At 45.6% G+C, this 143390-nt stretch overlaps 5 protein-coding genes across 9 annotated transcripts in view; 1 reads left to right on the top strand and 4 right to left on the bottom strand.

The window, feature by feature from the left end:
• LOC121540287 (RNA exonuclease 1 homolog) overlaps positions 1-6101 on the bottom strand; it is a 9854-nt gene extending 3753 nt beyond the window's left edge. For both annotated transcript variants that reach the window (XM_041849047.1, XM_041849048.1), the window contains exons 1-11: positions 5752-6101; positions 3398-5280; positions 2250-2351; positions 1940-2156; positions 1524-1681; positions 1305-1442; positions 954-1077; positions 626-751; positions 404-541; positions 184-297; positions 1-53 (exon numbers count right to left, since the gene is read on the bottom strand). The exon at positions 1-53 is cut by the window's left edge and continues 21 nt beyond it. In XM_041849047.1, coding sequence (XP_041704981.1) covers positions 1-53; positions 184-297; positions 404-541; positions 626-751; positions 954-1077; positions 1305-1442; positions 1524-1681; positions 1940-2156; positions 2250-2351; positions 3398-5280; positions 5752-5938 — 3240 coding nt within the window. In that variant the 5' untranslated portion in view covers positions 5939-6101. The remainder of the gene's footprint in view (positions 54-183; positions 298-403; positions 542-625; positions 752-953; positions 1078-1304; positions 1443-1523; positions 1682-1939; positions 2157-2249; positions 2352-3397; positions 5281-5751) is intronic.
• Positions 6102-11985: 5884 nt separating this feature from the next.
• On the bottom strand, positions 11986-28446 carry LOC121540289 (MAP kinase-interacting serine/threonine-protein kinase 2-like). The gene is made up of 14 exons (XM_041849049.2): positions 28324-28446; positions 27581-27790; positions 27253-27340; positions 26990-27091; positions 26778-26875; positions 24627-24706; positions 24320-24393; positions 24052-24156; positions 23599-23654; positions 23273-23368; positions 15852-16046; positions 15438-15602; positions 15280-15320; positions 11986-15137 (listed from the first exon to the last, which is right to left on the bottom strand). The coding sequence occupies exons 2-14, from the start codon at positions 27629-27631 to the stop codon at positions 14873-14875; spliced, it is 1416 nt and encodes a 471-aa protein (XP_041704983.2). The 5' UTR covers positions 27632-27790; positions 28324-28446; the 3' UTR covers positions 11986-14872.
• Positions 28447-33300: 4854 nt separating this feature from the next.
• Positions 33301-36487, bottom strand: LOC121540290 (MOB kinase activator 3A). 3 transcript variants are annotated; one of them, XM_041849051.2, is made up of 5 exons: positions 36298-36487; positions 35628-35713; positions 34747-35308; positions 33841-34043; positions 33301-33627 (listed from the first exon to the last, which is right to left on the bottom strand). In XM_041849051.2, exons 3-5 carry the CDS (start codon positions 35162-35164, stop codon positions 33598-33600), a joined length of 651 nt encoding a protein of 216 aa, XP_041704985.1. In that variant the 5' UTR covers positions 35165-35308; positions 35628-35713; positions 36298-36487; the 3' UTR covers positions 33301-33597. The 3 variants fall into 3 exon arrangements, with proteins under 3 accessions (XP_041704985.1, XP_041704984.1, XP_041704987.1); XM_041849050.2 differs by lacking the exon at positions 35628-35713; XM_041849053.2 differs by lacking the exon at positions 35628-35713 and having other exon boundaries at positions 36229-36298.
• Positions 36488-53708: 17221 nt separating this feature from the next.
• On the bottom strand, positions 53709-65337 carry LOC121539899 (tyrosine-protein kinase ZAP-70-like). The gene is made up of 13 exons (XM_041848548.2): positions 65178-65337; positions 58945-59430; positions 58584-58744; positions 58356-58494; positions 58163-58244; positions 58022-58044; positions 57851-57890; positions 57525-57735; positions 57071-57277; positions 56645-56837; positions 56224-56364; positions 54369-54481; positions 53709-54236 (listed from the first exon to the last, which is right to left on the bottom strand). Exons 2-13 carry the CDS (start codon positions 59347-59349, stop codon positions 54119-54121), a joined length of 1833 nt encoding a protein of 610 aa, XP_041704482.1. The 5' UTR covers positions 59350-59430; positions 65178-65337; the 3' UTR covers positions 53709-54118.
• Positions 65338-68647: 3310 nt separating this feature from the next.
• On the top strand, positions 68648-138262 carry LOC121540291 (A disintegrin and metalloproteinase with thrombospondin motifs 10-like). 2 transcript variants are annotated; one of them, XM_041849056.2, is made up of 25 exons: positions 68648-68850; positions 74311-74667; positions 83196-83566; positions 85495-85654; positions 85912-86114; positions 86607-86690; positions 88080-88225; positions 89473-89516; positions 92006-92111; positions 93501-93647; positions 93839-93980; positions 95609-95716; positions 95824-95969; positions 96391-96454; positions 96808-96910; positions 99693-99826; positions 117321-117444; positions 120121-120201; positions 123249-123412; positions 123493-123619; positions 136026-136155; positions 136467-136671; positions 137042-137218; positions 137469-137643; positions 137757-138262. In XM_041849056.2, exons 2-25 carry the CDS (start codon positions 74562-74564, stop codon positions 137864-137866), a joined length of 3357 nt encoding a protein of 1118 aa, XP_041704990.1. In that variant the 5' UTR covers positions 68648-68850; positions 74311-74561; the 3' UTR covers positions 137867-138262. The 2 variants fall into 2 exon arrangements, with proteins under 2 accessions (XP_041704990.1, XP_041704988.1); XM_041849054.2 differs by having other exon boundaries at positions 96808-96919.
• The last annotated feature ends 5128 nt before the right edge of the window (positions 138263-143390 follow it).

Here is a 143390-nt window from a genome sequence, read left to right as displayed (position 1 = left end):
AGAGCCCACAGCTCCTGAGCAGCAGTTGTAGTTGGTTTCCCAGCCTCCCGACACTGTTCATAGATGGACGGAAGCCCTTACTAGTTTCATCCAAAATGGGCGACTACATTCAAATCCTAACATCTTGCCATTTACAGCATGCAAAAATTCAAACAATGCAAAAGTGAATACAGACAAACAGACCTTTATGCCTACGCAGACGGCCCCAGTGGTGATTACACTCCTCCTTGTGAACACAGTTGCCGTTGGCATTGATCTTATACTCGGCCCCACATCGACAGCACACCTTGGCAAACGCTTGGAATGAGAAGAGATATGGGGAAGATTTTTTATGTGTCTGGTCGAGAAGGATTGGATCCACCCCAGACTGAGGAGGATGTGGAGGTGCTTTGTAAAGACTTACGGTCAACGTTCTTCTTCTCCGGGACGTTGTGGACCACAGCTCGACCTGAGCGCTCAGGGTGTGGCCTAGGGTATCCATGCTCCTGCAGCAGTTCCTCCGTCATCAGATAGTCCCTCAGTTTCCTGTACAGAGTAGCACCTACAGCAGACCAGATAACATAGCTAGAATACAAAACCCCTACTGCCAGTAATACCAGCTCCAACCAGAGGACTAGCTACTCACCACTGAGTTTCTCCGCCTGTTGCTTGCCTGTCCTATTAATGGTGAAGCTGGTCTTGGCAGCAAGGCGCCCCCCCAGCACTTCTTCATGGGACTGGGCCTTCCTGTTCCCCACCACTGCAGGGCTCACTGAAAGACAAGCAGGCTGATAAGACTGATCTACAGTCAGTTTGGTATTTTTTCACCTAATGGTAAAAGTTAGAATTTTTGGAGGGAAATGTTTCTCCTAGATCTGTGCCAAAGGGCAATGACTAACAGGAGCACTGCAACTACACCAAACACCATCCGTTTGTAATTGCTACATGGATACTGTATGTTATCAGTGACATACTGGCAATAAGTGAGGTGGGGGAGCTGCTCTTGCTGCGTAGCTTCTTCAGTGTGTTGACTGCCACGTTGAGGTAGATGTTCTTACTGCTGCTCCGGTCATACACCACCACCTCCTCCTGCAGGGCCTAGAGAGACCGTCCGCTGTTACAACTTTCAATGCACACTATGAATAAGCTCCCAAAAATGTGAATGGGTAAACCACCTGAACCCACATCAAATATTTCACAAACATAACTCATCCACCCTTTTCTGAAATGGGATACCACTAGCTGTTCTATGAGCACACATACTTTACTGTAGACATGGATCAATTTGATGATGAATCAGTTTAACCCTGTGTGGTATCACATACCATTTGGAAGGCCACATCTTCAGAGGGGCAGAACTTCATACACTCATCTATAAATGTGTTGAGGTATCGCTGGCGGACGTTGGTGGGCACTTTGGCCCCAAACTCGGTGGGAATAACTGGCCGCTTCATTGCAGAGCTCTGAGAACAGAAAAATCATGTCAATTACATGGACGCCCATTTTATGGGCTGTTCTGGCATAATATCAATATCTGGCATTACCTTCATTGTGGGAGTGTGTGCCACCCTCTTCTGTGCAATAGTGGTGGTGGTCTTTGACAGGATCCCGGCAGATGTTTGGGCCTTCACAGAGAGACCTGCTGGGAGGGTACAGGTGGGCGACAACACTCTGCTGCCCGCCGACTTTGCCTCAGCAAGACCTTCAGTCAGATACAGAAAGGTTTCTCAACAACACAGACCTTAAATTACACTTTTCTGGTCTCATATTGTTTGTGCAATCGTAATGTATACAAACTGTGTTAGATGACCTGGAAGATAGACGTTTCTAGTTAAGTTTCAAGTTTTATTAGTAATATGTACGGGATACACATGGTATACACCGTCCAACGAAATGCTTACTTGCAGGTTCCTTCTCGACTATAAGAAATAAATAAAGGCCTTAGGCCAAGCTTTCCTACCAGATTTGGAGGAGGATGGTAAAGGGGTGGGGCGGTGGGCTACTCTCTTCCTCTCCCCAAGTAAGGGGCTGGGGCTGGGACTTGGCCTGGGTGTGGAGGCAGTCTTCACAGCTGCAGCCAGCTGAACAGCCTGCTGCTGTGCTATCTGCATGCGCTGGTAACAGATCTCCTGGGCAGTCAGTCTCCTGTATGGTGGAGGCTTCGGGGTTGCCTCAGTCTGAAACACAGAATCCAGTTTGTAATCAATGAAAGGTTTTTTGCTGCTTGAGTTACCATAAATATGTGGGTAAATACCAGAGAACAAACTCACACTTCCTTTGGCTGAGAAATGTGAAACCCTTTTCCTCTGACCGGGGAAAAGAGTGGTTTGATTGCTCTCAGTGGAATCCTCATCCTCTGAATCTTTAGAGGGCTGGGAAGGGAGAGAAACTTTGGGCAAATGTACAGTACATTTCATACAATATTCTACGAATATCTACTGAACTAAAATATATTATTATTATTATTATTAAAATATAAACACAACATGTAAAGTGCTGGTCCCAAGTTTCATGAGCTGAAATAAAAGATCAGACATTTTCCACACGCACAAAAAGCTTATTCCTTTCAAATTTTGTGCAGAAATTTGTTTACATCCCTGTTAGTGAGCATTTCTCAATCACCAAGATAATCCATCCACCTGACAGGTGTGGCATATCAAGAAGCTGATTAAACAGCATGATCATTACACAGGCGCACCTTGTGCTGGGGACAATAAAAGGCCTCTAAAATGTGCAGTTGTGTCACAAAACACAATGCTACAGATGTCTCAAGTTTTGAGGGAGCGCGCAATTCGCATGCTGACTGCAGGAATATCCAACAGAGCTGTTCCCAGAGAATGTAATGTTAATTTCTCCACCATAAGACACTTCCAACATCGTTTTAGAGAATTTGGCAGTACGTCCAACCGGCCTCACAAAAGAAGAACACGTGTAACCACGCCAGCCCTGGACCTCCACATCCAGCTTCTTCACCTGCGGGATCATCTGAGACCAGCCTCCCCAGACAGCTGATGAAACTGAGGAGTATTTCTGTCTTAAATAAAGCCCTTTTGTGGGGAAAAACGTATTCTGATTGGCTGGGCCTGGCTACCCAGTGGGTGGGCCTATGCCCTCCCAGGCCCACCCATGGCTGCGCCCCTGCCCAGTCATGTGAAATCCATAGATTAGGGCCTAATTAATTTACTGATTTCCTTATATGAACTGTAACTGAGTAAAATAGTTGAAATTGTTGCATGTTGCATTTATATTTTTGTTAAGTATAATATTGGAGACACAAAAACATTACATTCAGTCCCATTCTTAAAATAATGACACCATTACTGACCTGAACGAACAGGATAAACAGCAGTGAATGCTAAGCTAAGGAAATATTATACAAAACAAGCTACAATGAAGGGACATGGCAATCTATGGGTACCTTGGCTTGCCTTCCCTTGTCCTCAGTCTTCACATCCTTGGATTCATTGAAGATCCGTAAGCACTCCTCCATTGGGTCATTATCCAGGTCAAAGTCCATGTCCACCTGCAGACCAGAGTAGTCCACCCCACCGTCATCCATGTCATCATAGCCCCCGTCATCTTCCGCACCAACGTCGTCATCCTCTGAGGATGAGGGGGTGAGCTCTAAGAACTTCCTCCTATTCAAACTCCCCCTCTTGAAAGCAGCAGCTGACTTCCTCACAATTGTCTCCTCTTCCTCATCCTCCTCACTTTTCTCCTCTACACTCTCATCACCAAACAGATCTACGTGACTCAGAGATCTTTGTTCCACCTTTCCTGTTTTACCAGAGGAGCTACTGCTGCTTTTCTTCACCTTGTCTTTACTGCTGTTAGAACTCCTTTTGCTAACTTTCTTCGAGTCCTTTTCTCTTCCATTGCCGTCATATTTACCATTCTTGTGTTCTTTAAACTTAGAAGAGTCCTTTTCCTTGTCTGAAGTCTTCTGTTTTTTACTATCCCCACCCCTCTTTTCTCTCTCATTCTCTCTCTTGCTTGACTCCCCTTTAACTTTGTCTGTCCTTATCTTACTCTTTCCATCACTTCTCTTTTCTTCCTTTCCCTCCTTCTTGCCTTTGTCTATGGATGTATCCTTTATCTTGCCTTTCTCTTCTCTCTTTCCCTGATTCTTGCTGTCCTTCTTTGCAGTTTCGTGGCTTGATTTCTTTAAATCACTTACTTTCTCAACGTCCCCTGCTCCTTTTTTACTATTACTACCACCACCACTCTTTTTACTGGACTCCTTTTCAGATTTATGCACCTTCTTTACTTTGCTGCTCTTCATTTGGCTGGTTTTACCTGGCACTTTTTCAGTCTCTGGCTTGTCATTCTGCCTAGCTACTACTTCCTGGTTCTCCAAGTCCTCTGACTCCCAGTGTGCAGTGTCCTGCTGCTTTTTAGACTCCCGACTCCAACTCTGTTGTTTCAGCCCACCTACGGCTCCTTCTGTCCCCTCTCCTTTCCCTTCCTCCACTGACCCACTGCTGCTCTTCCTCCTCTGCAGACGGCTGAGAGAGGTGGGTCGATACTCTGTCCCAGAGCTCTCTTCATCAGACTCAGAGAAACTGGCAGTGTATTTCAGTAGGTCTGGTATCACCTGCCGTGGCTTCTTAATGGTTGGCACATATTCCTCATCTGTTGACCGCTTTCCAGTCCCTGATAGGTGAGGTCTCTTTTTCCCTTCGCCCAGAGTAGCACCTGTCCTCTGGTTCTTCTTATTTATGCCAGCAATTTTAGCTGAATAGTTGGAGAGAGGGTCATATTCCATGTCTGTGGATGGTTTAGAATTATCCACTGTGTACTTATTCTTGGAGCAGGATGCAATAGTGGAGTACTTAGGACTAGTAGGCAAAGAGTGAAGATGAGGAGTTTGTGTTCGGGGAACAGGCTTTTTCACAGCTGTTTTGGTAACTGAGGTGGGCACATATTCCATGGAGCTGGCATGGTTGTCCTTGCTGTCAGAGTCCAAGGTGTACTTCCTGGAGCGAGGGGTAGGGTTATAATCAGCTGTTGTAGTCATCTGATAACTGCCTGGGTCATACGCCAAGTGGGATGCCAAGGCCGGTGGTTTTGGCCATTTAGCCACCACTTTGGGGGAACTGGCGGTAGGGTCATATTCCTGGTCCCCGATTCGTGAGAGTTTCTTCTTTTCCCGCTCCACCTCACTGCGTACCTCCTCGATGGCGCGATTGACCAACTCAAGCTCCAGGGCACCCATGTCCACTGTGGCAGCAGCAGGCTCCCCATTCTGTTGCTCCTCAGGTCTCACTACCTCTGGGTTGAATGGGTCATAGCCACATTGCTCTGGAGAGAGCCATGATACAGATTAGAATTAGCAAATTGTCAAGAATTTTCTATGGTAAGAATAATGTACAGTTTTACAGTACTGTAACAGTTCAATTGAATACGTTCTATTCGGTCTACCTTGGAGTGAAATAAGGTTTCAAATGCCGTTGTCAACAAACGTGACTTGAGACAAGACGCAGAATTATTCCAATTAAAAGGGTTAACATCCGGACACCACATACCCGGTATATCACTTTGACTTTACTCTAGTTAACAAGCTAACTAGTAATGCAGCTAAGAAATTACACAGTATTGCCGATTCGGAGGATTCATTTAATGTACAAGTTGCAATTGTGTCGTCAACCCTTCAGTAAGGCAGGGAATAATTTAGCAAGTTAAACACTATGCAGCCACTGCGACATATAATGTACACTCGCTAGCTAGCTAACGTAAGCCATATTATATTAATACAATATAAATGCAACTCACCCTTTTGTTTGGAGTAAAACTCGTTTGATTTTCGAATGTCATTTGATACATAAGACGCCGGTCTCTGTTGGCGGTGTCTGAAGTGACAGTACGGTCTTTCGCACCCATCTTTGACGCTTTTCACGTTGCAACTATCCGTGTTAAACGGGCAGTCAATCCCACGGAAGAAACCGGTGGATCTCAGCATAGTCTTCCCTGACCTCTCTCATTCCCGCAGACTCGAGACCGACACAATTTGGTGTAGTAGTTAGTTTTATTTTTTAGTTTGAGTAAATGGACATGAATCCACTTGGATTCACATAGCTACGTGCAATACAACAATAACAGTCCCTACGACGCCATGTTGGATGGCCAAATAAACTCTCACAAAAAGCCCCACATGTCGCACATATCTACGTCATTTAGAACGCTAAATATTTGCCTGTGCAAATTCAGTCCAGGGCATCAGCGTGTAAAGTACCCACGGCCTGCGTTTGTTCAAATGTTTGATTTATTTCATTTCTCACCATTAAAACGTGTGTTAACATTTGCTATCTGATAGTTAAAATGTAACTAAGGATTTACAAAAGTGTCTATGAAAATGAACCCATTGCGTCACCCTGCTACCTCAAGCTTCTTCTAAGAATATTGTAGCATACACTAGATTGGCCTTTGAATTCTACTACGTGTTGTGTGTCCAAGGTCAGACTAACTTGTTCAGTTCTTATATACATCATTGGTTCTAAGTGGGCTGCAGAATTGTATAGCCTAACACTTGTTCGACTCTGATCTTAACAAGAGCAATGAAACCAGACACCATTTTTTTCCTCACAATAACTTTCCATCACACTTTTACCCAGTCCTTATATGGTCATCAGAACAGCTGGCATCTTGAAAAGCAACTGCACTCATCCTAATCAAACATAACAAAATGTAGAATATAATTAAAGAATGAGAAGAGTTCAATTGCACTGATTTGAGATTGATTTTTTTTTTTAGAAAGGCTGTAAAATGTTTCAATCAACCCCAAATGGGCCATGTTCTGTTAAAGGTTTGATTACATATCGCATCAAAATACGTGCGTTTAGTCTGATTCTTCAAGCAGGTTTTTGTAGCCAAAATAGTACTCCGAATTTTGCCCAAATTAGATTAGGCCTACAATCTAGGATATGGTCTGTAAACTCAATATAGCCTAACCCTATCAAATCAAGCTTTATTTATATAACACATTTCAAACATTAATGCAACAGGCTTCACAGGAAAAACTAATAAAACAATGAAAATAAAAACCGAAATATATACTACACAAACATGAGGCAAAACAACTAAAAAAATAACTGAAAGACTAAAAAGCAAAGCTAAAATGGTGTGTTTTAAGATATTTTCAAAATATGTCCAGTGTCGGCACCCCTCGGGTTCTCTGGCAGGCTATTCCAGAGGTTGGGGGCATAGCAACTAAAGGCTGCCTCTCCATGCCTCTTGGTCCTAGGCTTTGGGATAGTTAAAACGGCCAGTGCCAGAGGAACCTACTGGGTACATAACTCAAAAGCATGTCTGATATGTATTGGGGTGCACAATCGTGGATTGATTTAAAAACCAATAGAAAAACCTTAAAAGTAATTCTGAAACTCACTGGCAACAAGTGCAGAGATTTTAAAACCGGTGTAATGCGTGCTCTCCATCTGGTCTTGGTCAGTACCCATGTTGCAGCATTCTGTACGTTTTGCAGTTGACCAATGGCTTGCTTGGGTAGACCAGACAGGAGAGCAATACAGTAGTCAAGTCTGCTTGTAATAAAAGCATGGATGAGTCTCTCTGTATCAGCCTGAGCTAGAAACAAATAAATCAAAGCGCCCTATGTTCACAAAATACGCCTACAGAATGGTACCGACATCAGTAAAAACCAACTATACCTTCCTGAGCTCAACTTCAGTCACCAACTCGCGCATACAAAGTAAACTCTCCCATTTTGTAGCCTACATGGTTCCCTGCGCGTCAAGCCGATCAATTAAGCCAATCAATTATGCAAATGCTTTGATATAGACATAGCCCTCCCATATGTTTGTCATGATTAGGATAGACCAGGGGTGTCAAACTCATTCTTGTTTTTTGCTATTAATTAAGACCAAGACAACCGGGTGAGGGGAGTTCCTTACTAATTAGTGACCTTAATTAATCAATCAAGTACAAGGGTGGAGCATAAACCCGCAGACACTCGCCCCTCCATGGAATGAGTTTGACACGTGGGCTAGACATTGAAGTAAATGTATGCATTTTATTACTGTGTCACAAATTAGAAGGCATTACGCAATAGTTTATGACGCTCTAACTGTAATGGTATAGTCATTATTAGAGCGTATCCACTGTATGTTCTTGCTACATTTGCTCACCGTTAGACCAACCTTCAAAACGCGCCATTAATGGGGCAAATGCTGAACACTAAATGTAGCAGGCCTAGATGATCGCTAGTATGTTTGCTACAGCAAATAATTATTTCAGGAACGGTGATAATTTCTCTTCTCGGCCTCTTTTCCTAGGTCTTGATGTGACAATCCTTGTCAAGATCGTTGTGTTTTTGTTTTGCTCAGGCATCATACTGTGGTGCTTATGGGATCTATGGAAAGGAAATGATGAAGACTATGATGACACAGATTTTTTGTAAGTTTAGAAACATGTTTGTGTGTGTGTGTGTGAGACAGAGGAGGCTGGTGAGAGGAGCTATAGGATGATGAGCTCATTGTAATGGCTGGAATTGAATTAATGAAATGGTATCGAACACATCATACATATGGAAACCACATTTATTATATTCCAGCCATTACAATGAGCCTGTCCTCCTATAGCCCCTCCCACCAGCCTCCTCTGGTGTATGTGTGTGTGTTTGTGTGTGCTCTAGCCAACACTTAAGAAATGTCATACATTTCTTGTATTTTTTAAAACTAATATCAGTGGTATTTTTTCTCACAAGGGACATGCTGAAGGATTTGACCTCCCAGAGCTACACTCTATACAGTAGCTGCTTAGACCATGTGAATGAACTGGATGATCTGCCGGAGAACACTGTGCACAAGATCAGGTGTGGGAGCAGAAGACAGAGGAAGCCATGGCGGAGGCAGCCTCCAGATTCCTATGTTGACTCCAGCTCAGATTATCGCCCTGCTACGAAATACGACTCTGAATACGACAATGAATATGACTCTTTCTATGACAGGGCCAGTGAACTGGAAACAAAGAGAAAACCTTCATTTTCCTCCAAACGTCATGTCGAGTTACCGTCTGACTGCAAACAGTGCAGGTCTATGCACCTGTGCAACAATGATGGTGACAGGTGTGTCAACATCAGAGTGGACACTCCAGAGTCCAGAAACGACACCACCACCAGCAGTGAGACTGAGTACAGCTTTTGGCCTCTGAACATTATGGGGTCATCTGATTCTATCAGCTCATTTACCTCCTGGTCCTCCCTCAGCTCAACATCCAATCTATCCACTCTTGTGTCTGCAAGATCTGGGATGAGTGAAAGGGTCCATGCTCCACCGTTGGTTTCTAAGGATGAGCCATCCTCTACTAACAAAGGTCCTGCTGGCAGGTCAGAGTTGAGGCAGTGGAGGCACAGTCTAGAGCACAGTATCCGCCGAAGGACCATACGCAGGTTATGGAGACGTGCCATATTGTTGGTTCAAGTTATTGTGATGCTACTCCCAGAAAGACTGAAGCAGGCCACAAAGAGGATTCCTGAGCTTATTTTCAATGTTGAAGAGGAAAATCATCAACCTATGGTATGTGACAACATTTTAGATCCCGACCAGCATCACAACGCAAAGACCACATAAAAAAAAAAGAACACTACTGATATATCCCGGGTGGCAATCAATGGTCAGAAAGATCCGAAACGGGAAAAGATGGAGACTAGAACATCTAGCAAGCCCTTAGGTTTAAAAGTATGTCCAGGGTTGGTGAAGACTCATCGTCCTCCTGAATGTTTGGTCCATCTTTTTGCATATCCCAAGCCAAGATCATTTTTAATCCGTATGATTGGAGAGGAAACAACTGATTTCCTTGAGATGACTCTGAAGCAAAACCGACTACAGCACCTACTGGGAGTGCGTACTCTCTACTCAGACTCCCTGGGGAAGAAGGCAGCCGAGGAGGTTACATCGGTCACACTACAGCCAGTTGAGTTGGATTTCCATGGTGTAGAAACCCCATTCCTCCCCCAGGAGGTAAGGAACAGACTTGAGAGTCATGTGAAGCATAAAGTGATACAAAAGCAGTGGGCTCTTCCCAAGCTTGCTTTGAAGTGTATAAAAGCCTTTAGGGCAGAAGCCGCTAAGTGTCAACAGAGAAATAAGAGTATGGACAAGGGAAATCTGATGATGGACAGTAACGCTGAAACCATTTTCCAGCCTCTGATCACATGCCAACAACTTCAGGGTGAGATAGGGCCAATAACAGTAACATCACCAGGTCAAGAAACAGAGGGGGAGAAATCTCTCTCTGCAACGTCAACTGAGTGTGATGATTATTCTACTGAGGAAAGTGTATGTAGCAGCGTTCTTGTCATAGATATAGCCACTCGACCTGATGCATTGGAAGTTAGCACAGCTGATCCCAGGACCAAATTTGAAATGGAATTGAAGAGCAAGTGCCTGGAAATCATATTGTCTATGCCACAGGGAAGGGTTCCTCTGAAGAGTTTGGTGAAGAAGCTAGTCGGACCAGGTATGCGCATCCCTATACCCAGAGTGAAACATGTTTTATTCATGAGAAAGGCATCCATTAAACTTATTGAAATGAACCTGAAACAGAAGCATTTGGCAAATGTATTGGGAGCGCCCACCATCTTCAACAAGTCCATGGAACTGATCACACCCAAAGAAACTCCTCAGCCGAAGGAAGTGTCAGAGGTAGAGTTTGAATTGTATTGCTCAAAGACACTTTTTATCCGCAAAGAAATTAGAGACAAGCTAGAGTTCCACATCAAATGCAAAAAAATCCAACACCTCTGGGGTCTGCCTCAGCTGGTGCAGAAGTCTCTTGATGCCCTCATACCCAAGGCACCAAAGATGGATCACAGCAGGGTTTTCCCAAAGCCCAAGTATGACAAGTGACTTACCATTTTTGACTGATGAACAGAAAGAGGCTTTAGAGGGCAATGTGAGCAAAAAGAAAGCTCACAAGAACTGGGGTTACCCAAAACGGATAATGGACTCTCTGAAGGCATTTGAGGTTCCTGAGGCTGTGGCCAAAAACCTGGACAAGAGACACCCCCCAGCGGCCTCTAAGGCTAAGGATGTCCCTGTGGAGCCCAAAGAACCTCAGACCTCAAATGAGTAACGAACACCAGAACAACTCCCACAGCTTAACAGGAGTCCTGAAGGGAGTAAAGTGTATTTCACTCAACAGGTGTGCTCCTAGTTTATTTTGACCAACATATCAAATAAATACCCATTTGGTTGTGTGCAATATTTGTTGGTGCACTGGAGTAGTTTTAGAAAGTATACACTAGGGGGAGACATACTTAAGATTTGAGCACTGCTCTGAAACTGGTGTACCAAGCCAGCTATAGCTCATCCCCAAGCAAACTAACATTGCCATTGCATAATTTCCTTGATATCCCTGGTGATGTTTGCGCAATGGGTTAGTAGTGCGTCGGTTATATAATAGGACATTCCTTTTCTACATTCTGTTGAGCAAATGGAAAATTACAGTATCAGATTCTGAGCATATGACTTGTGTGCTGAGTATTAGCAGGCATTCAGTGTCCTCAGCCCCTGGGTTGATCAGCAACACCAACAGATCTCCTGGGGAACATAGTGGCAGCGCTTACAGGGAGTTGCGTCAGTTATGAATCCTTAACACCTCGGACTCAGGACCAAACCAATTACATGTGACTAGGTTGATAGTAAATATTACTTAACAGACCCCAAGCAAAGATCAAAATGTGTCCTTTACTCAGCTTTGTATCTGATAGCACCATTTATATAATAATAATATGCCATTTAGCAGACGCTTTTATCCAAAGCGACTTACAGTCATGCGTGCATACATTTTTGTGTATGGGTGGTCCCGGGGATCGAACCCACATTTACAGTAGAATAGATCGTCAAATGACTTCAGCCTGATGAACTGTGGTGATTGTACCAGCTAACAAGTGAAAACATGTTGGAACGGTTCTGCAGTTACGTCCTTGAATTGACCCCAAGGCATCTAACCACTCCTAAGACAAATAGCAAAAATAAGTCAAGAGAATCGTTATGTTCAAAGCATTTTTATTGTATTTAGAAAAAAACAATACAAAATTCTGCAAGTCATGTTTCTTTGCGTGAACTGCAATCAGTCACATTACAGTAAAGTGCTTATTTAAATTCAATGTTTGTCTCAGAAGTATGATAAAAATAAAACTTAATATTTTGGGCTGAGAGAAAATACAGTGTTAAAAACAAGTGGCAACAACTCCGAAGAGAAGAGCAGGCTCAAGGCTTGAGTAGAGAACCAAGTAGAAAAGCTATTACATTACCTCACTCAAACAGAAATATTTATACAAAATGTTTCAACGTTATTGTTAACTCTTAAATGAATTGCCTGTGGGCTCCATTCAAATAGTGGGGAAGTGGATTATGACTGTCCAGTTGAATGTTTCTCATTTTACACGTCGTTTCAAAAAGATCTTGCAACGTAAAAAATAAGAGGCTAGGGATTTCTAGCAATTCTCTCCAAATAAAAAGCAGTCCAAAACTACTGCATAAGTAGAAATGGTTATGACCAAGGAAACACACCGTAGATATAAGAGTACTACATTTTTGTGCAAATCTGAGAATCCCAACCCTAACAAAACATAGGGAGAAACTTCTGATACTTAAGAGAAAGGCATTTTCACAACCCAAAATGTTGCCTTACTCAGCTTAATGCTTTTGTTCAGATTCTTGATAGCAAGGTCGTTTCCCAAACAAAGAAGAAAACAGCTGCATACAAATTCAAGTAAGTCTTACTATAAGACATAAAAACCCAGAAACATACATAGGTAGAAAGGATTCTTAAAAAGATTACAATCAGTGTCCCATTATCGGCATAATGGGCCTTTTGACACCAAGGGAGCCATATATTCCAAGAGTACCAAACTGCAGTGCTGGTAACACTACATGGACATTCATGAGTTGTCATTTTACGCCTTGGTGATGAGAACGCGCATTGTCACTTGTTTATGACTTTTACCCTCTTTGGCATTGGCTACAGTGTCTTGAGAACCCATCACTGTAATATAATTTGTCAATTTCATAAAAGAGCCAAACTTGTTTCAAAACAGATTGTTGCCAACATTTTCACATACAAAATAACATAAAAAGAAAAAAACCTTCACTGGGCATTCATTTAGCTACAGATACAAAAAAAAACTAACTTTCCCAATCTCACACTAAAAAAAAAACTTTAAAAAAGGAATCTTAAAAAAATGGAACACAACATCTGGTGTTCCACCTGAACAGCACCTGCATGAGGTTGACATAAAAAATTAAATCATCCATGACAGTTAAACATTAACATGGAGTTAAACATAAAATAGTTAACTTTTTATAACAAATTAATACAGCTACATGTCCTCTGAATACTTTTTTTCTGGAATGCTTTTCCATTTTTAATAGCCTTTTCCATTGTCTCCTGAGGGTGTCACAGAGGTCAGAGGTCAATAGCAGGTTAACCTCTTAACGGAAAAGCCTGATTAAACCCTGAACAAATCCCAATTCATTAGCTAAGTCACGTCGGCTAAAATTTGCATTTCTAAATGACTAAAACATTAAAAATTTCTAACCCCTCTAAACTTGACAGATTATTATGCCAGCCATGGCATAAAATTACTTTACACTACACAGCAGTCAAATAACTAAAATATGTTTACATTAATACATCTTATGGTTTGATGACAACACTAACTTAGTACACCATTTGGCATGGGAGGCTTTGGTATGGGTAACCAAATTTGCAATTTTTTTGCTCCATGTTTATTGAGTGTAGCATCAGGCCAATCAAGTTCACATTATCTGGTATCAAATGAGTTGCATGTGCCAAGAACTTTAGGTTGGTGCATAAAGCAACTGTTGCGGAGGCAGGCAAAACACATTTAACTCAACCCCTATTGCATTGTAGATATTCTGGAGGAATTCCCTGAAAACAGAAAATGTAGATGAATATTGAATGATGCATGGCGATTGGTAGTTTGGCATAATTCATTTCATCTATGAAACTGCATTGGTAGGCATTGTAGCGTAATAAGGGCTGGTTATAGATACATTCTCTGGTACTAGAGGCTCATGGGCACAGCCACAAGCTTTTGTACTGTGGGCTTAGACCTTCTACAGAGGAGGCTCAGATGAAGAGGAATTTATCCAAACAACGGACTGCACCAGACACTGACAGCATTGGCTTCCACCCTTCTGAACTCTTTCCACTGAATCCCTCCACATGTAAAACCCTTCATGTTGGCTATTGCATAAGCGTGTATGCATCTGCTAATGGGGCATTCACAGACATGGAGAACATAAACCAGAAACTTAATTCACAGTGGATCCAGTTGTAACATGTGGAAGCAGCACAACAGGTAGTCCTTTGGCGTTGGAGCTTGGTTCATACGTTCTGCCACAGACTCAACTAAATAAAAACAGTTTGAAGAGCCCACCGCCGCCCCCACCCCTCCCCCCAAATCCCTAGAAGACCCAGTAGCCCCTCAGCCTGGACGTGTCGTGTATGCAGGCCCTGGCTAATGTGCTTTACAAGTGCTGCTGTGGGGCAGAAGGCAGTTAAGCATTTTTCAGAGTCCAAAATGTATACGCACAGCAGTGTTCTACTTTTCTAATTCTCAGCACGGCTCAAGCCATTTCTCCAACTGTCAACACATTTCAATTAATAGAGGATGCGTACGCGGCGTTGGTCAGGAATTTTGGGGATGTGTGCGTTCGGTCTGCGGGCTCTGCACTCCGAAATACAATTTGAGAGACAGGCATGGCAGCAGTCTCTCCTGTTAAAGAGGTGGGCATGCCTGCAGTCAGTGAGTGTGGCTGAGGAGTTGGGGTCAAGTAGAGGCAGAGAGGCCAGGCTGAGCGGTCTCCTGGAGATCTGAATCGGTGTAGGGATGGTCAAAGGCGGTGGTTCAGGCAGATGACGTGATGACGAGGGGGGCGAGGAGCTGGCAGAGCTCGGAGGCAGAGACGGGCCCCGTCTTCAGCAGGCTCTGCCTGCGCTTGGCCAGCTTGGAGTTGGATGGAGGGGAGAGGCGTATGGAAGTAGAACTGGCTGTGATGACCATGGGAGCCTCGTCAAGCTGCTGCTGCTCCTCCATCACAGCCTGCTCAGCCAGCTGTCGGTTCATGGCCACCGCCTTGCCAGCAAAGAACGTCAGGTCCTTGGCACTGTTCCTGATAGGGTAGGAGGGGAGACCAAACAAAAACCTTAATGCAGAAGTTGGCACTCCAGTTACACTAGTTGTACTTCCCTATAATGGAGGTGATCAGGATACACTACAGAACATATCCCTCAGGGACTCAAAGATTAACTCACCTTTGAGGTAGGATGGATGTTGGCAGTGTGTCAGAGAATCCCTAAAAAAAAAAAAAGCAGACATGTTTTAGCAGGTGGTTAGACGAAAAACCCACTGAAATGTGCGTCAACAAGTTCAAGAAGCCTGGGGGTGGGGTGGGTAGATAAGTGAGACTTACCCCCTGCACCCAGGGGTGCTGCAGAACCTGGCCGGCACTCAGGCGGTTCTTGGCATCTCGAACAAGAAGTTTGGAGATCAGGTCTTTGGCACTTGAGGAGATGTGAGCCCAGTCTTTTTCTGGAAACTCATACTTCCCTTCCTGGATACTCTCAAACAACGTGTTCTAGGGACGAAATAAGAGCTTTCTTTACAATCATATGGTAAGGAACCGAAGGAAACTCACAGCTTGAATTTCACAATTGTGTGTAAGACATGGTGTCTAAAGGTTGTTTAAATGTGCATCTAGGAATATTATACTTCTTCCTAAACAAACAGGATTCCGTTTCTGGAGAGCACAAGGTAAACAAATGGGAGAGAAACTAGAGCGAGAGAATCTGGGTCAGCCAGAGGTGACCTTGGCTTTCTTTCTTACCTGGCATGTGTGGCAGGGTTCTCCCATATCCCAGCCACAGTCGCTGCCGCAGCGGCCCACGAAGGGCGGGTAGCCGCTCAGCAGGATGTAGAGGATGACCCCCAGGCTCCACAGGTCACAGCGCTTGTCATAGTTGGTGGCCTCCTCGCTGAAGGCCTCCACCACCTCAGGGGCCATGTACTCTGCCGAGCCACACTGCAGGAAACAGACCAAGACAGCAGGGTTAGTTAGCCCTGGGCTGGGAACAACAGTCAACTCCCCACCTGAAGCTACTGCTGCTGTTAAATAAACAGAGCAGAGTGTAATATGCTGTGGGTATAACAGTAAAAAGGAAAACATGTCTATGCTGTCCAATGTCCCTGAAATATTTCTTTTTTTGGACTGCGGCATGCCTCACTAGTCAGCTAACGGCTCATGTCCCTCTGCACAGAAGCACAAGCCTGTCTGAAACGCCACTATATGAGTGTCACATGGTAGACAGCAGATTGTGTCAGCGCTGGGCTAAACTAACTTAGTAAAGCAGAGGAGCCCTTTAAGTGCCCCTGCTTTCCAAAACATCTCTGTTCTGTGGAAAATGTAAGGAGGCATGGAGAACATTATGTGCAATGATCTAGGTAGGGTAGGCCAGTGAGTAGGGGGTGGTGAGTGATGACTAGGGCCCTGTGCGACAGCCTGTTCTTAGCGCTCAACACCCACAGTGGACTGACTGAGCAGGCTACACGCTCAGCATAATTGCCTGCGTAGGATGTGAAACTAGGCCAAACACTGAGCTAGGAAAAGAGGATTGTCGGTGGGTCAGTCCAAGAAAGCCCAGCACAGTTGCATAACGCCGACAAACAAGTGGTGTTATAATACTTTCCGATCACGGTAAAGAAATGTGGGTCACTAGTTTCACAGGACAGGAGAACAAAGACATTCCTTAGACGCTGGCTGCCCTACTTTGATCAAATTAGCTTCTGTTTACTTTCAGAGAAACTGAACAACCTCTGAGCAAATAATGCAGGCGCATTTGCAAGGTTCTAGTTTTAGTTCCAGCAGGACAAAAAAACAACAACACTTTCCTTAACCTTTCAAGGAACTAGATTCAAAACACATTTCTGAACAAACATGATACATTCAATCTGTGGGGTTAGAATGACTAGACCACATAAACTAAACCCAGACCTCAGGTCATCAGAGGTATCAAGGATGCACTTTCAACACTCCTGATTGGCTAGCTTTATCATGAAAAGCACTCTGGTTGAAGGAGACACCCAAGCGCTCCTCTGGTAAACCAAACATCCATAAAACCCAAACACGCTATGAAACGAGAGCCTGCTGCAACACCAGGGCTCTGAACAGCTCAGTTTCGTGGGGGTGGTTTGAAGCAGACTTGTGGTTTTCATTTCACTTTTAAAAATCCCATTCCTCTGTCCGAGGAGAGGCTGGAGTGGTCTGTTTGCACACAGCTTGCCTCTACTGTGAGCCTTGGTCCAGCTGTTGCCCCAGCACCATCCCGCTGCACCCTTATGTAATGCAATTAGCAGGGCATGAATCTGAGCGCAGACAAAGCCTCGTTTGTTGGCCAGCGAGCCACAAGCCCCTCCAACCCACACCACCACCGTCGTCACGGCTGGCACCAACACCACCCCTTTTCAGGTCAACTTACGTTTTTTACTCGATGGTTAAATGAGTGAGAAATAGAGGTCATTGTTGGAATGGTTTGTGAGTGGGAAACACATACCATCTTAAAATTGACATGTTGAATTATTTTGCCAGATTACATTTTTTTTGTATATTGCACTAATTTCCCCTAACGTGGACAAGCTTGCATTTTCACACCATAAAATTGTGGAATTACGCATACTTTTAACTCAGATTGGTGTTTGTAGTATAAAAGGTCAGTCATCACGATGACGTAAGTTTGAATGCTTAAAAAAGATTAATCTTTGTTTTCATACCGTTGATATTGTTACATGCTCGGGGATGCGCACGACTTAGAACACGGAGTTAATGAAAATGGCATGGAAAATTCAGGGTAGTCTATACAAGTCGCTGGCCACACACACCAATACATTGATTTAACAGTCAAACTATCACTTAAATAGCCAACAGTTAACACTTGATATCTTATGCAGTGTCGTAATTTGTTGAAGTTAAGAGAAAGTGGTTCGTTACCTTTTCCATGATGGCAGACTCCCGAAATCAACATTCCAAAATATAGATAAGCTTTCTACAAGTTCTCATCTAACCAATCATGTATAGGTTATTCCAAGTTTCCATGTGGCCTTTAAATATTGTTAGTTTCAACAGCACTACACCCCAAATGTTTGCCCCATTCTATTGATTTTAGCATGATCGATGGAAGTAATTTACCCCAAAAAAGTGTTGCTTTACATTAACCGCATCGGCAAGCCACTTGAATCAAAATGCAACACTTCAAAATGTAGCCAGCAGTCTTCTACAAATTGTCCTCTAACCAGTGACTTACACATTCCCAGATGTGGTAATTCTATGAGGTTTTTGAGCTGTGTTAGTTAACAGGACGTGCAACCTCATCTCCATCCTTTCACGCAATTGATTTAAACGTGATATTGTTAGGAGTTGACAACGTGTTGCGTTTCGCGTTCATGTATTTTTTGGGTGTTAGTTTCAAAAGCGCGTACAACACGATTCCCCCCCTAAAGTCGATGATTAGTGATTTATTGCCACTTGTCAAAACACGGTTTTTGGTGAGTGTGCAGTTTATAAGGTGCCCGTTTAAAAATTACAAGTAATATGATTACTAATGTTGCACGTGTAGATAAACAAAATATACTATGTTCTCAATATATCAAACTTTCTGCATATTGGTTATTGATTTGGACACGTTAAAACTGTTGACATTAGGCCATTTATAAAAATGTATTGTCAACAGGAAGCAGCGACAGCATGATTTTCAGCTTAAGTTTTAGGAATATAAATGTAACTTTCAACATTAATTTCCAAATGGTATTGTCCTTAAAAGCAGGTAAAAAAAAAACTGCTGAATGAGTCTAAAAAACATGCTGCAATTGATTTTGATGGTATACCAGAAATCACCAACATGGGCTTGCCCTGCCTAGCAACAGCATCATGGAACAAAGTATATTTGTCCACCAAGGTGCTTTTGAGGAGTAATGGGATTATGATAATCCAAAGAGTACTCATGTTTCAGAGACAGGCTAGCCAGCCAGCCCATGACTGCTCAGGGCACGGAATGTAATCTTTATTTAACTAGGCAAGTCAGTTAACAAATTCTTATTTACAAAGACTGCCTACCTCGGCCAAACCCGGACGACAATAAGGATATGGGGCGGCAAAAGGGGATAAAATGAGGGAGCGCTGCTCAACTGATACGTGTACAGCAGCAGATTTGACTTTCTAGAGTAGATCAACTTCATCCTGCTGGTGCAATACTAATGAAGACTTGCATCAGTCTTTGCCTCTTCAGTCCTTGCGGTGACAAAGAAAGTGGCTAATCAGTTGACATCTGCTGTGATTTTTCCAACAAATCCTCAACCTGGGGTTTTCCTAACCATGTGACCAGTCAACTCATAACACCGCTGCTTGAGGACAGCTTACAGAAAGAGGCGCTGGTCTTTCATCAGCACCTCAGCTGCACCGAGTGCCTGACAAACCTCTGAAAAGTCCTGTGAATTCCCCTTAAAGCTGTAGTATACAGAAATCTCTCCGCCATTTCCTGGTTTCTAAAATTCTAAATTCCCCTAATTTCAGTTTGTGACAAAACAAGCATTGGATAGTGTGTAGTCATTGTACCATCTAAACCGCTGTGAAATACATTTGTTAAACCAAAAATATTACATTTCTACTGTTTGAAACTGGTGAACTGGGAAAGTAAAAAAAACAAATAGAGCACAGAACAGATCTACCGCTTAGACTTGCTTTCAATGAGAATGACAGATCTATAACATTTCTAAGTGAATTTGGTCGGGCCGCCCAAGAAGTTATACTGCAGCTTTAAGGCGCAGCACAGGCCCATGCATACCTGATTACACCGCTAAATTCTCAGGAAAACACTAACATGATTCTCAGAAAAGAGACCATTCCCTGAAAGTCAAACTCTTCTCCACCTGAAGTCTCAAGTACAGTAAACATATAAATTGCCTAAGTGTGCTTTCTATAGGGCTGACCCCATTTAGTCGACTGGTTGGTTGATAGGCTGTTGGTTCGACCAAGATTTCTTTAGTCGAGCAGTCGCAATTATAAAAAATGTTCATGGTTCCATTGTGAAGGCCGTGGGGATGGCACAGTCCATCACTCTAAGACATGTGATACTGAAATTGTATTTATTATATTATGTAAAAATAAAAATGATGCAACACTAATAAATCGAATATTTTATAACAAATGCGCTTTCTCACACATTGGATATGTTTGCGAATCTGAAACAATCTTCAGTGCGGCGTAAAATTGGCATCTTTCCCTATGTTGCTATTTGCATAATAGCAAAGTTAAGCAGCATATTGGGATGAGAACTGCGGCGGAGGCAGCAGCAGAGATGAGGAAACAGCCCTTGCCTTAGCCTAATTGTCTAAGAAACTTGAGGAGAGCGGAAACAAACTTAATTAAGGTCTATAATTAATAGCCTAACTTAAAACATGCCTGGCTTTATAAATCATCCATATATATCCATAGAAATAAAAACAGATCTTGCTTCTGTTGCCTGTTTGTTTAATAGCTTACTGATTCCGTGAGCGCCAAGCCTCATGCAACGGAAAGACTGTTGGATAAAGCAATTTCACAGATTTGACTGTTTTCAATCTTTGCTATGCTGTAATAAAGGCTTTACAAAAATGTTGTTAGAACAAACTGGTATTACTTAATGTATTTAGTGTTGTTTACCCTGTTCCAAACACGCAGAAAAATATTGTAATCTAAAAGCACCTCATAATACACAAACACGCAGCGCTCAGTCCTACACCCTCCTTTTTCTCCTTATTATTATTACAATTATGATTATTATAATAAGTAATATCGCCATCATTAGTAGGCTTTGTATAGTAGCCTTGTATAACCACCATCGAGCTGTAGGCCTAAGAGAGTGTCATGTTTAGTATTAATACCGTAACTTACTTAGGCCTATTTCTCAATCTATAGGCTACTGAATCAATCACTCTTTTGTTCACGCCATCACACTGCATACGAGACATTCATTCGGTAACAGAACTTTTCAGTGAGAAACAAGTAAGAAACCAAATGGAAGAAATTAATGTTGCAGCTTCAGCACGGACAGCGCAATAAACACTTGCTGTGCTGTGGTGCCTTTTGGCTGCAGTAGGTAGGAGAGCGAGACAACGTGCGCCAGTCACACAGGCACGTGCTGTCATTTTATTTAACACAGTGTGACCATCGGGCTCTTTCTGGAGTCATTTGTGTGTCTTAATTATTTAATCAAACAGTGTGCTTAAAGCATCAGACAAGCGCAGTGCATATGTAGTTGATTTTATTCAAACACATAGGCCTATTTTTCCATATAGACACACCCTAAGTTTAAACAGGACGACTCTCGGTCGACCAAGATTATATTTTTTGTTGGGGACAGCCCTAGCTTTCTATCAAATTCAATTTACTCAAGCACATGACAACATCTGTAAATACTATTAAACATTGGGGAATGACACACTAAGTGCAGGCATGTGAGGAAAAAAAGTGGCAGGAGAGAAATGAAAATCAGTTAAGATGGGCCTGAACAGAGACTAAGAAAAACAAGGGCGAGGCGCATGAGCAGCGCTGGGTACACACGCCACTCCCTCCCTCTCCCCCTCCCACTGCCTCAGCCAATCAAAGCACAGTTGCTAGTAGGCACAAGGGCAACTCAATTTCTCTAGAACAACCATTAGACATGGGGCTTTTGTGTCATGAATACAAAGAGAAATGCAGGCTTGCACAAATGTGGTGACAAAGTGGGTGGAGATTACAGTGCAAGAGAAGAGACCGGAGGGTGGGTGGCAATGTTATTTCAGTTTCTGCATGTTACAGCTCAAGTGATACCAGAGGAATGTAGCAGAGGATCAGTGACGGGAGACATTGTCTCGTTCCAATTACTGTTAAGGAAAATAAGCTTCTCATTCAACCACTTCCACATACAGTAGCATGGTTTGGCCTCAAGGGCTTTGCAAATGTGCAATCTGTTCCCTGTAGCCATATTCCTCCTCCAAGATATTACATATAGTTCTTTACACAGGAAGGACAAACTAGCTTCATTCAAAAAGGTCTGTCAGTCTGACCCAGGGCCAGGTCAATCTCTCAGATAACAAAGACCAGGCTGTTGTTGAAACCAGAGGACAGAGGGGGGATGCAGGCAAGGCTATCATCCACCCTCAGACAGCCCTGAGAGAGCTGAGACCAAAGATCACAGAGGGGAAGACCACTCAGCGCTCACGCCGCCCTGTCTGTCTCCAACATGGGCCAAACTACACTACCCACAAATAGTCCAGGCCAGGGTTGACCTGCCAACAGGCTGCCCAAGCTAGGTTACAATGCAAAATCCCCCACCTCCTACATTTCTCCACATGCCCCCCTCTAACTAGCCTGGCCATCAGGTTCACCTGCTCACATCCATCTCCCTCTGACAGGAGGCACAGAATGGGATGGGTGCCCGTTACATTTGATGCATTCCAGTAACATTGTGCCATTCAGGGTTTAAAGCCAGTTATCTTTTTATGAAACTTTGGGTTAACCCATCATAACCTAGCCCCATGTGCCTCACTCACCATTTACACTGATAAGTGTAATAGATACTTTTGGGAATCTGAATGGAGCTGATAAGTGCTATTCAGATATCTAATCATAGGAGCTGCCAGATAGGAGTGTGCCAAAGTTGTGTTTTTATACACAGGCTGAGAGTCAATCCCCATCATTACAACAAAACCAGCCGACAGTAAACTTTGTCCTTGACCTCAGATACCAGCACACCTTCTCCCTGGTTCCCAATGAGGGCTTCCTGCAGGTGACACCACCTGGGCTTGTCCAATACCGTACAGGCCAACCAATCTACACAGGGAGCAGAATTGTAAAACCACCCTGCATATCAGCCTGCCTCAGACAAAGGCACAAGAAAGCCCTCATTGGTAGTCCTGTGTAGCTCAGTTGGTAGAGCATGGCGTTTGCAACGCCAGGGTTGTGGGTTCGTTTCCCATGGGGGACCAGTATGAAGAAAAATATAAAAAACAATGACAATTTAAAAACAAATAATGTATGCACTCACTAACTAAGTCGCTCTGGATAAGAGCGTCTGCTAAATGATTAAAATGTAAATGTATTTTTTGTGCCACGTCTCTATAGTCACACCACCTCTGCTTTCCATATAATTTCGGTTTCCCGCCTAAAGCATTGCCACAGGCCTATTTACATGCGGTCAAAACTGGACTGGCCCAACAGAGTGTAGTAGACTGACTTACTGGAGTGAGGAGCTCGGGGGTGGAAATGGGAGAGCTGTCGCTGTTCAGCTTGATCCCACTACCCAGGTCAAAGTCACAGATCTTCACAGGCGAGATCTACAAAGGAAGGGAAATAGGCACATTTTAGAAATGTTACAAAACATAATTATTTCTGCTGTTTCTCAAGAGATGTGACCAGGGTGCTGGTTGTGGTTTACGGCGCCATTGACTATGATGGCACATCAGAGGAAGGCAATTCATGGGCAATCATACTCCAGATTAGAGTGCCCAATGTGCCAGTGGCTACAGATACCTACAAATCAAGACACCTGTAAATGGAAACTTACTTTGTCCGCATGCTCACATAAGATGTTCTCCGGCTTCAGATCTCTATGTGCCATTCCTGTAAAAAGGAAAAGCAGCGTCATTCTGATGTATGTATAATTAGGCAATAGACAGTAGGGGTGGGCATGTGTTTTAGCATGTGTCAAATGACCAGCATGGGCCACTGCTAGGGATCACATGGGAACCATGGCCTTGACCTAACAGCCCAGGTGTGGAGGGAACACGTAAGACCTTTGACCCATTTGTTATTCTACCCAGAAGTAGATTACAGTGGGCCGAGCGTTCTAACTATCTGCTGAAACCAGATCAGCAATGTAAAGCCCTCATGAGAAATGCCAGCCAGCCCATCTCCAGATGCCAGCGCCCTTCCCAGTCCCCAAATGAATCCCCATCCTCCCTCTTGGCCTGCCAGGCGAGCCCTGGCCTGTGGCTCAACCCTGTTGTAGGAGGCTTACCTTTGTTATGCAGGAAATCCAGAGCACTGGCGATGTCCTGCACCACAACACAGGCCTCCTGCTCGCTGAAGTATAGTCTCCTGTGGATGTGAGCCAGGACTGAACCTGCAGGTCAACAAGACACTTATTACTCTGCTCAACCCTATCACATTGGCTTGTATAAAAAGTGCCTGTATTAAAATACACTAAGAAATTCTATGAGAAGCATGCAGAAGGAACTGGTGCATCTCACATCTTAAAGCGTTTAACCCCTGTTAGAAGCACTCACCTCCTCTGAGCATTTCAAACACCAAGTAAAACTTGTCTTCCTCCTCAAAGAACTCCACCAGCTCCAGGATGTTTCTGCAGTGAAGGAAACAGGACACTCATTATGTGGTCACACTTAATCACATGACAGTCATTACTTAAACAGATTTGTCAGTCAGGGAATGTATGTATTGAATAACTGTAAAGACTTGGCTCAGGGCATTGCTCATTTACAGTGCCATGAGGGTCTGATGAGGTATGGTGCTTTCCACTAAAATGTATTACTCAGAAGTCAGCCCTGTGGTTAGGCGTCTAGGCAGTAATCTTACCTGTGACCCTGGCACTGGTACAGCATCTCCACCTCCCTGAAGACGCGACTGCGGCTGTGACCGGGTCTCTTCTCAATGATCTGGAATGGAGGAGTCTGGGTTAAGGGCCGCTGGGGTAACAATCTCAGAGAGCCAATGGATGGAGAATCAAGGCGCCACACCTCTAAATATAGTATACATGTGTATACCATATTCCAACCTTCCATGCTTGCTACATGAAATCACAAGGCAAACGGTTCCCAAAGAGTTGTATCGACAATAGAGCGACGACTAAATATAGTTGTAGTGCTGTTGTGGTTTGCTGCCTGGCAGCCCAGCTTGCTGCACAGCCAAGAGAGACTGCTGACACTAAAAGCAAAGGCCTGAATTTTCCAGACACACCCTCCTCTCATTGTCTGAGGGTGTATGTGATGCTCTTCCTGCTCGCTGGATTAGGGCTGCCATTGAACCCCACCGGGCCAGAGCACAATGTGTGTCTAGGATTAGGGGCCTGTGTGTTCCCAAAGCCTCAGCACTGTTCTAAACAGAGTCCGCACCAACCAGTGACTTTCTCCTGATCACAACACAACCGCCAATGAGTAGTTTACATGTAGCACAGCAGAGCAGACACTAGTATCGATTAACTGATAATGGCAAAATTGACAGATTGCTAAATGAATAGCTAAAGCTGTGGGGGTGAGCCCCCTTTGTCCTTGGAGGTTTTACTGTCCTGTTGCAGACAGTCACCCATCACCTCCAGGGAGAATATAAATCCCTGCAGCTTTAGAAAGAGGGCCCCATTGAGTCATACTGCAGGTCTGTAAATTAACAAATGTGTGAACGCCAAGGAGCACACCATATGCAGGACCCCAGGACGCAGCTAGCCAGGCAGGAAAAGCAGGCCCCTTTGAGTTTGTTTTCCTGCAGCTTTGGCTTTTGCTGGGATTGCAACACCAGGAACCCCCGCCCCCCTTCCAGCCGTTGAGGGGGAGGGGTGGCTGGCGAGGACATCTGGGCAGTCAGAGTCCACTCCTAGCCCCAACTGACCGAGTCACTGGTTTTCCCACACCCCACCCCCTAGAATCCTCCCCAAAGGATCCCTCCATAGTAAACTATTTAACACTAGTATGTTTATTAGAAAGAGTTGAAGGGAACAAATACCATTAATATACTGGATGCAAAAGTAATGTCTGTCTTGCAGCTGTATACAAGGAATCCATACAAAATATGGACAAACTAAATCTTACATCACTTCCGCAAAATGAAAAACTGCCAAAACTGAATTTCACAACATTTACTTCCTCAAGGCAAAAGAGAAAAGAGGCAAGGCTCCGGAATCCAACAAATTTTTCAATCTACGGCCCATTTTGTAGAAGAAAAAAAACAGAACTGTTCTAGAGGAACAAAAAAGTGTAAACACCCCATGCCATAACCCTTACCAGCCCCCCCTCATGTTTTGGCACTGCTGACAGTACACAATGTTCCCACCACTAGGAGCCTGGCTGACGAATGAGAGCAAAGAGAGGGGGTGGATGTAGAATTCTGCTGGCTCTGATTAGCTGGCAGAGTCAGAAAAACACAGGGAGGGGAAGTTTCTGTGCTAGCAGTAGCTAGGCCCCCAGTGCCCATAAAACCACAGCAGCAAAACACTGACTGAGAGCCTCAGACATCCGTTTCAAAGGGCTGAACAGAACAAATATGTCTGTCTAGGGAATTGAAAAATGTCCCAAACAAGGTTACAAGAGTACAGGCTACAAATTTAGATGCCAGAGAGGACATTGATGTAGTCCACAACCTCATGTATATCTATAGGTTATACCATTAAACCATTAAAATTGATTCAGGGCCTACATTTCCATTGCAATACCTCCCAGTGGGGCTAATGATCAGGTGACCATGTGCAGTTATCTACAATGTAACATCTCCATATTGATCACATGCCAAGGCAGCAAGGAAGTGCAATGTGAGATGATAGCAGTCACAGGCCCTTGTCAGGAGCATGACGCACACTTCAAACATTATCCTCTGAGGTTCGCAATATCCTGAGAGAGCCTTCAATAACCATTCCTAGAAAAGTGTCCTACAAATCACTCAAAACAAGAACATGTTCAGGCACTCCATGCTATTGGGGTTCCTTTTTAGAGAACTTGTGCAGCATTAGAAATGTCTTACCTTCACAGCATATTCTTTATTGGTGATGAGGTTGATGCATGTCTGTACTCTTGCATAAGCCCCCTCTCCAAGAACCTCTGCCTGCAGTCTGTAGACATCTGGTAGGACACATTTATATTTTTTTTTTAATTGACCAGCTAGTTTAAAAAAATGTATTTTTTTACTATAATCTACAGAATCGGTCCTTTAGATGAGATAAGAAAATGACTCACCCTCAAATCGGCCAGAGAAGCTGTCAGTTGCCCTGCAACGCTTTTTTTTCTTATTTCTCTTCTTGGCATCGGGGATGTCAATAGGCTGGCTGGAGGGAATATCTACACAATCACAAAAATCAGTAACAATACTATAGAATACCAGGGTGGTACTTAACATAGGAAATGCTGCTACTGAGTTTGTGTCCCAGGATGCTGATATTGGCCTCTTGGATTAACTTTAGTCAAGTGTTCAGTAAAAGAAACAAAAGGAATACACTTACCATGTCTATTCGATGAATCAAAATTGAAGTCTGAATTAAGGAGGGAACCATTTTTTGTGAATTCATCACCCTCAAATGGATTTTGGCCCTAGGTGAGAAGAACAAACGGGTGAATTTCAAATAATAACAGTTCAGCCTTGTTCAAAATGATCAACACATTAGTTACAGTGGCCATGGTCTCTTGGCATCCATTACAATTTTGGAATATTGAATCAAGTTTCAAGAATGTCACAGCTGATACGGTGTCCAGTGAAATATTATGCAGATGCAGCCTGGTCCCACTTCTCCATCTCGTAACCAACGCAATCTAATAGAAACAGTAACTCACCTTGAAAGAACGATGGAATCCAGTGACTTCGGTGATCTTCTTTTGCACCATTTTGCTTCGATTAAAGATGATTAGGAGGGACTGATGGCGGCTGCAGCGTGTAAGTAGTGTCAAATTGCACCCTCTCTCGAAACAAAATGTTTCTTTAGAGACTGAAGCAAATGATCCCTGCGCTGTCTGGTCAAGATGATGCCGCGCTTAACCGGAGCACTGTGGTAAAAACATGTATAGCTTAACGTTAGACAACAATCGGGAATAGTTGTCAATAATAGCCTAGACCATACATCAAACTGTATATGCAGTGAAACATAACGTAAGAATATTTCGTTACTTTAACATACGGCTTAATATTACATTTCAAACACGTTAATTGAACCCACACCGCGCATTACAGTACAGTAGAAAACACTGGATGCGTATATGTGCACACTGCACTGGACAACTGCACATTAACTCGAATACGCAGTTAGTCAACTAGTTAACTAAAATCAATAAATTACATCAATATCTGGACCACAATGAATTACCAACGTCAACCGACTAAACAATAAGCGTGAAGCAATATGGTATGACATTTTAATTAAATTAATCGACTTGGCTAGCCAGATAGTTAATGTTAACTGTAGCTATGCTAACGCTATCAACCACACACCACCAGAATGATTCATTTCGATTAATGCCTAGTAGAAAGGACGTCAAACAAAAGTAACTAGCTTCTTATCGACAAACTACGTTTAATTTACCCCCTTGTCGTTTTTCAGCGCTCCAGTGTAAACGCCGTTGTTTGACCAACTGCTTTCATTAACGCCGCAGCGATGGTCGAGCACTTGCCAGATCTTGAGTGTGTGGAAGGTGGAACGAATCGCTGCCCAACAAGCATTTATAATCTCACGACTGTCTCCGCCCATTTCTCGGATAATCCAGCACCTTCGAGTACAAAACACAGCAATAGACAGTTTATCACATGGGCTGGGATGACGTATGTATTTTACAGGTCTGATTCAATTTCAGCTCATATAGCTTCCTTCCTTCCTAACACCGTCTCCTTCACAGATCTGAAATGACTAGTTCTATGAAGTCTAAGTGATTGGTTTTAGGAGAAGGGACAGGGGACAGAAAGTGTGGTTTACAGGATGACAATAACAACGGATTTCATTTACATAGCACTTTTGTGTTCTACAGTCATACGAGTTTGGTATTTGGTATTTATTAGGATCCCCATTAGTCGCTGCAAAAGCATCAGCTACTCTTCCTGGGGTCCACATGAAACATGACATAATACAGAACATTATTAGTCAAGAACTGAAATACATACATTTAAAACATCACACATGGCCTACATATCAGTAAATACACACAATATTTAGGTCTAATACATAATAGAGTGCATAGTACAATACAATATTTATAAAATGGCTGTGTCTCTTTACAGTCCCCTTTGTGCACTAAGGTGTTCTTTTATCTGTTTTTTTAAAAACTGGTTTTATTGCTAGCTTGAGTTACCTGGGGTGGCAGAGAGTTCCATGTAGTCATGGCCCTATTTAATACTGTGCTTTTCCCAGCCTCTGTTCTGGACCTAGGCACTGTGAAGAGACCTCTGGTTGCATGATTTGTGTTGTACCAATGAGTGTCCGAACTGCTTGAACAGACAGTTCGGTACCTTCAACACATCAATACTTTGCACAAATGTCAGCTGTGTGTCAGCTGTGTGTCCTTCTTTGACCACACAGCTGGGCAGTAGTCCAGGTGCGACAAAACTAGGGCCTGCAGGACCTGTCTGTTCGACTGAGATGTCCAGAAGGCAGAGCAGCACATGGACAGACCTCTTCCCATTTTAACAACCATTGAGTCTTAATGTTTTGAGCATGACAGCTTGCTATTGTATCTAGGGTTACACCCAGCAGTTTAGTCTCCTCAACCTGCTCAATAACCACATTATTCAATAATAGATCTAAACATTGAGCGAGTGATTTGTCCCAAAAATGATGCTTTTCATTTTTGAGATATTTAGCACCAGCCTATTGCTAGTTACCCATTCTAAAACTGACTGGAGCTCTATGTTAAGTGTCTTAGTTATTTATGTTACTGTTGCAGCTAACGTGTATACTGTTGAGTCGTCAGCATACATAGACACACAGGCTTTATTCAAGGTCAGTGGAAGGTCATTTGTAAAAACAGAAAACAATAATGGCCCTAGCCGGCTGCCCTGCGGTACACAACTGAAAATGAGAGAGGCTTCCATTAATGAAAACCCTCTGTGTTCTATCAGATGGTAATCTCTCAATCAATAATAAGGCAGAGGATGCAAATCCATAACACCTATGTTTTTTTTCAGCAACAGGTTATGATCAATGACATCAACAGCTGCACTGAAGTCTAACAATACAGCCCCCACAAGCTTCTTACTATCAATTTCTTTCAGCCAGTCATCAGTCATTTGTGTCAGTGCCGAGCATGTTGAGTGCCCTTCCCTCTAAGCATGCTGAAAGTCTGTTCTTAATTTGTTTTCTGTAAAATAACTTTGTATTTGATCAAACACAATTTTTTCCAAAAGCTTGCTAAGCACTTGTAACAGGCTGATTGGTCATTCACCCCCATTCACCCCCAATGTGTAGCACTCACCTGAGTGATGTATGACTGACATGCATCAGAACGCTCACAATGACATCATTTTTAATGTGTAGTAGCTCATGACAACATAGCGACATAACTAATTAATTTAAACAACATACTTGCAATAAGTACTTACATCATATAGAGCTACAACTACAGTAATAACTGTAGAGGAATTAAAACCAAAACAAACATGTAAGTGTGTCTCTTGTGTTTTGTCTACATGTCCACTAATGTAAACTCAGCAAAAAAAGAAACGTCCTCTCACTGTCAACTGCCTTTATTTTCAGCAAACGTAATATTTGTATGAACATAAGATTCAACAACGGAGACATAAACTGAACAAGTTCCACAAACATGTGACTAACAGAAATTGAATAATGCGTCCCTGAACAAAGAGGGGGGTCAAAATCAAAAGTAACAGTCAGTATCTGGTGTGGCCACCAGCTGCATTAAGTACTGCAGTGCATCTCCTCCTCATGGACTGCACCAGATTTGCCAGTTCTTGCTGTGAGATGTTACCCCACTCTGCCACCAAGGCACCTGCAAGTTCCCAGACATTTCTGGGGGGAATGGCCCTAGCCCTCACCCTCCGATCCAACAGGTCCCAGACGTGCTCAATGGGATTGAGATCCGGGCTCTTCGCTGGCCATGGCAGAGCACTGACATTCCTGTCTTGTAGGAAATCATGCACAGAACGAACAGTATGGCTGGTGGCATTGTCATGCTGGAGGGTCATGTCAGGATGAGCCTGCAGGAAGGGTACCACATGAGGGAGGAGGATGTCTTCCCTGTTCCAGAGTACAGGCCTCGGTGTAACGCTCATTCCTTCGACGATAAACGCAAATCCGACCATCACCCCTGGTGAGACAAAACCGCGACGCGTCAGTGAAGAGCACTTTTTGCCAGTTCTGTCTGGTCCAGCGACGGTGGGTTTGTGCCCATAGGCGACGTTGTTGCCGGTGATGTCTAGTGAGGACCTGCCTTACAACAGGCCTACAAGCCCTCAGTCCAGCCTCTATCAGCCTATTGCGGACAGTCTGAGCACTGATGGAGGGATTGTGTGTTCCTGGTGTAACTCGGGCTGTTGTTGTTGCCATCCTGTACCTGTCCCGCAGGTGTGATGTTCAGATGTACCGATCCTGTGCAGGTGTTGTTACACATGGTCTGCCACTGCGAGGACGATCAGCTGTCCTCCTGTCTCCCTGTCTTAGGCGTCTCACAGTACGGACATTGCAATTTATTGCCCTGGCCACATCTACAGTCCTCATGCCTCCTTGCAGCATGCCTAAGGCACGTTCACGCAGATGAGCAGGGATCCTGGGCATCTTTCTTTTGGTGTTTTTCAGAGTCAGTAGAAAGGCCTCTTTAGTGTCCTAAGTTTTCATAACTGTGACCTTAATTGCCTACCGTCTGTAAGCTGTTAGTGTCTTAACGACCGTTCCACAGGTGCATGTTCATTAATTGTTTATGGTTCATTGAACAAGCATGGGAAACAGTGTTTAAACCCTTTACAATGAAGATCTGTGAAGTTATTTGGATTTTTACAAATTATCTTTGAAAGACAGGGTCCTGAAAAGGGGACGTTTTTATTTGCTGAGTTTATATGTGTGTATGTATCATGGGTGTGGGTGTGTGTGTGCGGGTGCACATGCTTATTGTATCAACAAGAGAGATGAGTCTCTGCAGCTAGTTACCATTCCTATTCTGTTTCATCTTGGCTGCTGGGTTTTTCCTAGGAGTCAGTGCTCAAGGTCACATGGTGAAGATTTACACTCTTGTTCCTGGAATGAGGTTCCCAGAAAAATAGAAGCATGACCACCTATTTAAAGGAAAGAAAGAACTACACCTTTTAAGCAAAATCAAATATTATTATAGAAAGTTATAGGTACCAGCGACAACATATGATACAGCCTGCCCACCCAATACTCTCTCCAAGAAATTCCCACTCGGGACATGAAAAATTGCTCAAATGTGCAGTGAATGGGTGTATTATTGGTCAGCCCACGTTACATAACAATATGTCAGGGATCGTCAATTAGATTAACCTGAGGGCCGATTTTTGGCAGATGGTCAGAGGTCAGGAACATAATTACAAATAATTTGTAAACTGCAAATTGACCGCAAGAAGCCCAAATAGATATACAATTTTACTAAAACATAATAATTCCAAACCTTTCTTACATTTGTATATGATCACATATATCTCTTTATTATGCGTGTGAATACTTTGGAACAGATTTCCAAAATGTAAATTACTAGGAGCTGATTTGGTGGTGTTTTTACAGTCTTTTAGGGGGGGCCTGCAATATGGCATTCATTTAATTTATCCTTATTCAAACTCTGACAATAGTACCAAAGGCGATCAGTGAACAATCAGCACACTTGGATTAAACATATTCAGTTCACTTCAGGACTACAATGTTTGGCATTTGCATATTATTTGAATAAGCTTTTACTCAAACTTAGGGCTAGTCCAGATCAATCACTTCCAACAGACAACCTTAACTTAAAAAGTAACTTTATATTGCCTAAGGTGTCCTTAAAACAGTATTTGCATGTATGCACTCACCAACTGTAAGTCGCTCTGGATAAGAGCGTCTGCTAAATGACTAAAATGTAATGTAAAATGTACTAAGGTAGGCATATATTTTTAATTTGAGTTATGGGGTATTTAAACACTGAATTGACTTCCTGCTACAATGTAAACTCAAACCTTACACCAGCCGTATTTATGTGTGCGCCTTTCGCCACCTTGTGGACTAATTTAAGACTTGCACGACTGATTTATTATGTTGATTGGCCTTGCACCATTTACATTACATTTTAGTCATTTAGCAGACTCTCTTATCCAGAGCGACTTACAGTTAGTGAGTGCATACATTTTTATACTGAAAATGCGAACGCTGCTCCACAGGCCTTGTTCTCAGTTATTTTACAAAACAACGCTATTGAATAGATTTAATACACAAACAATATACCAGCTAGAATGTATATTCTGTAAAAATAACAATATATGATAATACTGCACGGCTTCGAACGCTGCTCGTCCAATCAGCATCCAGGATTCAAACTATCCATTTCATAATTAAACATAAGACACTGAGTTTAGAGTAGGAACACAATGAGTACATTTAATGTCTCCACATACTACAATCTTAGATATGTACAAACATACATATATTCATTTTAGATAAGAGAACAACTAAATTACAGGAATGATTCAGCTTCAAATTAAAAAAACAACAAAGTTCCTGGTTAAACAAACCTACATGGTTAAAATAGATAACAGTACTTGTTTATAAAAATAAAGACTCTTTTAGATTTGGTTTCCTGTTTCTGTCTTCTATATGGACGGAACTAGTCTTCAAGGGGGAATTTGTCAAGTGGTCAGTGGCGCTCCCTTAGTGGCACATCCGTGATGTCATCTCTTTCTGTAGGGGGAAGGAGTGATAGCAACATTATGATAGCAAAAGCACACAAATGTGCTTGTAAACGTCACAATTCTAGGGTGCAATACAGGCATCATAACTTAAGGCAGCTTCCTTTCCAAAAAAACATGTAATATGTAAGAAAAATAAATGAAAATTACAATTTCAGCTCACCTACCAACAAGATATACAATTTATATATTTTTTCTCACTCACCAGTGGCTCGAGCTCCTTGTAGTCTGTAAGGTTAAACTCAGTTACAAAGTAATAGAAGTGCTTGTAACAGGTGTTGACATGGGCCTCTGCACCCATCTGGTTCACACGATCAAAGTGGTGGATGTAGACGTGGACGAACACACGGAACAGGCGAGACAAAATCTTCTTAGCTACCTGCATGAAGGTCTTTGGGAAGGGAGTACCTGCAAAAACCAAACATAAGATGACAAAAAACATTAAGACGTGTCCTCCTGGGACATGTAAAGTAAACACAAATGTAGTCTTGCTCTCAACCTCATCTCTGTGGTTGGTTCAGTCTAATTTTCAGATTAATTCTCAACTTTAAATATTACATTGGGTGCAAATACCATTGATATAAATATAAAAATATTATATGTATTTGTAAATAAAGTGAGGGATGTTATCTTCTTGTGTACTGGAGGATCATGCTTGTATCACCTGAAGGAGATATGTGAGCCTTGGAAATTACCACCCATAGGGCAGAGGATTCATATTTCCCTTCATCCATCAAGAATAGATTAAGTTATCGGTCTACCCGCTTACACTAATCTAACAGCATTTTAACAATGCATTCCCGGGGACATGTGCACATGCCTATTTATACCCTACTGTAGATTGTGTGACCATTTCTAAAGCCATTGCTTGGCTGTTTCTACAGCTAGTCAGTCACCAAGTTATGTGTGGTGGGAGGACGTGAAGAATGGAAGGTTAAGAATTTCTGGATTATAGTAGATGAACTGATACAACTGTTGCACTTGATAATGACATAGAGATCTCAAGGAATTCAGCCCATCAACATGCTTTAGACTTATTTATCATCATCATCATGCATAGCCAAATAACAGATCCCATCCCATGTACCTAGTTATCATTCTTTGTACATACCGACGTTGGTGGGGAAGATGTGCTCGTTGTTGATCTGTACCTCGATCCAGTCCATCAGCAGGCTCATGTATTTTGGGGCCGGCACGGCTGTGGGCTTCTTGTACTTGTGCTCGTCCTGCCAGCGGTACTCGTACTTGGGCCCCCCCGACATGACAGGGCAGGTCTGGTCTGTGCAGGAGTCACTGATGGTGCCGTAGATGAGGTTGATGCGGTTGAAGAAGTCCACCACGTGCACAGCCACCCAGTCATTAAGGTCCTCTCCATGGGGCAGCGCCACCGCCTGCTTCAGGTCCAGGCCTGCATTCAGAGATGCCTGAGCCTTCTTGTGCAGCTCAAAGCGCTGTGTCCCAGGCTCAAACTTACGTTTCGGCCGGAATGTCCTGTCCTTGTTGAAGACTTGCTTCAGGGCCATGGACATTGTTGCATGTGGCAGTTTGTTTATGTCTTACTGAATGATTTACTGGTTAGAACGAGGAGATATAAACAACAGTGGAGCTGTTATACGCTGGTTTTATTTTTCCTTGCAGCTGGTTTTGGTCCTGAGGCTGATGAAGGTTTAAATCTGAGCAAGGGGAAGAAAAAATAATTTACAGTGTCAGATTCACATAGATGCCATATTGTCCAATTCAGCAGTAACATGCAGTATTCAGTCTGGTGTTGCAATGCCAACAACTTAGGCCCACAATGTATTTATTGGTGCCACTTTTATAAATGTGCAATATTTCAAAAATCTGCATCACCATTAGTTATGTTGTTTGGTACAAATGCATAATACTGTAAGTGTTTGTGGTGTCTCGGTCCATTTCCGAACATTAATAACACATAAAATAATAATAATTGATTAATCAGTTAATCAAATTAATAAACCATATTGAACTAACCAAAATATATAACACACATCTATGACTGCTGTCCAAAGAGTGGTAAGTTTATGGAAGTCTGTTCTCCAACATAACCTGAACATCAACTTCGAGAAGAATAACACCAATCAGTTACAATGTTGCAAAGTGTGTGTCGTCACAGAGTTAGTTACCACGTTTCAAAGAGTGAGGGTTGTTAGAATATAGTTACAATATGTTGCAAACTATATGAGTCATTTCCTATTTTTCACATTACATTATGGCCTGGTTCAGGCAAGCGAGACAACCTTGCAAGACTTTATGAAGTGACCTCAGACAATAACGCCATGTCATATATTGAAGTTACTTATATGAGTTTATCTAGCCAACAGACATTTAAAGGGGTCAGAGGCAAAAGTGAAACAAACTTCAGTAGCTAGTACATGATGTATCCTAGCGGTAGCCGGAGCGCTGATACTACGAGGTTTGAACGATGAGGGCGCGTGACAAGGCTACCAACGAGAGAAAAAGGACAACAATCGCACTTGTTGCTTTTCGCATGATAAGGGTAACCAGAAACTGCTCCTGAAAACATGTTATTCATTATAACATTTAACGTAGAAATAACGGAGTAAATTGCTACCAAACGAGCTGACGGTGACGAAATGTGTCTCGCAACCACTTTCCCCGAACTTAGATAGGCTAACGTTACCACTTGTTCCGCTTCAATGTTCCTTCCCTTGCTGTGTTCCCTTGAATAGAATAAACTTTGCTAATCCTTTTTATATGTATAACAACGGCTACATTATGATTAATGTATAGTAGTTCTGAGCATAGCGCTAAGTCTATACTTAGGCAACTAAAATAGGCCCCTCCCTACCAACAACAAAAAAAGCACTTCCTCCGATTATACGTCACTGTACACGGACCAAGAAGGCACACATACAGTATATCTTTTTATTTTAGTGCCGAGTTCACGTGCTAGTCTGAACTCAGAAACTTGGACATTTCTGACACGCTAACTGGTTGAACACGGCACGTGTATAACTAGAACCACTTAGCAAGTCGGACATTTCCGAGTTTCCTAATTCCGACTAGCACTTAAATGCGGTCAAATGAGCCGAAACTTGCAAAATGCAGTCAACCTACCAGCGCTTCAGTCGCCTCCTGGATTTTGTTGCGTGAATACACAACACTTTACGTTATAGCGTGTTTTGTGAGTTGGATGAACTGTCATGCACAGATTGAGATGATAGCTACAAATCATTCCAAGCAAACAGTTTGAATCACACTTATTCAATCGTCCACAATGAAAATGATACCAAATCGTTTATTTTATTTTCGCGCCTTTTCAAAAATTACTTTGATATCACGGTTAGAGTGAGGCCTTAGAGGCTGCAGTAGCCTACCGGGGGTGCTGTTTAACAAATGTTAAATTGTGAACGCAAAATGTGTTTACAGTCAGGACATACAAACACAGTACAGAGACACACACACACAACACACACACACACACAGCTTCACAGCGAGATCTAAGTGAGCTTGAAAGGTTTTTCTTTGTTTTTCTTTGTATTTCATTAAAGAGAGATTATACATTTTAATTAACTACATTTTACTTGGTCTATCCCCACATTCTTTATCTTTACCATTTAAAAAAAAGTAGTTATATTACAGTGAATTTTGATGAGCACTATGTAAAAAAAAATGCAGTAAAAATGGCTGGTAGACTTTATTTATTTATTTTTAAATTTAGATGTGTGCCACTAGTAGATTATTAATCCAGTGTGATGACTATTGCATACCATCAAATGCCCATATTATGCCAGTTTAAATATGTTTTGTGACATGTGTGCCACTAGTAGATTAATTATGCATTGTCATTAACATTTTATTTTATTTAATTTTTTATTTTACCTTTATTTAACTAGGCAAGTCAGTTAAGAACACATTCTTATTTACAATGACGGCCTACACCAGCCAAACCCGGACGACGTTGGGCCAATTGTGCAACATTGCAAAGCATAACATGCTCATATTATGCCAGCTACAAGATTGGAAAAATACTTGTTTTGTCCTATTGTAGGTAACTGTGGACTATTACATACACTGGTTTGAAATGGGGATAAAGTCAGGAGACTGAAAGATTGTCAGTTGGATAGGCTCTCTGCAAGGTTTTGTATATTTTACCCATCATATGAATATCATTTTCTGACTCAAATAGGATACCCTCAAAATTGCTCTGATGTCCAAAATATTTCAGATCGAAATTTCATGATTTTTTCAAGTTGCATGTATTTGAGAATGTCTACATTGGTCAGTACAAAATCTATTTTTAATTCTGTAATGGAAATAATTGTATTTCCTATTACCAAGTAATTTACGGTTTCTATGCCTATGGTTTTTCCATGTGGGCCAATTTATCAGTGAATTCTGAAAAGCTATCCAAGGATTGTTCCATAGGGGTGTGTTTTTAGGGAATGATATTGGTTCTTGTAGAATCCATTTTCTTCCATATTGTTATAGTGTTATGAAGTTGTTCATTGTACATTTCCTCATCAATCTAAACACATTACTCCATAATGACAAAGCGAAAACAGGTTTTTATAGATTTTTGCAAATGTATTCAAAATAAAAAAACAGAAATACCTTATTTACATGTCTTCAGACCCTTTGCTATGAGACTCGAAATTGAGCTCAGGTGCATCCTGTTTCCATTGATCATCCTTGAGATGTTTCTACAACTTGATTGGAGTCCACCTGTGGTAAATTCAATTGATTGGACATGATTTGGAAAGGCACACACCTGTCTAAATAAGGTCCCACAGTTAACAGTGCATGTCAGAGCAAAAACCAAGCCATGAGGTCGAAGGAATTGTCCATAGAGCTCAGAGACAGGATTGTGTCAAGCCACAGATCTGGGGAAGGGTAGCAAAACATTTCTGCAGCATTATAGGTCCCCAAGAACACAGAAGTTTGTAACCACCAAGACTCTTCCTAGAGCTTGCTGCCTGGCCAAACTGAGCAATCGGGGGAGAAGGGCCTTGGTCAGGGAGGTGACCAAGAACCTGATAGTCACTCTGACAGAGCTTCAGAGTTCCTCTGTGGAGATGGGAGAACCTTCCAGCAGGACAACCATCTCTGCAGCACTCCACCAATCAGGCCTTTATGGTAGAGTGGCCAGACGGAAGCCACTACTCAGTAAAAGGCACGACAGCCCACTTGGAGTTTGCCAAAAGGCACCTAATGGACTCTCAGACCATGAGAAACAAGATTCTCTGATCTGATGAAACCAAGACTGAACTCTTTGGCCCGAATGCCAAGCGTCACATCTGAAGGAGACTTGGCACCATCCCTACGGTGAAGCATGGTGGTGGCAGCATCATGCTGTGGGGATGTTTTTCAGCGGCAGGGACTGGGAGACTAGTCAGGATCGAGGGAAAGATGAACAGAGCAAAGTACAGAGAGATCCTTGATGAAAACCTGCTCCAGAGCGCTCAGGACCTCAGACTGGGGTGAAGGTTCACCTTCCACAGGACAATGACCCTAAGCACACAGCCAAGACAATGCAGGAGTGGCTTCTGGACAAGTCTTTGAATGTCCTTGAGTGGCCCAGCCAGAGCCCGGACTTGAACCTGATCAAACATCTCTGGAGAGACCTGAAAATAGTTGTGCAGCGACGCTCCCCATCCAACCTGACAGAGCTTGAGAGGATCTGCAGAGAAGAATGTGAGAAACTCCCCAAATACAGTTGTGCCAAGCTTCTAGCGTCATACCCAAGAAGACTCGAGGCTGTAATCTCTGCAAAAGGTGCGTCAATGTCACGAATTCAGCCGAGGCTGCCCCTCCTCCTTGCTCGGGCAGGCTTCGGCATTCATCGTCACTGGAGTACTAGCTGCCACCGATCTATGTTTCTGTGTTCTACTTGTTTTGTCTTTATTGTACACACCTGGTTCCCATTATGTTCATGATTTGTTCCCTATTTAACCCTCTGGCTCCCACTGTGTTGTGTGCGTGTTTGTTCTATGTTTGGTGTCATCGACTGGTGAGCGGGATTTGTCCTCCCTGCGTGGAGATTATGTTCATTTATTTTCACGAGTAAAGTACGTTGTCTCCTGACTCCGTTCTACCACATCACACTGACGCCTGACAGAAACACGCACCTCAAATGGAGTCAGCAGGTACATTAATTCCTTCAGGATCAGTGGAGGAACGCGTCCTGCAGCAAGCGACCATGATACAGACTCTCGGCACAGCCATGGATCGCGTGTTGAACACTATGGAGCGATGGGAGAGAGGGGTTTTTCCTACACCTCCTTCAACTACACTGCAACCCACACCGCTGTCCATCCCTTCGTCACCTGGGTCCAGTGGGATTCGGCTCTCGCTCCCGAGGGCATATGATGGTACAGCTGCCGGGTGCCAGGGTTTTCTGCTCCAGGTAGAGCTCTACCTGGCGACCATCCACCCGGCTCCCTCGGGATACGAGAGCGTGTCCGCCCTCATCTCCTGTCTGTCGGGGAGAGCGCTCGAGTGGGCCAACGCCGAGTGGGGAGGAATAGACGCAGCGTCGGTGCGCTATGAAGATTTCACCCGCCGCTTCCGGGCGGTATTTGATCATCCACCGGAGGGGAGAGCTGCGGGGGAACGTCTGTTCCACCTCAGACAGGGGAAGAGGAGCGCTCAGGACTTCGCACTGGACTTCAGGACCCTGGCAGCCAGCGCGGGATGGAATGAGAGGGTCCTGATTGACCACTACCGATGCAGCCTATGGGAGGACGTTCGCGGGGAGCTGGCCTGCAGGGACACCACCCTTAACCTGGACCAGCTGGTGGATTTGTCGATAAGGCTGGATAACCTGTTGGCCACCAGCGGACGTCCGGATCGGGGTCCGTCCATTCCATCCCCCAGCACCTCCGACCCTACACCGATGGAACTCGGAGGTGCTACTCTAAGGGAGACCAGAAGGGGGGCCGTTTCCTGCACCAACTGTGGCCGCAGAGGACACACTGCTGGTCGGTGCTGGGGAGGTTCCTCAGGGAGTCAAGGCAGCAGGCAGAGCACTGGTGGACCATCCCAGGTGAGTAGGCACCCGACTCACCCAGAGCTCCCTGTTGCGCACATGTGTATTGACATAGAATTTCCGGAGTTTTCCCCGCATTCCCAGCATAAGGCGCTCGTAGATTTAGGTGCAGCTGGGAACTTTATTGATCATATATTTGCCCGTAGATTAGGAACTCCTATTGTTCCTGTTGATGTGCCCTTCCCTGTACATGCCTTAGATAGTCGCCCTTTAGGGTCAGGCCTGATTAGGGAGGTCACAGCTCCACTTTGGATGAAAACGCAGGAGGGTCATGAAGAGAGACTTAGTCTCTGTCTGATCGATTCTCCTGCGTTTCCAGTGGTGTTGGGGCTTCCCTGGTTAACCTCTCATGACCCCACTATTTCATGGCAACAGAGGGCTCTCAAAGGATGGTCAAGTCAGTGCTCGGGGAGGTGTGTAGGTGTTTCCATAGGTGCAACTACGGTGGAAAGTCCGAACCAGGTCTCCACTATGCACATTCCCCCCGAATATGTCGATTTGGCTCTCGCCTTCTGTAAAAAGAAGGCGACTCAATTACCACCCCATCGACAGGGGGATTGTGTGATAAATCTCCAGGTAGGCGCTGCACTTCCCCGGAGTCACGTGTATCCTCTGTCACAGGAGGAGACGGCGGCTATGGAAACTGTTATGTGGGCAGCTTGTCTCTCCCTTTTCTGTTTCCCTTCCTCCTTGTTTTGTCCCCTCTTTGTCTGTTGTATCTGTATGTGTGTTTGTCCCCATTATGTGGGTGTGTCTGAGTGATCGGGGGCGTGCTCAGGATCTGCCTCTCCCTGTGCAGCTGCGTGGGTTGTTTCCAGTGATTCCTGCCTACGCAGCTGCATCCTATTCTCTCATCAACCTGCACTACTAATTCCTGGGCATGGCTCTCCACCGGCGCCAGATCGTTGTTCTTACTAGAGCGGTAACTTGGCTCACTAGTAGAGTAAATTGTCTTTGTCTTCAGCCTGGCTCTTTACTCTCCTTAACCTGTCGTTTGTTTTGTCTTCAGTTCAGACATACCTCCCAACCTGCCTGCCTGCCTTCCAGCCTGCCTGCCTGCCTCAGCCTCTCCTTCCTCCGGAGCCGACTAGCCCACTCTGTTCCTTTTCTTCAGTTGTTTTTGGACTAAGACAAATTGAACTTTTATTAAAATAATTTTTGTTTCTTCCACTCCCTTAGTCGTGTTTTGTTTCTCTGAGTGCTGGGTTTAACCATAGCTTAACAGAACGATCTGGCCATGCACCCAACAGAGAAACAGCACGGGGCAAACGAAGACAGCTTCCAACAAGCTATCCAGGCTCAAGGAACGTTGCTAGGACAGCATGACCAATTGATTCGGACTCTTTTGGAAGATAATCATCAACTGCTGAACCAGGTGACTCAGTTAACTACACAAGTCTCTAAATTGTCTGTTATCAGTTCTCCATCTCTCTCTGACCCCCAGTTTGATGCACCCCAAGTTGTTTCCCTCTGACATTATGCAGGCTTCGCTCCATCGGGAACCCCCTGTCACGTCGCCTGAACCGTTCAATGGAGAATTGGACAAGTGCCGGGATTTTTGCTTCAGTGTGACTTGATTTTTCGGCAGAGACCACTGTCGTTTTCTACTGATTCCTCTAAGGTACATTATGTTCTGGGGCTGTTAAGAGGGAGAGCTCTGGTTTGGGCTGAGGCTGTATGCTCAAATCAAACTTTGACTGGATTGACTTTTGCTGATTTTTCTGCTAAATTGAAGACTGTTTTTGACCATCCTGACCATGTGGGTAATTCCTCCAAGATACTTTTTAATTTGAGGCAGGGTTCTAACAGTGTGGCTGAGTACTCTATTGAGTTCTGGACTTTGGCAGCGGACTCCAAGTGGAACAATGTGGCACTTCAAGGAGCATTTCTAAACGGTTTGAATGAAGCCATTAAGGATGAACTGGCTGCTCGTGACGAGCCACATGATTTACATTCTCTCGTTTCCCTGTCCATTAAGCTAGACAACCGGTTGCAGGAGAGGCGTCGGGAGAGAGGCGGTCGGCCACATCTAGGAGGACGAGTTCCCCAGCCTTCAACCACTCGAGTCTCGCCTCCCCGGAGCCGGCAGCTTCTTGTTCCTGATCCCATCCCGAGCACAGAGGAGGAACCAATGCAAGTGGGTCGAGCTCGACTACCTCCAGCAGAGCGGCAACGGCGCCTCCAGGCGGGTGAGTGCCTGTAGCCTGTGGAGACGCCACACACATTCTGGCTACATGCCCTAAGCGACCAAAAGACAAGGCTCGCTCGTAACGGTGGGTCTACTTGCGAGCCCAGAGTTAGATCCTGAACCCATCATTCCCCCGATTACAAGTACCTGTAACCTTACGTTTCCAGAGTCATTCCTGCCACTCTCAGCTCTCATAGACTCAGGTGCAGAAGACAACTTTATTAGCCACCAGTTCGTTACACAAGCTCGTATCCCCATGGAGCCACTACCTACCCCCATTCGGGTCACAGCCCTTGATGGGCGCCTCCCCGCGGAGATAACTCATCAAACCACCCCCGTTTCCCTAGTGATTTCTGGCAATCATTGTGAAAGCATTCAGTTAAGAGTTATGTCTGGCTCAGCTACCTCCCCTAATCCTTGGCTTCCCCTGGTTGGCTCTTCACAACCCACAAATTGATTGGACACGTCACACCATTCTCAGTTGGAGCACTAACTGCCATTCAGAGTGCCTTAGGTCAGCGGTTCCCCCCACTAAGTGTAACCCAACTCATCCCTCAGCTCCTCTCGATCTGTCATCTGTCCCTAAAGAATACCATGACTTAGCGGAGGTTTTCAGTAAGGACAAGGCTCTGTCTCTACCACCACATAGGCCTTATGATTGCCCTATTGAACTGCTTCCTGGTGCTCCCTTGCCCTCTAGTCGCTTATACAATCTGTCCCGACCGGAAAGAGAGGCAATGGAGCAGTATATTGGTGATTCTCTGGCCTCGGGCATAATCCGTCCTCGTCGTCTCCTTTGGGTGCAGGTTTCTTTTTCGTTGAAAAGAAAGACAAGTCGTTACGCCCTGTATCGATTTCAGGGGTTTAAACAACATAACTGTTAAAAACAAGTATCCCCTTCCACTCATCAACTCAGCTTTTGAACCTCTGCATGGCGCCATAGTTTTCTCCAAGCTCGACCTCAGGAACGCTTATCACCTTGTCAGAATCCGAAAGGGAGATGAGTGGAAAACCGCTTTCAACACTCCACTGGGGCATTTTTAGTATTTGGTCATGCCCTTTGGGCTCTCAAACGCCCCTGCTGTATTCCAAGCCATGGTGAACGATGTTCTTAGGGATTTTTTGAACCGTTTTGTCTTTGTATACCTGGATGATATTCTTGTTTTTTCCAAGTCACCCGAGGAGCATGAGTCACACGTCCATCAAGTCCTTCAACGGCTCTTGGAGAATAAGCTGTACGTCAAAGCAGAAAAGTGTGAGTTCCACAAACAGTCTACATCGTTCCTTGGTTTCATCATTGAGAGCGGGCAGGTGAAGGCAGACCCCGAGAAGATCCGGGAAGTGACGGAATGGCCCACACCCACCACCCGTAAGCAACTTCAACGATTTTTGGGCTTTGCTAACTTCTACCGTAGATTCATTAAGGGTTTTAGTAAAGTGGTGGCACCCCTTACTAGACTCACATCCCCAAAAGTCCCTTTTCTGTGGTCCCCTGAGGCGGAGCAGGCGGTAGGGGTTTTGAAGGAACTGTTTTCCACCTCCCCCGTGTTGATACACCCCAATACCTCTCTGCAGTTTATTGTGGAGGTGGACGCGTCTGACTCAGGTGTGGGAGCAGTCCTCTCCCAGCGCTCCCCCACTGACCAAAAGCTTCACCCCTGTGCTTTTTTCTCCAAGAAATTGTCACCCACAGAACGGAATTACGACGTTTGAAACCGGGAACTGCTGGCGGTTAAGCTAGCACTGGAAGAATGGCGGCACTGGCTGGATGGAGCTGAACTGCCGTTTGTGGTCTGGACAGCGGATAGGAGCAGGACTCCCGCACCTGTGTTTCATCCTGGTCAAGAAGTTTGGCTGTCATCTAAGAACGTACCTCTTCGTACCAAATCACGCAAGCTGTCTCCTCGGTACCTGGGTCCGTTTGTGGTGGAGTCCATCGTTAACCCCGCTGCGGTTCGTTTGAAGTTGCCTTCAGCCATGAAGATTCACCCTACTTTCCACGTCTCCCAACTGAAACCTGTGTCCTCCAGCCTTTTGTGTCCGCCGGCAGATCCACCTCCACCTGTTCGCCTCATTGACGACCATCCGGCCTACACCATCAGTAGGCTCCTGGACTCTCGGAGGCGGGGTAGGGGTCTCAATACCTAGTCGATTGGGAAGGTTATGGACCAGAGGAGAGGTCTTGGGTCCCTAAGCGCTTTTGTGTTGGATCCTCAGCTGATCACGGACTTCCATCACGACAACCCTGACAGGCCTGGTGGGTCGCCAGGTGGCGACCATTGAGGGGGGTACTGTTATGTGGGCAGCTTGTCTCTCCCTTTTCTGTTTCCCTTCCTCCTTGTTTTGTCCCCTCTTTGTCTGTTGTATCTGTATGTGTGTTTGTCCCCATTATGTGGGTGTGTCTGGAGTGGATCGGGGGGCGTGCTCAGGATCTGCCTCTCCTGTGCAGCTGCGGGTTGTTTCCAGTGATTCCTGCCTACGCAGCTGCATCCTATTCTCTCATCAACCTGAACTACTAATTCCTGGGCATGGCTCTCCACCGGCGCCAGATCGTTGTTCTTACTAGAGCGGTAACTTGGCTCACCAGTAGAGTAATAATAATAACAATAATAATAATATGCCATTTAGCAGACGCTTTTATCCAAAGCGACTTACAGTCGTGCGTGCATACATTTTTGTGTATGGGTGGTCCCGGGGATCGAACCCACTACCTTGGCGTTACAAGCGCCGTGCTCTACCAGCTGAGCTACAGAGGTCTTCAGCCTGGCTCTTTACTCTCCTTAACCTGTCGTTTGTTTTGTCTTCAGTTCAGACATACCTCCCAACCTGCCTGCCTGCCTTCCAGCCTGCCTTCCTGCCTGCCTGCCTGCCTCAGCCTCTCCTTCCTCCGGAGCCGACTAGCCCACTCTGTTCCTTTTCTTCAGTTGTTTTTGGACTAAGACAAATTGAACTTTTATTAAAATAATTTTTGTTTCTTCCACTCCCTTAGTCGTGTTTTGTTTCTCTGAGTGCTGGGTTTAACCATAGCTTAACAGAAACATATGTCTCCGAATCTCTGGGACAGGGATACATTCGGCCGTCCACTTCACCTGCCTCCTCGACTTTCTTTTTTGTGAAGAAGAAGGATGGAGGTTTACGCCCGTGCATTGACTACCGCGGTCTCAATCAGATCACTGTTAAGTACAGTTATCCACTACCTCTCATTGCTAGTGTGACGGAGTCATTGCACGGGGCGCGCTTCTTCACCAAATTGGATCTCAGGAGCGCGTACAACCTGGTGCGTATCCGGGAGGGGGATGAGTGGAAGACGGCATTTAGTACCACATCTTGGCACTATGAGTACCTCGTCATGCCGTACGGGTTGATGAATACTCCATCAGTCTTCCAATCCTTTGTTGATGAGATTTTCAGGGACCTGCATGGACAGGGTGTAGTGGTGTATGTAGATGACATTCTCATATACTCTGCTACACGAGCCGAGCATGTGTTCCTGGTGCGCAGGGTGCTTGGTCGACTTTTGGAACATAACCTGTACGTCAAGGTGGAGAAAATGTTCTTTCAACAGTCCATCTCCTTCCTAGGGTACCGCCTGTCCGCGTCAGGGGTGGAGATGGAGAGTGACTGCATTTCGACCGTGTGTAATTGGCCAACTCCAACCACGGTTAAGGAGGTGCAGCGATTCTTAGGGTTTGCCAACTACTACCGGAGGTTTATCCGGGGCTTTGGTCAGGTAGCGGCTCCCATTACCTCCTTGCTGAAGGGGTGACCGGTGCTACTGCAGTGGTCAGCTGAGGCGGACAGGACTTTTGGTCACCTGAAGGCCCTGTTTACCTCGGCTCCTGTGCTGGCTCATCCAGATCCCTCCTTGGCATTCACAGTAGAGGTGGACGCGTCCGAGGCTGAGATAGGAGCTGTACTGTCTCAGCGCTCGGGTACGCCACCAAAGCTCCGCCCCTGTGCTTTCTTTTCGAAGAAGCTCAGGCCGGTGGAGCGCAACTATGACGTGTGGGACCGGGAGCTGTTAGCTGTTGTCCAGGCTCTGACTGACCACCGCAATCTGGAGTACATCCGGGCGGAGAGGAGACTGAACCCTCGCCAGGCAAGGTGGGCCATGTTTTTCACCCATTTTGTGTTCACCCTTTCTTACAGACCAGGTTCCCAGAATGCTAAGGCAGACGCTCTGTCCCGGCTGTATGACACAGAGGAGAGGTCCATGGAGCCCACTCCCATACTTCCGGCTTCTTGTCTGGTGGCACCGGTGGTATGGGAGGTTGACGCGTACATCGAGTGTCTCATTCCTTTGCCCGGTCTCCCTACGGCCCTACAGACTGTGGAGGCCCTGTTTACACACGTCTTCCGGCACTACGGGGTACCTGAGGATATAGTGTCTGATCGGGGTTCCCAGTTCACCTCAAGGGTCTGGAGGGCGTTCATGGAACGTCTGGGGGTCTCGGTCAGCCTGACCTCAGGGTTTCACCCCGAGAGTAATGGGCAGGTGGAGAGAGTAAACCAGGATGTGGGTAGGTTTCTGCGGTCCTATTGCCAGGACCGGCCGGGGGAGTGGTCGGTTTTCATCCCCTGGGCAGAGATGGCCCAAAACTCCCTCCGCCACTCCTCCACTAACCTTTCTCCATTTCAGTGTGTACTAGGTTATCAGCCGGTCCTGGCACCATGGCATCAGAGCCAGATCGAGGCACCTGCGGTGGATGAATGGTTTCGGCGCTCGGAGGAGACCTGGAACGCTGCCCATGTACGCCTGCAACGGGCTATCAGGTAACAGAAGGCGAGCGCCGACCGCCACCGCAGTGAGGCCAAGTCTGGCTCTCGACCCGAAACCTGCCCCTGCCCTGCCGGAAGCTGGGTCGGCGGTTTGTGGGGCCATTTAAAGTCCTGAGGAGATTGAACGAGGTTTGTTATAGGTTACAGCTTCCTCCTGATTACCGTATTAACCATTCGTTCCAGTATGGGTGCTGGGCCCCTAGGAGGGACATCCTCGATCCCTCCCTGTTGAGGGATTTCCACCCTCCGCGTCCTCCTGGCCGTCCCTGAGGCCGGTGTCGGCGCACGGCTGTGTTCTACTTGTTTTGTCTTTATTGTACACACCTGGTTCCCATTATGTTCATGATTTGTTCCCTATTTAACCCTCTGGCTCCCACTGTGTTGTGTGCGTGTTTGTTCTATGTTTGGTGTCATCGACTGGTGAGCGGGATTTGTCCTCCCTGCGTGGAGATTATGTTCATTTATTTTCACGAGTAAAGTACGTTGTCTACTAGCTCTGTGTCCTGCGCCTGACTCCGTCCTACCGCATCACACTGACGCCTGACAGTCAACAAAGTACTGAGTATTTGTGATATTTCTGTTTTTTATGTTTAATAATTTAGCAACATTTTCTAAAAACCTGATTTTGCTTTGTCATTATGGTGTAGATTAATGAGGGAAAAAATACAATTTCATCAGTTTTATAATAAGGCTGTAACGTAACAAAATGTGGAAAAAGTCAAGGGGGCTGAATACTTTCCGAATGCACGTGTGAACATCTAGGCTGAGCAAACATTTAACAGAGAACACACAAAAAACATAAAGCTAAAATGTCTTTGTACTTTGAGGTGCTGTGCCTTTTTAGGACTTATACACTCCTACTCCTCTCCTAATGTACCAGAAGTATGTGGATTATGTCATTGTAAATACATTGGAGAAAGACTGCCACTTAAATGCTGTGGTCAATTTATAATACCCCCCTTCTTAGGGAAAGTACACTGAACAAAAATATAAACGCAACATGTAAAGTGTTGGTCCCATGTTTCATGAGCTGACATAAAGATCCCAGAAATGTTTAATACGCACAAAAAGCTTATTTTATTATGTTCTGCACAAATTTGTTTACATCCCTGTTAGTGAGCATTTCTCTTTTGCCAAGATAATCCACCCACCTGACAGGTGTGGCATATCAAGAAGCTGATTAAACAGCATGATCATTACACAGGTGCACCTTGTGCTGGGGACAATAAAAGGCCACTAAAATGTGCACACAACACAATGCCACAGATGTCTCATGTTTTGAGGGAGCGTGCAATTGGCATGCTGACTGCAGGAATGTCCACAAGAGCTGTTGCCAGATAATTGAATGTTCATTTCTCTACCATAAGCTACCTCCATCATTGTTTTAGAGAGTTTGGCAGTATGTCCAACCGGCCTCACAACCGCAGACCACGTGTAATCACGCCAGCCCAGGACCATCTCAGTGAAGCTCATCTGCGTGCTCGTCGTCCTCACCAGGGTCTTGACCTGACTGCAGTTCGGTGTCGTAACCGACTTCAGTGGGCAAATGCTCACCTTTGATGGCCACTGGCACACTGGAGAAGTGTGCTGTTCCCAGATGAATCCCAGTTTCAACTGTACCGGGCAGATAGCGTTGTGTGGGTGAGCGGTTTGCTGACGTCAACGTTGTGAACAGAGTGCCCCATGGTGGTGTTGGGGTTATGGGATGGGCAGGCATAAGCTACGGAGAACGAACACAATTGCATTTTATCGATGGCAATTTGAATGCACAGAGATACCGTGACGAGATCCTGAGGCCCATTGTTGTGCCATTCATCCGCCTCCATCACCTCATGTGATGCACGGCCCCATGTCACAAGGATCTGTACACAAAATGTCCCAGTTCTTCCATGGCCTGCATACTCACCAGACATATCACTCATTGAGCATGTTTTTTTATATATTTTTTTATTTCACCTTTATTTAACCAGGTAAGCCAGTTGAGAACAAGTTGTCATTTACAACTGCGACCTGGCCAAGATAAAGCAATGCAGTGCGATAAAAACAACAACACAGAGTTACATATGGGGTAAACAAAACATAAAGTCAAAAATACAACAGAAAATGTATATACAGTGTGTGCGAATGTAGTAAGTTATGGAGGTAAGGCAATAAATAGGCCATAGTGCAAAATAGTTACAATTTCGTATTAACACTGGAATGATAGATGTGCAAAAGATGATGTGAAAATAGAGATACTGGGGTGCAAATTAGCAAAATAAATAACAATATGGGGATGAGGTAGTTGGGTGGGCTAATTTCAGAATGGCTGTGTACAGGTGCAGTGATCAGTAAGCTGCTCTGACAACTGACGCTTAAAGTTAGTGAGGGAGATAAGAGTCTCCAGCTTCAGAGATTTTTGCAGTTCGTTCCAGTCATTGGCAGCAGAGAACTGGAAGGAATGGCGGCCAAAGGAGGTGTTGGCTTTGGGAATGACCAGTGAGATATACCTGCTGGAGCGCAGACTACGGGTGGGTGCTGCTATGGTGACCAATGAGCTAAGATAAGGTGGGGATTTGCCTAGCAGTGATTTATAGATGACCTGGAGCCAGTGGGTTTGGCGACGAATATGTAGTGAGGGCCAGCCAACAAGAGCGTACAGGTCACAATGGTGGGTAGTATATGGGGCTTTGGTGACAAAACGGATGGCACTGTGATAGACTACATCAAATTTGCTGAGTAGAGTGTTGGAGGCTATTTTGTAAATGACATCGCCAAAGTCAAGGATCGGTAGGATAGTCAGTTTTACGAGGGCATGTTTGGCAGCATGAGTGAAGGAGGCTTTGTTGCGAAATAGGAAGCCAATTCTAGATCTAACTTTTGATTAGAGATGCTTAATGTGAGTCTGGAAGGAGAGTTTACAGTCTAACCAGACACCTAGGTATTTGTAGTTGTCCACATACTCTAGGTCAGACCCGCCGAGAGTAGTGATTCTAGTCGGGTGGGCGGGTGCAAGCAGCGTTCGGTTGAAGAGCATGCATTTAGTTTTACTAGTGTTTAAGAGCAGTTGGAGGCTACGGAAGGAGTGTTGTATGGCGTTGAAGCTCGTTTGGAGGTTTGTTAACACTGTGACCAATGAAGGGCCAGATGTATACAAAATGGTGTCGTCCACATAGAGGTGGATCCGAGCGTCACCAGCAGCAAGAGCAACATAATTGATATACACAGAGAATAGAGTCGGCTAAAAGCTACGGCTAAAGGCTTTAAGTACTGGTCTTCTAGTGCGTTGGGTACAGAGAAAAAAAGGGTCAGATTTCCGGGCGTTGTAGAATAGATTCAGGGCATTATGTACAGACAAGGATATGGAAGGATATGAGTACAGTGGAGGTAAACCTAAGCGTTGGGTAACGATGAAAGAGATAGCATCACTGGAGGCACTGATTGAGTCGGTCTCCGCATGTATGGGGGGTGGGACAAAGGAGCTATCTAAGGCAGGTTGAGCTGGGCTGGGGGATCTGCAGTGAAATAGTACAATAAGAAATAACCGAAACAGCAATAAGCAAGGCATATTGACATGGGATAGAGGCATAAAGCAATCACAGGTGTTATTTGAGAGAGCTAAGACAACAGCTGGTAATGGCGACAAAGTTTGGGCTGAGGCTAAATATAAACAGGATGCGGTACCGAATAAAGGAACAGTCCAGCAGGCATCAGCTGTATAGCTGAGTTATCATAAGGTCCGGTGAACAGCAATAGGAGAGTTCGGAGGTAGTTCAGGGGCTGCTACAGCACTGGTGAGCAAGAGGCCACGGCTTGCATGTGCTAGCGGGCCGGGGCTAGCGGATGGATCTTCGTGGTCGACGTCGTAACGGGAAGCCTGTTGATTTATTTCAATTGACTGATTTCCTTATATGAACTGTAACTCAGTAAAATCTTTGAAACTATTGTATGTTGCGTTTATATTGTTGTTCAGTATAGTTTTAACCATGTTTTGAGGCTATATAGTGTTTGTTTACATTTACTTTGTTTAAACATTGGAGTAAAACAAGCTTATATTTTGGATCTGATGGGGTACGACAGTTGAACTAAGCTCATGAGGAATTTATAAGATATATTCTTCAAGAATCAATGGGTACATAGTGTCACGCCCTGGCTCTGGGACTCTGTTATGTTGAGCCAGGGTGTGTTGTTTCTATGTGTTTTGTGTGCTAGGGTGATTGTCTAGTTCATTTGTTTCTATGTTGGCCGGTGTGGTTCTCAATCAGAGGCAACGTGTATCAGCTGTTGCTTGTTGTCTCTGATTGGGGACCATACTTAGGCAGCCTGTTTTCCACAGTGTGTTGTGGGATCTTGTTCCGTTTGGTTTGTGTAACCGTAGGACTTCACGTTTCGTATCGTTTGTTGTTTTGTTCGTGTGGTGACTCTAAAATGAAGTATGTTCACTTATCACGCTGCACATTGGTCCACTTCTATCAACGATCGTGACAGAAGATCCCACCATAACTGGACCAAGCAGCGTGTCCAGGAGCCAACGCCAGAGGTGAATCTAGCGGATATCCACCTCGACTGGGTCAAGCCGCGGGAGGAGGAGAGAGGCTGGACTTGGGAGCAGAGGAGCGAGAGTCTGGCGAGAGCCATGGAGGCCTGGCCCACGGGGAGGAGAGACGGCCAGAAATTTTTTAGGGGGGGGCTCACGCCGTGGACAACAGGGCAGGAGGAGGCCGCCAGGTTACAGGAGTCACTGGTCACCAGGGGGAAGGAGGATGTAGAGGCACGGCGAGAGGTACTGGGGTGTGTTGCCAGTCCGGTCCGGCCCGTTCCTGATCCCCGCGTAGGGCCAGTGGTGTGTGTCCCCAGTACGGTCCGGCTTGTTCCTGTCCCTCGCACCGAGCCTGAGGTGCGCGTCGCCAGCCCGGTCCGGCCTGTTCCTGCCCCTCGCACCAAGCCAGTGGTGCGCGTCGCCAGCCCGGTCCGGCCCGTTCCTGCTTCCCGCACCAAGCCAGTGGTGCGCGTCGTCAGCCCGGTCCGGCCCGTTCCTGCTTCCCGCACCAAGCCAGTGGTGCGCGTCGTCAGCCCGGTTCGGCCCGTCCCTGCTCCCCGCACCAAGCCTGTGGTGCGCGTCGTTAGCCCGGTCCGGCCTGTTCCTGCTCCCCGCACCAAGCCAGTGGTGCGCTTCGTCAGCCCGGTTCGGCCCGTCCCTGCTCCCCGCACCAAGCCAATGGTGCGCGTCGTCAGCCCGGTCGGGCCTGTTCCTGCTCCCCGCACCAAGCCAGTGGTGCGCTTCGTCAGCCCGGTTCGGCCCGTCCCTGCTCCCCGCACCAAGCCTGTGGTGCGCGTCGTCAGTCCGTCACAGCCCGTGCCTGTTCCACCGGTGCCTGGTCCGGCACCGGTCAGCTGCTCCACTCCGGAGCTAGAGCAATCCGCTCCACCAGTGTTCAGTCCAGCTCCGGCCAGCAGGGCCAGACCGGACCAGGGGCGCTTTGGGGGGTTAGAGAGGGAGTGGGGGTCATGCCCGGAGCCGGAACCGCCTCCGAGGAGGAATGCCCACCCGGCCCTCCCCTGTTCGGTTTATGTTTGGCGCGGTCGCAGTCCGCGCCTTTGGGGGGGTACTGTCACGCCCTGGCTCTGGGACTCTGTTATGTTGAGCCAGGGTGTGTTGTTTCTATGTGTTTTGTGTGCTAGGGTGATTGTCTAGTTCATTTGTTTCTATGTTGGCCGGTGTGGTTCTCAATCAGAGGCAACGTTTATCAGCTGTTGCTTGTTGTCTCTGATTGGGAACCATACTTAGGCAGCCTGTTTTCCACAGTGTGTTGTGGGATCTTGTTCCGTTTGGTTTGTGTAACCGTAGGACTTCACGTTTCGTATCGTTTGTTGTTTTGTTCGTGTGGTGACTCTAATAAAAGAAGTATGTTCACTTATTCACGCTGCGCATTGGTCCACTTCTATCGACGATCGTGACACATAGCCTTAATTTATAAGTCCAAAAATGGATGTAGCAACTGCAGATTGCCCCTTTGAGCCCATGTTTCTGGCCTTTTTATGTTTCATCATTCATTCACAAATACTTTTCACAATTACTTGATATAGATACACCATATTCTGTGAAATGTTTATTCATGACATATTAAGGAATGTATACAGAGCTGAAGCACTTAAATATAAACAAAATTCACACTAGACCTATAGTATAAGTACTCTCAGGGAATCATGACACTTTCTAAATGCAATTTTGCAGTTTTACCATGCAAAATTATTTGTGAAGCGTTTCTTTCAAACCATTCCAAACCTCAGATGATGCAGTCTTGAGCTACCTTTCAGAAGCATCCTCACATTAATGACTTTAATTACAAACTCACATTTGCTTCAATAAGGCTTGTTTAGCTGTTTACTGTAACTGCCTGTTGCTGAAGCTATCAGCTAGTGCCCAGACTAGTTCATAAGAAGCTCTTTGTCTATCTCAAAGAATGCATTGTGTGGCGTGGGGACAGAGTGTCTGTTGTCCCTGGTCTACTTGAGAGGCCCAGCAGCATCTGCGGTCACCTCAGGCAGAGATTTGTTGGATATGGAGTAATAAAAGACTCGCATGCGCTCCTCCACCTTCACAAAGCCTGGCCGGTCCTCGTGTCTGAGAAGAGAAAGGTCAGACACTTTAGACGTGATGGCTCTACTTTTAAATGGGCAGCGGTGTGGCCTAGTAGCCTACTTCCAATGCCATGTGGTGTGAAAATGTATAGAAGGTCTCTAGTTTCTCACTTACTTGTATGTCCAGCAGTCCTTCATCAGTGCATACATTCTATCTGGACATCCAGATGGACATTCCATCCGGCTCCCACTGGCAATGAAACTGATCACCTCCGGACCTTTCATTTTCTGATCACATTTGGTAAAGACGCAGTTTAAGTTAATCTAGACAGCACTATTACAGTATAAATATTTAACTATAATGTGGTGTATATATACAGCTGAAGTCGGAAGTTTACATACACTTAGGTTGGAGTCATTAAAGCTCATTTTTCAACCACTCCACAAATTTATTGTTAAGAAACTATAGTTTTGGCAAGTCAGTTAGGACATCTACTTTGTGCATGACACAAGTAATTTTTCCAACAATTGTTTACAAATTATTTCACTTATAATTCACTGTATCACAATTCCAGTGGGTCAGTGGGCACTAAGTTGACTGTGCCTTTAAACAGCTTGGAAAATTCCAGAAAATAATGTCATGGCTTTAGAAGCTTCTGATAGGCTAATTGACATAATTTGAGTCAATTGGAGGTGTACCTGTGGATGTATTTCAAGGCCTACCTTCAAACTCAGTGCCTCTTTGTATGACATCATGGGAAAATCAAAAGAAATCAGCCAAGACCTCAGAAAAAAAATTGTAGACCTCCACAAGTCTGGTTCATCCTTGGTATCAATTTCCAAACGCCTGAAGGTACCACGTTCATCTGTACAAACAATAGTACGCAAGTATAAACACCATGGGACCACGCAGCCTTCATACCGCTCAGGAAGGAGACGCGTTCTGTCTCCGAGAGATTAACGTACTTTGGTGCGAAAAGTGCAAATCAATCCCAGAACAACAGCAAAGGACCTTGTGAAGATGCTGGAGGAAACAGGTACAAAATTATCTATATCCACAGTAAAACGAGTATCTATATTGACATAACCTGAAAGGCTGCTCAGCAAAGAATAAGCCACTGCTCCAAAACCACCATTAAAAAGCCAGAATATGGTGTGCAACTGCACATGAGGACAAAGATCGTACTTTTTGGAGAAATGTCCTCTGGTCTGATGAAACACAAACAGAACTGTTTGGCCATAATGACCATCGTTATGTTTGGAGGGAAAAGGGGAAGGCTTACAAGCCGAAGAACACCATCCCAACCGTGAAGCACGGGGGTGGCAGCATCATGCTGTGGGGGTGCTTTGCTACAGGAGGGACTGGTGCACTTCACAAAATAGATGGCATCATGAGGGAGGAAACTTATGTGGATATATTGAAGCAACATCTCAAGACATCAGTCAGGAAGTTAAAGCTTGGTCGCAAATGGGTCTTCCAAATGGACAATGATCCCCAAGCATACTTCCAAAGTTGTGGCAAAAATGGCTTAAGGACAACAAAGTCAAGGTATTAGAGTGGCCATCACAAAGCCCTGACCTCAATCCTATAGAAAATGTGTGGGCAAAACTGAAAAAGCGTGTGTGAGCAAGGAGGCCTACAAACCTGACTCAGTTACACCAGCTCTGTCAGGAGGAATGGGCCAAAATTCACCCAACTTATTGTGGGAAGCTTGTGGAAGGCTACCTGAAACGTTTGACCCAAGTTAAACAATTTAAAGGCAATGCTACCAAATACTAATTGAGTGTATTTAAACTTCTGACCCACTGGGAATGTGATGAAAGAAATAAAAGCTGAAATAAATCTCTACTATTATTCTGACATTTCACATTCTTAAAATAAAGTAGTGATCCTAACTGACCTAAGACAGGGAAATTTTACTAGGATTAAATGTCAGGAATTGTGAAAAACTGAGTTTAAATGTATTTGGCTAAGGTGTATGTAAACATCCGACTTCAACTGTATCTTGCTGGTGCTGTACATATAGTACCTTGTATGGTTTTCCTCCGTAAGAAAAGGCTTCCCACATGGTGACACCAAAGCTCCAGACATCACTCTTGCTGGAGAACTTGTGGAAGTTCATGCATTCTGGAGCATACCACTTCAGCGGCCATTTACCTGCTGTGCGTGCCTATGTACCCACGCACGTACACACATGCACACCATACCACATTAATAATGTATAAAGAACTGCAGAATTTGATTATATAAAACAGACCAACATTATAGCAGGCCTCCTGTAGCTCAGTTGGTAGAGCATGGCGCTTGCAACGCCAGGGTTGTGGGTTCGATTCCCACGGGGGGCCAGTATGAAAAATGTATGCACTCACTAACTGTAAGTCGCTCTGGATAAGAGCGTCTGCTAAATGACTAAAATGTAATAGCACATGATACGTGAAAAAGACTCCTACCTTGTAATAGTTGTCATCAGCACCCAAAGCCTTGGACAGACCAAAGTCACTGATCTTGGCAAACTGTTGGTTGACTAGCAGGACGTTGCGAGCTGCCAGGTCTCTGTGCACAAAGTTTTTCTCCTCCAGGTACTTCATTCCCATAGACACCTGGTGCATCAGCCCCACAATGTTCTCCACTGTGACCTTCTCCCTGAGAGGTAGAGGGACAGAAAGGGAACTCAAATAAACCTTTAGGGAAATTACAGTATGTCATGGTATTTAGCTTCACTTTGCTGAGCTCATGATCACTGTTTGAGCAATAGTAGTGCTATTATTAATTTCATTTCCATAACTCTATGATCAATGTCACTACTAAGAGAATAACATGCCTTATGATACTGTATATACTGTACTACACTATACGTGTGATATAATTGGCCTTACTTATTGGTGGAGAGGAACTTGTTGAGTGGCCCAGCAGAAGCCATCTCCATCACCAGCATCAGGCACTCAGCCTGGCAGAGCCCCAGCATGCGGACGATGTAAGGGTTACTCAGCTGGTGCATGATCTCCGCCTCCCTCATCATCTCATCTTTCACCAGCTTCTCATTCTCATTCTTCAGCACCTTGATGGCCACATCAGTGTGGCCGCTGGAACCACACAGGAATTAGTGATGTGTTATGAATAGGGCCCCATATTTTTCATAATTATAGCCTATAACTGGGGTCCAGAGTTTGTCCTGATCAGCTCATTTTGTCAGCAAAAATTATTATAAACCTCTCTGACCTAAAACGTAGTTATTGTTATAAATGGCTCTAGGCTGACGTTATAGGTTCTAAATCAGGATCTGATGTTCTGTTTGATTCATCCAAAAAGAAGCACCCCACCCCCCCTCACTTCTTTGTCTTGAAGACTCCTTTCTTGACACAGCCAAAGTTTCCCGAGCCGAGCTCCACCTCGTCCATCATCAGCTGATCCCTATTGATGAAGAACTTCTTCAGGTCATTGGGGTCATGGTAAGGGTTGACAAATTCACTGCAGTCCATGGGCAGCATCTGACGGTCTGTGGGGGGCAAAGTATTGACTTCCGTGGAGCCCCCCAGAGGTACTGTAAGAAAGGGACAAACCACAGGGAAATGTCTTCAAAACAAATTCTGTGATTTGTGTGTGTGTGGGTTTTGGTAGAAAGGCCATGTGTGTCTGTTGTAATGTTATTGACCTACCTCCAGGTGGCGGTGTGTATCCATTTGCTCTGGGCCGCCTCTGAAAGAAATGTACTGTATTCAATAGTAATATAATAATATATAATGTAATAATAATATATGCCATTTAGCAGATGCTTTTACACAATAGATCTGTGTGAAAGAAAATTAGAAAATGCTCTTGATACTTACCCCTGAGGGCACAACAGGAGTCTCTGAAAATGGATTTGAGAAATAAGAAAATTAATTCAATTGCATAAGGGACTAAGTTTAGTGAAACAATAAGAATTTGATGATTGTGATTCATTTGTGAACAAAATGTTGATTAAGTACGTTTGGTGTTGTTGCGGTTCACACACGGTTCCCTCAGAACTGTCACTAGCCCATCAGGTTTCATTTTCAGATACTCAACCAGCTGCAGAAGGGAGGGAGAGTGGCAGGGAAAGATAACTATCTTTGTCTTAAACATGAGGTAGCAGACATAATAAACTTGGACTCATTTGTTGGAGAAGAGAGAACAGCCTACCTGCCACACAGTGTCAAATTTGGTTCCCTCTGGCATGGAGTACTTCCCTGATTTGTCATGTAGGATCTGGTAATGGTAGGCCGTTTTTCCGTACATCAAAGAAAGGGCAAAGGTGCCGGACTCTTCCCTGTCTCTGACTCTGATGAATAAAAACCCAAATCAAACTATGTTGCAGGTGTTTTTGGAACCTTTGTGTAGCGTTGGACTAAAATGCCTTTCATGACTCACAGGAACTTTCCATCTGGCTGTGCCCCAGAGTAGAGTCGCCTCTCTCCCTCCTGGCGAGGGATCTTGCCGTGGTACCAGGGCATCCTCTCATGGGCGGTGGTGGCGATCAGCTTCTCCAGCTGTGGGGCCTGGCTGATGATGGCCTGCTCCATGGCCTCCCCCTGAACACAGACACAAAGTCAGAAAGGCAACTACATCAGAGACAGTGTTTATGTGACTTCAGGCCCTGCTGCCTCTCATCCTGTGATATGTGGTTGTCTCTCCTAGCTATCTTAAGATGAATGCACTAATTGTAAGTCACTCTGGATAACAGTGTCTGCTAAATTACTCAAACGTAAAATGTAATTCAGCCAACCCTCACCTCCAGGTTCCAGGTCTGTCGTACGTACTCCCTCAGCATGTTGTCCCTCAGGTTATCAAAGACGCCTGCTCTGATGGGGTTGTCTGGGGAGCGCAGACAGGGCTTCCTCAGGGTGCACACCAGGCCATCTGAATCCTTACTGTAAAACTCACAGAGCTCCGCTGGCCCACAGTGGGGCTTGCCACCTGCAATACAGTAGGTGCTGTTGAGCTGCTTCTCCACAGAGTAGTGGTGGAACTCCAAGTTCCAAACCAGGGAGACCACGTAGCCACCCAGGCTCCGCAAACACTGGCGCAGCAGGAACAGCCCGTCGGCCATGCCTGCCAACTTCAGGTGCTCCTCAGCCTCCGAACGACTGATGCTGCCGTAGAAGAAAGGCAGCTCTGCCGCAGGGTCTATCGCCATGTCTGAGTCTCCTCAGGTAGTATGAGGGAAGACTCCTCAGTTGGAAGGGTTGGAGATGGCTGGAGGCTCCTGGTTAAAGATCTATACAGTGGGGGAAAAAGTATTTAGTCAGCCACCAATTGTGCAAGTTCTCCCACTTAAAAAGATGAGAGAGGCCTGTAATTTTCATCATAGGTACACGTCAACTATGACAGACAAATTGAGAGAAAAAAATCCAGAAAATCACATTGTAGGATTTTTTCTGAATTTATTTGCAAATTATGGTGGAAAATAACTATTTGGTCACCTACAAATAAGCAAGATTTCTGGCTCTCACAGACATGTAACTTCTTCTTTAAGAGGCTCCTCTGTCCTCCACTCGTTACCTGTATTAATGGCACCTGTTTGAACTTGTTATCAGTATAAAAGACACCTGTCCACAAGCTCAAACAGTCACACTCCAAACTCCACTATGGCCAAGACCAAAGAGCTGTCAAAGGACACCAGAAACAAAATGGTAGACCTGCACCAGGCTGGGAAGACTGAATCTGCAATAGGTAAGCAGCTTGGTTTGAAGAAATCAACTGTGGGAACAATTATTAGGAAATGGAAGACATACAAGACCACTGATAATCTCCCTCGATCTGGGGCTCCACGCAAGATCTCACCCCGTGGGGTCAAAATGATCACAAGAACGGTGAGCAAAAATCCCAGAACCACACGGGGGGACCTAGTGAATGACCTGCAGAGAGCTGGGACCAAAGTAACAAAGCCTACCATCAGTAACACACTACGCCGCCAGGGACTCAAATCCTGCAGTGCCAGACGTGTCCCCCTGCTTAAGCCAGTACATGTCCAGGCCCGTCGGAAGTTTGCTAGAGTGTATTTGGATGATCCAGAAGAGGATTGGGAGAATGTCATATGGTCAGATGAAACCAAAATATAACTTTTTGGTAAAAACTCAACTCGTCATGTTTGGAGGACAAAGAATGCTGAGTTGCATCCAAAGAACACCATACCTACTGTGAAGCATGGGGGTGGAAACATCATGCTTTGGGGCTGTTTTTCTGCAAAAGGACCAGGACGACTGATCCGTGTAAAGGAAAGAATGAATGGGGCCATGTATCGTGAGATTTTGAGTGAAAACCTCCTTCCATCAGCAAGGGCATTGAAGATGAAACGTGGCTGGGTCTTTCAGCATGACAATGATCCCAAACACACCGCCCGGGCAATGAAGGAGTGGCTTCGTAATAAGCATTTCAAGGTCCTGGAGTGGCCTAGCCAGTCTCCAGATCTCAACCCCATAGAAAATCTTTGGAGGGAGTTGAAAGTCTGTGTTGCCCAGCGACAGCCCCAAAACATCACTGCTCTAGAGGAGATCTGCATGGAGGAATGGGCCAAAATACCAGCAACAGTGTGTGAAAACCTTGTGAAGACTTACAGAAAACGTTTGACCTGTGTCATTGCCAACAAAGGGTATATAACAAAGTATTGAGAAACTTTTGTTATTGACCAAATACTTATTTTCCACCATAATTTGCAAATAAATTCATTAAAAATCCTACAATGTGATTTTCTGGAATTTTTTTCTCATTTTGTCTGTCATAGTTGACGTGTACCTATGATGAAAATTACAGGCCTCTCTCATCTTTTTAAGTGGGAGAACTTGCACAATTGGTGGCTGACTAAATACTTTTTTTCCCCACTGTATATAGAGAGAGAATGGAAAATAAATAATAATACTCAAATTACCAAAAATAATACTAACTACAGTATACATGTGTTTTTCTAATTGAGGTTGTTGATGAGGTACAGTCTTCAGCCTTTATCATAACTCACATTGAGCCTCCATCTCATGGACCCAGATGAGTGACTGAGGTATTTGTGTGGTTGGGATGTTCAATGTGCAGTAATTGAGAGAGAGAGTATGTGTGTTTCTCTGCACCGGCACAGGCTGGTGTTAAGCACAGCCACAACAGGAAGTTGACAACCGCCCCCATCCTCCTTCTCCAATCTCTCTTTAGTTTCTCACTCTTCCGTTGAGCAGGTGCTGCTGTTTCTCGAATGTTCCCTAAGCTTTTCAACACACTAGTGACTAATTTCCATGAAGATTAAGGGAACAGATATAATTTTTTGATAAATGAAAATACAGAAACAAACAGATGTAAAGCCCCCAACTTGTGCTTTTAACTGACTATCGGGAGAATGTAAAAGAAACCCCAAGTGTAGACTACAGTCTGTGTGATTAGCATCACAGCATTTTGTTTCTGTTCTACTGCGAGGTAGCTTTATTCGATAACAAGCGGGAAAAGCCTGTTGGTGGGCAATACACAGATGAGTATCATGATAACTTTCAAAACACGCCAGACATCTATCAGGATACCATGATATTCACACACACAATCAGAAATAAAAGGAGCTTGGTAGACTAAATAAACATAGGCATTGAATCAGTTAACATAGTGATTCTTTCATTTAGTGAGTTTTCTATTTGAAGTCTTCATATAACTTCCCCTTTTCTTTTCGTTTGACACCCCCATTTTGGAAAAAGAAAGCTTTAGCTAAACATGTTTTCCAATCTGTTGGTGTGAGTCATAGGTTAGGGTGGTTTTCCTTGGATTGGTTTGTAGTTTTAATGACCTGCCAAAATTAAACTTCAGTTTAGTACATGATACACAATACTACTAGCTTCTTATGGGAAAACTTCATGGCCAATATTAGATTTTTGTTTCAGAGATCTGAAGTCGTGTGCTTGGTGAAAGGATTCTCTGAGGTGGGGTATGTCAAAAGGGGAGAATGTAAGGACTGTATCACCTGAAGCTTGTGTCTATGCTTAAAAGCATAGTGTGATTTAACCACAGTTTCCTGGGCGTACCTGTGACAGGCTGCCCACATCCACGGTGGACACACAGACACAGAGCCACAGAGAGCCGCAATGTGCCACAACACACACAGACTCCACCATGGTCTGAGAACTTCAAACCCCCCCTCACCACACGGTAAAATGACAGTGGTCTTTACATGTTGTGAATGGCTCAAACTGAGCTGGCTAGTGTTTAGTTTTATTTCCTGTCTTTTTATCCTGGTATTATATGAGCTGAATTTAACAGCTAAAACCCTGAATGACAGAATAAAGTACTTGAGAATAACCATAAAAGTCAGTTCCCATGAAAATTGAAAGATGTTAAGCATAAAGACCAATCTGTCAGAGAAGACAAATTGTCAACGAGAGAGTTGTTGTCTAGGAAATGTCCACATTTTATTTTCTAGTTCCCTGAATTTATGAGTGAACACATAGACAAAACCATAAATGTCTCACCACTAGCTCAATAATTGGAGCATAAATATGCTGTTTGCTTTTGACCACCCCAATTCTTTTCCCTCATCTTGCTTTCCTTCCAGCTCAGAACAGACCATCTAAATGGAGATCAACTTCTGATAAGGGAATCCACCATATCTTATCTTTTAAACTATTTCTGAATGTTATACTGCTTCCAAGAGGGAAACAAACCAAGCAATACATTTTTTCGTAACAACATATAGAGCCCCCCCCCCCCCCATGTTACTTTACAAGAGACTGACAGTGTGATGGATATTTAACTACATCAGCACTTTTCAAAATACACTACAAACATTACCATGCCGTTAATATTCAAACATGAGTTACTTTCCAGCTAAATGACTGTTTTCCTACAAGACATTAGGACCACATCGAAAACAGCTGTAGGCCTATACTCTCCCCTGGAAGGCCATGCACTCTCAGTACTGTGCTTTGCCTGGAGGTTGTTTGGGGTTAACAGCTGAGCCAGTACAGGGCACACAGTACCAGCCTCAGCAGGCTGAAGGCTGTAGCTTTAAAGAGCGGGGAGATAGCAGAGCAGCAACCCTCCTGTGTTCGGACGCACAGGCAGGCTGAAGGCTGTAGCTTTAAAGAGCGGGGAGATAGCAGAGCAGCAACCCTCCTGTGTTCTGACGCACAGGCAGGCTGAAGGCTGTAGCTTTAAAGAGCGGGGAGATAGCAGAGCAGCAACCCTCCTGTGTTCTGACGCACAGCTTTTTCCATGCAGGTACAAGTGGCTGTGAGCTCTACAGAAGGAATGCCCTATCCACTGCAGCACATGATGGAGGGCCCTTGGTTTGCCTATAAGACATGACATTCATCAACTATTAGCAGTTTATTCAGGGTTGCTAAATTAGTTCATTGGCTCATGGCCATGAACTGTAACGATAATAATGCATATTTGCCTTGTATTTCATATAATCATAGTAAGATAAATAATAACCCACACTTTGTTTTGTCTTTGAATTGGATTCAAATGATCATTCAAAATAAACTTTATATATCAGGAGTGGTATCAGTTTTGTAAGTTATGCTAACAAAAACCTTCCTAAATCATTAGATATACAATACCCAGCTATTTTTAGGGATTGCTTTGGCAACTATGCACTTAACAAAACATTTAAAATCAGGCGAACATCTAATAAATTAGGCTTATCAAAACATGTCTAAATATATACATGTGTTCAATGCAGCATGTTTTCTATTTTTTTATATAATTCTAGGCCTCTAGAACAGATAAACCACACCATGTTGCTTAATAATACCTGCAGTGTTTTGTAGAAACAACCACACAAATATGCCTACAAACATCAAGCGTTGGCCTACATTCAAATGGTGGGAGGTCTCTAGTAAGTGGTTAATTTAAAAATGAAGTCAGTGGGCCAGACTTCTACCTTATAAATTGCTTACATCAATGGAAAATCGAAGAGACTCCAATGCGCATATTTTTCCTATAGGTCTACGTAGAAGATTATTGTCAATTTCAAATCAAGCTTTTTGAATTTCGTTTCCTGCTTTTGTTTTATGAACATGCAACCCGCAAAGTGCTAACTGTTGACTTGCTGGGTTTCTGAGAGTGGCCCCTCATCCAACTATATTTAACCAGTCGAGCTTAAGACCAAACCTAAGAGGATAATTAAGTATTTGTGAGACCTAACTCTTTCCCTGGAATGACAACACATCATTCTCAGTGATCTGGGTGGTGGCATCTCTGTAAAGAGTTGAGCTACACATGGGCCCAAAAGTCAGCCGCACATCCTCAGGACACTAGTTAAGCCAGGGCCCTATCGCAACAGGCAAATCATGTTGTATTTTAAAGACATTCCATTGCATTGGTTGAACTGGATTACATTAGGTCCGTAAATGTCACAGAAGGTTGGTCTGTCATCTAGACGAGAATGAGTCTCTGTTAAAAATAATATAAAAAGACAGCACCTTATTTTCATACAAAGCACAGTATTGGTAATCTATTTTATAATAATTATCTGATTACATGTGCCAACAAGTCTCAAAATATAATCTATAATTCAAAAGAAAGTTACAAGCAATAAACGACACACATAGAACACTTGTGTATGCCCACTTGAAAATCGTACCCCCTTTAGGCTTTCTCTTCATATACACAATGAAAACAACTATTTATAAATATAATCTCTACTTTTGAAGCCACAGCTAGAATGTCTTTGCCGCACTGTGGTGAACACATTTTGCCATTGTTACAGCATAAACTCTGCTAAATGAAACGTATTAACAGTTTTAAATGTGTTCAAGGCACTGGTTATAAGGGAACAGACATTTCCAGAACAATCTTTTATATATATTATTGATATAAATTCTCTCTAAAATATTGTATTGATACACTTCAAAGTCGATTAAAGTAATAGAATTTCAACTTGATTCTCCATCTCCAAAAGACAGCATCAACAAAAGCCTTGTTATATATATAATCCTATTTACTCCATTGCAAATAAGTAAATAAAAACACAGGACTGACTTAAGACGCACTCACCATAAACTATTTCACTGGAACCAAGGGAAGAGAAGTCAGGCAGGTTGGCCTCAGAGAGAGAGTAGTTGAGTCTGGTGACAGAGCAGAGGCATCAGTGCTACTATGAGGGTGCAGGAAAACTATGTAGGTTGATTGATACAGTCCTGGAATCTTCACAGAGACACTAACCGACTTCCTTACATCAGCTACATGAAGTGACAGCAGTTCTCTATACAGCCATCTGAAGCAGCAGCCCCAGTCTTCTGTTTCCACCTGTAGCCTGCCACAACAACCCTCCAGCAGTGAGGCTATGATGGAGATTTTAATGGTTAGATGGAACATGGAATACACTGCATTTGGAAAGTATTCAGACCGCTTGACTTTTTCCACATTCTGTTACGTTACAGCCTTATTCTAAAATTGATTAAATTGTTTTTTCCCCTCATCAATCTACACACAAAACCCCATAATGATAAAGCAAAAACAGGTTTTTAGAAATTTTAGCAAATTTATTAAAAATATAAAACTGAAATATCACATTTACTTAAGTAAGTATTCAGACCCTTTACTCAGTACTTTGTTGAAGCACCTTTGGCAGCGATTACAGCCTCGAGTCTTCTTAAGTATGACGCTACAAGCTTGGCACGTCTGTATTTGGGGAGTTTCTCCCATTCTTCTTTGCAGATCCTCTCAAGCTCTGTCAGGTTTGATAGGGAGCGTCACTGCACAGCTATTTTCAGGTTTCTCCAGAGATTTTCGATCGGGTTCACGTCCGGGCTCTGGCTGGGCCACTCAAGGACATTCAGAGACTTGCCCCGAAGCCACTCCTGCATTGTCTTGGCTGTGTGCTTAGGGTCGTTGTCCTGTTGGAAGGTGAACCTTCACCCCAGTCTAAGGTCCTGAGCAGGTTTTCATCAAGGATCTCTCTGTACTTTGCTCCGTTCATCTTTCCCTCGATCCTGACTAGTCTCCCAGTCCCTGCTGCTGAAAAACATCCCCACAACATGATGCTGCCACCACCATGCTTCACTGTAGGGATGGTGCCAGGTTTCCTCCAGATGTGACGCTTGGCATTCAGGCCAAAGAGTTCAATCTTGGTTTCATCAGACTGAGAGTCCTTTAGGTGCCTTTTGGCAAAATCCAAACGGGTTGTCATGTGCCTTTTACTGAAGAGTGGCTTCCGTCTGGCCACTCTACCATAAAGGCCTGATTGGTGGAGTGCTGCAGAGATGGTTGTCCTTCTGGAAGGTTCTCCCATCTCCACAGAGGAACTCTGGAGCTCTGTCAGTGTGACCATCGGGTTCTTGGTCACCTCCCTGACCAAGGCCCTTCTCCCCCGATTGCTCAGTCTTGGTGGTTCCAAACTTCTTCCATTTAAGAATGATGGAGGCCACTGTGTTCTTGGGGACCTTCAATACTGTAGAAATGTTTTGCTACCCTTTCCCAGATCTGTGCCTCGACACAATCCTGTCTTGGAGCTCTACGGACAATTCCTTCGACCTCATGGCTTGGTTTTTGCTCTGACATGCACTGTCAACTGTGGGACCTTATATAGACAGGTGTGTGCCTTTTCAAGTCATGTCCAATCAATTGAATTTACCACAGGTGGACTCCAATCAAGTTGTAGAAACGTCTCAAGGATGATAAATGGAAACAGGATGCACCTGAGCTCAATTTTCGACTCATAGAAAAAGGTCTGAATACTTATGTAAATAAGGTATTTCTGTTTTTTAATTTTTAATACATTTGCAAAAATTTCTAAAAACCTTGTTTCGCTTTGTCATTATGGGGTATTGTGTGTAGATTGATGAGGGAAAAAATAATGTTATACATTTTAGAATAAAGCTGTAACATAACAAAATGTGGAAAAGATAAAGGGGTCTGAATACTTTCCGAATGCACTGTATGTTGGAGGCCACGTTTCAAAACAGGGCAAATGCATTGTCTACCATACCTTACAAAAAAAAGTTTGAATAAGGCCATGCTCAAAATCAACTACAGAGGGTGGTCTGGATTAAAGGAGACGTTCACTATATTTGAACCAAATCTCTATTTTCGATGTAAATTACATTATTATAGAAGTGCCTAGATCTTTGTGATCTTACTAGTTTTTGAGAAACAGTGATATACTTCCTCATGCTTGTTCAGAAGTTGTAGGGGCACAGAAAAACCTGAACAAAGGCTCCATAAACACTCAAATACTTCCTTTTAGAAACGGCAACGCTCTCAGTATAGTGATGCAGGTCTTTAGATGTTGTACACATGAAATTGTGCAATTCAGACTGTATCCCTAATCCTATATTCCATTCTGTGCGAGTCAAACAGTTTCCCCTACCAGCTGTGCTGCGGAATGGAATATAACATTGCAGATACATTTACATTGTGGATAGAGATTTGGTTCAAATAAAGTGAACTTCTCCTTTAACTATTCAGGTAACTACACTGTCATCATAACTAATAACCCTGCTATAGTAGCCTACTGTTACTACTAGGTCATATAGCACCTACTACAGCAACATCACCCCACCAGGCCTGGCAGTGTAACCTTTACATGTATGCCGGCATTAGTCATGTAAATGCCATAGGCCTATTCTGGGTAAAGTCATAAATGATGAATACTCCGATTAAAACATCTAGAGTTTTGAGCTATCTATCGAATGAATAGGACAAGTAAACATCTAGCTCAGGGGTGTCTAACTAATTTTGCCTCGGGGCCGCATTCGGTCTTCAACGAGGTCCTCTGTAGCTCAGCTGGTAGAGCACGGCGCTTGTAACGCCAAGGTAGTGGGTTCGATCCCGGGACCACCCATACACAAAAATGTATGCACGCATGACTGTAAGTCGCTTTGGATAAAAGCGTCTGCTAAATGGCATATTAATTAATTAATATTAATAATTAATTAATTAATTAGGTCCGAACTAAAACTTCCTTGCTGTCAAAATTTGCAAAAAATAGTCCGCTATCCACCTAGCTAATCGGAATTTCTGCAGTGTGTTTAATCTTTGAATGTCCTAAAGCAAACTGCACCAGTGAAAACAAGGAAGTGAGTTCGAAAAATCTGAAAGTAGGATATCCTACACATCATAGAAATGTTTTTCACAAACTTTAGCCCTATATTTCCAAAATCAATTTGGCTTCTCAAAAATAAAATTGTCGGTGATAAAACGTTTCTTTTTAATAGAATCCCCATAAGAGCCAGATGTAGCAGGCTCTCTCGCGCCATGTAAACCAGGTTATTATGGAAGTCGCTTTTCTTGCAAGCATGATGTATAGCTGAACTTTTTCATCGAAATATTATATTGTAAACGTAGTCGGTCCATTGGAACAAAATGTATGTCTATATATGTTGTTGCATACGTTTGGTTGTAGTTGTGTTATAAACATCCCCTTGGGCCCCCTCTGTTTTCTGTAGCCAAAAATCTTTGGTGGAGCTCCTCGGTGCGTACGGACGCTAGCGTTACCATTTTCACTTCCGGGTCTTGTACGCAGCAGTGAGAGCTAGCGAGCAGGCACCCACCGCGTTTCTGTGGCAGTGGGACCCTGGGAGCAGGAGAGGTCCACTCACCTACGATCCTCGGCGCAATACAGACATAACTTTTCAAGCCAACTGACACGTCTTAAAGGAGAACAGGAGAAAGACATCGCAAACCCTGAGAGGCAACCATAGTGAACTTTGACAGGGAGAAGAAAAAGGTACTGGACTCTCATTATACACTTATTTTAAACACATCTTTCGTAAACCCAGTGTGCACTTTTCTGTAGGCTATATTATGAGAGCACAGTCCATTCCGCAAAAATGCTTGACGACTTTTTTAGAAGTCTTCCATATTGATTTTAAAGCTATTTAAAGTCATTTTTCACAACTCAAAAATAACCATGGAATTATCAGGTAGAGTCAGACCATGATATTTTGTGATGGGCTTGATTTCTCAGTGAAGTATAATCTTTTGAATTGTATATTAACAACATTGTCGGGAGTATTTCCTTGTTTAATTGCATTGAGGTTAATGAAGAAACTGTCATGGACCCAAAACACTTTCCCCCATATAGATTCAGTTGAGTGAAATGGGGACTGTTATTTGAAAAGCTGAACCCATAGGTTGTGGGCTATGAGAAACAGTGCTTGTCTGATGCCAGGGAGCAGCAGCAGCATATAGTGTCAAATGGCACATGCCCATAGTTCTATGAGGGTTTCTGATGGGTGAGGGAGCAAGCAATGCTCCTGCAAGAGTTGGAGAAGGAATAGGCAGAAGGGGATTCTTCAGGACATCAGCGAACTACTGCACTGCTAAAAAGTGTTTGATGAATATTTGTGTGCTTGGGTGATATATCTCTCTGTCTGTCTATCTGTCTCTCTCTCTGTCTCTCTCTCTCTCTCTCTCTCTCTCCAAACACACACGCACACACACACGTCAAACTAATATATAAAAAAACACAAATCAAGTACCTTGAAGGAGTTGCATAGTGATTCATTGCACAGTGAACACAGAGTTGTATATCTGGTACAAGCAGTCCATACAGATACTCCCCGCCCCCCTCCCCCACAATGCTCCTCTTCCTCAGACAATTTTCAGATTTATGAGACTGACCCAGAAGTGAACTAGTGCTGACATTATGCTTGTTGTGATGAGTGTGATGAAAGGAGCCAGGCGTAGGAGGGTAATTACCGAATACAGAGTTTATTCCTTCGTTGACACACAAATGCGCTCAAATAGCGATCAACGAAACAGGCACAGGGGAAACTCTCATCCCTGGCAAATACACTGTAACGGTAGAATCCCATAATACATAGGCACAGGGGAAAATCTACCCTGGCAACAAAATGTACGAGTAGCTCCACCGAGCTACACTACTCTCACATTCAAACAATCACCCACAAGGACAAGGGGGCAGAGGGAACACTTATACACGGACTAATGAGGGGATTAGAACCAGGTGTGTGTGATTGACAAGACAAATGTGATGATGATTGGGGCAGCAGTGGTTAGTAAGCTGGTGACGACGAACGCCGAAGCCTGCCCGAACAAGGAGGGGAGGCAGTCTCGGCCGAAGTCGTGACACTTTAAGTTTTGGTCATATTGTGAATACCTTTCACATCCAGTAGCTTCACCATGGTAGGGCTGTCCAGTGTTTGATCTGCATGTGAGGTTCCTAAGTCTCTCTCAACTGACTGGGGGGGGGGTTGGAGAAATTGAAAGAGGAATGCCTCTCCACCAAAGACCTAGTGTTTAGACTGAGATCTTCCTTTATCTTCCATATTATTTTTATCACCTCATCTGTTGTTTGTTGTGGAAGGCTTAACATGGGGGAGTCATGTGAATTGAGCTTGCTTTTCTAAGCCACTTCTGAGGGAATGACTGCTGTCAGGGTGATACAAGTATCTAGGCTATGTGCTTCGTGAGCTCCCAGCTTTCACTTAGTGTTGATGTGTTTACAGTATAGTGAAGAGGCCACACTCTCCCCTACTTGAATATAACTCAGAAATGACATAATATGAGAGAGTGAAGAGTCAGTGTAATATAAGAAAGGAGAGACAGGAGGAGTGGACAATCCTGTTGCCTGGTTCACCAACTACTTCTCAGATAGAGTTCAGTGTGTCAAATCGGAGGGCCTGTTGTCTGGACCTCTGGCAGTCTCTATGGGGGTGCCACAGGGTTCAATTCTTGGGCCGACACTTTTCTCAGTGTATATCAATGATGTCGCTCTTGCTGCTGGTGACTCTCAGATCCACCTCTACGCAGACGACACCATTTTGTATACATCTGGCCCTTCATTGGACACTGTGTTAACAAACCTCCAAACGAGCTTCAATGCCATACAACACTCCTTCAGTAGCCTCCAACTGCTCTTAAACACTAGTAAAACTAAATGCATGCTTTTCAATCGAACGCTGCTGGCACCCGCCCACCCGACTAGAATCACCACTCTTGACGGGTCTGACCTAGAGTATGTGGACAACTACAAATACCTAGGTGTCTGGTTAGACTGTAAACTCTCCTTCCAGACTCACATAAAGAATCTCCAATCCAAAGTTAAATCTAGAATCGGCTTCCTATTTCGCAACAAAGCCTCCTTCACTCATGCTGCCAAACATGCCCTCGTAAAACTGACTATCCTACCGATCTTTGACTTCGGCGATGTCATTTACAAAATAGCCTCCAACACACTACTCAGCAAATTGGATGTAGTCTATCACAGTGCCATCCGTTTTGTCTCCAAAGCCCCATACGCTACCCACCACTGTGACCTGTACGCTCTTGTTGGCTGGTCCTCACTACATGTTCGTCGTCAAACCCACTGGCTCCAGGCCATCTATAAATCACTGCTAGGCAAATCCCCGCCTTATCTTAGCTCATTGGTCACCATAGCAGCACCCACCCGTAGTCTGCGCTCCAGCAGGTATATCTCACTGGTCATTCCCAAAGCCAACACCTCCTTTGGCCGCCATTCCTTCCAGTTCTCTGCTGCCAATGACTGGAACGAATTGCAAAAATCTCTGAAGCTGGAGACTCTTATCTCCCTCACTAACTTTAAGCATCAGTTGTCAGAGCACCTTACCGATCACTGCACCTGTACACAGCCCATCTGAAATTAGCCCACCCAACTACCTCATCCCTATATTGTTATTTATTTTGCTCTTTTGCACCCCAGTATCTCTATTTGCACATAATCTCTTGCACATCTAGCATTCCAGTGTTAATACTATTGTAATTATTTTGCACTATAGCCTATTTATTGCCTTACCTCCATAACTTGCTACATTTGCACACACTGTATATATATTTTCTGTTGTATTTTTGACTTTATGTTTTTTACCCCATATGTAACTCTGTGTTGTTTTTATCGCACTGCTTTGCTTTATCTTGGCCAGGTCGCAGTTGTAAATGAGAACTTGTTCTCAACTGGCTTACCTGGTTAAATAAAGGTGAAAAAAATAAATAAAAAATTCATAGTGGTTTTGATTAGTGTTTTAAATTCTGCCTGTCTGGACGCTTCCTGGCAGCTTCACTATAGATAGTCTGCAAAAACATACTTTTCACTGCCTTTTCCAATGCAGTAGATATGTTGAAAAGCTTATGGTCCAGACTACATTATGACTTTGGCCCACCCTGAAATTGCAATTTACAATCCCCTGTACAACGTTTCTCCTGTTGTTAACAAATACCTCCTTGTCTTGCTTGTAAATATCACTCTGACCACATTGTAATTGTGCTGTATGCAGCCCATTCCAATTCCTGAACTCACCATGCCCACAATTAGGCATTCAAATTGGTCAAAGGTAGGCTACTCAGTAATTACAAAGTAATTACAGCATCATAATTACAGCATTACAAAGTAATTACAGCATCATAGTTGTATTGGCCGAATAACAAACACATCAAGATTATTTTTCCGAAAGGAAAACTGTTGCACAACAGATCCTCAAAGACAAATGACAAAATCACAATCAAGAGATTGTGAAAATTTCCATTCAACCATTTTTGTTATGTTTCCTAACTGAACAAGGATTTAGTGAGTGTAGGGAGAACTTAAAGACAGTCAGTAAAGCTTTTAAGCAGCCTTGTTTAAAAACACAAAGACAATCATAGGGGGTCCGATTAAATAAACAAGATGAGAAAGAGTTTTAATGAACACATTTGATATCTTGCTGCAAGTCTAATAACCCCACAATAACATGAGACTCCAACAAGAAGTAATGAAAATGAAGGAGAGTTTGGCCAATCAGGAAATGACTGAAAACATCCTGGAGGGAGGGGGCGGAAGGGGCGAAGAGAGGGAGCGAGGGAGGGCTGTGGAGATGGAGAGAGGAGAGGAGCCTACAGTTGCTACACATTTGAGTGGGAGCACAAAGCCCCCTTAGTGTTTTAGGACCTCATACTGTATTATACCATGAACTGCTGCACTGCTGCTCTGCTGCTCTGTATGCTCTGGGACCCAGGGAACCAGAGGCACATTAAGCGGTGGGGGGGGGGGGGTGTTGCAAAGATTTTCGCTCTCTCTCCCTTTCTCTCTCACATACACACTTTTTTTTACTATCCTTTTGGGGACCAAACAATTAATTCCCATTCAAAATCATATTTTCACCCAGGACTTCTGGTCCCCACAAGGATAGTAAAACCAAACACACATACACACACACATACAAACACACAACAACACTTATTCATAGCCAGTGTGTTAGTATTCAAGAATGTCTCTCCCAGCTGGACTAAACAGCACACTCTCTCCCATCTCTCTTTCAGCCCCTTGAGCTTTGCACTCCCTTTTAGTTTTTTTATTGTCAGGAGGCAAGCAACTTGTTCCCTCACGCTCGTCGCCAAATCATTTCCCATCTGCTTCCGATTACCTTTGCCTGCAGTTGATTTGCCGCCAGCCATCCCATCTGGGCCAGTGTGGCGTCTGTGCTCTCTGTTCTCTACTCATACACACAGAGAGAGCGATAGAGGGGAAAGGAGGGCTGGAGGGGGGCAGTGTGGCAAGGAACGGTAGTCAATGACATTGCCAAAAAGGTTTAGGAACAAAAGTCACAATGTTATTGTAAATAGGACTCCTCCTCATCCAGGCTTTTAACTCCTCTGTAGACGTCAAAGTGTGATGGGGGAAGGGACATCTTCAGTGTTGTAATGTAATAATAACCAATGTTGCTTTTTCAAAGACCATTTTTGATCTCCCAAAAAAAGCCTGGTCTGTGGCTAATGGCCTATTCTTGCTGTGTGTCTGCCTCTATCCTGTAATGTGGCCAGGCCACATGAGGCCCAGAGTGAGTGTGGAAGCAACCCGCTGCTTCTCTCAAATTGGGTAATTTTCCTCCACAGCCACTGACATAACACCCACTTCCAGCCTAAGCACAGAGTTTTAAAATATCAATGTCTTCCTTTCTACTTTAACTCCTTTCAGACCACTAAAATAGACACAGGGGCCCCCAGGTTGAAACTTGCTTACCCTAGTCGTCAGATTGTCAGCCACTGTTTTCCTGTGACAGGAGGAATGATTGATTAGCTGAAGACGCAGCAGGAGGAGGCTGTTCATGAGGCACTGACTACAGACTAGATATATTTGTGTTGTCAGAGGGGGGCCATTTAGATGGATCTCATGCTCTCTCTCTCTCCCTCCCCCACTCTCCCCTCACACTAATCTGTTTCTCTTCCACAGGGAGGCCACAGTTGCTGCTGTACTCAGAGACAGTCTCTCTATCAAAATCTTCTCCTGACCGTGGTTCTACCAGAGACAGAAGCAGAGAGGCTGTGTGTGTCCAGAGCTCTCCAGTCCAGTCTCTAGAGGTCTATCCTGCTGCCATGGCCCTTGAGTGCACTGCGTCCCACTGGTGAGCGAGGGGCATCAGAGGGCAGAAGACATGTTGGGACAGAGGCCTGGGGACCGCACTGAAGCTTGCTGTAGTAACCATGGAAATGCTATGGAGGACCTTGGCCTGCATTGTTGTCATCATCGTCATGGTTGCCACCAATGTTGCAGAAAGTCAGACTGCTGAAAAGTTCACCCAGTCACAAGGTGAGCAGAGATCGGGCCGACTACTTTCTTCTCTTCTGTTTGACATAAATGGAAATGTTTAAATGTGTCAATGTTTATCCTGAATATACAGTATGATTATAGTATGTTATTATTACTATCATATTCATTGGGGAATTTATATTATTCCCTCTCTTGAACTGTGAAAGTGCTTCAACATTTCCAGTCCTGGTGTCTCACTCGAAAAGGTAAAGGACCAGTTCCATACAGTGGGGAGGGCCTCCTCTGACCTCAGCCACACACCAGGGCAGTGGCCCTGCTGAACTTGAACCCTGCTCTCACAAATCAACTCCAGAGACAGAAAGCCATGCCCCCCCCCCCCCAACCCTAACCCTAACTCCAACCCCAACCCCAACCCCACCACTCCTCAGCCAGACCAATCCCATTTAGGCTCAAACGTAAATACCCAGAGTGTCCATGGCTTGTCATGCAGAACAAGGCACTGATTGTGTATTTCCTATGCTTAACCTCTGCACCCTGTAAGTCATCTGTTTCAAATAGTCTGCCACACAACTTCCTTAAAAACCACCACAGGCTCATTCATTTATCTTCTCTGTTTAAACTAAGCTCTAGAAGTACATTATTATTATTATTAAAAAATATATATTTTACCCCCTTTTTCTCCCCAATTGTGATCTTGTCTCATCACTGCAATTTCGCTCGGGAGAGGCGAAGGTCGAGTCATGCGTCCTCCAAAACATGACCTTCCAAACCGCGCTTCTTAACACCCACCCGCTTTTAACCCAGAAGCCAGCTGCACCAATTTGTCGGAGGAAACACCGTTCAACTGACGACCGTGGTCAGCCTGCAGGTGCCCGACCCGCCACAAGGAGTCGCTAGAGCGCAATGAGCCAAGTAAAGCCCCCCCGGCCAAACCCTCCCCTAACCCGGACGACACTGGGCCAATTGTGCGCCACCCTATGGGACTCCCGGTCACGACCAGTTGTGACACAGCCTGGGATCGAACCTCAGGCTGTAGTGACTCTAAGGCACTGCGATGCAGTGCCTTAGACTGCTGCGCCACTCAGGAGGCCAGAAGGGCACTTTTCTAACCCAAAAATGAAACCAGCTCCATTGATAATGGACGGTAATACTTTTTTATTAGTTAGCATTTATCACAAGTATTCACTGGAAAATGCAACAAGTAGTACGTCTGGTGTTATACATTACAGCGCCACTTTTTAGATTCCTCCACGCTAGTCATGTCTCCCACAATGGATATTGACTCCTGGCCAAGTGTAAGTTATTATCTCACAGAATGGTAACTCCTTGTCACGATCGTCTAAGGAGGAGGACCAATGCGCAGCGTTGAAGGTGAACATATTTATTTAGAGAATGATCACACGATCAAAACAACAGACGATAACGTGATGTCTACGGTTGAACACAAACCAAATAAGAACAAGAAACCACAAACAATGAATGCCTAACGGCTACCTAAGTATGACTCCCAATCAGAGACAACGAGCTACAGCCGTCTCTGATTGGGAGCCACCCTGGCCAACATAGATATACAACAACTAGAACATAAACAAATGAACACCCTGGCTCAACATACGAGAGTCCCCAGAGCCAGGGCGTGACACTCCTTTAAGTAATTCTAGATTAAAACCTTCAACAAAAACAGAATTAGAAAATGGGACATTTGCTGAGGGCATGAAACCTGCCTATATTTGCTGTCGCACTTCATGACAAGCTGCAGAATATTTTTGGCTAGTGTCTTTGTGTTTATTTAAAAGAAAGAGGACAAATATGCAGACATGGCGTAGTTGAAGAGTTGGGCTTTTTCTGAAAACATATTCTCTCCCTATTTCCTTGAAATAAGTGAATAATGAGGTATCGTGGTAGTGGCATTAAGTCATTTAGTTCAGTGTATATGTACAGTGCATTCGAAAAGTATTATGACCCCTTGTTACGTTACAGCCTTATTCTAAAATTGATTAAATTGTTTTCCCCCCTCATCAATCTACACACAATACACCATAATGACAAAGCAAAAACTGGTTTTTAGACATTTATGCACATAAAAATAAAATAAAAAATGAAATATCACATTTATTCAGACCCTTAACTCAGTACTTTGTTGAAGCACCTTTGGCAGCGATTATAGCCTTGAGTCTTCTTGCGTATGACGCTACAAGCTTGGCACACCTGTATTTGGGGAGTTTCTCCCATTCTTCTCTGCAGATCCTCTCAAGCTCTGTCAGGTTGAATGAGGAGCGTCGCTGCACAACATCTCCAGAGATGTTCGATCGGGTTCAAGTTCGGGCTCAAGGACATTCAAAGACTTGTCCCGAAGCCACTCCTGCATTGTCTTGGCTGTGTGCTTAGGGTCGTTGTCCTGTTGGAAGGTGAACCTTCGCCCCAGTCTGAGGTCCTGAGCGCTCTGGAGCAGGTTTTCATCAAGGATCTCTCTGTACTTTGCTCCATTCATCTTTCCCTCGATCCTGGCTAGTCTCCCAGTCCCTGCTGCTGAAAAACATCCCCACAGCATGATGCTGCCACCAACATGCTTCACCGTAAGGATGGTGCCAGGTTTCCTCCAGACGTGATGCTTGGCATTCAGGCCAAAGAGTTCAGTCTTGGTGTCATCAGACCAGAGAATCTTGTTTCTCATGGTCTGAGAGTCCTTTAGGTGCCTTTTGGCAAACTCCAAGCGGGCTGTCATGTGCCTTTTACTGAGGAGTGGCTTCCGTCTGGCCACTCTACCATAATGGCCTGATTGGTGGAGTGCTGCAGAAATAGTTGTCCTTCTGGAAGGTTCTCCCATCTCCACAGAGGAACTCTGGAGCTCTGTCAGAGTGACCATCGGGTTCTTGGTCACCTCCCTGACCAAGGCCCTTCTCACCCGATTGCTCAGTTTGGCCAGGCTAGGAAGAGTCTTGGTGGTTCCAAACTTCTTCCATTTAAGAATGATGGAGGCCACTGTGTTCTTGGGGACCTTCAATGCTGCAGACATTTTTTGGTACCCTTCCCCAGATCTGTGGCTCGACACAATCCTGTCTCGGAGCTCTACGGACAAAACCTGAACAGCGCCGGAAGAAGATGGCTGCCGTTTTACAGCCCTCTAACCAATTGTACTATTATGTGTGTTTTTCCGCGTTATTTGTAATTTATTTTGTACATAATGTTTCTGCCATCGTCTCTTATAACCAAAGAGAGCTTCTGGATATCAGGACAGCGATTACTCACCTCGCGTTGGACGAACACTTTTTCTTCAACGAGGCGTTCGCGAAGGATATTCTACAGACTCCCGACAAGGCCCAGATCCCCGTCATTCGCGTGAGGAAGAGACGGAGATATCGTGGACGTAGGTCGGGGGTGCCTTGTAAGATCCGACGCGAACGAGTAAACTGCCTCTCCCATCAATCCTATTAGCCAACGTTCAAGCTTTGGAGAATAAAATGGACGATTTAAGATTACGGTTATCCTACCAACGGGACATTAAAAACTGTAATATCTTATGTTTCACGGAGTCGTGGCTGAACGACGACAATGATAACATTCAGCTAGCAGGCTATACGCTACATCGGCAGGACAGAACGGCAGACTCGGGTAAGACGAGGGGTGGCGGTCTCTGTATATTTGTAAACAACAGCTGGTGCACCAAATCAAATACTAAGGAAGTCTCAAGGTTTTTGCTCGCCTGAGGTAGAGTATCTTATGATAAGCTGCAGACCACACTATTTACCAAGAGAGTTTTCATCTATATTTTTCATAGCTGTCTATTTACCACCACAAACCAATGCTGGCATTAAGATTGCACTGAATGAGTTGTACAAGGCCATTAATCAACAGGAAAACGCTCATCCAGATGCAGCGCTCCTAGTAGCAGGGGACTTTAATGCAGGGAAACTTAAATCCGTTCTACCTAATTTCTACCAGCATGTTAAATGTGCAACCAGAGGGGAAAAAACTCTAGACCACCTTTACTCCACACACAGAGACGCATACAAAGCTCTCCCTCGCCCTCCATTTGGCAAATCTGACCATAACTCTATCCTCCTGATTCCTGCTTATAAGCAAAAACTGAAGCAGGAAGCACCAGTGATTCGGCTAATAAAAAAGTGGTCAGATGACGCAGATGCTAAGCTACAGGACTGTTTTGCTAGCACAGACTGGAACATGTTCCGGGATTCTTCAGACAGCATTGAGGAGTACACCACATCAGTCACTGGCTTCATCAATAAGTGCATCGATGATGTCGTCCCCACAGTGACCGTACGTACATACCCCAACCAGAAGCCATGGATTACAGGAAACATCCGCACTGAGCTAAAGGGTAGAGCTGCCGCTTTCAAGGAACGGGACTCTAACCCGGACGCTTATAAGAAATCCCGCTATGACCTCCGGCGAACCATCAAACAGGCAAAGAGTCAATACAGGTCTAAGATTGAATCATACTACACTGGCTCTGACGCTCGTCGGATGTGGCAGGGCTTGAAAACTATTACAGACTACAAAGGGAAGCACAGCCGCGAGCTGCCCAGTGACACAAGCCTACCAGACGAGCTAAACCACTTCTATGCTCGCTTCGAGGCAAGCAACACTGAAGCATGCATGAGAGCACCAGCTGTTCCGGACGACTATGTGATCACGCTCTCCGTAGCCGATGTGAGTAAGACTTTTAAGCAGGTCAACATTCACAAGGCCGCAGGGCCAGACGGATTACCAGGACGTGTACTCCGAGCATGTGCTGACCAACTGGCAAGTGTCTTCACTGACATTTTCAACATGTCCCTGACTGAGTCTGTAATACCAACATGTTTCAAGCAGACCACCATAGTCCCCGTGCCCAAGAACTCTAAGATAACCTGCCTAAATGACTACCGACCCGTGGCACTGACGTCTGTAGCCATGAAGTGCTTTGAAAGACTGGTCGTGGCTCACATCAACAGCATAATCCCAGAAACCCTAGACCCACTCCAATTTGCATACCGCCCCCAACAGATCCACAGATGATGCAATCTCTATCGCACTCCACACTGCCCTTTCCCACCTGGACAAGAGGAACACCTACGTGAGAATGCTATTCATTGACTACAGCTCAGCATTCAACACCATAGTGCCCTCAAAGCTCATCACTAAGCTAAGGATCCTGGGACTAAACACCTCCCTCTGCAACTGGATCCTGGACTTCCTGACGGGCCGCCCCAGGTGGTAAGGGTAGGTAACAACACATCTGCCACACTGATCCTCAACACGGGGGCCCCTCAGGGGTGCGTGCTCAGTCCCCTCCTGTACTCTCTGTTCACCCATGACTGCATGGCCAGGCACGACTCCAACACCATCATTAAGTTTGCCGACGACACAACAGTGGTAGGCCTGATCACCGACAACGATGAGACAGCCTATAGGGAGGAGGTCAGAGATCTGGCCGTGTGGTGCCAGGACAACAACCTCTCCCTCAACGTGACAAAGACAAAGGAGATGATTGTGGACTACAGGAAAAAAAGAGGACTGAGCACGCCCCCCATTCTCATCGACGGGGCTGTAGTGGAACAGGTTGAGAGCTTCAAGTTCCTTGGTGTCCACATCACCAACGAACTATCATGGTCCAAACACACCAAGACAGTCGTGAAGAGGGCACGACAAAGCCTATTCCCCCTCAGGAGACTAAAAAGATTTGGCATGGGTCCTCAGATCCTCAAAAAAATTCTACAGCTGCACCATCGAGAGCATCCTGACTGGTTGCATCACCGCCTGGTATGGCAACTGCTTGGCCTCTGACCGCAAGGCACTACAGAGGGTAGTGCGTACGGCCCAGTACATCACAGGGGCAAAGCTCCCTGCCATCCAGGACCTCTATACCAGGCGGTGTCAGAGGAAGGCCCTCAAAATTGTCAAAGACTCCAGTCACCCTAGTCATAGACTGTTCTCTCTGCTACCGCACGGCAAGCGGTACCGGAGTGCCAAGTCTAGGTCCAAAATACTTCTCAACAGCTTCTACCCCAAGCCATAAGACTCCTGAACAGCTAATCATGGCTACCCGGACTATTTGCACTGCCCCCCCCACCCCATACTTTTTACGCTGCTGCTACTCTGTTAAGTATTTATGCATAGTCACTTTAACTCTACCCACATGTACATATTACCTCAACTACCTCAACTAGCCGGTGCCCCCGCACATTGACTATGCAACGGTACCCCCCTGTATATATAGCCTCCCTACTGTCACTTTATTCTATTGTATATATAGCCTCCCTACTGTCACTTTATTTTTACTTCTGCTCTTTTTTTCTCAACACTTTTTTGTTGTTTTATTCTTACTTTTTTGTTTAAAATAAATGCACTGTTGGTTAAGGGCTGTAAGTAAGCATTTCACTGTAATGTCTGCACCTGTTGTATTCGGCGCATGTGACCAATAAAATTTGATTTGATTTGATTTGATTTGAAAACCTTGTATAGAGAGGTATGTGCCTTTCCAAATCATGTCTAATCAATTGAATTTACCACAGCTGGACTCCAATCAAATTGTAGAAACATCTCAAGGATGATCAATGGAAACAGGATGCACCTGAGCTCAATTTCGAGTCTCATAGCAAAGGGTCTGAATACTTATGTAAATAAGGTATTTCTGTTTCTTAGTTTTAATAAATTTGCTAAAATGTCTAAAAACCTGTTTTCACTTGTAACAAAATTCCACAAAATTTGGAAAAAGTCAAGGGGTCTGAATACTTTCCTAATGCACTGTATATATAACTTTTCCCTCAGAATGAGGATCCGCAACACAGTCTCATAACTCAGACAGTCAACTGTCCCAGGCTGAGACGTGACAGACAGACAGACAGGCCAAGAGACAGACATACATACAGGCCTGACAGACCAACAGACAGACATACAGGCCGACAGACATACAGGCCGACAGACAGACAGACAGGCTCACAGACACAGACACACAGAGAGAGAGAGAGAGAGAGAGAGAGAGAGAGAGAGAGAGAGAGAGAGAGAGAGAGAGAGAGAGAGAGAGAGAGAGAGAGAGAGAGAGAGAGAGAGAGAGAGAGAGAGAGAGAGAGAGAGAACACTACAGTAAAAAGGGCCACTGTTCTCGTTTCCTTCTCTTTTTTTAAAGAGGCTAATTAAAGGTTCCTTTCTTCTAAAAGCTCAAATAAACCAAACTCTGGGTAGCGCTTATGGCAGTTTATTTTATAAAAGGTGAGCACTCTTCTTTTATGGGCCTCTCTGTTTTACCGGTTGTGTTTATTGGTGAGTAATGATAGTTTCCGCCTCCTGGTGATTAGATAATAGAGCAAAATAATCTGAGGAATGGTTCGCCCTGTGGTGCCATAGAGCTGGGAGCAGCTTTCCATCAATTTTATGCCCAATGTTGTCTTGTGATAACATGAGCACTGTGTGATGACCTATAGATAGCTGGGTCTCTGAACCAGTAGGGGACCTAGGAGAGGATCAGACGCCACGCGACCCTTCAGACCAGACTAAGACCTACTGTACTCTTATACTGTATAGACAACTTTGCTCCCCTCATTTCCATTGTACCAGCCATATTTCCCTTTTGAAGTACCCTGCACATGTGGGCACAGTGCATTGGGAGGGGACTGACAGCAGTATGGCAGCCTTATGAAAACAGTGGTGGAGCCAAGTCAGCCCACTAGCTGCCACACACTCATTAATTAGACAGGCTTATTAGGTGGCTGTGTCTGGACAGATTACTGCTGCGCTGCAGAGAGAGAGCCACAGAACAAAGCAGGCAGGCAGGGCACGAGGAGCAGCTGTACAGCTGTGGAACCACGGAGGTATGGAGGGGGGGATGGAGGCGGGGAGAGTGGGGGTACAGTACACTTTTGAAACAATCTACTTTATCTGAATGCTGCCCTCTGAGTTCACTCCAGCCCTCCATGAGGCTTTCCTGTGTAAATAACATGAAAATACCACTTTTTATGTGGGGCAATTTGTGTATGTTGTCTGAAATGTTGTAGGGGAGTTATTCACAGCTCCTATAACTGGCTGTTGCAGAATGTGCTGAAGGATGTGAAATGGGTCTAGGGTTTGGAGGGGTCTGGGAAGCTGTAATGGTGCTTGCTGTTTATTTATGCTGGCCTGGCCACGTATACAGAGAGGCTGGGCATAGACGCAAGGTACAGACACTAATCCCTGCCTGTTTACTCTCAGTGGGGAGGGCTGTTTCTCAACAAAACAAGGCAAAAGGCCTTGATGAAAACTGGGCTCATTTCTGTTTAACTTTCCCTTGTTAGTGCAGTGTTTGGAGCGCCATGTTTGGACAATAAATCTCCGGGCGCGCAGCCGGAGACAGGAAGTATACCATTTCAGGGTTGCCATGGAGACATCCTTTGACCTTGGGAGGGATAGCGTAGACTGAGAAGTCCTCAAGAATCCCGCTAGTCACTACTGACTATGGCCTGTCCTCATGAGCGTTTAAGCCATGATGATAATGCACATACTGTAAATTCAACCAAAGTTTCATTGAAATGTCAAATTTGACCTTGAGTGTTTGTGCTGTCTCTCTCTCTCCTCTATCTGTTTCTGTCCAGCTGCGTTCCTGTCCAGCCTGGGCCAGTATGAAATTGCCATCCCGGTTCGCGTGGGGCCGCAGGGCGAGACCCTGGACACAGAGGATTGGGGTGCAGACAGCCCCAACCACCACCGGCGGAACCGCCGCAGTGCTGAGGACCAGCAACAGGACCCGTCCCAGATGTACTACCAACTCTCCACCCCCAAAACCAACTTCCTCCTCAACCTGACCCTGCAGGGGGGCCTGCTGTCCCGCCAGTTCCGTGTGGAGTACTGGAGGAGGGGCCGTCTGGCCTGGAGCCACCCTTACGCCCCCCAGTGTCTCTATGTAGGCCACCTGCAGGATCAGCCCCACTCCAGCAAGGTGGCTCTCAGCAACTGTAACGGCCTGGTAAGTACCTGACCCATCTAGTACTGCTAGCGCCACTGGTCTGTTGTCCTATGGTCTCTTGTCTTGTTGTCCGGTTGTCCTGATTTCCTGCTGTCTTGTTGCCCTGTTGTCTTGTTGTGCTGTTGTGCTGTTGTCTTGTTGTGCTGTTGTCTTGTTGTGCTGTTGTCTTGTTGTGCTGTTGTCTTGTTGTCTTATTGTGCTGTTGTCTTGTTGTGCTGTTGTCTTGTTGTGCTGTTGTGCTGTTGTCTTGTTGTCTTGTTGTGCTGTTGTCTTGTTGTCTTGTTGTGCTGTTGTCTTGTTGTCTTGTTGTGCTGTTGTCTTGTTGTCTTGTTGTGCTGTTGTCCTTGGCCTCAGGGGACCCAGGGCTAATGGATCTCCAGAGGTTTCCTCTCCCTCTGAGTGTAACATTATGATTCAGTGTACAAGGATAGCTCTGACCCTGGACTAGACCAGGGCATCTGTCTGGCCACATAGTATTCTAGGCCTGGAACAGGAATGCACCTGCGTATACAAGGGATTACCAAAGCCCATTCTTATCACCAGACTTCCCCTGCTGGTCACAACTAATAACGTCACTAAGGCATGTTCACAGCTGTACGTCTCGACCATTCAGTAGCCAGCTAGCACCGCCGCCCACGGCAGACCCTTTTGAAATAATGAAATCAGTCAAATAACACAATTCCAATATGCCTTTTGACAGATAAAAGCATTCTCCTTGTCCATTGATTCTTGTGATGTCCTTACAGCTAATAACTAATTGGGTCCATAATAACAGAGGTAAATACAACCAAGGATTTAATCTGCTCACAAAGTGTTAATAAACCCCACACATAATTACTTGTGGTCAGACTAGCATAACTTAATTCAGCAGGGAATCCGCTGTGTGTCCACGAGAGCATCACTAAACATATTACAGGATTAGGTGCACTCTGAAAGTGTGCCGCTATTGTAGAGACTAGAGAGGGCCGGGGGGAAACACTCACTGTGACCCTCGGAGGCTGCAGCCAAGAGATCTAATCAGGGGAAGTGTTACAGTGTCTCCCCGTCTCCTCTCTGTGGAAAGACTCATGAATCCCCACTGAGATAGGATCACTCTCCCTATGTATCTGACCTACAGAACAGTTTAGGAGAGAGGTGAGGGCCTGTGTTTGTTTAGGCCCAGGCTTGTGAGAGACTGATATGATTATAATCCCAGGCCAGGGATAGTTACAATATGTACTGTATCAACAACAACAAAAATCAAATTTTATTTGTCACATGCGCCGAATACAACGGGTGTAGACCTAACCGTGAAATGCTTGCTTGCGAGTCCTTCTCAACAACGCAGAGTTACAAATTATAATAAAATAAAAATAGTAACACAAGAGGAATAAAATACATAAGAATGGCGCTATATACAGGGAGTACCAGTACCAGATCAATGTGCAGAGGTACGAGGTATTTGAGGTAGATAGTGTAAAGTGACTAGGCATCAAGATAGATAATAATAAGAGTAAAATAAAGAATGGAGTAGCAGCAGCAAATGATGAGTGTTAAAGTGTTTTATGTGTGTGTGTGTGTGTGTGTGTGTGTGTGTGTGTGTGTGTGTGTGTGTGTGTGTGTGTGTGTGTGTGTGTGTGTGTGTGTGTGTGTGTGTGTGTGTGTGTGTGTGCAAGGGTGTGTGTGTATGTGTTGTGTCGGTATGCGTGTGTGTTATGTGTGTGTGTGTATGTGCTGTATGTGAATGAGTGTGGGTTTTGTGTGAGAGTGTCAGTGTAGTGTATCCACTGAGGGGAGATGAGGTGTCACAGGGCTGGCTGTAGACAGTACTACTGTAAATGGCCTGACAGGCAGCAGAGATAGGGACTTCTGTGCGTGTCAGTTCTTGTCCTGTCACCACCAACCTTCAGAGGGCCCCTGGCTCCCCTTTGCTTTCCTGGCTTTTCCAGCAGGGGGTGATCGTGGCGGGCGGTGAAGAGTACCTCGTCGAGCCTCTGACCCCGGCCGAAAACCTCACGAGAGCGGAGAGGGGGGAGGGCCGCCCACATGTGGTTTACAAGAGGTCATCTCTCCGCCACCAGTACATGGACCAGTCTTGTGGGGTCATCGGTAGGTAGAGCTGTCTGGGTACTGGGCACAACATGCCCCTTTAAACTCTCATGTTTCACAGGTTACAATTGGATCAGCATAGTTTATGATATACTCTGTACAGCAGTCTCAGTTTACAGGGCATAATAACCTTGTTTTAATACATTCAAATTAATGTCACTCTTATCATCAGTCAAAATGTTGTGGAGTGGCTCTTATCAGGTAGTGTACCCTCTCCTCTCTTAACCCCTATCTCTGTCTGTGTAACTGTGTCTCAGATGAGAAGCCAGGTAAAGGCATGTCCTGGTGGCAGAGGACTCTGAAGACCCCTCCCAACCCCATCGGCCGAGGCCAGCTGCCCCTGAAGAGGTCTGTGAGCAGAGAGCGCTACGTAGAAACACTGGTGGTGGCCGACAAGATGATGGTGGGGTACCACGGCCGCCGGGACATCGAACAGTACATCCTGGCTGTCATGAATATTGTAAGTTTCACATCGAGTCAGATCACTACAACTGGCAGGGTGGAAAAGTTGGAAAATATTTGAAAAAGCCCCACAATCTCCTATTGTCCCATCCACTTTATTGTGTCTGTGTTTAGGATTGCGTCTAGGATTGTTGTTACTGTGTTGAATGGTTATTCTGTCTTCACCTGCAGATAGTGTAGCTGAGGTCATAACATCTGTAGTAGTATTTATTTCACAGGATATCACTTCACACCCTGTCGATCAGATGGCTACACACACTCATGTCTGGAATGCCTTTAATGAATGGTTGGCCTTATTTTACTGTTCTGCATACATCCTGTCACAAAATCCCATACAGAGGAAACTACAGAAGCACACTGTAAAGTAACCCAAATTACACGAGTTGTGTCAATTATGACAAGTGTCTTTCCCTTGGGTTGTAAGTGTTAGTGATGAATGATGTGTCAGCTCTTTTTAAGACTGGTCTTTTCTTGTTTCCCTGGAGGTCAGGTTGCCAAACTGTTCCAGGATTCTAGCCTGGGGAACGCAGTGAACATCGTGGTGACCCGCCTCATCCTGCTCATGGAGGACCAGGTATTCTATTCTAGACCCATTCCGGAAAAATCTCTGCCTTTCAATGGACTTAGTGGAGTCTGCATCCATCCACCCTGCCTCTGCTCTGCTCCGCATCCAACTCCCAGTCCAGTCCAGTTTGGTTTCCCGGGCCAGCATCTATGAGCTCCTTGTTTGTGTCAAATTTTTGGCTTAAGTGTCCTTCCTCCCCTGCTCCCGGTGGAGACTGTCTTGTAAGCAGAGCCGTTTGTGGCAGTGGAGGGAGAGCGGCCTGCCAAGCAGCCCAGCCATGACTGCATTTGTTGTTGCTGGTGACCTCTCGGGCCGTTGATATGACGCACATTAGTGCCCTAGAAAAGTGCATATAAAAATATTAAGCTAAATATGAAGCTGGGGCAGGCAGGCGGGCAGCAGGCAGGCAGGCGTGCCTCACTGTGGCCCAGTGTTCTATCCACCTGCTGCCTGGGGATTGACATGAATGTCATGTCACGTGCTTGGTCCCGGTCCAGTCCACCAGGCCAGTCAGCCAGGCCCCGTGCTGCTAACGGCATGCGGTCAAACTGAGTGCCAGGACAGGGTTACACTCTCTGGCGTAATGTGGACCTAATAAGCCTTCATACAGATGATTCAAAGGGTATTAGATGGGGACTAGTGGTTTTGCGGTGAAGGTACTGTGGCAGTCTAATAACAACCTGTATGATTCATACTAGACAGCTGAAAATAATCCCCTGTAATTTGCCCCGGGCATATGTCATCTGACAAAGAAAGAAATGAATAAATAAATGTTATGATCATTAGCAGAAGTATTAGTATTATTTTTGCTGTTCGGTCTGTTGAGGTTGGGGTAAGACCAAAAGTCGTCTCGCTGAGAGGAGCAGAGCGGGTCTGTCGTTTCCAGCTGAAAACTGACCCTGGAAAACAAAACAGACTAGCCAGCCCACTGAGCCCAGAGATGAAGGATTGTGGGATGAGACAATTACTAGTTATGTCACCACCATGGACATTCCTGTGTTACGAGCCTTACCCAGCTGTGACCAGGAGAGCATTCCCTTTCCTCTGTCAAGGTGGCTAATGGCAGCGAGAGAGCAAAGCAGAGGGAGCTCCTGTCCTCATCAGTCCAGTCCAATAGCCCCATGGCAGAGGGCTGGGCTGCTTAATACTAGGCTCATTGCACAGCTATGGTTGAACTGGTCAATTCTGTTTATGTAGTAAAAATTAATTATTGGTCCACATGGGGAATGTCTTTCTCATTACTCCTTCTGGCTTATAAATTATTGTCAGGTCATTGCAGATAGTAAAAGTGGCATATCTAGGAAAACCTAAAGATGATTATACAGTCATTTGATTATTTCACTGTACACTTCCAGATTATGTTGATTTCAGTTTGTATTCCCTCTCTGTCTCTGTCAGCCGACTCTAGAGATCAACCACCATGCAGGGAAGTCCCTGGACAGCTTCTGTAAGTGGCAGAAATCCATCCAGAACCGGAATGGCAACGGGAATGCCATCCCAGACAACGGCATCGCTCACCACGACACTGCCGTGCTCATCACCAGGTCAGCACTCACAGCACCGGAACATTCTTAGTGATTCAGTGTTGAGATAAGCATGCACAACTCAGACTTTCACATAAGTCATTAATTGACTTCAATGGGAGACTTGCGCAGAATTCGAGATAAGTGCACAGATCTCAAGACAGAATACTGCTCTTAGTACCAAAATGCACATGCTAGCATTGTCAATGCACATAATTAAACCCTCTCTAGCCTAATTCCTTAATGATCCACTACTGAGTCTATTGGACAAAGATACTATATTGTGATCAATTTATTCTTCTTTGGATTACGGTTTTAGTAAGAACTGACTCCATATTCTGCCCTCTGAGTTCACTGGCTCCTTCTCTTACCTCATGACCTCTCATTTTCGCCAAGTGTGCATTTGTGTCTGGTCCTGTCTGGAGTGACGAAACGTAGGCTGTTCTGCTCAACTGAGCATCTGGAGAGAGAGCGCTGTGGAGAGGGAGGGAGAAAAAAACGAGAGAAAGAGAGAGAGAGAGAGAGAGAGAGAGAGAGAGAGAGAGAGAGAGAGGAGGGAGAGGGAATCAGAGTACAGCTGCCTTGAATCTGACAGCCCTGAGCCGGGCCAAGGAAGCAAAGTACAGTTTCAGAAATAGTGAGGCACTCTATTTAGGGGGAAAACAGCAACAGCAGCAACAGCAGAAACACAATACTGTAGAGAGATACAACAGAGCACCATTCACTGAAAAGCTCTGCCCATGCATGGGCCCCTGTTCCGACTCGCTTGTATTCTCTTTTCTTGGAGTGTCTTTGGATGTTTGATCTGTGAGAATAGGTTCTTTATATGAAGACTTTTATCGAAGAGGGATTGAAAATGTCCAGAGGACACTGCAGTAACCATCCTTTTATTTCCTGCCATTGTTCAGACCTTATCAGTCGCTTATCAAGTCTGTTGTGTGTCCATATAGGGCTTAGTGCCTCTGAGAGAGAGAGAAGGAGAGGGGAGAGAGAGAGAGGGAGAGAGAGAGAGGAGAGAGAGGGAGGGAGAGAGAGGGAGAGAGAGAGGAGAGAGGGGGAGGGAGAGAGAGAGTACAGAGAGAGAAGAGAGAGGAGAGAGAGTGTGTGTGTGTGTGTGTGAGAAAGAGTCTGTGTGTGATTACGTGTGTGAGTGGTTTTTGCTGAATGTACTTTATGTTTTAGTGAGTGCCTGTCAGGGTGTGGAAGCACCGACTGCCAGAGTATTCGTTTGAGTAAATGGCCTGGTTTATTTTCCTTGCTGTTCCCAGGTACGACATCTGCATCTACAAGAACAAGCCATGTGGAACCCTAGGTAGGACATCTGGTCAAACCTGCCTGCCCCCGCCCGGCCCAGGAGAGGGCTAACCCTGGGCACACACACTGCACACAGGCCGCTTGTTGGGAAGCACTGAGCTTCAGTGTCAGACTATATATAATCTAGAGCAGCCAGGGGAGGGGATGTGACTCAGGAAACTGCCTTCATTTTCACTTTGCTCTCCCTCACTATTAAGTACCTACCTACCGTATCTCTGCTGCAGCTGACTTACCAGCATGACTGACTAGTACTGTCTTAAGGCGTCCTCATGCTTCCCAGACAAAACAGTTCAGTAGAGTTCGTGCATATATTATGACGACTTTTAGTGACGTTTCTGTTCGTTTTGGACTTCGGTTATTTTTTTTTGGGTTGTTCAGGCACACACTTTTTTTTTCTGGAAGCAAGCCGAACTTTGCAGCCGAAGTCTACGCCCCTTCGTCGGTGATTGGTCAATAAAGTATTTGTTGTCACGCAACGAGAGACGACTCGTTTTCATGCAAATGTTTTCATTGAAAAATACTGCACTAAATTAGTTAGATGTAAAAAGCCAAACTGAAGCATGCTGACGCCTTTAGAGTGACACGTAGATGCAGAATCTAGGTTTTTAGATTTTGGTTAAGTTTATATGGATATATAAAGGTAACTGCCAAAATAAAGGAAACACTTGAGTAAATGAGGGATACAAAGTATATTAAAAGCAGGTGCTCCAACCCAAGTGTGGTTAATGTTAATTAAGCTATTAGCATCACATCATGCTTAGGGTAATGTATAAAAATGCCCAGTTGCCCAATATTTTCACTACCATGGCTAGAAGAAGAGATCTCAGTGACTTTGAAAGAGGGTTCTCAAAGGGGGTTTAAAGTGTGTGTGTGTGTGTGTGTGTGTGTGTGTTTGTTGAACACTTATGGGAGATTCTGGAGCGGCGCCTGAGACAGCGTTTTCCACCACCATCAACAAAACACCAAATGATGGAATTTCTCATGGAAGAATGGTGTCGCATCCCTCCAATAGAGTTCCAGACACTTGTAGAATGCCAAGGTTAATTGAAGTTGTTCTGGCGGCTCGTGGTGGCACAACGCCCTATTACACTACATGACCAAAGGTATGTGGACACCTGTTCTTCGAACATCTCATTCCAAAATCATGGCCATTAATATGGAGTTGGTCCCCCCTTTGCTGCTATAACAGCCTCCACTCTTCTGGGAAGGCTTTCCACTAGATGTTGGAACATTGCTGCGGGGACTTGCTTCCATTCAGCCACAAGAGCATTAGTGAGGACGGGCACTGATGTTGGCGATTAGGCCTGGCTCGCAATTGGCATTCCAATTCATCCCAAAGGTGTTCGATGGAGTTGAGATCAGGGCTCTGTGCAGGGCAGTCAAGTTCTTCCACACCGATCTCGAAAAACCATGTCTGTATGGACCTCGCTTTGTGCACAGGGGCATTGTCATGCTGAAACAGGAAAGGGCCTTCCCCCAAACTGCCACAAAGTTGGAAGCACAGAATCGTCTAGAATGTCATTGTATGCTGTAGCGTGAAGATTTCCCTTCACTGGAACTAAGGGGCCTAGACCGAACCATGAAAAACAGCCCCAGACCATTATTCCTCCTCCACCAAATTTTACAGTTGGCACTATGCATTGGGGCAGGTAGTGTTCTCCTGGCATCCACCAAACCCAGATTCGTCCGTCGGACTGCCAGATGGTGAAGCGTGATTCATCACTCCAGACAACGCGTTTCCACTGCTCCAGAGTCCAATGGCGGCGAGCTTTACACCACTCCAGCCGACGCTTGGCATTACGCATGGTGATCTTAGGCTTGTGTGCGGCTGCTCGGCCATGGAAACCCATTTCATGAAGCGCCCGATGAACAGTTCTTGTGCTGACATTGCTTCCAGAGGCAGTTTGGAACATGGTAGTGAGTGTTGCAACCGAGTACAAACTATTTTTACGCGCTACTCACTTCAGCACTTGGGCGGTCCCGTTCTGTGAGCTTGTGTGGGCTACCACTTCGCGGCTGAGCCGTTGTTGCTCCTAGATGTTTCCACTTCCCAATAACAGCTCTTACAGTTGACCGGGGAAGCTCTAGCGGGGCAGAAATTTGACGAACTGACTTGTTAGAAAGGTGGCATCCTATGAGGGTGCCACGTTGAAAGTCACTGAGCTCTTCAGTAAGGCCATTCTACTGCCAATGTTTGTCTATGGAGATTGCATGGCTGTGTGCTCGATTTTATACACCTGTCAGCAAGGGGTGTGGCTTAAATAGCCGAATCCACTAATTTGAAGGGTTGTCCACATACTTTTGTATATATAGTGTAAGACACTTTATGTTGGTATTTCCTTTATTTTGGCAGTTATCTGTATATGTTAGCATGTAACTGTATGTATTTGACATTTGCATAATATCTGTATGTGCTTCAGCATGCATGAATGTGAATGGACATGTATGGCTATGTTAGTGAAAGTATTGTGTGTCTCTCTGTCCCAGGTCTAGCTCCAGTGGGAGGGATGTGTGAGCCAGAGAGGAGCTGCAGCATCAACGAGGACATCGGCCTGGCCACAGCCTTCACCATCGCCCACGAGATAGGACACACGTAAGGAGCTCACCCACATCACCTATATCACCCTCATCACCCACATCACCTATATCACCCTCATATCCCTCGTCACTGGGGCCCTGAGTCTTTACTGACCACGGGACCTGACCAGGAAAATGATCAGAGCCCCAGTTATAGCCTTCGTCACAGTGGTCATAAACACACCTTTGACACACACACCCTTTGGGCTTTAGGCTCTGTTTCTGCTTTATGGCCCTACGCTGTTCAACAAACCACTCTTTCACTGATGTTACCTATTACCCCACACAGGAAACCCTGCCCCTGTCCCTGGCTTCTGGCCCTGCCCTTCTTCCCTTACACCCCCTGCCCCCTGCCATTACCCAAGCACCCCTGGTCTGGGCTGACTTGAGCTAAATTTATCCAAAGCCCAAGCTCAGAGTGAGATTGCTGTTAGATTAGAGCCGTACCAGAGGAAGAACTTACGTAACTACCTCCATGAGTAATTTCCATCAATTGAGAACATGTTAATATCTTTATATTTGCTTTCAGTCATGTGCTATTTATACGCTAGTGGAACAATGTATGAGTGTGGCTGGTACAGTATGAAAACGGATGCACTCACTAACTGTAAGTCGCTCTGGATAAGAGCGTCTGCTAAATGACTAAAATGTAAAAAATGTCAAATGTACAGTATATCATTCTGAGCCTACCACAGTGCCTGGCAATAGGCATGTCTTTTGTACCTTCCCTCCAAGACACTTTGTTTTACTTGCTGGCCTGGCATATCAGCCGATCTGCCTCTCTGCCTCACTTACTCATGCATACATATTTATCTAGGTGCATGCCTGAGTAATATAAGACATGCTCCACTGGACATGCATGTCATTTCCAAGCCTCTTCATTCCCTGCCATGAAAGAGGATTCTGTTAAATTTGCTCTGATATTTTCCTTCGAAAGCCATTACTTGGTATCATTTTTGAAAATCCACTATATTTGCAAAGTAATTGAGTGTGCCATTTACCTACGTGTGCACACAGGCCTCTGAGGTATTTTCACAGGTGGCAAACCTATTGGTGTTCCCCCCTAATGGCTAGTCCAGGTACCTTTGAACTGGATGGGGTGCTTATACCCTGGGGCTGTCTAGACGGCGGGCCTTGTCTTTTACAGTTCATATGGAAGTGTGTGTGTGTGCATGTGTGTGTGTGTGTGAGAGAGAAAGCAGAGCACAGAGATACTTTGCTGTCTGTTAAATATGCACTGACCTCAGAGACAGAGCTCATGGTGTTAATAAGAGTTTAACGGAGAGGATATTTGAGTAAAAAATTGCCTTTTGCCCGATACCATCACCAATACCCCAATATTTCACACATACTCAGTCACCCAGGTGATATATCAACACAGTACCATCTCTCTCTCTCCCTGCAGGTTTGGGATGAACCATGATGGAGTGGGCAACGCCTGTGGCTCCCGCAGTCAGGAGACAGCCAAGCTGATGGCTGCACACATCACCATGAAGACCAACCCTTTCGTCTGGTCCGCCTGCAGCCGAGACTACATCACCAACTTCCTGGAGTGAGTCTGCAGCTGTCACTGTCAATACACAGGACATACAGTACAACAAAGTGGAAGCATAAGGTGTTATAAAGTTGATCATGAGTTTATTGTGGGGTAGATTAACTGGGTGCATTGCAAGTGAGGCGATGTCCATCTTTGTTGTGTTGTGAGCTCTTTTTCAGTGTCTTCTCCTGTTTGTGTCTCTGCAGCTCAGGCATGGGCTCCTGCCTCAACAACGTCCCCCCCAAGCAGGAGTTTGTGTACCCTACTACGGCCCCCGGCCAGGCCTACGATGCAGATGAGCAGTGCCGCTTCCAATACGGAGTGAAGTCTCGGCAGTGTAAATACGGGGTACCGAATCACCTTCCTCATCCTCCTCTTCCTCCTCCTCTAACTCGTTTGATAAGGCTGTATGGTCATTTTTATCAGGCAGATACATTCAGTACTCTATGTGTGGCCCGTGTAGGAATTAAACTCACAACTCTGGTGTTGCAAGCACCATGCTCCAATCAACTGTCTGATCCATTAGTACCACGTGCACCTTATGTCCTCTTCCTCCTTCCTCTTCTTCTCCAGAGCAGATGTGTGCTTCTCCTCTCCATCTGTAGGCCAGCTCTCCTCTCCATCTGTAGGCCAGCTCTCCTCTCCATCTGTAATCTCCCGAGTGGCGCAGTGGTCTAAGGTACTGCATCGCCACTAGATATCCTGGTTCGAATCCAGGCTCTGTCGTAGCCAGCCCGCGACTGGGAGACCCATTGGGCGGTGCACAATTGGTCCAGTAAGGGGAGGGAAAGGCCTGCAGGGATGTAGCTCAGTTGGTAGAGCATGGTGTTTGCAACACCAGGGTTGTGGGTTCGATTCCCATGGGGGTCCAGTATGAATAATAAAAATGTGCTATTAGAGATCCTGGTTCGAATCCTGGCCGTGACTGGGAGACCCATGGGGTGGCGCACAATTGGCCCAGGGTAGGGGAGGGAAAGGCCGGCAGGGATGTAGCTCAGTTGGTTGAGCATGGTGTTTGCAACGCCAGGGTTGTGGGTTCGATTCCCACGGGTCCAGTATGAATAATAAAAATACAAATAATAATGTACCACTAACTGTAAGTTGCTCTGGATAAGAGCATCTGCTAAATGACTAAAATGTAGGCGTGCTCTCTTTTCCATCTGTAGTCCAGCTCTCCTCTCTATCTGTAGGCGCGCTCTCCTCTCCATCTGCGGGCCAGCTCTCCTCTCCATCTGTAGGCCAGCTCTCCTCTCTATCTGTAGTCCAGCTCTCCTCTCTATCTGTAGTCCAGCTCTCCTCTCTATCTGTAGGCGCACTCTCCTCTCCATCTGTAGGCCAGCTCTCCTCTCCATCTGTAGTCCAGCTCTCCTCTCTATCTGTAGGCGCGCTCTCTCCATCTGTAGGCCAGCTCTCCTCTCCATCTGTAGGCCAGCTCTCCTCTCTATCTGTAGGCGCGCTCTCCTCTCCATCTGTAGGCCAGCTTTCCACTCCTCTCTGGCATATCTCTGGCTCTCTGCCCACTCTGATCAGGGCATCATGATGGCAGACAGAGTAGCGACTGGATTTTGACTGATATTTATTTGTGTCCCAGCTAGAGTTTTTTTTCCCATTTTTTAACCAGTCCCAGGATTTTGGCCCCATGTGTGAAGAATTAATGAAGAAGTCTTGTGCTACCTTTATTTTATTAGACAGTCTATTTTATTGGCCCGACAGCTGAGTGAACGGACATCTGGAACAAAATAGCACTTTATAGTGTCATTATCATTGATACTATGTAGTCAGAGCATATGTATACAATAAAATACAACGGCATAAGTCTTAAATACATTAGCACCACAGAGACCAGTGGTAGTTGAACCAACCGCTGGTGCCGTCTGCACCGGGTCAGTGAGCCCTCTTGGTTGGGCTCATCAGTGCCTGTTGTCTCTAAATGGGCTGAAATGGACACACTCTGACAGCTCTCTCTGTGCCTGCAGGAAGTCTGCAGCGAGCTGTGGTGCATGAGCAAAAGCAACCGCTGCATCACCAGCAGCATACCCGCCGCCGAAGGAACCATCTGTCAAACCAATACCATAGAGAAAGGAGTAAGCACTGGGATGTTCCATTACCAGCAGAAATGGGGGTGTTTGGTGTGCAAATGACAAAAATCAGTAGTTCCAAAGCTTGTCCCTCCCCTGTGTGTGTGTTTCAGTGGTGCTATAAGAGGGTGTGTGTGGTCTACGGGACCCAGCCAGAGGGGGTGGACGGCGGCTGGGGTCTCTGGACCCCCTGGGAGGAGTGCAGCCGTACCTGTGGGGGAGGAGTGTCCTCCTCCATCCGCCACTGTGACAGCCCCAGGTGAGTGGTGCTGCAGATGGAGGGTGATGTGGATCTCAACTCTGTCTATAAGGATTTGCCATTGAATTCCCAGCCACTGTAAAGTCATAGGATTGTATCTGGCTGGCTCTTCCTAACTTCCAAGCACAACTGTTTGTTGGGGATGAGAGACATCAGTCTACCACCAATCATTTTAACATCCCATTATAATCACCCACGTGCAACAACGACAGCCGTAATAAAGTTTTAACACAGACAGTGTTTCTACTGAGGAGTCTCATTGGCTTGGATAGCTGAGTAATAAAAAGACAGACTGTCAGAGATTGAAACAGGGTGGTAGAGCCCAGCCAGCCAGGCGGGAGGAGAATAGAACCCAGTGTCATTGGGGAGTTGTTGTTCAATTGCACTCAGATGTGTTTCGCCTCTGCTTTTCTGGTTCCAGGCCAACCATTGGTGGAAAGTATTGTCTGGGAGAGAGGAAGCGCTTCAGATCGTGCAATATTGACGTGAGTGGTGGAGCAGAGCGGAGCGGAGCGGAACGGAGCAGCAGCTCTCTCTGAAAGGCCTACAGTACCATCACATACTCATCCTGGCTATGCCCAGCTCTCAACTCAGATCTTCAGCTCTCAGACTGACCTAATTAACAGCAGCCTACCCAGCCCCAAACTAAAGCCCTCACTGTGTGTGTGTGTGTGTACATGGTGGAGTGTAGAGGCTACTGTGAGTTCAGTCTTACTGTAAATGACTGCTGGCAGCGAGAGAGACAAGGGAGGGGATATACTGGGTTTCTGATGTTGAGAGGCCTGGGATTTGACTGACATAGAGCTGTTCTGTGCCCCTCTGTGTGTGTCTGTTTTAGGAGTGCCCTGCAGGCTCTCAGGATTTTCGGGAGATTCAGTGCTCCGACTTCGACAACGTTCCTTTCCGGGGGAAATTCTACACCTGGAAACCCTACAGGGGAGGTGGGTACAGTAAGTGTGTGTACCCCCCCCCCCCCTCCACAGTAGACTGAAAACGTCTGTAGACAGTCTGTAGATATGGAGAAAGCTGATATTAGAGCAGACACACCTGTGAGTTTACAGAGAGAGAATAGTGCAGCAGCAGATGGGGAGAGCTGAGCAGTAGAGTGCTGCCAGACCGTGGGCCCAGAAAGGGAAGAGGGGAGAGCAGAAAATAAGAGAGGAGAAGCGAGAGAGGAGGAGAGGAGAGGGGAAAGCTGCAGAAAGTTTACTGTCTGGCTCCCATATGCTTGCCCTGGAAAGTCTTCTCCCAGAATCCCCAGCTAGAATTCCTGTGCTTGATGAGCGCTGCACTGGACGCAAAAGATAAATACTTTTGACGACATAACTGCCTTTAATCTACCAGTCCAATAACATAATGGCTTACAGAGGGGCCCTCTCCAACTCCAGGCAACAAGTGCTCCTTTCATCAAGTCAGCTGATTTTACAATGGAAATCCCTTGCAGCTGTTAAAATAGGAGCTGTGCCATGGTCTGCCCTGCGTTAGGGCCAGATCACACATCCCAGTCCCCTTCTCTCCCCTCACTCACTCACTCCTTCACTCTCCATTTCTCTTTCTTTCTCACTCTCCATTCCTCTTTCTTTCTCCCTCTCTTGCTAATTTCCTCTCTGGTCTCTGCTGTCTCCCTCCCTCTCCTTCTCTCTGTCCTGTACTCTGACACCTCTTGCAGGCTGTCGGGCTTGGCTCAGACAGCCAAGGACAGTTCATTTAAAAAAGCATGCAGCGTTTTAGCAGTCATATTTATTTTTTCAGAGGCATGCGCCATCCACATTGTTGCACTCAGTCCAACAACCTTCGCAGGCAGCCTTCCTCCAGCAGGCCCCCCAAGTCAGTCAGCCCCCATCCATCCATCCATCCAGCCTCCAAACCCGTTTCGCTTCAGACTGGAAGCAGGCCTGCCAAAGCACAGCACCATGGGAGTTAGAGTTTTCCATCATCCCACCACTTTCTCGTCTGCTAGCCTCGCAGGCAGCACATACTGTACCTGTATCTGTGGTGCCAGCACAAACAGAGCCCAAAGTGAACTTTTCAAACAGTGGAACTAGCTGGAAATGGATATATTTGGCTAGTGCACAGCCGTGGCAGTATTAGATGACTTGATATGTTTGTACACGGCTGCTCACCCAGTCCGCAGGGGGGTTACAGTGCAGGGAGTTGGGGGGGCTGTGGTGGGCTATGACACCCTGGCTGAGAGAGAGAGGCTTCCTAGGAGAATTAGTGGAAAGTCTGCTTCCTGATCCTGGTCCTGGCTGCCAGGGTATTAGGGCATGATTAGCACCTTATTCCTGCTCTCACATGACCAGAGCCTGGACAGGTTATAAAGCACGGAAACTGGGCTGACTAAAGGGTGGTGGTGGTGAGTAAAGTGAGACCATGGGTGTGGTTGTGTTGTGTTGTGTTGTGTTGTGTTGTGTTGCGTTGCGTTATGTTGTGTATTGTGTTTATGTGTGTTGTGTGTGTATGTGTGAGCAGGTGTGGTGGTGTTTCCGTGCTGAGACATTGATTGGCCTTGTCAGCCAGCAAGAGAGCTCAGTGTGGTCGCTGGCATGCTCGGTAATATGGCATAAATGAGAGCACCTGTCAGTGCACAAATAACCCCTCCCCCCTCTCTCCCTCTCTCTTTCCTCTCTCTCTGTCCGTTTTTGTGCTAGTCTGCAGGATAACCACATATCCACTTTCACAGGGAATCTGCTGAGAGATGCACTATTTCTGTTAGCTCCCTCTGTTTTTTTGTTGTGAGCTTTTGACACCTCAGAACCCACAGCTCTCATCAGTCCTAGGCCTTAAGTGGTGGAGGGGTGACCGACACAGAGGGGGCCGAGGGGACAAAGGGGTTGTGTGTGTGTGTGTGTGTGTGTGTGTGTGTGTGTGTGTGTGGGGGGGGACGACTTAATCACATTCAGCTGCTTGTTCTCTTGATGTTAACAATCCAAACTGTGCTCTCCCCCCTGTAGACCCCCTCTACCTCCCCCTCTCCTCTCTGTCTGCCTTTGGCGCCCGAGTCCTTACAGCCGTGGGAGAACAAACTAACTGCATCGAACATAAAACCCAAAAGCTCATTAAAATACCATGCGTGGCCATCAGACACATTAGAGCAGCCCGTGGTGTTTCTCAGTAATGAAGGTGAACAGCTGGATTCATGTATTGTGCTTCACCCAACAAGAGGCATCAGGCCTCACTGCTGGAAGTGCTAAAAAAACAATTTTATTTGTGTTGGTGTTAATGTTACGTAATGTTGTAAACACGACGCAGCAGCAGAGTAGCATACAAACACGTTGCGTAAGTTTTTCAGCAATGAAATGATGTGAAAGCCAGTGTGTGTGTCATATAAAAGGCTGAGTCTGGTGTTGTCTCTGCTGGCTGCTGCAGATGGGATCCTATAGAGGACCTCCACAGCTGCTTCTCTGGTCAACTCAATCTAGCTCTTAGTCAGGCTATGTGTTGTTTACCAAGAGTATTACACGACACCTAAAGAAACGTACAGCTCTTAATAACCTCTGACTTATTTCTTATGGTATTGTCAAGTCCTTGTCAAAACACATGGGATCTTGTAAATATATTTTTGTAATGGCTTAGATATTGGACTGACAGACATAAGGATGTGGGTTCGAGTCCCACTTGGGCTTACCTCAGAAATCTAAATTGAATGAGGGATCTGTTAGTGTTTGCTTGTATTGATCTATTGTCTCATGTTCCTCTTCTCTGTGCTGCTCTGTTGACCAGGTGGAGTGAAGTCCTGCTCTCTGAACTGCCTGGCGGAGGGATATAACTTCTACACAGAGCGTGCACCGGCTGTGGTGGACGGGACCCCATGTCGAGACGACTCTCTGGATGTCTGTGTGAACGGAGAGTGCAAGGTGAGACTGCTCCGTCCTTTCTATCCTCTCCTCTCATTTATCTCTCTCCTCTTTTCCTCCCTCCCCTCCTCTTCCACTTCTTGTTGAATGGTAAATCCATATGAATTCAATCACTTTTTGACAGTACCCCTTTTGATTTGAACGAAACCTTCCATACATATTTGCCCATTGTAGAAGTGCTCAGACACTTTTTTTTTCGGACCTGAATGCCAAAACATTCAAGAGATAAAGGTGCTCAAAGACACATTTTGCATACTCCACCATCCTTGCTTTCATCACTGGAAAAGATAAACGGTTGAGATTGATATAATTTTAAAGCTTACAAACAGGGTTGTCAAACTATTTTATAATTTCTGGAAATAAATGTTATTTAATACAAATGATGTCCTTTTTTTTACCTTAAACGTCAATTATCTAAATAGTTTTTTCATATTCGCATATGTTGTAGCTTAGACCCTATTTTACATTATCTACGGTTTTTGTGTTGTGCTCTTTAATACAGGGTGGGTGTCATGTTTTGGCTGATAAATTTACATTAACATTTACATTTTAGTCATTTAACAGACTCTCTTATCCAGAGCGACTTACAGTAAAGTGCATTCATCTTAAGATAACTACAGTAGGTGGGACAATCACATATCTATCTCAGTCATAGTAAGGACATTTTTCTTCAGTAAAGTAGCTATCAGCAAAGTCAGAGGTAGTAAGAGGGAAAATAGATGATTTAAGACACTCTTTGAAGAGGTAGGGTTTCAGATGTTGGCCAGGAACTCTGCTGTCCTAGCTTCAGGGGGAAGCTGGTTCCACTATTGGGGTGCCAGGACAGAGAAGAGCTTGAACTGGGCTGTGCGGGAGCCGTCCCTCCCGTAGAGGTGGGAGGGCCAAGAGACCAGAGGTGGCAGAACGGAGTACTCGGTTTGGGGTGTAGGGTTTGAGCAGAGCCTGAAGGTAGGGAGGGGCAGTTCCTCTTGCTGCTCCATAGGTAAGGCCGTGGCGGTCATGACATTTTGTTTTCTTGTGATTGTCATGCAAATAACTGCCGTTCTCATGGTAATTGCCAATTAATGAACATTAACACATTTAGCATCTCCTGGCTATCACGTATAGCCTACAAGCCACTGATGCAGACCTTTGGAACATCTACATTAAAAAAAGTTTTATGAATCTATTTAATATAGCCTACACCAATAAAATCCATTATTTATTTTAGACAGGTCTAAAGAAACAAGATATGAAGAAAGTTTCGCCTATTGCAGAAGAACAGAATAGCATATTCTGAGTTGTCCTTATGTTAGGCCCTGATCTGGCTATGCCATAATGCTAGTTCATTTAGCAGACAAGATTTGCTTAGAATTCCGTGGCATTATAATTTTGCCCCAAAAATTTACCACCCTTTTCTCCCCAATTTCGTGATTACGATCTTGTCTCATCGCTGCAACTCCCTAACGGGCTCAGGAGAGGCGAAGGTCAAGTCATGCGTCCTCTGAAACATGACCTGCCAAGCCGCGCTTCTTAACACCCGCTTGCTTAAACCCGGAAGCCAGCTACACCAATGTGTCGGAGGAAACAATGTTCAACTGACGACCGAAGTCAGCCTGCAGGCGCCCGGCCCGCCACAAGGAGTCGCTAGAGCACGATGAGCCAAGTAAAGCCCCCCTGGCCAAACCCTCCCCTAACCTGGACAACGTTGGGCCAATTGTGCGCCGCCCTATGGGACTCCCGGTCACGACCAGTTGTGACACAGCCTGGGATCGAACCCCAGGCTGTAGTGACTCCGCAACACTGCGATGCAGTGCCTTAGACCGCTGCGCCACTCGGGAGGTCTTCCGTGGCATAATTGTATATTATTTTATAGTATGAAGAATACAATTGAACATAGCTGAATAAAATAGAAAGGATATTTTCCCCAAACTATTTCAGAGGGAGTACGCACATGTGGCTATTCTGTGTTGAAAGGTTAACGAAGAAACAGGACCTCCTATATGCTTAATTTAGAGTTATTTATGCAACTGTAGTTGTGAGTCACAATGTTAGGCTATATGTTTAGATTTTTAATACATTCTAATGCTGCATGATTGCGACTCTAATGATGATTTGAAAAAAGTTGCATGAAAGGCATGAGCTCTGCTCTGTTTCTTGCGCAGGCTGGACACACTTCATCAGTCTCTCATTCACAATTTGACAAGCACTTGATAATATTGTCACCCATCAGACTATTCTTAATTTAATCTGGTCTTCACATACTAATATATGTGTGGAATAATTTTTTCTTTATAAAAAAAAAACAGCATCCGTAGCCTGCTCTCAAATAGCGAATGGAGGTTACTTGCGGTTACATTTTTAATATGCTAGCATAGGCGAAGCGTCCATAAGGCTAGGGGAAGCTAAGCTTTCCCTAAAGTAAATTGAATTAAATTGCCAAAATGATATAGCCTAATTAGCCTATTCCTGTCTATACAGAAATAAATAAAATAATTCAAAATAGGCTACTAAAGCATGATTTTTCCACAGAGGATCATTAGCTTATTGTTGAGTTGCGACTGTCTGAAAAGTAGAAAGGCCAAGCCAGGCATATCGCAATATTTCAAATACAATCGCGGGAAAACATAGTTTGGAAAGCAAATGGTTATTGCTGTAAAGATAAGACACTGAAAAGCATAATCTGTCTCTTAGTTATCAAAATTCTCAACTTAATTGAGCGAACAATTAATTACTGGCACCAGCGGAGAGCATCGGCAATATCCCGAGTGAGTGCGTACTGCGCATATTCACTATTTATCATTGTTGGGTCAATGCTACTTAAAAGTTTGTTTTTGGACAATAATTTCCTCCTCCAGTTTAGATGGGTGACATATTCTTTTTGTGTCTCCCCTTCTCATAGCCCTATATGGGCAACGTCGTTTTTATTGATCTGTTTGTCAGTGTCAGCAGAGTAGGCTACTTAAAAAATATTCTGCTGCAAGTGTGTGTATGCATGAGTGGCTGCGTATCTGCGTGTGTGTGTGCCATGCACGAAAAGATGGTGAAAACATAATGTAGGTAGGGGATGCCAACACCAGGAGATTTAACCAACAAAAAATCGAATCAAACACTTCGTGAGAGCCCATGAGCTCATGTTGCGCAACATTTCTATAGGCTATGCAATTGCGTGAGAAAACAGAGTTTTGATGGCTACTATTAAAAACAGGAGGACCCCATCAGGTTTCTATAGGCTAGGCCTACTATACTTATTTCTCAACTTTGTGTTTATAAAAGGCCACATTTTTCCCATGCGAAGAAAGAAGAGACGTATCGGATATAGCCTATAGCCTAGGCCTACTCAATGCTATACGCGCTCAGCCATGCATTGAACTGTCTTTTTTGCAATGACTATCCAATCTAATCATCACATTATGAATAGTAGTCTATCTTAGATTAGGATCACCACTTTATTTTAAGAATGTGAAATGTCAGAATAATAGTAGAGAGAATGATTTATTTCAGCTTTTATTTCTTTCATCACATTCCCAATGGGTCAGAAGTTTACATACACTCAATTAGTATTTGGTAGCATTGCCTTTAAATTGTTTAACTTTTCAGGTAGCCTTCCACAAGCTTCCCACAATAAATTGGGTGAATTTTGTCCCATTCCTCCTGCAGCAAAGCACCCCCACAGCATGATGCTGCCACCACCGTGCTTCACGGTTGAGATGATGTTCTTCGGCTTGCAAGCCTACCCCTTTTTCCTCCAAACATAACGATGGTCATTATGGCCAAACAGTTCTATTTTTGTTTCATCAGACCAGAGGACATTTCTCCAAAAAGTACGATCTTTGTCTCCATGTGCAGTTGCAAACCGTAGTCTGGCTTTTTTATGGTGGTTTTGAAGCAGTGGCTTCTTCCTTGCAGAGCGGCCTTTCAGGTTATGTCGATATAGGACTTGTTTTACTGTGGATATAGATACTTTTGTACCTGTTTCCTCCAGCATCTTCACAAGGTCCTTTGCTGTTGTTCTGGGATCACACCAAAGTACGTTCATCTCTAGGAGACATAACGTGTCTCCTTCCTGAGCGGTATGACGGCTGCGTGGTCCCATGGTGTTTATACTTGCGTACTATTGTTTGTACAGATGAACGTGGTACCTTCAGGCGTTTGGAAAATGAACCAGACTTGTGGAGGCACTAAGTTTGAAGGTAGGCCTTGAAATACATCCACAGGTACACCTCCAATTGACTCAAATGATGTCAATTAGCCTATCAGAAGCTTCTAAAGCCATGACATCATTTTCTGGAATTTTCCAAGCTGTTTAAAGGCACAGTCAACTTAGTTTATGTAAACTTCTGACCCACTGGAATTGTGATACAGTGAATTATAAGTGAAATAATCTGTCTGTAAACAATTGTTGGAAAAATTACTTGTGTCATGCACAAAGTAGATGTCCTAACCGACTTGCCAAAATTATAATTTGTTAACAAGAAATTTGTGGAGTGGTTGAAAAACGAGTTTTAATGACTGTATGTAAACTTCTGACTTCAACTGTATAAGTCTTCAAATGCGATTATGCATGGAATGCTTTATTATAAAGGTGCATTTTTTGGTGAATATTTGGGCTAGGCTACATGAGGTGTGCGACTATGATTTGACAAAGTTGCACAAAAAATGCATGTGCTGTTTCTTTTGAAAGTACGAATCTCGGAGCATCGGAGCATCGTAGCACCATTAGGTGCAAAAACTCGGCATACCCAGTCGCGGCCCACTTTTCGGAAGCGAACCACTCGATTTCGTCCCTACGTTATATCGGCATCGAACATGTCACCCTCCCTAGGAGAGGGGGTGACCTCGACAACTTATTGTTAAAACGTGAGGCTGCCTGGATCTTTAATTTAAAGACCCTTGCTCCCTTCGGTCTCAACGTAGACTTTGATTTGAAGCCATTCTTGTGATTATTGTGACTTTGCTGTTCATTGTAAATGTTTGTGGGCCTATGTAGCCAAGTTGTATCTATGATTTTATGCTATCCATTCATGTTTTTTGTATGTTCTGTTTATCTGTGAATTAACCAATGATATCAGGCCACACCCGGCCATGATTACAGACACCTGTGTGTGTCCTTTGACACTATATCAATTAGTGACCCGCAGTGTTTGTCATTATACCCTGATGAAGTGTCACGCCCTGACTCAGGGGACGCTTATATGTTGAGTCAGGGTGTGTATATTCCTTGTTGTATTTTCTATGTTTGTGATCTAGTATGTATAGTTCTATGTTGGCCGGTGTGGTTCCCAATCAGAGGCAGCTGTCGCTCGTTGTCTCTGATTGGGGACCATACTTAGGCAGCCTATTGGCACTGTCTAGTTGTGGGATCTTGTTCCGGTTAAGGTTTGTTGTGTCTACCTTAGGACTTCACGTTTCGTTTCGTTTATTGTTTTGTCGTTGTGTTTATTAAGTTGAATAAACATGTACGTATATCACGCTGCGCCTTGGTCTGTCCCGTCATTCAATGAACGTGACAGAAGATCCCACCAAACAAGGACCAAGCAGCGTGCCGAGAAGGAGCAAACGCCTGGGACTCAACAGGAGGTAACATTAGTAGATGTCCTCCTCGGTTGGGGGAGAATTACAGAGGAGGAGGCCGTCCGTTATCGGAAGGCGATGAAGGAGGAAGCCCGGGTAGGAGAGGAGAAACCCGTTCCTGCTCCCCGCACCAAGCCAGTGGTGCGTGTTCCCAGTCCGGCCCGGCCCGTTCCTGCTCCTCGCACCAAGCCAGTGGTGCGCGTCGCCAGCCCGGCCCGGCCCGTTCCTGCTCCTCGCACCAAGCCTGTGGTGCGCGTCGCCAGTCCGGCTGGCCCGTTCCTGCTCCTCTAACCAAGCCTGTGGTGCGCGTCGCCAGTCCGGCCCGGCCCGTTCCTACTCCTCGCACCAAGCCAGTGGTGCACGTCGCCAGCCCGGCCCGGCCCGTTCCTGCTCCTCGCACCAAGCCAGTGGTGCGCGTCGCCAGCCCGGCCCGGCCCGTCCCTGCTCCTCGCACCAAGCCAGTGGTGCGCATCGCCAGCCCGGCCCGGCCCGTTCCTGCTCCTCGCACCAAGCCAGTGGTGCGCGTCGCCAGCCCGGCCCGGCCCGTTCCTGCACCTCGCACCAAGCCAGTGGTGCGCGTCGCCAGCCCGGCCCGGCCTGTTCCTGCTCCTCGCACCAAGCCAGTGGTGCGCGTCCCCAGTCCGGCCCGGCCTGTTCCTGCTCCTCGCACCAAGCCAGTGGTGTGCGTCGCCAGCCCGGCCCGGCCCGTTCCTGCTCCTCGCACCAAGCCAGTGGTGCGCTGCCGCCAGCCCGGCCCGGCCCGTTCCCTGCTCCTCGCACCAAGCCAGTGGTGCGCTCGCCAGTCCGGCCCGGCCCGTTCCTGCTCCCCGCACCAAGCCAGTGGTGCGTGTTCCTAGTCCGGTCCGGCCCGTGCCTGCTCCTCGCACCAAGCCAGTGGTGCGCGTCGCCAGTCCGGCCCGGCCCGTTCCTGCTCCTCGCACCAAGGCCGGGGGTCCGGTTCCTAGGCCCGGCCGGCCTGTTTCTTGCTCCCGCACCAAGCCAGTGGTGCGCGTCGCCAGCCCGGCCCGGCCTGTTCCTGCTCCTCGCACCAAGCCAGTGGTGCGCGTCGCCAGCCCGGCCCGGCCCGTCCCTGCTCCTCGCACCAAGCCAGTGGTGCGCATCGCCAGTCCGGCCCGGCCCGTTCCTGCTCCTCGCACCAAGCCAGTGGTGCGTGTTCCTAGTCCGGTCCGGCCCGTGCCTGCTCCTCGCACCAGACCAGTGGCGCGTGTGTCCAGTCCGGCACGGCCTGTGTCCGCTCCACCGGTGCCTGATCCAGTTCCGTCAGCTGTTCCACTCCGGAGCCAGAGCAGTCCGCTCCACCGGTGCCTGATCCAGCTCCGGTCAGCGGCTCCAGTCCGGAGCCTGAGTAGTCCGCTCCACCAGTGCCCGGTCCAGCTCTGGTCAGCGGCTCCACTCCGGAGCCAGAGCAGTCCGCTCCACCGGGGTCCAGTCCAGCTCCAGTCAGCGGCTCCAGTCCGGAGCCTGAGCAGTCCGCTCCACCGGTGCCTGGTCCAGCTCCGGTCAGCGGCTCCAGACCAGACCAGGGGGCGCAACAGGGAGGCGGAGAGTAAGAGGTCGTCACGCCCGGAGCCGGATCCGCCTCCGAGGCGGAATGCCCACCTGGCCCCTACCCTGTTATGTTTATGTTGTGCGGTCGGAGTCCGCACCTTTGGGGGGTACTGTCACGCCCTGACTCAGGGGACACTTATATGTTGAGTCAGGGTGTGTATATTCCTTCTTGTATTTTCTATGTTTGTGATCTAGTATGTATAGTTCTATGTTGGCCGGTGTGGTTCCCAATCAGAGGCAGCTGTCGCTCGTTGTCTCTGATTGGGGACCATACTTAGGCAGCCTATTGGCACTGTCTAGTTGTGGGATCTTGTTAAGGTTTGTTGTGTCTACCTTAGGACTTCACGTTTCGTTTCGTTTATTGTTTTGTCGTTGTGTTTATTAAGTTGAATAAACATGTACGTATATCACGCTGCGCCTTGGTCTGTCCCGTCATTCAATGAACGTGACATGAAGACAGCTTGTCTGTCGAAACATTGGTTATTAGGTTATTAAATTATTGCATCTGAGCTCCTAGAGTGTGAGGCTCTCCTTTTCTTTTTCAAGTGTTCTACTCCGTTAGCCAGCACCTCCCCTAAACAGGTGTGCGTCTCTTTCGCCTCCAAATGCGCTGTTTCTTGCCTTAGAGTGCACAGGTTGGGCATCATTCACAAGTGATAATATATCATTCACAAGTGATAATATTGTCACCCATCAGACTGTTCTCAATTTAATCTTGTCTTTACAAAAAATAAATAATATATAGTACCAGTCAAAAGTTTGGACGCATCTACTCATTCAAGGGTTTTTCTTTATTTTTACTATTTTCTACAGTGTAGAATAATAGTGAAGACATCAAAACTATGAAATAACACATATGGAATCATGTAGTAATCAAAAAAGTGTTAAACAAATCAAAATATATTTTATATTTGAGATTCTTCAAATAGCCACCCTTTGCCTTGATGACAGCTTTGCACACTCTTGGCATTCTCTCAACCAGCTTCATGAGGTAGTCACCTGGAGTGCATTTCAATTAACAGGTGTGCCTTCTTAAAAGTTAATTTGTGGAATTATTTCCTTCTTAATGCGTTTGAGCCAATCAGTTGTGTTGTGACAAGGTAGGGGGGTTATACAGAAGATAGCCCTATTTGGTAAAAGACCAAGTCCATATTATGTCAAGAACAGCTCAAATAAGCAAAGAGAAACGACAGTCCATCATTACTTTAAGACATGAAGGTCAGTCAATACGGAACATTTCAAGAACTTTGAAAGTTTCTTCAAGTGCAGTCGCAAAAACCATCAAGTACTATGATGAAACGGGCTCTCATGAGGACCGCCACAGGAATGGAAGACCCAGAGTTACCTCTGCTGTAGAGGATACGTTCATTAGAGTTAACTGCACATCAGATTTCAGCCCAAATAAATGGTTCACAGAGTTCAAGTCACAGACACATCTCAACATCAACTGTTCAGAGGGGACTGTGTGAATCAGGCCTTCATGGTCGAATTGCTGCAAAGAAACCACTACTAAAGGACACCAATAAGAAGAAGAGACCTGCTTGGGCCAAGACACACGAGCAATGGACATTAGACCGGTTTAATTTGTCCAAATTTGTCCAAATTTGAGATTTTGGGTTCCAACCGCCGTGTCTTTGTGAGACGCGGTGTGGGTGAACAGATGATCTCTGCATGTGTAGTTCCCACCGTAAAGCATGGAGGAGGAGGTGTTATGGTGTGGGGGTGCTTTGCTGGTGACACTGTCTGTGATTTATTTAGAATTAAAGGCACACTTAAACAGCATGGCTACCACAGCATTCTGCAGCGATACGCCATCCCATCTGGTTTGGGCTTATTGGGACTATCATTTGTTTTTCAACAGGACAATGACCCAACACACCTCCAGGCTGTGTAAGGGCTATTTTACCAAGAAGGAGAGTGATGGAGTGCTGCATCAGATGACATGGCCTCCACAATCCCCCGACCTCAACCCAATTGAGATGGTTTGGGATGAGTCGGACGGCAGAGTGAAGGAAAAGCAGCCAACAAGTGCTCAGCATATGTGGGAACTCCTTCAAGACTGTTGGACAAGCATTCCAGGTGAAGCTAGTTGAGAGAATGTCAAGAGTGTGTAAAGCTGTCATAAAGGCAAAGGGTGGCTATTTGAAGAATCTCAAATAGAAAATATATTTTGATTTGTTTAACACTTTTTTGGTTACTACATGATTCCATATGTGTTAATTCATAGTTTTGATGTCTTCACTATTATTATACAATGTAGAAAATAGTACAAATAAAGAAAAACCCTTGAATGAGTAGGTGTGTCCAAACTTTTGACTGGTACTGTATGTGTGAAATTAGTTTTGATTGGACCATTATCATGCAGCTGTCGAAACATACATATCAACCTATGCATTTTAATAGCGAATGGAGGATGCTTTTCCCGCGGTTCATTTTCATGCCAGCCAGGTAGGCTACTCATGTTGTAAAGCAAAGCAATGTGCTTAATATTAGGAAAGTTGAGAAATAAATATAGTAGGCCTAGTCTATAGAAAGCTGAATGGATCCTCCTGTTTTTAATAGTGGCCATCAAAACTCTGTTTTCTCAAAGAGAATTTGACTGCGGTTATGACTCGTGACCGCTGGTAGGGCAGTAATACGGTCACCGTAACAGCCCTATCCGTAGGCAAGTACTACGGTCTTGTAGTGGATGCGAGCTTTGACTGGAAGCCAGTGGAGTGTGCGGAGGAGCGGGGTGACATGGGAGAATTTGGGAAGGTTGAACACCTGGCGGGCTGCAGCGTTCAAGATAAGTTGCAGGGGTTTGATGGCACAAGCAGGGAGCTCAGCCAACAGCGAGTTGCAGTAGTTCAGACGGGAGATGACAAGTGCCTGGATTAGGACCTGCGCCGCTTCCTGTGTGAGGTAGGGTTGTACTCTGCGGGTGTTGTAGAGCATTGTTACGACCTGGCTCATAGTTCGTAACAACAAAGGGAGACCACGCATGACTTAAATGTAAAAAGGAATACTTTTATTAAACTAAATAATAATAAATACAAAAACGTAACGTAAGCTGTGGACGTCTGTAGGATCAGTAGTGTATGAATGAGTGGAGAGGGTGGAAGCCAGCCTGCCAGTCAGGGAAGACAGAGAGTGTTGGCTGATGTGGCCACCCTTTATAGCCTGCAAGCCAAGCCTGCCCAGGTGTAGCACATCAGCTGACGATCCTCCCAGCTCTGCCCACTGGTCTCCTGCAACAACAGACTACCAAACAGGAGATCCCAGCAGACAGAGTGGGAGGGACGTAACCCCCCCCCCCTAAGAATGGGGTTACACCACAAACCTGAAACAAAAACAAAACAAAACAAAACAGAATCAACAAAAAAATCCCTCTCCCACCTCAGCAACCTCGGATCCTAAGAAGCATTTTAAGAGGGAGAGAAAGAGAGACAGAACCAGGGAAGCAAGAGGGAGACAGGAGAGGACAGGCAAGTTATCTAAAACAATAACAAAAAACTATGGCATGAGGGCGCGGGACAAGGCATTTTCTTAATATGGCGGCTGTCCAAATTGTATGGCTGCAAAAACAGCGCCCACCACTTAAGCCTCTGATTAGGGTTCTGCAAGGACCGCAGAAACGTCAGGGGATTATGATCTGTATACACCACGAGAGAGGTGCCACCTGTACCAACATACACATCAAAATGTTGGAGAGCCCAAAGAAGCGCAATCTCTTCCTTCTCTACCACAGAATAATTGAGCTGGTACGAGTTAAACTTCTTAGAGAAGTAACTAATTAGATGGTCCACCCCCTTGGACATCTGCCTGCAACAGAACAGCGCCAACACCTACATTACTAGCCTCTACATGGAGTATGAACGGATCATTCAAACAAGGGGCAACAAGCACTGGCGAAGAACACAAGTTTCTTTACATTCTCAAACGCAGCTGACATCTGTCCGACCAAATATACTTCACCTGAGCCTTAAGCAAGTCGATCAGGGGTGCTACCACTGAGGAGACGTTCTTACAGACGCTTCGAAAATAACCAACCATACCGATGAAAGCGCATAAGCTCCTTCTTAGTCATGGGCGGCAGACACTGCTCAACAGCTTCAACTTTGTTATGTACTGGGCAAACCACACCCTGACCAACCACTTTGCCCAGATAAGTGACCGTTGCCTTAGCAAACGTGCCTAAGCCAACCTATCAAACAGTGCTTGTATAGGTTGCACATGCTGAGACCAGGTGTCACTATAAATGACCACGTCATCCAAGTACACCGCACATCCGTCCAGACCAGAGAAAACAATGTTCATGAGGCGCTGAAATGTTGCAGGTGCATTATGCAAACCAAAAGGCATAACTGTAAAATAATACAGTCCAGAAGTTGTGATGAAAGCACAAATCTCCCTTGCTCTAGGAGACAAGGGGACCTGCCAGTACCCTTTTAGAAGATCAAATTTGCTCACATTTTACAGAACCCACTTGATCAACACAATCCTCCATACAAGAAAGAGGAAAGGAATCAGGCTTCGTAATGTTGTTAACTTTAAGATAGTCTGTGCATGGCCTAAAAGATGCATCAGGCTTCTTGACAGACAAGGGGAAGCCCAACTGGAACAAGAATGTTCAGCAATATCGTTATCCAACATGTACTTGATTTCTGCGTCTAAGTGCTTGCGCCTGTCAGGAAAACACGGTAGAAGCGCTGCCTTATTGGCTAAGCATCTCCAACATCAACATCATGCTCAATAAGATGAGTACGAGAGGGCGTATCAGACAACAGCACAGGATAACTTTCCATTTACCGTGTTGTATGGTGAAAACACACCAGAAATCCAAAAGGTGGTGGAAGCCAGCCTGCCAGTCAGGGAAGAGAGAGAGTGTTGGCTGATGTTGCCACCCTTTATAGCCTGCAGGCCAAACCTGCCCAGGTGTGCCACATCAGCTGACGATCCTCCCAGCTCTGTCCACTGGTCTCCTGCAACAAGCAGACTACCAAACAGGAGATCCCAGCAGACAGAGTGGGAGGGACATCACAAGCATGAACCTGCAGGAGCGAGTCACTGCTTTGATGTTTGCAGAGAACAGAAGGATGTTGTCCAGGGTCACGCCAAGGTTCTTTGCACTCTGGGAGGGTGACACCGTGGAGTTGTCAACCATGATGGAGAGGTCTTGGAGCGGGCAGGCCTTCCCCAGGAGAAAGAGCAGCTCTGTCTTGTCGAGGTTGAGCTTGAAGTGGTGGGCTGACATCCAAGCTGAGATATCTGCCAGGCACGCAGAGATGCGTGTCGCCACCTGGGTGTCAGAAGCGGGGAAGGAGAAAAGTAGTTGAGTAGCGACGATTGCACATGACCATTTCAGTAGGGGCTGAGTGGTTGGAGGAGAGGGAGACAGAAAAGGAAACAAAGTAGTGATCAGAGACCTGGAGGTGGGTTTCCGTGAGATTAGTCAAAGAACAGCCTCTAGTAAAGATGAGGTCAAGCGTATTGCCTGCCTTGTGAGTGGGACGAGACTGAGAAAGGGTGAAGTCAAAAGAGGCAAGGAGGGGAAAGAAAGAGTTGGAAAGAAATTAATCAAAGGCATATGTCGGGAGGTTGAAGTCGCCCAGTACGAAGAGCAGTGAGCCATTGTCAGGAAATGAGATTATCAAGGTCTCAAGCTCATTGAGGAACTCTCTTAGGGCACCTGGTGGGCGATAGATGACAGCAATGTTAAGCTTGAGTGGACAAATGACAGTGACAGCTAGGGCTGTGGCGGTCATTACATTTTGTCAGCTGGTTATTGTCATGCAAAAGACTGCCGGGCTCATGGTAATTGACCGTTAGTAAACATAAACACGTTTAGCATCTCCAGGCCTCCACACATACAAGCTGCTGATGCGTGCCTTTGGAACATTTACATTTTAACAATAGGCTGTAGGCTTGTTCATTTAGCAGACAAGATATGCCTATAAGTCCTGTGTCATTATTTTATATTAAATTATTTTATAGTAAGAAGAATATAATTGAACTTAGCTGAATAAAATAGAAAGGATTTTTTCCCATTATGGAGCGAGTGCACATATGAAGGTTGAATGAATGTTGAGCGCAAAAGTGATAATTTGAAGCAGGTCCTACCGGCTACGCTAGATTTTGAGTTATTTGGCAACTTTAGTTGTTAATGATACAAACCTTAGAATATCTTAGAAATCAAAACATATATGGGCTGCATGATGCGACTATAGGCTATTGATGATTTGAGAAAGTCGCAAAAAAAGCTTTCGCTCTGTTCCTTGCCTCAGGCAGCACACACTGTTCTGTCATCAAGTGACCATATTATCACCCATCAGACTATTCTCAATGTAATATTGTCTTTACTAATATGTTAAATTAGTTTGGATTTAGAATGGCCCATTATCAAATGGGCAGGAACAGGGGCAGGAGAAAAAAAGACATGTCATCCGCCTGTTAGTTCAGGTAGGCTACTCCGGTCTGGTTATTTCACTCCATGCATCAACCACTGTTTGAGGAGCATGCAGCCAGCCTCTCGATGTGTGACAGGTGATATTCCACCCTGTGTGCCATGGGCTCCCCAACCCTGTTCCTGCAGCTACCAAGTGCTTAATTTGGGAAACCAAGTCAAATCTGTTCGGGAACATCGAAAGTAACATGTTTTCACAACGAAACATATTTCATTAAACTGTTGACAGCTCCTCTCTCTGCGTGCTGGAGAAAGTAATGAAGGAGAAAGAGGAAGAGATGGAAACGCACGGTGGTGAGATATTCTGTAGCTAAAGGTAATGTGTCAGCCTATTAATTATGAAAATATAAAAAATGCCCTATTACTAGGCTATTCAAAATCAAATACAAATTCACTGTTGTAGGCTAACTCTGTCAGCCGCCCTGCACAATCAATGAACCAACAGCATTGCCTAGCCCTATAAGTTCTCTCCCAGACTCATGAATAGAAACTTTGGAGTGTAGCAGAAGGTAACCAGTCCATCCAGTATGCATAATAATACAGTCCACACTCAAAGACAATTACTATAATGTGTTTAATTAAAGACATCTTAAATCCGTTTTTTATGTATGTTTTTCTGTGGTGCGTAATATGCAGTATTTTAATTCAGGGTTTTTTCAGACTTGGACTCATATAGGCCTATGCATATGTATAAGCTCTAATTTGTATGGATGTTTTTAATTAACCATCACCTTAGAAAGCGCTGGCCATTTCGTTGTTAGGCTTTCAAACAACATCCACAATGACCATGTTTTCCACTCAGTTTCAACCTGTTGTTGAACTTCTTTCTTCAGATTGATCAATCACAGTGAGATGAGGTTTAAAAGCACAATACTCTTTTGATGTGATTTTCGATTGCATCGATGTCAGAGTGGTTAGAAGGACGATAGAGCCCTGAGTACCAGGCCATTAGCGAGTTGGATACTACCAACGCATGTCCTGAGTGTATAAGAGGAGATTACCGTGACTCAACGGTCATGTAGAATTTTACTGCAGTCATGACTCATGACTGCTGGTGTGGCGGTAATACGGTCACCACAACAGCCCTAGTGACAGCATGGAATTCAAATGAGGAGATGGACAAGTGAGTGAGGGAGAAATGAGTAGCCCTGTGCATGACCAGATGCTCTAGTCAGATGAAGAAAGAGCAGCTGGAGTAGCAGTGTTCTCTAGGTTGATCCATGTCTCCATCAGGGACAAAAGGTCTAGGGACTGAAGGGCAGCATAGGCTGAGATGAACTTGGCGTTGACTGCAGATCAGCAGTTCCAAATACTGCCAGAGACCAGGAATTCCATGTGTTGTGCGTGCAGGGTACACTAAATAAATGTACTAAAACGGGAATCAAATTGAAATGTCAATGTTCAAATGGTACGACAAAGATGGCTGGAGTTCCATACATCAGAGAATCTTGACTTGAATGGGAATATCTGTTGTTTTAAATTGTACTGTCTATCCATAGGAACCTATTGAAATAGAAATATAGATAATAGAATAGACATTACCATTTAAGTTGACATTCGATGCTAGGTAGACCAGCCGTCATCTTTGTGGTAGTAATTAGAAGTTAAAATTCACATTTCAAATGGTGTACCATTGTGGTCTGAAGGGATAGGTCCATTCTATGAATTCTATTTCTATGATTGAAATGACACCCACCCTGTATTCAAGAGCATGTTGTGTCTCAACCGATGGCAGGCACAACACAAAAACTCAGATGATGTGAAATAGGGTTTAAGCTACAGCATATGCAAAATGAAAAAAAATCGGAGTTTAACGTCACATTAAATAATTGACGTTAAAGGTAAAAGTTTTTTTAAATGTTTTTCAATAAATAATAAAATAGTTTGACAACACTGTTTGTAAGCTTTTAAATTATATCAAACTCAACCGATTATCTTCTCCAGTGCTGAAGACATGGATGTCTCATGGTAGGGTGGGGTATGCAAAATGGATGAACTTTGAGCACCTTTATCTCCTGAATGTTTTGGCATTCGGGTCCAAAAAGTCCCTTTCTGACCACTTCCTCCATGGGCAAACATGTATGGAAAGTTTTGTTTAAATCAAAAGGGATGCTGTCAAAAAGTGATTGAATTCAAATGGATCTACCCTGAAGTAGTATTCCCTTTCAGATGGTAGTGCTCATTGCTCACCCAAATAATGCCAATTATTCCCCCGTCCTGTTGTTTTTGGATGGCTTCAGAGCCTATCAAGAAGCGGAGTGGCTTTGGGCCGGGAGGGGAGGAGGAAAAAACAAGATACACTCGCTGCAGTGAATGACACCAAACCACAAAACATCTCAATTGTTGTTTTGTGGTTTCCTGCAGCTATGTGGAGCAGAGCTGGATTTCATTAGGCAGTTGAACGTCCATCACTCTGCTCTCTTGTGCTTTGTTTGGAGCAGTCTCAGGGCCTGGGCACATGGAGGGGTTGGGAGTGGGAGTCTCTGGGCTCGTCCAGACTCAGAGAGAAGCCTGCCTATCAACAGCTCAGCTCTGTTCTCTCTTCTCCTCTCCTCTCCTCTGTTCTGCTCCGTTCTGTTCTGTGTGCAGCAGGAACTCAGTGACCCTCCAGCTCAGCTGTCTGCACTGCTGGCTGCTACACACATTCACAGCAGCCGCTGGCCCCTCTCCCTCTATCTCCCTCTGTTGCTCTGTTGCTCTCTCTCTCTCTCTCTCTCTCTCTCTCTCTCTCTCTCTCTCTCTCTCTCTCTCTCTCTCTCTCTCTCTCTCTCTCATTCTGGCGTTCTCATCTCTCTCTTTATCTGGCTCTTTTTCCAGCACTCTGTTTCTTTCCCTATCAAATCACATTTTATTTGTCACATGCGCCGAATACAACAGGTGTAGACCTTACCGTGAAATGCTTACGTACAAGCCCTTAACCAACCATGCAGTTCAAGAAATAGAGTTAAGAAAATGTTTACTAAATAAACAAAAGTAAAAAATTAAAAAAAAGTAACACAACAAAATAACAATAATGAGGCTATAAACAGGTGGTACCGGTACCGAGTCAATGTTCGGCGGTACAGGTTAGTCGAAGTAATTTGTACATGTAGGTAGGGGTAAAGTGACTATGCATCATACTCTCTTTCTCTCATTATTTCTCACAGTTTATTATATATATATCTCCCCATTTCTTTCCCAATCCTCCCATCTCCCCTCTCTTCTCCCGTCTCTCTCTTATATTTATGGTGCATATAAAAATACGAAAACAGTGAGGAGAAAAATTTAAGTATTGTTTGCAGGATCCGGAGAGTAAGGGTTTGATTTGAGGCAAGAGAGGGAGATGGAGCGGACACTGAGAGGGAACAGCGAGAGAGAGATGTGGGCTTGGAAACACATGGCGTTTAGTGGTGGCTCAAAGAACACATGCGCAGGCTGAAGCAGGCTGCCTGGCCTGGCCGAGGCTCACCAGGGGACGTGTCCCGGAGCCCAGAGTCTAGCAGTCTGAAGGGCCGGGGCCCGGCCTGGAACAAGTGTCTGTCCTCCCATTACTAAGGGGAAATGGCTTCCACATTGGTAGTTAATGGAACTAAGACCTGCCTGGGTCAATAGGGTTTGAAGTGCCCCAGGGTTGCTCTATCCATCCATTCACATGTTAGAGTTACTGTACAGTGCAAGAGTGAATTTAGACCAACATTTGTGTTTACGTTGGCTTGAACCGACTGTTGGCAGTACAGGTTGTGTTTTCGGAAAGTTTCCTGGCATCCTGTGGTGTCAGTGTTTTAATTAGGCACCTGGGAAACATTGCAATCAGCCTCACTTCTGATGCTGAAAGTACTATGTGCTGTGTGCTATTCTCTCTATAGAGGCTAGTGGTTGTGTCTATGTCCCTCTGTTTTCCTTCTGCCTGCTCCCTGTGACCTGTGTCCCCTGCCTGTCTGCCTGCAGCACGTGGGCTGTGACCGGATCCTGGGCTCGGATGTGCGGGAGGACCGCTGCCGGATCTGCGGGGGTGACGGGAGCAGCTGTGAGGCCATCGAGGGCCTCTTCAATGACTCCCTGCCTGAAGGAGGTACGGTGTGGAATACAGAGCAGGAGTCCCTTCACCACAATACTGCTAGGAAGAAAGCTTACTGCACTATGGTGGTCTCAACAGTTAGAGTTACACTATAAACCCCAGCAAACAGTACAGTATGTGGGTACAGTTACAGTAGTGGTAGTGCAGCGGTAGGAGATATCAATAACTCTCTGAGTAGGGGGGTTGTGGGCTGAGGAGTGGGGGGTTCAGAGAGCCCAGGGCTGGGGGGTGGTGGTGGGCCCCTCTCTCAGGCAGGGCAGGACAGAAATGCACTGGGGGGACTGTTCTGTTCCAAGCCTTGGTAGCAGGACACGTCTCTCTTTTTAAATCAAATCAAATCAACTTTTATTTGTCACATGTGCCGAATACAACAGGTGTAGACCTTACCGTGAAATGCTTACTTACAAGCCCTTAACCAACAATGCAGTTTTAAGACCCTGATTGCTGCGTTTCTCTGTCCTCGCACTCTCCGCTCCCTCCAACACCACTTCTAGAACAGGCAAATAGCACATACTGTACCTCTCAATTAGACTGGGGAATTGAAATGAACAACACAAATAAAACGTCAAAGAAGAAAGGAACTGTGTTTTGGACCAGGGAGCTCCAGCGACGTTCTGAGAATGAGATGTAGTTACGTTTGAGGCATCCACGAGAGAGATTATGCAACCTAATTGTTTTATGGAAATTCTAACAATGTGTGCATGCATTTGGATTCTGACACAAGCTAAATATGTGTTGGACTACTGCCGTGCAATGTGAGTTAGGAGTCCTCAGACATTCTGAAAGTAATGTATAATTATCTGTTCACATGCGAGCTCTCTAGTTTCATGAGCTACATACTGTAGCAGTTAATCATTTTGAGTTACTGGTGAATATCTACAGTACACGTGCCTTGCCCTGCCAACCCCCCCCCCCCTCCTGAAGGTGCAGAATGACCTTTTATTCCGGTACCTATTCCAGTCTAAACACTTTGGCCTTGATTAATGGTTCATGATGAATTCTGTGGAAGCATGTCAGGGGAAAACTGATACAGCCCAGCCAGGCCCACAGTTGACACAGAATTAGCCATCCCCGTCTCCAAGAAAACCAAGCAGTTGTCGATGGCTTGAGGCAGGCTCAGCCTATAACTGCTCAGTTCTGATCAAGAGAAACTCCCGAAGTCTCAGTTCCATCATTCCATCATAGTGACGGTTGGAAGGCTTGTGGTCCTCTGTCCAATTATAGAGCCGTGGGTCAGACATGATACTGCACTAACCCTAATGCCTTCTCAATACGCTCTTATAATAAGGAGACCATGAGCTCTCTTTTCCGCTGGGGGGGAAGGCTGCGGGGAGAGAGGGAGGGGGTGAGTTGGGTTTTTCCTGCTCCCGTTCGGGGGGCAGGCGGGCACGTGGCAGACAGTTTTAGGTGAAGTTCAGCCAGTGTGGGTTGTGGTAGCCCTGCGCCTGCGGAGCCGGACAGGTCTATTCTAGGCCCTCTCCTTCCACGACAGCAACAGCTCTCCTCCCTCCACCACTCTACCTCCCCCCTCTGGAACCCTCAGAGTGGACACACCCTACTGAGGTGGCTGCGGCTCAGTGGCTGGGACCACAGTGGCCGTCTCAGCCTGGGCCTACAGCCTGCCCGACTGCCTGACGGGTCTATTCTGGGTCCTGGCTGATTTATGAGCCACAGAGCGCTCAGTCATGTCTACAGGTTTTTTTTAGGTCTCTGAGGCGCAGACCAATCCTTACTCCCAGGAGGGTTTAAATAGGGTTTGTTGTCAGGCACTAACCAAGCAGTACAGCAGATGGTCTGGTGTTCTGGGCAGGTTGTTCTATCTAGTGATTTACACCTAAGAGTGATGATGGTGCCATATTCTCCTGTGCCTCTGCAACCTTACTACTCCCATCTGGTGTCTGCATTCTCACCTGAGTTATCACCTCCTCCATCTCTCTGTCAGCTGCTCTCTCTCATCTATCTTTCTAGGTTTTCTCTTCATCTGTCTAGTCTACCCTCTCTTCATCGCTCAAACCCCCCATATCTCTCTCTCTCTCTCTCTCTCTCTCATTGCAGTCTGTCCAGTCTGTAACTCTGGCAGTGGTGGAGGGTTACTCAGGGGTTGAGGGCTGGGGGTTTATTGCTCTTCGGCTCTCTGTTTACCGCACAGGCCCCTGATTGTTAACAGAAAAACCTCTCCCTCTCCAGCCGCCAGGAACCGCAAGTACAGAGCTGGGTTACTGAAATTACTCACAGCGCCGACTGCTACTCCAGAGAGAGGTCAAAAGCCACGCCTCTTCTTTCCTCAGCAGTCGCACCATTGGAATGGATTATTAAATTATTTATTCTGTTTTTTACAGGACTGTGGTGGCTGGCTGGACAGCACAGCCTGGCCTCAAACATGGTTACTGTACTCTAGCAGCTGAACGTTGCCCAGGAATTTGGTTGGAATCCGAAAGGCTCTGCTTATTCCATTGAAGTCCCACAGAGTAAAACACTACTTATACATCATTCTCCCTCCAGTATGTCAGTGAATAAAACCTCCACCTTGCCTTTCTCTTCTCTTCTTTCTTTGTGTGTGTGTGTGTGTGTGTGTGTGTGTGTGTGTGTGTGTGTGTGTGTGTGTGTGTGTGTGTGTGTGTGTGTGTGTGTGTGGGTGTGGGTGTGGGTGTGTGTGTGATCCCATCCCAGGTTATGAAGAGGTGGTCAGAATCCCCAAAGGATCAGTGTTCATTCATATCCAGGAGCTCAACGTCTCCCTCAATTTCCTAGGTGAGAGTTCATGTCTCTTCTGTGTCACGCAATGTGTTATACTGTTATGACTCATGTTGTATTCTCTAGTGTGCATTCAGACTCAAAACTGGAATTAAAAGGTAAGTGCATTGTGACATCATTAATGCTGTTATTATAACTTACTAATACCAACCTGCCCAAATTGTTCAGTCTCTTAGATTAAATACCATGACTGTTTTCTCAGTAGCTGGGAATGTTGTTTGAAATGTCTGATACAACAAACACTATATATACAAAAGTATATGGACACCCCTTCAAATTAGTGGATTCGGTTATTTCAGCCACACCCATTGCTGACAGGTGTTTAAAATCGAGCACACAGCCATGTAATCTCCATAGATAAACATTGGCAGTAGAATGGCCTTACTGAAGAGCTCAGTGATTTTCAACGTGGCACCGTCATAGGATGCCACCTTTCTAACAAGTAAGTTCATCAAATTTCTGCCCTGCTAGAGCTGCCCCGGTCAACTGTAAGTGATGTTATTGTGAAGTGGAAAAGTCTAGGAGCAACAACGGCTCAGACACAAAGTGGTAGGCCACACAAGCTCACAGAACGGGACCGCCGAGTACTGAAGCGCATAGCACGTAAAAATCGTCTGTCCTCGGTTGCAGCACTCACTGCGGAGCTCCAGACTGCCTCTGGAAGCAACGTCAGCACAAGAACTGTTCGTCGGGAGCTTCATGAAATGGGTTTCCATGGCCGAGCAGCCGCACACAAGCCTAAGATCACCATGCGCAATGCCAAGCGTCGGCTGGAGTGGTGTAAAGCTCGCCGCCATTGGACTCTGGAGCAGTGGAAACGCGTTCTCTGGAGTGATGAATCACGCTTCACCATCTGGCAGTCCGACGGACGGATCTGGGTTTGGTCGATGCCAGGAGAACGCTACCTGCCCGAATGCATAGTGCCAACTGTAAAGTTTGGTGGAGGAGGAATAATGGTCTGGGGCTGTTTTTCATGGTTAGGCCCCTTGTACGCTACAGCATACAATGACATTATAGGCGATTCTGTGCTTCCAACTTTCTAGCAACAGTTTAGGGAAGGCCCTTTCCTGTTTCAGCATGACAAAGCGAGGTCCAAACAGAAATGGTTTGTCGAGATCGGTGTGGAAGAACTTGACTGGCCTGCACAGAGCCCTGACCTCAACCACATCGAACACCTTTGGGATAAATTGGAATGCCGACTGCGAGCCAGGCCTAATCACCCAACAGGGGGCGACTCCATATTAAAGCCCATGATTTTGGAATGAGATGTTCGACTAGCAGGTGTCCACATACTTTTGGTCATGTAGTGTACTATGGCGATATCGTTATCAACCTACTGCATACCCCTTAAAAATACAAATTTCTGTGTGCAGGGTGTGCTATTAGCATGCTAACACTCATAAAGACAGACTGGTAGAATAGCTATTATAGCTAGCCATCGCTAGCATTCACTGGTTGAAGTTGAAGTAACTTTGAGTGTAATAGAGTTGACTGGTGGCTATGACATGACTATACAGTGGGGAAAAAAAGTATTTAGTCAGCCACCAATTGTGCAAGTTCTCCCACTTAAAAAGATGAGAGAGGCCTGTAATTTGCATCATAGGTACACATCAACTATGACAGACAAATTGAGAAAAAAAAATCCAGAAAATCACATTGTAGGATTTTTCATTAATTTATTTGCAAATTATGGTGGAAAATAAGTATTTGGTCACCTACAAACAAGCAAGATTTCTGGCTCTCACAGACCTGTAACTTCTTCTTTAAGAGGCTCCTCTGTCCTCCACTCGTTACCTGTATTAATGGCACCTGTTTGAACTTGTTATCAGTATAAAAGACACCTGTCCACAACCTCAAACAGTCACACTCCAAACTCCACTATGGCCAAGACCAAAGAGCTGTCAAAGGACACCAGAAACAAAATTGTAGACCTGCACCAGGCTGGGAATACTGAATCTGCAATAGGTAAGCAGCTTGGTTTGAAGAAATCAACTGTGGGAGCAATTGTTAGGAAATGGAAGACATACAAGACCACTGATAATCTCCCTCGATCTGGGGCTCCACGCAAGATCTCACCCCGTGGGGTCAAAATGATCACAAGAACGGTGAGCAAAAATCCCAGAACCACACGGGGGGACCTAGTGAATGACCTGCAGAGAGCTGGGTCCAAAGTAACAAAGCCTACCATCAGTAACACACTACGCCGCCAGGGACTCAAATCCTGCAGTGCCAGGTAAAGGAAAGAATGAATGGGGCCATGTATCGTGAGATTTTGAGTGAAAACCTCCTTCCATCAGCAAGGGCATTGAAGATGAAACGTGGCTGGGTCTTTCAGCATGACAATGATCCCAAACACACTGCCCGGGCAACGAAGGAGTGGCTTCGTAAGAAGCATTTCAAGGTCCTGGAGTGGCCTAGCCAGTCTCCAGATCTCAACCCCATAGAAAATATTTGGAGGGAGTTGAAAGTCTGTGTTGCCCAGCGACAGCCCCAAAACATCACTGCTCTAGAGGAGATCTGCATGGAGGAATGGGCCAGAATACCAGCAACAGTGTGTGAAAACCTTGTGAATACTTACAGAAAATGTTTGACCTGTGTCATTGCCAACAAAGGGTATATAAAAAAGTATTGAGAAACTTTTGTTATTGACCAAATACTTATTTTCCACCATAATTTGCAAATAAATTCATAAAAAAATCCTACAATGTGATTTTCTGGATTTTTTCCCCTCATTTTATCTGTCATAGTTGACATGTACCTATGATGAAAATTACAGGCCTCTCTCATCTTTCTAAGTGGGAGAACTTGCACAATTGGTGGCTGACTAAATACTTTTTTCCCCCACTGTATATCATTCACGACATTTGGACGGGAGCTATAAACATCGTTTTAAACTATGTGTGTCGTTATTGCTTGAGATCAGGCTTGGCTGAACTGCTTTCAATGGGGAAAAATAGCTTCCGTTCCCCGCTTCCATGATTTTCATTGAAAACGTCACTTCTCCGTGTGGACCTATACATGCTCTCCTTTCTTCTCTGCTCCAGTGCTGAAGAGTAAAGGGGACCAGTTCTTCATCAATGGGAAGCTGACCATCGACACCCCTCGTAGGTTTGACATCGCAGGGACCACCTTCCACTACCGCCGGCCCACTGACCAACCTGAGACCCTGGAGGCCCTGGGGCCCACCAACATGACCATCATCGTCATGGTAATGGCCTAGCTGTGTGTGTGTTATACTAATCATTCTATGTAACAACATATGTGACGTGTGTGTGTGTGTGTGTGTAGGTACTGGTGAGGGAGGAGAACCCAGGGATCCACTACCGCTTCAACCCTCCAGTCAGCAGAAACCTTCTGAGTGGATATGCCTGGCACTACACATCCTGGTCCCGCTGCTCTGTACTCTGCGCTGGGGGTACAACCACTACTGGCTCTAATACATTTTACTGTACTATACACTGGCTCTATCACTGCTCATTGATTGAATGATTGATTGATGATTTTACTGCATTATTAGGAGCTAGTAACATAAGCATTTCGCTGCAACCGCTATAAAATCTGCTAAACTGTGTACTCGACCATTAAACTTTGATTAAATTTGATTTTGATGGTTTAGAAATACACACAAAGCCAAATTCATGCAGATAAATCTCTTAGCCAATATTAATTTCATATTTTTGAGCTGCAGGTAGCCTTGCGGTTAGAGTGTTGGGCCAGTAACCAAAACATCACTGGTTCGAATCCCGGAGCCGACAAGGTGAAAAATAAAATAAAAAGCCTGTCGATGTGCCCTTATAAGGCTCAGTCTGGTTAGGTGGACATAGGACTGTTACGGTGACTGTATTACTGCCACTAGTCATGACAGTGACTGTTTAATAACGGTAATTAGGCTTCTCCAAGCTCTGATGCTGCTGATGTTCATTAGTAGCCTACCAAACTTGCTAACTGCCTGGTCCTCAGCACTCTATTATCACTCTGGCATCAATGCAAATGTGATCGAAAATCTAATCAAACACTTCATGAGAGCCCATGAGCTCATGTTGCGCAACATTTATATAGGCTATGCAATTGCGTGAGAAAACAGAGTGATGGCCTCTATTAAAAAGAGGAGGATCCCATCAGCTTTCTATAGGCTAGGCCTACTATATTTATTTCTCAACTTTACTAATATTAAGCACATTGCTTCTCTTTACAACAGGAGTATAGCCTACCTGGCTGGCATGAAAATGAACCACGGGGAAAGCGTCCTCTATTCGCTATTTAAGTGCATAGATTACATGTATTTTTCCCTCTGCCCCTGTTTCGAGGCAGGTGCATGATAATGGTCCATTCTAAATCAAAACATTTTCACACATATACAATTTAGGCTATGCGTGGAAGCCAGGAGATGCTAAATGTGTTTACGTTAATTAACGGTAAATTACAGTGAGACTGGCAGTTATTTGCTTGACAATCACCGGCTGACAAAATTTAATGACTGCCACAGCCATACCGTGGGCATAATTTGAAAGATGGTTCTATTGCCAACATGACTAGCCAAGTTATAAAATATAATCTTACAGTGTTAGGCTTTCACAAGGCAATTCAGAGAAACAGATCTTAATTGTGGTGTGCATAGAAAGGAGTCGTGTGCATTCAGGTGCGTGTAAAGCAGCAAATCTGTCACCGTGCCCTTAAGCAAGGGAATTGGCCTATATGGATAGGGCTACATTGAAATGTTTCTTACAGAATAAATATGAAAAGCATATGCATAACCATGGTAGCAATTGAAAGAGAACAGTTTGGAGATTATGGAAAAAAGAATTAGACCAAAGTTGAGGACACAACAGTTTACCTGACACAAGACTGTTGATTTTATGTGCATTTTACATTTACTGTACTTTTCACTGCATTTGTTGATAACGAAATCTGAAAATACTCTGGATACATTCAGTAGCATGATAAGACTATTCCTGGAAAATGTGGGGTAGGTGCAACATAAGACAAAAAATGACAAGGGTTTGAGTGAGAGGACTAACTGGTGTCTCCAAGTGGCCACACACCTCTCCAAAGGGTGCACACAGTTCCTAATTAATTTCAATGCACTTTTATGACTCAAAGAAGAGTCTTCAACTATAACGTGCTTTTTTGAGCTCTCCTAGCTGTACCGAACTAGAGCAAGCACACTTGTAGTTGTTATGTTTAGAATACAACCCTAGCTAAATTATAAAATATAATCTTACAGTGTTAGGCTTTCACAAGGCAATTCAGAGAAACAGATTGTAATTGTGGTGCGCATAGAAAGGAGTCGTGTGTATTCAGGTGCGTGTTCCGCAGCAAATTTTCTTCACAATAGACAAACATAGGCTCATTCTGTTCAGAACAACCCAGGGTATAACGCCATGTCATCTTGTAACTGTACATCAAACATAGTGACCATAAACATTGACACTGTATATGACATGAGTTTTATGATATGGAAACGTGAAGTGCACATTTGGACTCAAGGGTGTTTGGCTTGCTTGTATGACATCAAAGCGGTATTTATTATAATCCTCAATGTCTCATCTTAATTTACAGCATTTCCCTCACTCAGACGAGAAAACATTTGCAAAAGTTGCTGAATTAGTGGGAAGGATGGAGGCAACTTCTTGTCGTGTTTGGCAAGTTCAGAACGGCTGTCAGTCAAAACCCATACAGAGCTGTGAAGCGCAAAGCCAGAGCTCTGATGTCATGTATAGCATGTTACTGTACAGCCACTGCGGTCACATTTAGGTGCTTATCAGTGCCTAAATCTGCCATTTACAACCCGTATACGGGTACGAGTGTAAAGGGTTAACCCCAATTGCTCCAGGGGCGCTGGGCAATGGTGACCCTGGCAGTGACCCACTCCCTGCGGGAGTCTCAGGGGGAATTGGATTAAGTAAGAAACACTTTCCTTTGCGCTTGTACAAGTGTGTAACAGGACAAATATAAGCGTATTATTATAATTATAATTATTATAATTATTTTACTAATGATCCATTTAGCTGCTGTGCAGGGCTGGATATTCTATACAGACAGTACATTGACCTCTCTCGTAAACTCAGTGGCTCACTGTGATGGGTGATTTGAAGGAGTCAGGCGCAGGAGGGTAAATCACAGAATACAGAGTTTATTCTGGAATACAGAGTTACGCAGAATTGCGTCAAACAGTCCAGTGCGCACTGGAACCAAACAGGCACACAGGGAAAATATACCCCGGCAATACAAAATACACAGAGCTCAACCGAGCTACACGCTCCTCACAATAAACAATCACCCACAAGGACAAGGGGGCAGAGGGAACACTTATACACGTACTAATGAGGGGATATGAACCAGGTGTGTGTAATAGACAAGACAAAACAAATGGAATGATGAGATAAGAAGCGGCAGTGGCTAGAAGGCCGGTGACGACGAACGCCGAAACCTGCCTGAACCAGGAGAGGAGGCAGCTTCGGAGGAAGTCGTGACAGTACCCCCCTTGAGCAGGGTGAGCCGGAAGGACGACGGTGGAAAATCCCGCAACAGGGAGGGATCGAGGATATCCCTCACCACTCCTCCGGACCGTACCCCTCCCACTCCACGAAGGTCCCCCACCCGACGCCTCAAATCCAGGATGGAACGGACGGAGTATGCCGGGGCCCCCTCGATGTCCAGAGGAGGCTGAGGGACCTCCCGCACCTCAGACTCCTGGAGCGAACCAACCACCACCGGCCTGAGGAGAGACACATGGAACGAGGGGATAATATGATAATCATGTGGGAGTAATAACCTATAGGTAACCTCGTTTATCCTCCTCAGGACTTTGAACGGCCACCCACAAACCGCGGGCTCAGTTTCCGGCAGGGCAGGCGGAGGGGCAGATTCCAGGTCGAGAGACAGACCCGATCACCCGGTACGAAGACCGGGGCCTCACTGCGGTGGCGGTCAGCATTGGCCTTCCGACAACGCACGGCGCGTTGGAGGTGGACGTGAGCAGCATTTCACGTCTCCTCCGCACGCCGAAACCAGTCATCCACCGCAGGAGCCTTGGTCTGGCTCTGGTGCCATGGTGCCAGAACCGGTTGGTAACCTAAAACACATTGGAATGGCGTTAGGTTAGTGGAGGAGTGACGGAGAGAGTTCTGGGCATATTCGGCCCATGGCAAGAACACCGACCACTCCCCCGGCCGGTCCTGGCAGTAGGACCGCAGGAATCTACCCACATCCTGATTTACCCATTCCACCTTCCCATTAGACTCGGGGTGGAAACCAGAGGTCAGGCTGACCGAGACCCCCAGACATTCCATGAACGCCTTCCAGACCTTGGATGTGAACTGGGGACCCCGGTCAGACACTATGTCCTCTGGTACCCCGTAGTGCCGGAAGACGTGTGTTAACAAGACGTGTGTAAACAGGGAGTATGGGGGTGTAGTCTCTGGGCCTCTCCTCTGTGTCGTACAGCCGTGACAGTGCATCTGCCTTCACGTTCTTCGTTCCCGGGATGTATGATAGAGTAAAATCAAACCGGGTGAAGAATAGGGCCCATCTGGCCTGGTGAGGGTTCAGCCTCCTCGCTGCCCGGGTGTACTCCAGGTTACAGTGGTCCGTCCAGACGAGGAAAGGGTGTTTTGCCCCTTCGAGCCAGTGCCTCCACAAGGTCAGGGCTCGGACAACAGTCAACAGCTCCTGATCACCAATGTCGTAGTTCTGCTCCGCCGGGCTGAGCTTCTTGGAGAAGGCGGCACAGGGGGCGGAGTTTGGGTAGCATGCCCGAGCGTTGAGATAGGACCGCGCCTATCCCTACCTCGGACGCATCCACCTCCACTACGAACGGTAGTGATGGATAGGGGTGGGCCAGTCCCGGGGCTGAGGTGAACAGACTACTCAGGTTACTGAAGGCCCTGTCAGCCTCAGCAGACCAGCGTTGCCGGGACGGTCCACCCTTCAACAGAGATGTGATGGGAGCTGCGACCTTGCCAAAGTCCCGGATAAACCTCCGATAGTAGTTGGCAAAGCCAATAAAGCGCTGCACCTCCTTAACCGTGGTTGGAGTCGGCCAATTACGCACAGCTGAAATGCGATCTCCCTCCATCTCCACATCTGAGGTGGTAATGCGGTATCCGAGCAAGGAGACGGACTGTTGGAAAAACAGACACTTTTCTGCCTTGGCATAAAGGTGATTTTCCAACAGTCGGGCCAGCACTTTGCGAACCAGGGACATATGCTCGGCGCGCGTAGCGGAATACACCAGAATGTCATCGATGTAGACCACTACACCGGGACCAAATATGTCCCGAAACACCTCGTTCACAAAGGACTGGAAGACGGATGGTGCATTCATCAAACCATTAGGCATCACCAGGTATTCATAATGCCCCGTGGTTGTGCTGAATGCTGTCTTCCACTCGCCCCCCTCTCGGACACGCACCAGGTTGTACGCACTCCGGAGATCTAATTTTGTGAAGAAGCGCGCCCCATGCATTGACTCGATCACCGAAGGAATGAGGGGGAGAGGATAACTAAATCATATCGTCCCTTTGTTCAGTGATCGGGAATCAATGCAAGGGCGCAGACCACCGTCTTTCTTCTTCACAAAAAAGAAGCTTGAGGAGGTGGGCAAAGTGGAGGGACGTATAAACCCCTGGCGCAGGGACTCGGTGACGTATGTCTCCATAGCCTCCGTTTTAGCCTGTGACAGGGGTATATATGACTCCTGGGAGGCACAGCGTCTACCCGGAGGTTTATCGTGCAATCACCCGTCCGATGAGGTAACTTGGTCGTCTGCATTTTGGAAAACGCGTGCGCCTAATCGAGGTATTCAGGGGGAATGCGCACGGTGGAGGTACTGTCTGGACTTTCCACCGTGGTTTCACCAACGGAAACACAGAGACACCTACCCTGACACTCTTGCGACCACCCTGTGAGAACCATCTGTGGCCATGAAAAGGTGGGGTTGTGGAGTGCTAACCAAGGAATACCTAACACAACAGGGAAAGCGGGAGACTCAATAATAAAAAAGTGACTTGCTTGCGATGAGTCTCGTGGGTAACCATAGTGACTGGTGCTGTAACCTCCCTAACGAACCCGGACCCTAATGGTCGACTGTCAAGTGCTCTAATGGGGAGTGGAATGGATAGGGGAACCAATGTAATGCCTATACTGTGTGAAAATGACATGTCCATAAAGTTCCCAGCTGCGCCTGAATCGACCAGCGCCTTACACTGGGGAACTAAAGTGTAATCAGGAAAGTGGATGGGTAGGGTACAGTGCGCAGCAGAGGGCTCTGAACGAGTGTGGGTGTTCGATACCTGGGGTTACGCGAGAGTGCCCTGCCTGCCGCCTCCAGACGCAAAAGAACGCTGACGACATTGTGCAGTGAAATGTCCTCTCGTGCCACCAGAGTGACACTGGCGCTGTCGTCCTCCGCTCTCCCGGATCGCCGCTCCACCCAGTTCCATCAGCTCGTGATCCGAGTCGGGCAGGGTTGGAACGGGCAGGCCCTGTCCAGGACGTCCTCTGGCCGCCAGCAGGTTGTCCAACCGGATGGCCATGTCCACCAGTTGAGTGAAGGACAACATGGTGTCCCGGCAGGCTAGCTCCCTTTGGACGTCCTCCCGCAGATGGCACCGGAAGTGGTCGATGAGGGCCCGCTCATTCCACCCGGACCCAGCTGCTAGAGTCCGGAACTCCAGGGCGAAGTCCTGCGCGGTCCTCGTCCCCTGCCTCAGGTGAACAAGACGCTCGCACGCCTCTCGACTCTCGGGTGGGTGATCGAAGACAGTCCGAAAGAGGCGAGCGAACTCCCCGTAGTTGTCTAACGCGGCTCCTCCTTCATTCCAGATCGCGTTGGCCCACTCCAGGGCTTTCCCCGAGAGGCAGGAGACGAGGGCGGACACCTTCTCCCGCTCCGATGGGGCCGGGCTGATGCTGGAATAGTAGAGCTCCAGTTGGAGGAGGAATCCCTAGCAGAGAGCAGCTGTCCCGTCGATATATGGATCCCTCTGGGTGCTGGGGTGTGGGTTGCGGGATCCGGTCGCCCAGCTGGTCCCGACAGATCGGGTCCTCTCCTCTCCAGGTGTTGGACGACCTGGAGAACCCGATCCATCGCTTCTCCCAATTTGGCTAGCATCGTCGAATGCTCCTGGACCTGTGCCACGACTCCAGGCATGCGCTCCTCTCCTGCTGACTCCATATCGGGTGTGTGATTCTGTGATGGGTGATTTGAAGGAGTCAGGCGCAGGAGGGTAAATCACAGAATACAGAGTTTATTCCGGAATACAGAGTTACGCAGAATTGCGTCAAACAGTCCAGTGCGCAAAACAGGCACACTGGAACCAAACAGGCACACAGGGAAAATATACCCCGGCAATACAAAATATACAGAGCTCAACCGAGCTACACTCTCCTCACACTAAACAATCACCCACAAGGACAAGGGGGCAGAGGGAACACTTATACACGTACTAATGAGGGGAATATGAACCAGGTGTGTGTAATTGACAAGACAAAACAAATGGAATGATGAGATGAGAAGCGGCAGTGGCTAGAAGGCCGGTGACGACGAACGCCGAAGCCTGCCCGAACCAGGAGAGGAGGCAGCTTCGGAGGAAGTCGTGACACTCACTCAGGCACATCAATCAATCAATCGAATGTATTTATAAAGCCCTTTTTACATCAGCAGATGTCACAGTGCTATACAGAAACCCAGCCTAAAACCCCAAACAGCAAGCAATGCAGATGTAGAAGCATGGTGGCGAGGAAAAACTCACTAGAAAGGCAGAAACCTAGAGAGGAACCAGGCTCTGAGGGGTGGCCAGTCCCCTTCTAGCTGTGCCGAGTGGAGATTATAACAGTACATGGCCATTAAGGCCAGATTTTTCTCGAAGATGTTCAAACATTCATAGATGACCAGCAGGGTCAAATAATAATCACAGTGGTTGTAGAGGTTGCAACAGGTCAGTACATCAGGAGTAAATGTCACTTGGCTTTTCATAGACGGGCATTTAGAGGTTGAAATAGCAGGTGCGGTAGAGAGAGAGAGTTGAAAACAGCAGGTCTGGGACAAGGTAGCACGCAATCATTGGGGGGCGCCTCTCAAATAAAATTATTTTAAAAAATAAAAAAATAAAAAATAATAATAATAATAATAATAAAAACATCAGTATGTCAATATTTGTGTGTTTGAAATATGGAATGCATACTGTAATATGTGTAAGATATGATAGAAAATCATATTCGCAACCTTTCCTCTGCCTGTCAAACGCCTCGTCAGCTCTGGGCGATACAGAAAGTGCCCCGAGGAGGCGGGTCTACGTAGCAGTTAAGCCAATTGCTAATTTAAGATATGAATGTATGACATAAAAATGTAGTCAATGCGATCTTAAATCGAATCCAAGGAGGGCGATTATTTTACCGCCCCAAGCTCGCCCCTGATAAAATAAGGACCGGGGGTCCAGTGACGCCATTTTTACTAGACAACAATGGCGAACGCAAACGTTACTCCTCCAAGACCCAACCCTAACTCGGTGAAATCTCTCCTCCAAGATCCGTTTGAGAGGAGAACTTTGTCAGAGAAAGTTCGGGTGAAAGAGCTGGGCCCAGATCAACCTGACCTCTCAATCAGACAGCAGGCTAGCGAGAAAGGGAAGCAGTATATGCGCGGCTTCTCCCGTAGCTGGTACACCAGGAAGGCTTGGCTAGCTGGGTGCACTGATGCTAATGCTTTATTTTGCTTTCCGTGCTTGCTTTTTTAAAAGACGGGGTCAGATTCAGCATGGACAGGTACCGGAGTGAGGGATATGAAGCACCTGTCAGAGAAGGTAAAGAAACATGAGAACACCAGGGCACACATGGACAACTCTGTAAAGCTAGCTGTATTAGGAAGGGTGAACATTGCTACGCAGCTGGATGACGGCCACAGGATTGCGGTGAGGAAACACAATGAGGAGGTGGATAAAAACAGGCACATTCTATCCAAAATTATCGATTGTGTGAAGTTCTGTGGGGCTTTTGAGTTGGCCTTGCGTGGGCACGAGGAGACTGACTCCTCAGACAACCCCGGCATTTTCCGGGGCTTAGTGGATTTTGTTGCCTCCCTCGACAGTGTGCTGGAGGAGCACCTGAAGACAGCTACCGTTTTTAAGGGCACGTCAAAGACGATACAGAACGAGCTGTTGGACTGTATGCTGTCAATGCTTAAGGATTACATCCTGGAGGAAGTAAAGAGTGCTGATTTTATCGCCATTCAAGCTGACGAGACGACTGACGTTTCCACCCACTGCCAGTTGGTGCTTGTGTAGTGATTATCATAGAGCCGTCACAATTATATTTGTTTTAGTATTTTAAAAAGGAAAGAGAAGACACAATCAGACGTTGATAATAATGCAGGAAAGTACTACACAGTTTGTAATAATTATTCAGGTGTCCACCAGGTCAATTTCTAGAAGAGGCCTAGTTGTTATTGAATATTAACTTTATTGCTAAGTGAACAGCAGAACAAAATTATGTTGCATCCCTCTCACAAATGTAATAGAAAAAGGCTTTAAAACGTAATAACATCAGTTAATTATGTACATCACAGGTTAAAAGCAGTTACTAGACATAGTTTGTGTGTATATACACACTGTCTGTCTGTCTGTCTGTCTGTCTGTCTGTCTATATATATATATATAAGTCACTGGTTGTGTGTTGAGGGGGAATTACAGTGAGTTAAGAAGTCTGATTGCAAGTTATCAAATTAAACTTTTATTTTTGGACCCAGGGCCTCAATTCCCCTCTTTGTGTGGGGACAGCGCATCTGACGAGCAGCAACAGCCCATCAAGCGACGGAGGATGCTGGGACCAGGAGAACAACAGAGGTTGGCTATAGAGGTAAGTTGTGATGTAATTGTCAGTGTTTCCCACCTAGAACTTTTTTCAGGCCTGGTAGTATGTAGCCAAAACCCTGAACAATCAGCACCTTGGTAATCATATACTTGAGTTGGACATAGGCATGTGTCAGTCAGGATCACTTGCATCAAAATAGCTTAATTGCAAATTAAAGCTGATGATGTATCTTTTACAGGTATGTGATACCATCCTGAGTCATGCCAAAGAGAGGTTCTCCTTCACCCAGCACCTCATCAGCGCAACACTATTGCACGGAGAGTTGTTCCCACAACACAGTGTGAAGTTCCCCGATACAGCGCTTGAAACAACCGTGGAGGCGTACCCCATGTTGAACAAGGCCAAGCTCAAAACCAAACTGTCCCTCATCTATGAGAACAGTGAGTTCAAGGCTTGTAGTGGTGCAGTGCCCTGTACCAGTTCTTCATGGAGAACAACCTTCAGAGCACTTTCACAGAGACTGCCAGCCTCCTCAAGATCCTCATCACCACACCCATGACAACTGCTGAGTCAGAAAGGTGCTTCTCTACACTGAAAAGGATCAAGACCTTCCTGAGAAACAGCATGACACAGGATCGCCTGAACGCTCTGGCCATGCTCTCCATGGAGAAGAAACTTGTCAGGACATTCTGACTTTAATCAAAGGGTCATTGAGAGGTTTGCCACTCAGAAGGACAGACGGGCAAAATTCCTGTACAAATAAGATGACAGACACACACACACAGAGCAGCTCTGGCCGCATGTTTCTTTGTATATAGTTGACCTTAGCATAAAAAATCCAGTTATATATGGTACTCTAGAAAGTCTTAATAGTGTCTTTGCTAATATTACTGTATATATGTTGTTTTGTATCAATTAATTGTTGCAGTTCTGGAGCACATTAACAATTAGTCACATTTAGTATGATCATAAAATACTGTATGCTATTCTTCCAGTCAAAGGTTTGAGTTCATCCACTTGATATCCATTTCTATATTATACATCCTTTCATACAGTGTAAGATTTCCTATAAACTTTATAATAATTTCATGTTATTGTCCACTTTCCACTCTGTTCTGACAGCATGCCTGTTGCGTTGCCTGTTTACTACCAATGGTGAAAAGTTCACTTTAAATGCAAATGAAAGGCTTGGGTTTGTGTAATATGTTTTTGTGTAAGAATGCCTCAACTTTTTAATATTGGCATTAAATAATTACTGAATGTTTCACTGAGCACTGCTGTCCTGCAGTTTGTGTTAAAATATATCGCGATGGTTACAGGAAAAAAAAGTATGGCACAGCCCCACCGAGAATATTTTTCACCAGCCGCCACTGGTAGCACGTCTGTTGAACAGGTCAGGACTCCATATCCGCAGGCAGAAGAGTTGAAACTGGAGCAGCAGCACGACCAGGTGGACTGGGTACAGCAAGGAGTCATCAGGCCAGGTAGTCCTGAGGCATGGTCCTCCGGGAGTGGAGGGAGAGAGGGAGAGGGAGAGAGAATTAGAGGGAGCATACTTAAATTCACATAGGACACCAGATAAGACAGGAGAATAACACCAGATATAACAGACTGACCCTAGCCCCCCGGCACATAGACTATTGCAGCATAGATACTGGAGGCTGAGACAGGGGGGGTCAGGAGACACTGTGGCCCCGTCTGACGCTACCCCCGGACAGGGCCAACCAGGCAGGATATAACCCCACCCACTTTGCCAAAGCACAGGCCCCACACCACCAGAGTGATATCAACAGACCACCAACCTACTATCCTGAGACAAGGCTGAGTATAGCCCACGAAGATCTCCTCCACTGCACGAGCCCGAGGGGGCGACAAACCGGACAGGAAGATCACGTCAGTGACTCAACCCACTCAAGTGACGTACCCCTCCCAGGGACGGCATGGAAAGCACCAGTAAGCCAGTGACTCAGCCCCCGTAATAGGGTCAGAGGCAGAAAATCCCAATGGAGAGACTGGAACCGGCCAGGCAGAGACAGCAAGGGCAGTTTGTCGCTCCAGTACCTTTCGTTCACCTTCGCACCCCTTGGCAAGACTACACTCAATCATAGAACCTACTGAAGAGATGAGTCTTCAGTAAAGACTTAAAGGTCAAGACCCAGTCTGCATCTATCACATGGATAAGCAGACCATTCCATAAAAATTTGAGCTCTTTAGGAGAAAGCCCTGACTCCAGCTGTTTGCTTAGAAAGGGACAATAAGGAGGCCTGAGTCTTGTGACTGTAGCATATGTGTAGGTATGTACGGCAGGACCAAATCGGAGAGATAGGTAGGAGCAAGCCCATATAATGCTTTGTAGGTTAGCAGTAAAACCTTGAAATCAGCCCTAGCCTTAACAGGAAGCCAGTGTAGAGAGGCTAGCACTGGAGTAATATGATAAAATGTTGGGGTTCTAGTCAAGATTCTAGCAGCCGTGTTTAGCACTAACTGAAGTTTATTTAGTGCTTTATCCGGGTGGACGGAGAGAAGAGCATTGCAGTAGTCTAATCTAGAAAGTGACAAAAGCATGGAGTAGCTTTTCTGCATCATTTATGGACAAAAGGTTTCTGATTTTTGCACATACGTGCACAGTGCATACCCCTCACTTTCTCATAGGCTTTCTCATATTCCCTCTCTCACACATACACATTACACACACACTGGTACATGGTGGCTTCAGAGTTTTCCTGACGTAACACTGACTCTGGGGAAACATGGGAGTGGAATGTTCATGAACAGAGGTACTGTGGGGTTGGTTAAACTGCAGGCGTTCGTGCGGGTCTGAGGCCAACTTTGCTTTCTTTCTATCGCGGGATAATGATCCAAAGCAACTAGCCTGATAAGAACTCATTTACTTTGCTTAAAAGCAAATTTACTTGACCTTATGTCAGCAAAACTAGTGAATGGAGGAGGGCTTGTACAAGTTATACACTGTGAAGGTTCTAAAAGTGTTCTATCCTCCCTCTCTCTGTCAGGTGGTCAGACCCAGCAGGTAGTGTGCAAGAAGCAGACTGATCACACCGTGGTCTATAACCACTTCTGTGACAAGAGGAGCAAACCCAAAGACAAGAAGCGAGCCTGCAACTCTGAGCCATGCTCCCCAAGGTGAGTGTCAATGTATCTGTCCCACTGCCTGTGTGAAGCTTCTCTGAATGGTCCTGTCATGCCAAATAGTGTCCCCCTGCCAAAAAGTGTTCCCTCCCCCACGTCACAATGGGATTCGATGATATCTAGCTTCCGTTGCTAGGGCTGTTGCTAGAACTTGCAAAATTCTGACCGGGTTACGTAATGAACCTATATATGCAGTATAAGTGTTTACCTATCATGTGTGTATGTGTGTATGCACATGTGTGTGGTATTGGGAGAGAATGACATCCTGCTGGACTAAGGTCTGTCCGTGTGTCTGTCTCCCCCAGCTGGTGGTCTGGGGAGTGGTCTGAGTGCAGTCGCAGCTGTAACGGGGGCCTGAGGACCAGAGAGGTGCTGTGTAAGAGGAAGATCTCTCCTACAGAGGAGAAGGTGCAGGACGATGGGGCCTGTACCCCCCAACGACCACCCCTCACCGAGCCCTGCAGCAACCATACCTGCCCCCCAGAGTGGCTGGCCCTGGACTGGTCAGAGGTACACCCAAAATACCCCCATAAGCTAACCCAACTATTTTTAATTTAATCTAAGAAGTGGAATCTAGAGATTTTAAGAAAAAAGAGAGAAGTTGCTTACCTCAACACTTTCTGTACCTATGCAACATTTCTGTGTGTAATCAATGCCACCTGCTGGTTGGATTATGTACTGGTCTCTGGTGTGCTCTGAGGCTGTAGAGGTTGGCGCTCTCAGACTTGAATAACCTCTCCCCCATCTATCTGTCTGTCTGTCTGTCTGTCTGTGTCTCTCTCTCTCTCTCTCTGTCTGTCTGTCTGTCTGTGTCTGTGTCTGTGTCTGTCTGTCTGTCTGTCTGTCTGTCTGTCTGTCTGTCTGTCTCTCTCTCCCCCAGTGTAATCCCAGCTGTGGTCCAGGGTTCAGGCACCGTGTCCTTCTGTGTAAGCGTGGGGAGAGTGGAGACACACTGCCAGAGTCCCAGTGTCCCAAGCATGGGCGTCCCACCACCAGGGTGCGCTGTAACCTGCAGCGCTGTCCACCCCCCATGTGGGTCACAGGGCCCTGGGGAGAGGTAAGGCTGGGGGGCTTGCTGGGACTAACATGGGCTCTGCTATGTATTAAACTCTGCTCTCATTCAACTGGACCTCCTAGGTCCTCTTGATTGATCTAGTGAAGTGATGAGGAAATACTAGACAGTGTTAATCGTTCCTGTTAATTGTTCCTGTTCAGATTTGTAAAGTGCTCTATTATCCATCTTTACTATGGCTTCTTTGTGTGTACTCCTAGTTTTGTGACCTCTCTCTCTCTCTGTTCTGTGTCAGTGCTCAGCCAAGTGTGGTCTGGGTCAGGAGATGCGCTCTGTGCAGTGTCTCGCACAAACCGGCCAGCCGTCCAATGAGTGTCCAGACCTCCAGCGCCCGGCAGCCATGCAACAGTGCAAGAGCAAATGTGACCTCAGCAGCCTACCCATGGACATCCCAGAGGGTGACCCTGAAGGTCAAAGTTCAACTCTCCATTAATTACCTTCTCACTGTATTCTCCTGCCAGCTAAATATCCATCTAAGTTGTTCATTATTTTAACTCGCCTTTTATATATTTTTCCCTTCCAGAGTGCAAAGATGTGAACACGGTGGCGTACTGCCCCCTGGTGCTCAGGTTTAAGTTCTGCAGCCGCCCCTACTTCAGACAGATGTGCTGTAAGACCTGCCAAGGACACTGACCCCTGAACCAGACCGAGAGCCAGACCAGAAGGCACCCCCAGCGGGCCCAGACCAGACCAGGAGCCACCCCCAGCGGGCCTAGACCAGACCCACTGAGCTGCACATTCCACAGGGGGGAGGGACTGCCCAGCCAACGCACCACAGAGCAGCCTGCCTGACATCAGAGGAGGGAGAGGTAGACGGCGGGAGGGTGAGAGAGAAAGAGAGAGAGAACTGTGCTTTTATCCCCCACTCTGAAAGTGCCCTAACTTATACCAGCTGTGGGGGCACTGCTGTGAAGGTCAAATGAGCTGCTGGGATACCTCTCTGTCTCGATGTACCTACACTATATATACAAAAGTATGTGGACACCCCTTCAATTTAGTGGATTCGGCTATTTCAGCCACACCCGTTGCTGACATGTGTATAAAATCGAGCACACAGCCATGCAATCTCCATAGACAAACATTGGCAGTAGAATGGCCTTACTGAAAAGCTCAGTGACTTTCAACGTGGCATCCTTTCCAACAGGTCAGTTCGTCAAATTTCTGCCCTGCTAGAGCTGCCACGGTCAACTGTAAGTGCTGTTATTGTGAAGTGGAAACGTCTAGGAGCAACAACGGCTCAGCCGCAAAGTGGTAGTCCACACAAGCTCACAGAACGGTACTGCCGAGTGCTGAAGCGCGTTGCGCGTAATAGTCGTCCTTCCTCGGTTGCAACGCTCACTACCAAGCTCCAAACTGCCTCTGGAAGCAACGTCAGCACAATAACTGTTCATCTAGAGCTTCATTAAATGGTTTTCCATGGCCGAGCAGCCGCACACAAGCCTAAGATCACCATGCGCAATGCCAAGCATCGGCTGGCGTGGTGTAAAGCTCCCGCCATTGGACTCTGGAGCAGTGGAAACAGGTTCTCTGGAGTGATGAATCACACTTCACTATCTGGCAGTCCGACGGACGAATCTGGGTTGGGCGGATGCCAGGAGAACACCCCAATGCATAGTGCCAACTGTAAAGTTTGGTGGAGGAGGAATAATGGTCTGGGGCTGTTTTTAATGATTCGGGCTAGGCCCCTTAGTTCCAGTGAAGGGAAGTCTTAACGCTACAGCATACAATGACATTCTAGACAATTCTGTGCTTCCAACTTTGTGGCAACAGTTTGTGGAAGGCCTTTTCCTGTTTCAGCATGACAATGCCCCTGTGCACAAAGCGAGGTCCATACAGAAATGGTTTGTCGAGATCGGTGTGGAAGAACTTGACTGGCCTGCACAGAGCCCTGACCTCAACCCCATCGAACACCTTTGGGATGAATTGGAATGCCGACTGCGAGCCAGGCCTAATCGCCCAACGTCAGTGCCCGACCTCACCAATGCTCTTGTGGCTGAATGGAAGCAAGTCCCCGCCGCAATGTTCCAACATCTAGTGGAAAGCCTTCCCAGTAGAGTGGAGGCTGTTATAGCAGCAAAGGGGGGACCAACTCCATATTAATGCCCATGATTTTGGAATGAGATGTTCGATGAGCAGGTGTCCACATACTTTTAGTCATGTAGTGTATATCCTTAAAGGGTTTGGTGGTGCTACTACTATTGCCATGCTGGCCAGAGGACTGGCCAAAGTACTCTGTTCAGCTTAGTTACGTTTCTCCGTTGTTTATTAAGTGGCCCAGTCTTACCCTGAGCCTCTATGTCCATACAGACCTTTACTTGTATATTTACAGACATTGTTCTATGTGTACACTAAATCTACACTGTACAACTGAAACTGTCCTGATACTTTACTATCACTTACCCAATGTAATGTAATGTTTGTTATGTGGTGGCTGTTGCCAACTCACTTGGTCTTCTAAGTTATCTTGTCAATGCTTTGTCTCAGAACAAAATCTTTTTGAAAAGGGTTTGATTTGCACAAAGTCTGACTAGTCATAAGAATACTGTATGTTAATTATTTGTGACTTGTCTTGAGGACTCTACTTAACACTCTCGGTCCACGGTCCGGTCCATGTTCATAACCGTTTACTCGCCACTGTCTTGCCCTTTTATGGGACCCAGCGAGGTCTGGTCAATGGTCGGTTCAGTTCACGTCTAGCAGCAAACCTCAGCACTTCTCTCATACTGTAGCACTTACTGTACACGTTTAGATACAAGCAAACCTACCGTAGCCTTGTCAATGTGAACAATGCTACATGGTACTCTGTATTAGTCACGTATACAGTGAGTGGAAACACAGTGTCCATCACTGAGTCAACCACCTCCAACCTCTGATTACATCGGAACAGAGACCCTCCCATGCCCCCTGGCCGTGAGTGATCATTCTCTCTGATAGCATGGCCTTCCTACTATGCCTTTAATGGTCAACTAGTTTACTTCAGTCTCTAATATGCTACATGTACAGTAACAGCCTTCTTACACATCCATCCATCTACTGGGCTCACACTCAGAACCAGCAACCTTGCAATAATGTCAGCTCTCGATGAAGGAACTGATTTCTATTGGAGTAACTAGGTTGCTATTACTCTCCTGATGGTGCTTTTGAATGGTGCTATTTCTTAGCTAATTTTTGTCGTTGTTGGATGTCGTTCTGTTGAATATACCATGGTGGTAACACTTTACTTGACACCCAGTGTCATAACACGTTATGACACGGTCATAACCATGTCATAATGTCATAACAGCTGACATAACTTGTCATAACCTGTCATAATATGGTCATAACACTGTCATGACCCATATATTTACACCTGTTGTGACATATATTGCGTTATTTTATGGCTGGTTATGACACCTACATAAGAGTGTCAAAACCCACATTTATTCAAAATGATAAAATGTCTTACATCCGTTGTTGTTGTAATGAATTCTTTAGTCATGTTTTTTCCATCATATTTTAAATAACTTGTAGAAAATAGACTTTATGACACTGTCAAGAAGCATTATGACCATCATAATCATATAAGCCAGATAGGCCTATCACGCCCTTATGTCAGTCATCAGTTAAGAACAGGGTGCCTTGTCCTGCTCCTGAATCTGCTCCTGCATTCATCCCAGTCATCAGCAACAGAGCATTGGGGTAGGTGCATCAATGTGTGCGCAATTACAATGATAATTTCATATGGTCAATTTCTTTAAAAAAATATGTAACATAAGCATACTGTTGACACGTAGGCTATGGTGTAATGATGCTGGGTGTCACGTAAAGTGTTACCAAAATGGTTTTGTTTGAGGTTGGTGTCACAGTTGTGCTATATCAGTTTGTGAGAAGAGGAGTAGAAGTTAAAACATTTATTTCCACACCTTTAGTAACTGGGTGTGGGACCCATATCTGTTAACAAACATTCAGTTTCTGATACAACTGGGTGTCAGCACACTGACTGATGCTTTACTACACTATCTGATCAAAAACATAACAGAACTGTTTTAATGAAACAAAGTGTCCTATTTGACTGTCTGAATATGTAAGCTAAGTACATTTCACTTTCTATTTTGAACCATCTGTGTCTATGGTCATGGTGTGACCTCAGAGACAAACCGTTTTATCAAATAAGAGGGATAATATTGTTTGTTTGTTGTTTTCACATGCTAATTGTTACAGATATGTACTGTTTTTTCATTACTATAAAAACATACCCCCGTTCCCCATCTACAACCTTTGAAATGAACATATTACAGTGAATAAATAAATGCATCGAGAATTGTGTGCTTTACCCTCTCTCCACAGATTTGTCCGTTTTAAAACCCGACATTAAATGATCATCCATCTATTTCTGTATCTCATAGATTCTTAATAAATGCTTGTTTTGATTTAATGGCGCTGACCATACAAGAAGTGACAGAACAATTGTGCACGACAAGAGATCAAGTGACACAGCTAAATGTTGATCTGGAAAGCAAGATCACCGATAAGGACAAAAGAGAGAACATTCTGACCAATGTGGAAAACATTTGTGATAAACTTGCGGAGGAGACAAAGACAAGCAAGTGGAAAAAGTTTGAGTGTGGTACTGCGGACTACAAGGAGCAGAAGGTATATTTCTGGAGGGATGGCCGGAGACAGCTAATTGGCACTCCCCCACGAGCAAGATGGAAGGGTAAACGCCAGCCCAGCCGTAATCATAGAGGGCCACTGATGTGGTGATCAACCAACTCCTTCACATCTGACTCCAGTGACCAGCGACCAATCAGCGTGTTCTTTTTTGGGGAATCGAATAGGCCGTCATCACGACCACCGTCCACCCTGCTTCCCCGCAAGAAATGCAGGAGAGGACAACGTAGGAACACGGCAACACCCGAAGTCCCCCCCACATACACGGAGCAAGACACGGTAATTAACTTGTCCAACAGGTCTATATCTGATACATGTTCATCTGCCCTAGGTAAGGGACTATCATTTGTCCCAACATCACAGGCCAATGACTTTGATACAGTTATAGACTTTCAAAAATGTTTCCGCAGTTGGAGATTGACTGAGTTTGTTGGTAATGGGTTTGCTCCCTATACACCTGCCAATGTTAATCTATTGAACGATATTAGTAACCAGACAGGACATAGTGCTAATGTTTTCCCCATTGATAACCTGAATGACAATGAACTTGACTCTCACCCTGAGGACATGACAAGGGAAAAGACACATTCTAAGAGGAAAAGCACATTTTTACCACCCAAAAGAAATCCCTCTCTTGAAACATATTGCTGCCTAGTTGAGAAAGATGTACATCATCTCCTGGCTAAGAAACAAGAATACAAGGTATTCCACAATATGTGCAAAGCAGAGAAAGAATCTCTTGTTGAACTCAAAAATGACTCCAGTATCATTATAAAACCTGCTGACAAAGGAGGTGCAATAGTGATACAAAATGCTGCAGACTATGTAAAGACAATTCTGAGACAACTTAGTGAAGATGAATTTTACAAAGGACTCCCTAAGGACCCTACTAATCAATTCAAGTCTCTGATCCATGATAAATTGTCAAAATTTTTGAATGAAGGGGAAATTACTAAGACAGAATATGAGTATATGAAAGTTGACTGCCCAACCAAACCTGTCATATACGCTCTCCCCAAAATTCACAAGAGCATGAAGCCACCTAGACCAGGCAAGCCCATTGTGAGTAGTAATGGATCTCATTTTGTGAAACCCTGGGCGATCTCTCTCCCCACGTATACCAGAGACTCTATTGATTTTATGAATCTTTTGAAATCTGTGGACCATATCCATGAAAATTCTATTCTGTGTATGTTTGATGTTGCCAGTCTATATACTAACATCCCCCATCAGGGCGGCCTAGAGGCCCTCAAGTTCTCCCTCAGTGAACGTCCCCCTAATGCTCTTCCCAGCACAAGTTGTATTGTGGACTTGGCTGAACTGGTACTAACCTCAACTATTTTCTCTTCAGAGGATACTTTTTCTTCCAGACCAAAGGGACAGCGATGGGGAGCACTATTGCTCCTAATTAGGCTAATGCACAGTGTTGCTTCCGTCCCTCTCCTCGCCCCAACCTGGGCTTGAACCAGGAACCCTCTGCACACATCGACAACAGTCACCCTTGAAG

This window comes from Coregonus clupeaformis, chromosome 26 (assembly GCF_020615455.1).
Source record: "Coregonus clupeaformis isolate EN_2021a chromosome 26, ASM2061545v1, whole genome shotgun sequence".
Lineage (NCBI taxonomy): Eukaryota > Metazoa > Chordata > Actinopteri > Salmoniformes > Salmonidae > Coregonus > Coregonus clupeaformis.
The sequence above is the reverse complement of the archived record's forward strand: the minus strand, read 5'-3'. Positions and strand labels throughout refer to the sequence as shown.

Bases quoted from the DNA above. Each gene is read 5' to 3' on its own strand.
- LOC121539899 (XM_041848548.2), bottom strand. From the start codon at position 59,349: ATGGCGATAGACCCTGCGGCAGAGCTGCCTTTCTTCTACGGCAGCATC. The intron at 56,365-56,644 runs GTAGGAGTCTTT...GTGGGTACATAG, and splicing joins CTGATGACAACTATTACAAG to GCACGCACAGCAGGTAAATG. The intron at 54,482-56,223 runs GTACTATATGTA...AAATGTGATCAG, and splicing joins ACGGAGGAAAACCATACAAG to AAAATGAAAGGTCCGGAGGT.
- LOC121540289 (XM_041849049.2), bottom strand. From the start codon at position 27,631: ATGGTGCAAAAGAAGATCACCGAAGTCACTGGATTCCATCGTTCTTTC. The intron at 24,394-24,626 runs GTAAGATTACTG...CCTTCACTGCAG, and splicing joins TACCAGTGCCAGGGTCACAG to AAACATCCTGGAGCTGGTGG. The intron at 23,369-23,598 runs GTAAGTTTCCAT...CTTCCTTTGTAG, and splicing joins TATGTGAGCATGCGGACAAA to ATCTCGCCTGTGAAGATCTG.
- LOC121540290 (XM_041849051.2), bottom strand. From the start codon at position 35,164: ATGTCCATGGCCCTGAAGCAAGTCTTCAACAAGGACAGGACATTCCGG. The intron at 34,044-34,746 runs GTATGTACAAAG...TGGTTTTTGCAG, and splicing joins CATCTTCCCCACCAACGTCG to GTACTCCCTTCCCAAAGACC. The intron at 33,628-33,840 runs GTGAGTGAGAAA...TTCCCCCTACAG, and splicing joins ACAAGGAGCTCGAGCCACTG to AAAGAGATGACATCACGGAT.
- LOC121540291 (XM_041849054.2), top strand. From the start codon at position 74,562: ATGGAAATGCTATGGAGGACCTTGGCCTGCATTGTTGTCATCATCGTC. The intron at 83,567-85,494 runs GTAAGTACCTGA...TGGCTTTTCCAG, and splicing joins TCAGCAACTGTAACGGCCTG to CAGGGGGTGATCGTGGCGGG. The intron at 93,648-93,838 runs GTGAGTCTGCAG...GTGTCTCTGCAG, and splicing joins TACATCACCAACTTCCTGGA to CTCAGGCATGGGCTCCTGCC.